Below are 121,896 nucleotides of genomic sequence, written 5' to 3' on the forward strand. Positions count from 1 at the left end.
GGTTGCGGTATCCCCAGGCCGTCGTCGGCTCAGCCATAAGCAATCATCAATCAAACGCATGGATTCTTGGCATGGTGCTCCGATTCCGTTTCGAGTCGCGGCCAATATGCAGACGGGAGGGATTAGATACCTCGGAGATACCACGAGACCTCGAAACACAAATCAGAGTGTGCGCGTTCAAGCGATCCCCGCTAATAACTCCAAAGGCTGTTCGAACCAGCGAGAGTCAGCGAGTGATCGCCGCACGCCACGAGGTCGGAGATAGGCTGGCAGTTATTGCAGCATCCGACGGGCGAAACCGGTTCGCTAGTGGCCCGGCTCCGTGCGTTATACGCCGGACGAAGGCCAGCGAAATTGTTCATTACCAAGTGCAAGTACTACAACACCGAGCCGGCTGCAGCTATGAATGGGATGCGGTGGCGCAACTGGACACGTTCGTCGACTACATCTCACGGCACCGTGAGTTGCGTTCCGCGACGGTGAAATGCCTCACCGCGTGGCGTAGCGCAAGGCTTAGGGCTTCTCAAATTTTTCAGGGTCTTGTGACAGGGCACATTAGACCGCTGCGTGTCGTTTCAGCTGCCGAAAAGTACCGAAAAGGTTTCACGGCGAGGTGGTGATGGGTCATCGGAGGGTTTGGACAAGACATTTGACGGGATTGTTTACACTCGCGTAGAGTGTTTTCAAACACTCCTAATGCGTGTGCGTACCTCACCACAAACAGTGCAGGCCGTCGAAGGAACGCGCACGGGTGTCAAAAGTCTGTGGTCCGAAGCCGATGGCCGAAGGATGGCCAGATCTTCTTGGTGATGCTAGTCGTTGCTATATCGTTGCAGTCGATGCTAGTGATACGCTCGCCACGATAACGCGTCGCCGACACCGACCTGATGGGGCGATAAGAAACGCTAGTTTCGAATATCGTGCAGCTGGTCCCGGTTTCACATCCTGGGACATGTCGCCCGCCATTTGAACCATTTCGTGTTCGACCTAAAACACGTTTCGTCGATCCAGCGAAGAGCGTAAACATTGAGCAACTTCACGAGGTTAAGCTCCATTGCCAAGGTTGCGGCCGAATTCGAACGCGACGACAAGGAATAGTGTCGTCCGCGAGAAACTCATCTACCGTCGTGAATCCCATGCGCCCGGAAGTGCTTGATATCCGCCCGATGAAAACCATAACGCGAAACGGTGGTGAAACCGAAAGCTATTGGCCTGCTAACTGCAGATAATTGGACACAGCGCTTCTCGGCGATTGGGGCAGTCTTTTGACACTTGACGCGGGCTACGCCACCAAAAACCGGGTTTCCGCCTTTCGGTCGGCCGACGGCGCTCCTCTCGCGTGTCGGCAAGGATGCGAAAGACGGACGCTATCAGACATACGAGATGGGGTGATCCTTCAGAGGGTGGAATTTAAGCTACCGCTTACTTGACTTTTAAAACGTCAAACTTCATTCTAAGAATTGTAAACATTAAGTAAAAACTTTGTCATTTACGAAATAGGACGCTAAAAGCTAGCGGAAAATTGGGAAATATAAGGTTGGAGAAAAAGTAATCGACGTTTTCATGATATATGTGATTTCACGATTTGTGATCGATATCTTGTGAAATATCAAGGTTGACTCGTTGATTTCGTTGACGTTGATGATGAAAAGTTGAGATCAAGAAAGGATTGTGGAAAAAGATTGCTCGAGTTTTTCGCCAATAACAACCAAGCCTTCTACAAGAGAGGCAGTGTGAAGGTATTTCTAAAAACGCAACAAATTTTCAAAAAATGGTGTATATTTGACGCAAATCGGACCATTGCAAACCTGTTAAATATAGTTTTGAAATTCGCCCAAAAACGTCGATTACTTTTTAACCAACCTCATATTAAAAAGTATTTCCAAAGTGGTGAATCTTCAACTGAAATTGTACGAAATTTAAAAATACTCATTCCCACCTCAGTGGTTTTATTAATCAACAAAACTATCGTTTTGGGATGCGGAAAACCCATACGTCGTCCAAGAGAAGCCAACGCATCCTCCACGTATTGACTGTTTGGTTCAGGCTTTGATCTGGCGTCATCGGTCCATTTTTCTTCCGAAAAACCGCCGTGACCGTCGTTACCTGATTGGTTCTTCGGCGCAATTGAAGCTGAAAACTTGGACAATATTTGGCTTTAACAGAACGGACCATCCTATATCAGAAACCTTCTGCTCGGCTTTGGAGACTTTTGGACGCCGGTCGCCGATGATCATCGATACGGCCGACTATTGGGAACTATCGAACAGCGCAGCCCCAAAGCCCCAAGCGCCACTCGTTGTCGTATCGGCCAGTGTCAGCGGAATTGCGTGTTCCAATTCCGTAGGACCGAGCGTGTGGGAGCACGAACCGCGGTCTGTGTTTATTTTCGAACAATCGCATGACACCTTTTTGACGCGATTGTTGTCGCGAAAAGGGCCACACGACACTTTGCACAACCCGCGCCAGTGCCGCCCTGCCTTTGGACACCTCGTACGGGCGGCGAAGCTCCGGAGGTCGGACCAACATGGTCAATATTAGCTCGCCCAGCTAATGACCAGCGCAAACGCCTGGCCCGCAGGGTGGATCGATCGGTACGATCTGGGGCCGGCAATCGGCAACTGTCAGCAATTCCGTCCGGCCCAAGGGGCGGTGGGAAGGGGGGGGGGGGGGGGGGGGGGGGTTTCGGAGTCCGGTCGGAGCATAGCGTTGGGCCGGGCATACCCGGAGCACCCTTTGCACAACCCATTTCGCGATCACACGTGAAGCAGTGCAGCGAACGCATCCTGAGGTGTTGTGCATCCTAGGAGGATGCCAGCTAGCGTGAGGTTCTACAGCCAGTGTGTGTGTCAGCAGGTGCGTCGCGCCAACTGTCATAAATTGCCCAAGTGATCTGTTTGGTGAGCGTTAAGTGTGGCCCATCCATTCTCGAAACCCCGTCACATCCGTTGGTCCGCGGCTCAGGGACTCGCCGCGCTGGTGACGTTGGTTTTTCACCTCCGCCGTGCTGCCAGCGGATGCAGACCCACGTTAGAAACGGAGCAGTGTGTCCGTCGGTGAAGATGCGAGCGCGCGAAAACGATAAAATCTCATTAGTGCCAGCCGACTGGCGTGGCGTGACGTAGGTTAGGGTAGGAACTGGAACTCCAATCAAAGGCCGCGGCTGGGCTGGGTTGTGCAAATGGATGAAATTGCAGCAAGCAGGCAAAGAGCCTGCTTGTAACCGATCGTCGCCGGCGAATTCGCTGGCGTGTGGCGGACCTAACTAGGTCCACCAATTTGCGCGGTGTGTGCACTTCTGGAGGACGTGATATTGTTTAGCCGCCTGGTGCCGCCGCCATCGACGACTTTTTGTCGCAATTTTTCACGCCACCCAGCGAGGACCTATTAACGTGACACATGGAAATTAATGGTGAGCTAATGTGGAGTAAGTGTTGCGCGAACGTGGCGAACGATATTGTTCTCCGGGGCCCTCGAGCGGCGACTTAGACCTTAGGATGCGAAACATTGACACGCCACACGCACGCCAAAACAATGGCAGACGTCATGGGTTGACTTTTCAACGTCTTTCAAAACTCGCCGCTGTTCAGATGTTTGCCTCTCAACCCTCTTGGTACACATGATCTCCACCGAGACTCCACTGACGGCAATTTTTTGCGGGCCCCCGGGTCCGCGAAATCAACTTCCTTGTGGTGCGCGCACCGCGCAATGATACAATAATTAATCTCGATTAATTTAATTGAACAACTCACGGCGGCTCAAGAATGGATCCTACCGCGGAGTAATGATCCGTATGCTGCCGGGCTGCCAGGTCCCACCCGGCCCCAGGCGTCCAACCGAAAACCCAATCATTGTGTAATTTCTTAATCTTATTTGCCGTTGGGTTTTGCCAGGCACTTCTTCCGACATTAGGACGGATGGTGCGCTTCGGTGGCCGTTGATGAGGTAAAGCCGCCTTGGATCATTATTAGCTTCATTGTGCTCACCATATTCCACCATCGGCAGCGGCCGAAAGTATCGCGTTGTTATTTACATTCGCCACTAAAGCACTACGCAGCCAGCCACGAATTGGGTTCTTAAGACTTCTGCTGCTGGCGCGATTCCCGTGATTGCGCTCCGAGCTTTGTACCGAAACAGTTGGTCTCTTGGACTATGGAGTTGGTTTCTGGATCCCTGTGCCATGTTGTTTCATAGACGAGCAAAAAGGCCCACGGCGCCTACGAAAATCGCCACGAAAATCTCCTCCAGTTCGGCATTGAGCACCAGAGTCGCAAACTCGCCCAAGAGAAAGGTCAATTAATTGGCAAGTCGATGCAACGCGCGGCGTAATTTGGCCATTTTGGCTGCCAGCAAAACGGCGCGATTGTAATTACGGACTTGCAGAAATGGCAACAGAATGTGCCAGAGTGCCAAGGTATGAACCACCCCGATTATGGGTGACGTTCTAGCGTGCACCCAAAAAAATAGTCGTAACTCCGAGCTGGGCTCACCGAGCCGACCAAGGTCTCCCTATGGGAGAGCCCATGACGGCGTCCGCCGAATCATCATTTGGATAGATCTAGTTCATTTGCAGACAGCTCTTCTAGTCTAGGCCGGCGGTGAGCGATGTTTCCATTTCACCATGGCGTGTGACGACCGTTTCAATAAATCTAGCAACCATCTCCACGCGATCTACGAAATCATCCGGCCGAAACTGGGGCCACCACGGGGCCCCGTCAGACCTTGGGCGGTTTTTGGGGCTCGTGATTTTGGCCGCCACGACGATACGGCCAGCTCAGCTCAGCTGTAGCGCCAGCAGACGGAACCTCCCCACCCAGCTAACGGAGCGTCACCGAGTCGCGACGGTCACCAGATTTAATTATTTTTTGTTTTTTGTGCCTCCGGCTAAGGCATCTAACGTGCGTTAGTTCACGAACCGGACCGGACCTGCAGCTGGCTTCCTTCCGGTAGGTCGACCCTGCGCTCGACCAGGTCTGCAGAGCGCCCCCCCCGCCCAAGTCTGAATGGACTTGACTTCTCGGGCGACCAATTCTTTCACCATTGTTGTGCGCGCTCTGTGCCCCGCGGCTCCCCCCAGCAGCCTCAGTCTGCGTCATCGTGCGTTCCGCCCTACTCCACAGACTCCGCGAGGTGTGCGCGAGAGAAACAGCGCGCGGCGGCCGTGCCTTGATCGCTTGTCTCGATCGACCGGCGAGGCGAGGCGAGAAGGTAGGAGTGAGTATATAAACCTCTCGTCAAACCTGACGGAGGGTTCATTCGCTGAACTTAGCTTTTCCCATCCTAACGCTTCGGGGACCAGTGTGCCAGTGGTCAGTTTCTTTCCTTCTCTCCCCAAGTCCGCCAGTGGCAACGCACCCGCTGGACTTCCCTTATAGTTTTATCTCCCACCCAAGCTGGCCTCCATTCCGCCGAGAGGCGACATTGTCTGGGCGATAGTTTTTCGGTGATCAAACATTTGGAAACTTGCGTAACGCTGCGCTCGGTGTGCGGATCGAGCGATCCGAAAACCGGTCGGCTCCCGGTGATCGGAATCCGAAGTGGCTGGTGGCTGGGCACGAGCCAGCACGCGTTTGAATTATCAGCTCATTCGACTCCTTGCAGCGCACGACCAAAGTCCTTCGTGAGTGAGTGAACCAAGGTGGTCAAGGAATACCAATCAGCCGTAGTGTCCATAGTGTCGCCGCCAGTGGCAACGTGTCCACAGTGTTTCCCCATTGAACGGAAGTCGAAAATGACAGCACTTCTTCGGGAAGTGTACGTACGCAAGTGACGAGTGTTCGAGCGAAGTGATCCTAACACAACCCGAGTGAAAGTGTCAGAAAAAGAAGCGCTCCAGTGCCTGGAAAAGAACTGTTTTCATTGAGCCTCAGATTCGTGCCGGAGTGAGAAGGTGAGTAAAAAAGTGATGAAACGGGACAATAATCTGTCCACCTGTGTTGCCGGTGTTGCCGTGGAGTGACCTGGGACACCTGCGGGAGCCATTCGGACGAAACCTAGACAGAGTTCCTGAAACCGATTTGTGTCGTTCCTTCGTTGACTCCCAACGACCGAAGGCGTGATTCTCCGCGGTGATTTCCAGTCCCGTGCCACCTTTGTGGCCCCGTGTGGAAGTCCGTGTAATGGATAGTGAATTACACATTTGCATCGACGGCTAATCGTGTAATTGCCAGGACTGACCGTGAACGGCAACCTTCACCAAGGCGCGCCCGCCCATCAGGCAAAGGATAGCGTGTACCGCGGTGTTCAGCGTGTGCTATGTGTGCCGTGTGTGTGTGTGTTTGCGGGTGTTATTTATCGCCTTTTTTGCCCATAACCCGGCGGCACCAGCAGCAGCAGCTGTAGGGCTAATCCATCCCCAGCTCGGTGATTGATCGCTCGGAGCAGGAACGGAACGGAGATGTTGGTGCTGCCCAAAGGTTCATTGTGTTAGGTGAAATGTCAAACCAGTTTACCCGTGGGCCACTCCTCCTGGTGGGGCGTGACGTGCGAAGTTGGGTGTAAATTACCTGGGATGAGTCTCCCTGGTCTCGTCCTGGACAGTGTTACAGAACCTTCCCGTTCCATTAATCGTGTCTACCGAGATCATCCGTTGGGCCACGCCTGCCCGGGTGTCTATTATCGAGTTGCGGAAATCGATCTCGGTTTTTTGATGGATGTCGCTGAGTGTCTGAGCCACGAAATTAGCTGCCCATTACTCAACGGGTATCGTTTCACGGCCGCACCCGGCGGTTGGCCTCCGGTTGACATCATTGTACCCGGCTGACGAGCGGCGAGCCGTCGCGGGGAACGTAAATCAATCCTGCGCACCGACAACCCACACTACACACGCCCCGGCACCGGCACCACTGTGGCACCAGGGTCATCTTTAAATGGTGAACAAATTTGCTTTCTGTTCGATGGCTCCGGCGGTGGCATTATTAGTCCGTCACCTTACCGTACACCGAGACCACCGGGCGTCCGGCGCAGGTGATGGACCGCCACAGACCATGCCTTGTTCTCTCAAGACTCAAGACTCCTTTGACGGGGCGGGGTAGAGTTCGCTAAAGGGCCAGCCATCAATCGGTGCCGATCGTTGGGGCGTCCGTTTACACGGCGCCCGTCAAGGGTTTCGGTAGGGCTGAGGCTCAAGGCGAGACAAGGCGGCCGGATGGCCATGAGCCAGTAAGCTTGTGGCAGCCACGGTGTGTGTGTGTGTGTGGTGCAAGTTGTGACACGTCGTGAAGACCACCACCAGGTTTGCTGGCATCCCACACTCTGACTTTTGTTCCTGGAGTCACGTCCTGTCAATGAATCTCAGGAGTAGCTGCTAATCGGGACTCTTAATCTCTGAATGCTTTGCAGAACACAGAACCCCCGGCAAAATGGGTGCCGATTCGTTACCCAAAACGATACTGTGCGCCAAAACGCCGGAACTGATCGAGACGGTCATCGCCGACCGGAAACCGGAACCGTCACAGACCACAGGCGCGCACAGTTTACCGCTGCAGCTGGCCGACTCGACCCTCGCCGGTGCTCAGTTCGAGAAGGCGCTCCAGACGTGCGGCGGTGCGGTGCACGACGAGGCGGAGGTCGACCGGAAGCTGAAGGAGATCGGCTCCGCGACGCCCATACTGCCGTCGGAGATCGGGACGGACTTCAGCTTTAAGCGCGAGATCGTCTGGAAGAATGTGATCGGGTTCCTGGCGCTGCACATCTGCGGCTGGATTGGGTTGCACCTGGCCTTCTGGCGGTATTGTGACTACCGCACCACGCTCTACAGTGAGTATCGGGTGTCCTAGCCCAGATCTAGATCTGATCTAGATCTATAAACCCACTGTCCACTTCTCCACAGCAATGTGGCTAATGTACGCCTCGGGACAGGGTGTCACGATGGGCGCACATCGACTCTGGTCTCACCGGGCGTTCAAGGCGACGCTCTGGCTGAGGATCATCCTGCTCTGGATGCATACGCTGGCCGGACAGAACTGCCTGTACGTGTGGGTGCGGGACCACCGACAGCACCACAAGTTCTCGGACACGGACGCCGACCCGCACAACGCGAACCGTGGCTTCTTCTTCTCGCACATCGGCTGGCTGCTGTCCCGCAAGCATCCCAAGGTAGGTCATTAACTGCCGCCACGCCACGCCACGCTCTCTCACCCCGGTCTGCCTCTTCTGCCCCTGCCACAGGTGATCGAGTACGGCAAGAAGATCGACATGTCCGATCTGGAAGCGGACCCGTTGATTATGTTTCAAAAGCGGTAAGTACTCCGTCCGGGGGAGGAGGCCGACCTTCAGTTAGCCAAAATGTTGAGGCGTCCAAAAGCTTCGTTCACGGTCAACTCCGGTGGAGAGCTGTCTCCCGTAATGAGATGCACCTAACCTTCACGTGCGGCCGTCGATCAATCAGCTCCAAGTCAAGTGCGCCCCGCTAATGACCCTCGGTGCGCAATTGAAGGCAGCAGCATCATAATGAAAGTGGCCAGTGGCCATGGTGAAAGAGCAGCCATCGGTCACCCTGTCTCGCCTTCTCTCTCTCTCGCTCGCTCGCTCATTTCACCACAGTTTGGCCACTTGTGCGCCGTTCAATGTTTTCCATTATGTTTTGCGCTCCGTGATCTGTTCACGCGAGATGTTGACGAGCCAGATGGTTCCATTTGGCGACCGAGTGCATTGACTTTCGGCATAGGCATAGGCGCGCTGTGGGTGACCTCGGCGACCTTGAGCCCTTTTCCTCGCCAGGCTGGCTCGCCGCAGATCAACAGCGCGCCCGAAAATGTTGCGTCGATCGCCGTCGTTGATGTGCTCCACTGACGTAACGGTAACGGTTCGTAGCTACGCTCGCACACTGTCCTGACACAGTCCGCTTAGGTCGGTCCGGCGCCCAGTGGCAGCGTCTTGCACCACACGCGGAGCGCTTTCTCCCGCACGCCTAGAGATACCCAAATCTTGCGAGACCAACCGAGAGGTTACGAAGGCGGACGAGCCAGCCATTTTGGAATCACGTCACCGAATCACGCCAGGCGTTGCCCAATCCTGATGGCCGGATGGCCTATAAGAGTCCCTAACCCAAAACCCAGATACCGGCTGAGCCCCTGAGCAGCTAGCTAGGGGTCCGACACAGAAACGATTGGAATAAAGGCGCCCCCAAAGCCAGGTCGTATAAAAATGGCCAAACGGCCCCACCAGGCTTTGTGTGTGCGTGTGTTGCAACTAGTCGAGCAGACTAGTCTAACGAGATGGAGAGAAGGTGAACATAAAATTCCAAATCTGCATCTCGCCCCCCGATTCGCACGCTCCGATGGACTTGACTCCGAAATATTGAACCATCTCGAACCATCGGACCTAGAGAAAGGTTAGTCAACGATGCCACGGAGGAGTGTGTCGCAAAGCTAACGGGGAGGGTCCAAAATTTGAATATCGCCCAACGGTGTTGAGCGGCAGGTCGTACGATAGTGGATCCGCTCCGCGATGCTGCAGTGCAGTGCAAACCAACTTGAGGTTTCGTGGAAACACTCAAAATATGGCTCACCACAACCGACAGACCACCGACCGAGGTTTCATTGGCTCGAGAAAAAAAGGGAAAGCATTTTCAAATTTGACAGACCTTGCCAAACATAGCTGGTGGTTGGTGTCCTTCATAGTGGTATATATTCGGCGCTTGGGCGTGCGTTAGCTGGCATAGATTCGAACGGAAGCATTGTGCTAGTTTGGGGCCTCGCTTGTGGCGTGATTTGGAACGCGTCTATGAGTAGTTGGAGCCGAATGGCTCACCGTGTCACCGTGAGACTCAGCAGACACTGGAGCCACACCACTGTTGTGAGTCGGAGCTACTTGATGTTTAGGCGATCTTTGTTCATGCATTGATCGCCACGGAAACAATCGGATCTCCGAGCCAATCTGCGGTTGGGTTTTACCACCTTACGCCCAAACAAACGGACTCTGGCGTGTAGAATCGCCTAATGAAGCATGAAAGTGCGTCGATCAGTGCCGAACCGTGGCGAAAGAGGATTCTGCTTGGCCTGCGGGGTCCCGCCGGAACATCTGGCGCTCGCGGCAGAGTGCGAAAGTCAAAAACCCGAAAAACCCTGGCGAAGGTTATTCACTGCAATCTGTGTGTCAGTGTTTGGCTTAGTCTGCGACCAGCACCAATTACTTAATACCGGTGTCTAACATCTTGCTGCCTGTGCGATCGGGTTGATCGATGATTAATCACAGGTGTCCAGCGTCCACCGAAAAATAAATTGTCCTTGGAAGATAGTGACACCACGAATAAACACGCAGCACGCAAACCAACGATATGGCCGAAGGATGAAACCGACTAAGCGACGTAGCGCTTAGCTCTAGCTTGTTCGCGGCCATCTTTCCTGTCGAGACGGTTATCCGGCAAGGGATGGAGCCAACGTCTTCACAGCGGCGTACGGATAGTCCACCGTTCGTATCACCTTGCAGCTCCGAAAACAACCGTCCGGCCGAGAATGGCCGTCGTTTTAATCCATTTCTGATTTAGTTATTAGGCCGGGGCTCGTCACGAACCGTGGTGGCACCAGCCTTGCACCATGAATCGTTAGCGTCGTCGTCCATTGGTTCAATGGTTCGACCGATTGTCGAGGCCGTTCTGTCGAACAGCAGCCCACTATTGGTCCAATCTTGCCTCGGATCAATGTATTATTCATCGATAGTGATTAGTCGCATGTGATCCGGTGTCTTTGACTCACACACACCCAATATATGATTGAACAACCTTCGGCACGTGCTGTTGCAGTGTAACCACATCCGAGGATGGCGAAAAGTCGTGGTCCATGATTGATGGTCCGTTGAATTTGGTTCAGTTTTGGCCAAACTACTTCCAGTGGGTCACGGGTTCGATTCCCGGTTGGCGTTACCCTTCAACTTGTTTCTTTACTTTCGGTATTGACAAAGGCAAGGGATGTGTGCATCATCTCGGAATCGGATTGCACCTAAAATTGAAGAATCAAACCTCAAAGATGTCTGGTTCCGCCTGAGTTTCGGTTGACCACCGGTCGTAACCAGCCCGGGTATCCGTGGGGTTTTGATGAGGTAGGTGGAGTGACGCCTTGTCTCGACCCCCACGCCTAGTGATTTACGGACCTTGGTGGAGTGCCGTTTTAACAACAGGTTCTCTCGGGTCCACGAGGCAGAAAGAGCGAGAGAGAAGCAACTGAGACGCGCTACTAAGTGGTTTTGGCAAGTCAAAACACGAGACGAGACTCGGAGCCCAGGAGCGGAGGGCTTTGTATAAATTATTTGGTCTTCCTTTTGGTGGGGGTGCTACCTCAAGCTGCTTGATCGAACTCGAAGGAAAGGACACCCCGCGTCCCCGTGTTCGCGTTTGGGTGGCTCAATATTACATCACACGTGTGTCTCAGCACACGATTGATACGCGGGGCGTGATAAAAGCACCCGGGAGGAGTCCGAACATCGTCCGGCTGATCTGTTAGAATGTCGGCCAAGGCTGACGGGGTCGTCAGAGTGGGGCAACAAACGGTCTAGTGTTTTCGCTTTCGATTTCACGTTCAAACGCGCCATACCAACGGTTCGGCAACAGGCTGATGACATGCGAAGCGGCTTGCAGAACGATTTTTTTTGGGTTATTGTTTTTGCTTGAAAGGCGGATGTTGCGTGATCGAAAGTCGTCGTCGAAAAATCGACTGAAAATTAATAACTCCCCCATCGGCGACAGTTGGCCAACTTGGGTGAGCGGCCCTGTGCCGCGGACAGAAGCGCCACAGTTTGGCTAACACGGTCGAACGGTGAATCAGAGTGGGGAAGCTAGGTTTAAAAAGGACGCTCAAAAATAACTAATAACACACAGAGTATTATGGGTGAAATTCCCGCTACCAATCGCATCTGGCCAGGTTTTGCTAAGCTAGCACACCGTACCAGCTCCAAAAACAGTTACGAAATCCTTAAGAAAGGTTTCGCGATCGCGATCAACAATGTCAATGTTAGTGTGCTCCAATGCGATGTGGGCCAATAAGATAACACGTTTGAGCATTAGCACATTGGATCTAATAGGGTATCACTAGCCAAAGAGAGGTACTAGCATTGGTAAATTTCGTTATCATTTCTTGGAATAATTAATACTTTGGGCAATCAACTTGTTGCACTGATGAAGTATGGAAAGGACATTAACATGGGGCATACTAGATTGTTGATCATCCTTTCGCTCATTCGCTATGCCATTGTGTTCGAGGGTGTTGCAGGTTGCTCCATTATATCATCTAAGCTACCAGAGCGTTGCGCCTCTGAACGAACCACTCAGCTGTCTAGAAGCCGTGGTGAGCAAATCGGTCCCAGTTAAAGGTTACCTTTTGCCAAAAGCGTGGTGGTGGCCTCATCGCCGTGACCACGTCGAGCACGACGGTAGCTCTGTGATCGGCACAGCATCCCCAATGGCGCCCAATTACTGGCCCGTCAAGTATCGATCATTTGTGATCTTTCAAATATCAAAAACCAAGTGTCGATGCGGCCTCGCGGCAACCTGATCCGAAGTCCGCCTCCCTTGGCTATCCTTGGCTCGTGGTCGAAGGTCCACTTGGGCCGATGTTTATGGGGGCCGATGTTGATGAAGGTCAGCTACGTGCATGGCCGGCGGTGGCTTGACGTTCGCTTCGTGACTGGCGCGCTACAGCGAGCACTTGCATTCCGTAACGAACGGGGGAGCTTGCGCATGAATTACCGTTTCTTGTGACCGCCCCGAAGAGAGGACAGGCCCAAAACAAAACAACTTCGAAAACAACTCATCTTTTCTTCATCGCTCGAGGCCCTCGAGGCAGCTTCCACGCCGAGGAAGGGGTGCGCAAACCTTTTGGCGCCCACGGTCCAAGCTCGTAATTGAACTTCAGCTCACGGTCACTCCGTGAATTGCACGCACACACACACATACACACACAAAGAGCGTGCGGCCGGATTGGACCAATGGACTGGCGGTGCCGATCCGATCCAGCCAGCGTTACAGCATCGCTCGGCGAAGCTAGAGCTTCTGGGGTCATTATAGACACTTGCACTTTATTTGGGTGCGCGTTGTCTGCGGTCCGATCGATTCGTGTCCAATTGCACTTCAGACCAGCGGGTTGCGCATAAGTGGTACATCATCAGCGGTGCCCTTGACTCTACTCGAACCCGCCTCGAGGACTTCGAGGAGAGCACCGGGCAGATGTGTCGTAAGCAGCGCGCTCGCCTATGAAAGCGTGGACAGCACGTGATGTCGCCTTATGCCGTGGTATTACCTCAGGTATTACCCGTTCCCAGAGAGATAGAACACGCAACGGGCCACGTGTCCACGGCAGGTAACCTGCAACGCGGTGTAACGATCTCCGTTACTTACCGGTCCCGGCAGTGGGCAACTTTCTTGCTGCCATCGGATCACGCTAGGCCAATAATTAGCGAGTGGCCGCCACCTACCCACAGGAGGAAGTAGCCACTCGAAGGCCACGAAATGTTGATCGACCGTGGTGTGGTAGAGGGGGAGATTAAGGCAACTGATAGGCCTCCACCGATCACTCTGGTACAGGTAATCTGTGCCTCGTCTAATCATAGGCATGCGATACTGTTTCTGTTTTATGTCGCTAGCGCACCGTGGACCGATGAGGTGATTACTCTTGGACTTGGATGGTCACAGCCTCCAGTAATGGCAAGAAAAAATCGATTACTCTACCTGGTACAACTGACTCACATCTAGGCCACGTCGGCAATGAAGTTCTTTTGTGGCTCCAGGCACAGATTAATGGTTGACCCAGTTGAGTCGAGCTCAGGACAAATGATCGACCATAGAAGAAACTACATAACCTAGGCTTTGTCATTGGCACTCCAATTCTCGGTACCGTTACACATGCCATTCTTCTGCACCCTTTAGGCACTACAAACTGCTCTACACCATCTTCGCTCTGTTTGGACCAACCGCCGTTCCGGTGTACTTTTGGGGCGAGAGCTATTGGTACGCCCTGTTCGTGGCGTTCTTCTTCCGCACGGTGCTCAGCCTTAACGGGACATGGTCGGTGAACAGTGCTGCTCACATGTTTGGCACGCGCCCGTATGACAAGTGAGTTGCTCGGGCCTTCCGGAACCGCAGCGATCCGAAGCAGAAGCACTGATAAGGCCGTTTACTTGTACGCTTACAGAACCATGTGGCCGGTGGAGAACATGTTTGTGTCGTTCGTGGCTGTCGGTGAGGGCTGGCACAACTACCATCATGCCTTCCCGTGGGACTATCGTGCGTCGGAGTACGGGACGCCGCTTAATCTGACCGGAACGCTGATCGATCTGCTGGCCAAGGTTGGCGCGGTGTGGGACCGGAAAACGGCCACTTCGAACATGGTGAGTACTCACTGACGGGCGGTTGTTATATCATGGCAGAGGATCGCTAATCACATTGCCGGTTCTGATTGGCCCCAGGTTAAAAATCGTGTTATGCGCACGGGCGACAAGTCACACCATACGTACGGCACGGACGAGGGCCGCCAGGCGTTCACCACGCTGTGGAACGTTTGGAAGCACCCGTCCAACCCGAGCTACAACTCGATCCACACGCCAAAGCCGAAGATCCTGCAGTCGGACGGCTACGCGCTGATTCCGGACGAGTTGAAGCAGTCCGAACTGGACGAGGAGATTCTGTCGAAGGAGAACGAGGAGTTGCTGCGCCGCCAGCAGGAAGAAGAAAGCCGCACGACTGAGGCGAACCAAATCTACACCAAGCTGTCGAAGTACATCAAGGAGCAGCAGCAAGCGGAAGAGTTGCTGTTACAATCGAACAACAACAGCGAGAAGAGTGCCCAGGGAAAGGCCGCCCTGAACGTTGTCGACTGCAACGACAATGCGCTGGTCAAACGGAGAGTCCCGGTGGCCGATGTTCCGACCGCAACCCACTAGCCTAGCGTCTTGGCGATGGCGGAGATTATTATGGCCATCCAGACACATTCGTCGCAGCCTTCATCGCAGTACGTGCGTTCCAGTAAGGGCGCAACACGTGGAAAGAGCTCGTGAGGAAGACACGCGTGGCACGGGCGAAAAGGCTCATCTGCTGTTGCACCAAATGCTCAATTTACTCTAAACCAATCACCTATCCTCGACGAGTAACCAGGCGTGTTGTGGTCATGTATGATTTCTCACTTTCTCTCTCTCATGGTGCAAAAGATTGCAGAAAAAGAAAGCATGTGATATGCTGCTCTTCTGGTGGCGAACTTGCCGGTCGGCGGAATGCCAGAACAGTGGATACAAAAACAGTCAAATCAATTCGTGCCGTAAGCATGGTTCGAAAAGCTAGTTCATTCATTTAAACTCAAGGTCCCCAGCCAAGTGGCATCGGCGAAGAGCATACATAGTCGCGATTCGTCCCCGCTTACAGTCCGTGCGTGTGCAGCACAATCACTATAATCATCGTTTCGCAACTGTCGTAGGCCACGCATTCTTACCAAACCGTGATGATAATGCCCAACCTTCATTAACGCTTTTGTATGTGTTTTCCCAATTGCTAGTTGTTAAGTTAAGTAGGCCAGATAACACGAAAACGAACATGCATGGCAACAGGCCCTCGCATTTCGCCGACTGCACGGCGAGCAGTAGCTCGCGTACAGTCGTTTTTAGGGGATGACTATTTTCTTTCCGGGGTAGGGATTCCAATAAGTGCTGAAATTTACCCTAAGAATAAAAACTTGAAGAAAATAAATAAGCTCATTATTTCCTTGTCGTTCGTATGCCGATGCGCATCAGCATTGAAGCTATTCCGAATCCAAGCCACTAGGCGAAACGAACCCTCATTCAACCCCCCTTTGGAAAATTGGTAGTAATTATTATCGTTAGTACTTGGAAGGGTTGTGCCAAACAGGTGCCCCGCTAATATTTGACAAACAAATATGACCAACAATAGGTAGATCGAACACGCAGTTGAACCAAACACGACGGAAAAAGTTTTAAAGTTTTATTAAAGATGGCGACTACTTTTCACATTGGTTAGAAAGATGGGCTGCAAATTAATTCGGGGGGCTAGCAAACCATTCCAGGTTGGCGAAGTTAACAAAAACTAATTGAATAGTGCCGTTACCTCCCTGTAGCACCGCGATGCTCTATCGCGCCAACTGCTTTAATAATTTTTCGTAAGGGCATGTTCGAAAAAGTAACCCTTATTCCGGAACAAATTTCGTGCCACTATGTTGTAGTTGTCGTCATTTGTAATAAACGGTCCGTTTTCCAAGTCTATCGCTAGCAGACGAACTTTTTCGCTCATTTCCCGGCACAGCATGTTCGCCAGATGAACTTCATGCTCGGCGTGCCGCAGTCCTATGCAGTACGCTCGGGAGGCTCGGGAAGCCGAGGCCGTCATTGCGTAAATCATAGTGGCAATATTTGCGAGCCGTTCCAGCTCCACATGGCGATCTACGACTTCACCTCCGTGTCTTGACAGCATGCACACGACGGCAAGTTTCAGTCTTACGATCGAAAACTCGATCCAGTGAGCCGCAGGGTCTAGCGACGGATGAAAGAATTGCTGCAGGTCGGCAAACTGTTTCGGGTTCTGTATGGACGACTTTTCAAACAGCTTCGAAATTACGTACGAAGGGTGCATGGCCGGATTGCGATCTTTCTTGATCGTTTCGTGAGCGTGGGCCTGAAAAGACAAAACACACGCACACTGAGGTTCTGCAGTTTAAGGTTTGCATGTCTATCAATCGTACCCCAGCGTACTGCAGTCCCGATAATGCGATTAGGAAGTTGACGGAATCTACAGATTCGTCACCGATGTAAAGCTTAAAAGCATCATTGAACAGTGCTTCGAACGGGCTGTCCGTGCTGAGCGCCTGTGGTCCGAGTAGTTTTAGCGGAAGCGTAGCAAACTTGATGAGCTGCTCTGCAGAAAACACTTTCGTTATTGCTGCCTCGAGGTCAACGTCTTGGTTTTCAAAATCATCCATCAAGCTAGCCGTCATGTAGATGAGACTTTCGGCAGCATAAACCACCGATGCCATTCTCGCCAGCTGCTCCCGGATGACTTCAATGTCTCTGCATGATAAAAGCGGCTACAAAGAGATCTGCAGACCATTAGGATGTGTGCGACAACTTACGTGATTTCACCGGAAACTGTTTTCGTATTCAGACAAACCGTAGTGAGCGCGTTCAGTATCCGTTTCAGCAGCGTTACTCGCACCACACTCGACTGTACACGCATGGATGCGAGAAGCTTGCTCAATACGTCGGTGCCTCCGCGTACGACATGTTCTTCCGGCACATTCACTTGATTGAAGTTAACGGTCAACCTTGTCATTCCGTTCCTGGACACAGTTGCATCCGAAATCTGTACACCTTTTGCTTGGGTATCCACCAGAAAGGTGGCAATCGTGCTCTCCTCTGCGTTCATCTTTTCGATCCCTTTAGTTGACGCTACTACCGCTAGCAGCCCGGAGTCGATTCCGGTACGGTATAGCACCTTAGATCCGTTCAGACGCCACTTGCGATCGGAAAAGTCCAGCTCGGCTACCGTGCTGAACATGGTGTGACGCGAGCTGTTGGTTTCGTACAGCGCTCCCGCTGCAATCTTTTGGCCGCTACACAGTTCTCCCAAGAACGCATTCTTTGCCTCGTCCGAACAGTGGCGTGTAATCATTTGCACGAGGGCATTATGCTCGAGCACCTCCAGTGCTTGGTCGAGGTTTTCCGCAACCAACTCGTTGATATAAGCGAACTCCGTTTCGGTGTACTGTTTGCCGCCGTGCGCCAGAGGGCCCTGCAAACCGTAGACTTGAAACGAATCGGCCGATTTTACCTTGCCGAGCGCGACAGTAGTTTCTATGAGCTTGGCCTTGTCCTTCATCAGCCGGGACTGCTCTTCCCTGTTTAGCGATTCTGGAAAGGACAGCAGTTCCGTATCGACCGTGCCCAGGAACATAGATTTCACGAAGGGTTTGCGCTGTGCCGCTCGCTCGTGTGCCGGTTTCGAAAGGATGGTTATGTGATCGGGAACTGTTTCTGAATGCTGGGAATCGCGTGAAGCGACGGTAGAATAGCAGCATTGCCGGGCGATGGCCAGCGGGCCTGCCGACCTGCCGAGCCGATAACAAACTGCAGTTAACATTATTTCACAATTATTTTATGCCTTTCGCTTAGCCGTCTTGGGCTAAAACCCTCTATTTACACACATAAATGCACACTAGAAATCTTCCGCCGGGATGTAATTTTACGCCGCCCACCAGTCAGCTGTCAGTGGTGAAGGGTGCGACACAACCCTGCCCGGATTGGTCGCGACCTCTAAGCGGCTGTCATGCATTTGTTGTTGACATTTGTTGACGAAGTGCAAGGTTTGTTCGATCTATTTTACGGTGCAGCTCCGCGTTTGCAAATCGACAGAATAAACGCACTTTACGCATTCCTGTCGTCACTGGTGAACCGTGGCGTAGGAACCCAGCGTGTCTGCGAGGGTGTTTATCCTTTCTGGATACGGAAAGGAATACTTAATCATTCGCAGCGCCCAGCCAGTATGACCATAGTGCGTTAGCAGCGAGCGAGACTCCTCAGAGCACACGTTGCATCCGTCCATACAGTGATATCATCCGAGCGGTGAAGATATCGCTGCAATCTCTCGCATCACCCAGCTAGTCACACACCGCGCCTAACAAGGGTCCCTACTAGCGGAGTCACCATGAAGCTACAAACGCAAGCAAAACTCGTCCTGACCGTCATGCTAGGGTTAGCTACAATTGTACGGACCGCACCGAAGAGCGGTCCCTCGGAGGCGACAGATACGTCGAAAGTGGACTCCACCAGTGTATCCGGTAGCCGTTTGCTCGTGAATTGTAGTGCCAACGCAACCAATGCTGACTGTCTGGCGCTCAAGGTTATGTTGCAGGCTCTGGATGATTACAAACTGGGCGGAGCGCAACCAGCAATATCGCAATCGCTTACCCAGAATCTTTCGCAAACGGAAGAAATCCTCTTTTGCAACAATCTTACCGGAACTGTTTCGAACCGACTTCCGGTAAACTTGAGAAACAAACCAGAGCTTCTACCGTTCGGCGATCTCGTTAAATGTGCGAAAAGTTGCTATACGCAAAAGCGTTCGATCAAAGAATCCTGCCGGGCACTATTCGTTGGATTTGAGATGATAGTGGCGGCTGAAAGCAAGAAGCGTACACCGGAACAGGGAGGCAAATCTGCCGTGCCAGCAAAATTTATCGCACCGCCGATCGATGAATCGAAGCACGATATTGCGGTGGCATCCGGAATTGGGGAATCCGAGCTAGAGAAGGCCAAACAACTAGTCTCCAACAATGGTACGGGTGGGGCGGACGTGCAAAAGCTCATATCGCCAAACAGTGTTCCCGCGGCCCAAGGCAATGCAAGTGCAGCACTGGAGGGAAGAGCGCCCGTCGTTGCGGTGGACGACACCAAGGCAAAAGAAGTTGAAAAAGGGCACGAACCGCCGAAAAAGGTAGAGAAGAAGGTGGACAATGCAGAGCAACAGCAGCAGCAGCTGCAGGAAGAGTCGCCAGATAATCCTGGCAACATCGACCAAAGGCCTTTCGATGATCCACCAGAGGCGCATGGGGACGATGAGGCCGCGAAAGAGGACGCGAACAAAGACGCTGTCGCTGAAAATTCCGCCGAATTGATGGAGCCAGGCTCGTCGGAGGAAGCGAACGCTGACACTGATCCGGACCAGGAGACAAACCCGTTTCTGCCCGAGCGAAAAGAGGAAGGAGGACGGGAAGAGAAGGAACGAAACGAAGGCGAACCCGCTGGCGGCGAACCGAAGGCCAGCAGCGACATCGTGCAGGGTGCGGATCCGTTCTATAATCAGAACGATTCCAATTTTTTCTCGTACTTTCTGTTCGCCATGTTTAGCTGCGCGCTATGCTACGTGGCGTACCACAACAAATCGAAGCTGCTCGCCCTGCTAGTCGAGGGCAGACGGTCGAGCAGCGGGCGTGGGGGTTTCAGCAAGGGCCGCAAGCATACGGCGGCCTACCGGAAGCTGGACTCGAACCTCGAGGAAGCCATCACATCGGGAAGTGCACCGGCGGGTGGTCACTCGTCGTCGCAGATCATCTACTGAGAGCTTCGCGCTTCGGTCACAGCGCAGATCGTCCCTACCGCGTCGGTCGTCGGCCTTTCCCGGGCCACTTGTAAATACTTTCCTACAATGCGTTTCGATGCGTTTCAGTTCGACGCTTCTCCCCCGAGGCGCCCCACTCTTCGTAGCTCTCGCAAAACGCGCTCGCCCTGGGGGCGTTCGTGAAACGATATTTCATTGCACGTGGCATAGTAGCAGCAGCCTTTCGACTTTTAGTTGTTTCTTCATCCGCTCCTACCCGCAGCACCGCTGACTTACTGTCCCATTGTCCACCCATCCTTACGGGTTCCGGAAGGATGGGCGATCTCTTACGGTTTTGTTGCACGCCAATCATCAGTGATCGCAATAACGAGTTCAATAAAAGAGAAAAGAATTTTTACAAATCGAAAATGGCACCGCATTCCATCATTTTACGCCAGAACGGCGTACCTGTTTCGATAAGAACACCTTCGTCGACGTGTATCGAGTGTCGTTATCGACACAATGGAACTGTTATCAGCCATTGCGAAAAGGGGATTAGATTAACATGGGCCAAACCTAGAGAGGTCGAGTGCATTGCTGCGCTAATAAAAAGCGTCAAACACCACCCAATCGCACTATTCCGTAGATTCAACATTTTACATGACAAACCAATTTAGTTGCGCTTGATGTAGTCTGTCGTAAAAGTGTGTTATCGGCACGTAGAACTGGTTTCTTTTGCATTTTTCATTTTCTTGTTGACTAAAGTATCAATTAAGTTGTAATTGGCGGGTCGTGCTTGATAGCAAAACACTTCATTATGAAGTTTACAGTTTGTAAGTTTGCCTAATAGAAGTGAAAAAAGATAAGTTCGCAAAGTAATTACTATTCACGTTTAAATGCTAGCCTAGCTACTTATCGACCCATCTGATAGTGATGTTGGGCATTTGACATCGCTGCGTGCTATAAAAACCATGGCAGATTCAGCCGTTGCAACACAAAAGGCGATGAACGTTAAACTTCAGCGTGCAATTGGTGCTAAAATTCTTCACACATTTCTCATAATCATGTTATTAATAATTTGATAGTACTATGTTACTGTAGGCTTTCTTAGGCTTGGCGTAGGCTTGTCTTATCTGTGTTTATAATGTTATTTATATCGATTGTTCGCCAAACGACACGTGATTGATAAAATTTGAATATACGTTACAACAACTATTTGTTTTATGTTCACAGTAGATAGGGTTCACTAATCTCGAAAAGGGGAGATACAACTTTAAGCAGTAACTGAAAAGAATATCCTTTTCCAGGCCTCTGACCTGGACCTCTATTTTAACGGTTGGAAATGTATGTGACGAGTCCTATAAAAGGCCACTTATCTGTTATCAGCTCCCGTTTCTTGATCTACGCATACTCCGGCGAATCGCTTACACACTTCCATCTGCAACCCATCGCTAGGCAACGGCGACGAAGCACGTGGTACTTCGTAATTCCGAGTCAGGATGTCAACAAATCGGGGTTTGTTTACAAACTCTTCCTTTCACTAGCGCTGCTGTGGCGCGTTTCGGACTTCGGATGATGTGCGCATGCTTCGGCGCAGCTGAGGCAACCTTTCGATCCGGTGCTGTTGTTTCGTGACTCCACGGCGGCGATGGCCAAGTATATCGAATATCGATCACTGTCACTAAACCGTGACAGGTCGGAGGCGTGTTTTTCTTCACTCACCACAGTTCGTCTCATTGGCCGCGACCAGTGCACAAACCCGACACAATGTGATCGGGCGGCAGACTCTGTCAATGAGCTGTGATTTAAATTAAATTATGTAAGCACCGAATTGTGCATAGAGAACGAGTGAGTGCGAAAATTTGGACACCAGCCGTGCGCAGTGTGTGTCTGCAGTGTTGGCCAGGAAAGATGTACAAATTGCTGCGGTTCCCGGCGCGGCCCGTGTGCGAGAGATTCACGTTTCGCCACAGCCACAGTGAAGCAGGCAGTGGTCTCAGTCAGGCGCGTGTTGTTGTGGCGGGCGCCGGCCTTCTTGGGAACTCGGTAGCCTACCATCTGGCCGACAACGGTTGGAGCAATGTGCTGGTACTGGACCAGAGCAAGATCGGGAGCGGAACGTCGCACTTTGGCTCCGGCACGATCGGTCTGTTCAAGCCGACCCCCGAGCGCACCATCATCGAGGAGAGCCTGAAGCTGTACCAGAAGCTACACCGGCAAGGCCACGACATTGGGCTGAGAAAGTGCGGCAGTCTTAATTTAGCGCAAACACACGACCGAGTGATCGCGTTGCAACGGCGGGCGGCGTATATCCTGCCAACCGGGATGCAGTGCGAGCTGGTCGACTCGGCGACGGCCAAGAGGCTGCACCCGTTTCTGCACACGGATGATCTTCAGGGTGCGGTTTACGTGCCGGATGACTGCATTGCCGACCCAGCCGCGGTCGTGCAGGCGCTGGCCGGCGAAGCTAAGCGGAAAGGAGTGAAGTACTTCGAAGGCTGTCAGGTGAAATATGTGAGTAAAATTTTGGACTTTGGGTCACTGGAATGCTACTTCCCCCAAAACAGTTGAGACAGACGCTGGGGGGAAACGCATGAAAACTAATTGCGCATCGTCGTCGGAGTGACAGAACCTCTGGAAATTTATTTATACAGGACCTAATTATATCCCACTTTGGATCTCCTGCGTTGAATCAGGTAGAACGAACGGTTTATTTGATGCAACACGAAGCGTGTGCTTCAAAATCGTCATTAGCCGGATGCTTCGTAACAGATCGTGGCGTCTGAAAGTGTGATTATGGCCCTGTAAGAACCAGTTGTAAAATTCTTCCTCCGTATGCTTTTCACGATTTTCACAGATTAATACCAAAGATGGGCGTGTGGATTCGATCGAAACCGACGTGGGCACGATCAAGTGTGAGTACTTCGTGAACTGCAGCGGAATGTGGGCCCGCGAGCTGGGGCTGAGGTGCAAACCGGGGGTCCGTGTCCCGGCCTATCCGGCCCAACACTACTATGCGCTAACGCCGTCCCTAAACCTGCCGACCGACGACGATAATTTGCTGCCCTGCGTCCGCGACTATGACGCGAACCTGTACGCTCGGCAGTATGACCAATCGCTGCTGGTCGGTTGGTTCGAGAAGGAAGCCAAACCGGCGTTCGACGATACCAAAGACATACCGAAAGCGTGGCAGGAGTACTTGCAGGAGGACTACTCCCACTGTGCGCCGCTGTGGGAGAAAGCCGTCGATCGGCTGCCGGTGTTGCGCGATCTCACGATGCCAGCGATGCGGAACAGTCCCGACAACTTCACCCCGGACGGTCGCCTAATCTTCGGAGAGTCGGCCGAGGTGAAGCACTACTTCGTTGCCTGCGGGATGAATGGGAACCCGCTGCAGGGTTCGGGGGGCGTCGGGAAGGCCCTAGCGGAGTGGATCATTAGCGGTACACCGACGATCGAGATGCTGCCGTTTAATGTGCAGCGTTTCCTCGATCTCCACAACAATCGCCAGTACCTGCAGCAGCGTATCAGGGAGGTGGTTGGCCGCCAGTACGCCATCCTCTACCCGAACCAGAGTGAGTACAAGTTTTCGCGCCAACTACGCTGCTCGCCGCTGTACAGCGTGCTGGAGGCGCGAGGGGCGGTGTTCGGGACTAAGATGGGTTACGAGCGAGCACTCTACTTCAATTCCGACTACAGGCGTAAGTTCGAGACGAGACGTGACGTGCAGGTGCAGCTTCATTTAGGAATTTCTTTCCCGCACGCAGGAGGAGACCCGCTGCCCACCATGCCCGAGGGTAGCTTCTACAAGCCGAAGTTCTTTCAGTTCATGGAGAAGGAGTACCAGGCGTGCGCGCAACACGTCGGTATCATCGACATTTCGTCCTTTTCGAAGATTGAGATCAAGCCGGGCATTCAGTCCGACACGGTATCGGGTGAAAATGCCGTCCTGAGTTATCTGCAGATGATGTGCGCCAACGATGTGAACATCAACGTCGGTCACATCGTGCACACGGGAATGCTGAATGAAAGCGGCGGCTACGAGAACGACTGCATGCTGATACGTCAGACGGAGGACAGTTACTTTATGATTTCTCCTTCGTCGCAGCAAACGCGCATCTACGACTGGATGTCCCGCAACCTGCCGACCGATGCGTCCGTCCAGCTGAATGACGTCACTTCCATGTATACCGTGATCAACGTGGTCGGGCCCAAGTCGACGCCACTCATGAGTGAGCTGTCCAACTCGGACGTCCGGTTAGCTCCGTTCACCTACCGGAAGCTGAACGTGGGTTACGCTAGCGATGTGATGATCATGTCCTTCACGCACACCGGCATGCCCGGGTACTGTCTGCATGTGCCGTCCGAGTATGCCCTTCACGTCTACGATCGTTTGATGAGCGTCGGGCGGGATTATGGGGTGCGCGATGTGGGCACCCTGACGCAGCGTTTCCTGCGGATCGACCGGTTCATACCGTTCTGGGGCGACGAGTTGACCAGCATGACTTCACCGTTCGAGGCGGGCGTCTTCTACTCGGTACGGCTCGATGTAAGTGCCATGTGTGTGCATGTCCTGTGTGTGCTGAGGCAGTGCCTGTTGATTCACAGAGTTCACAATTGAAGAAAAAGGAAAATTTCATCGGCCGCCAAGCACTGGAGGCGCAGAAACGAGACGGCCTGCGGAAGCGATTGGTGCTGTTCCACGTCGAGGAGATCGACATTGACAAGGATGTTTGGCCGTGGGGAGGAGAACCTCTCTACCGGAATGGGGAATTTTGTGGCACGGTCACTTCCGCTGGGTAAGTCCTGGCCAAAGATACGTCAACTGACACCTGATGCGTTGATGGTTGTTGTTACTTTTGCTTCAACAGATATGGCTTCGGATCGGAAAAACTCATCTGCCTTGGGTACATAAGCCGGCGGACGGGCACTATCACCACCGAGTTTATCATGGATAAGGACGCGGTGTATCACATTGATATCGCCGGTAAGCGTTTTCGCCTAACGCAGCACGTGCATCCGAAAGTGACGATGGCGCACCCCACCGAACGGCAGGATCTCAGCAAATCGTATCGACCGACAGTCATGAAGATTAAACAACAATACCAAGGGTAACTAGGGCAGTTGGACGGTGCCCGACAGACCGTGGCATGCCAACAAAAGGCACGGTCTGTTAGATCGAATTCTTTCTCAATCCGTGATGCAACGCAACGAACAAGTTTTAACAAGCCTGATAAACGAGACTCCACTGCTCTAATTTCTAGTGTTTTTTATTTCAATCGAAAGTACAGATGCCAATGAAACCATCAGAATTCAAGTCACTTCGTCATATCTATTGGTTTGGTTCTTCAACTGTAATTCAAAAATGTATGAAACGTCAAACAAGCAACCCTGTGTCAAGGCTTCATGCTGCAACCCTGCCAATGACAGCATCGTTCCGGTGATTGTAAACAATCACGGTTCCCGGTGATAGGGATCGCACATTTTTGGGGTATCCGTTCTTTCCTGGAGTTGTTGTAAAATGAATGTTTTCAAACAATTCGCGCCCGTTGCTCTGCATTTGGCACGACGTCTTCCGCTAGCCACTCCGCAGCGCACACCGGTTCTTCCGTGGTAAGGGCTCGCTTAAATCCAATGTTTGCCTCTCATTGTGATTACATAAACAAGCAAGCGGCGACTGTTTCCATTTGCAGGCAAAAGCATCCACAACCGATGCGTGCGATCGGGACCAGTGCTCCCCGTAACGATTTGGCGGAATTTTTCGACGATAAGAAAAACTGGGGCGAACAAGAGGTCAAGCATGGTCGCTGCTGGACAAAGGATGATATGCGAATAAAGTCCAACGGAGATTTGCACAAGCTGTGGTTCGTGCTGTTGAAGGAGCGCAACATGCTGCTCACGATGGAGCACGAGTGCAAGGAAAAGATGGAACTGTTCCCCAGCCCCGAACGTCTCGATAAGGTGAAGGAGTCGATGGATAATCTGGAAACCGTGGTACGGGAACGTAACCGAGCATACTATGAGTTAGAAACGGGCGAAACCGGCGAACGACCGGGGCGCGTAGTGTCGAACCAGCTCGGCATAAATTTCTTCTACCGTGCGTTCGAGCACGTGATACCGAAGTTTGCCAACACGAAGTGGAATGAGCGACACAAGTTCTCTTACGGTGGTTCCGCTGTCATGAAGTTCCTGGGCAAGTATCGCGAGCGTCTGTACAACGAGAAACGCAAGCTACGCAATCGCGAACGCAATGAGGTGGTGCATCTGCTCCGACGGTTTCCCAACATTGACCGGGAAACGCTTGCCCAACGGTTTCCAAGCGTCGACGTAGAGAAACTGTACAGGCTGGACAAAATACGTTCGAATCAGTCCGCAAAAGATTCGTGAACTTGAATGCGCTAGAGGTGAATAAATATATTACTATCGATCGAGTGGTCTTTGAGCTCCTGTTTCATCTGCAGCTTGCAGTCAGATTAATTCAATGGACTTAAAGCCCCGAATGTACACCTAAATTGGGATAAATTGGAAAGAAATATATACTTTCTTGAAATTTAGTTACTCGAAAATAAATAATTAGCACAAGCACAAGAAATAGAATCGGGTACAGGCCGAGAAAATCAAAATTGTGTAGGCTGTTTATGTTAAACAATTCGTTAAAAAGAATCAAATTAAAGCCCTTGAAAATAAGCTTTCTAAAATGATTTTAGGATAACCAGAGTTGGGACTAACGCTTAATGGCGCTCAGCAACGTTACAATGTTTTATCCATTTCTCTTCTTCTTTATTTATTATCCTTCCTCACTTTTTCACCAACATCGTTCTCATAAGTCCTTATTATTTGTTACTGACTGGTAGGTAGATGTACTTTGTTGTAGCACTTGTCGTTGAATATTTGTGATTCATTATACTTTTGTAATTGTGTCTCCTCCTCCGGACTAATCGCATTTTTTGCAAGCGAAATCTCACACATTTGCCTATTTTACTGCAGTAGCAAAGGAAAAACAAACTCCCCGGATGCACCGGTTTGGTTCCGCTGAGGCGCCTTGTGGTATTGACCACTTTTGTGTCTGTGCATTTGAGTGCTTTGCTTCCGACTGCTATTGTATCTCGTTCGTATCAAGTATCAAGGGTTAATGTGGGGTACGTAGCATCGTCAATTTGATAACTGCTATGCTTTAGCTATCTACACTTGCGCAAAAAACTAGTTGATTTGCAATCTTTCGATTCCCTCCCCCTCGAAACACGAAGAAAAAAAAATCATTCGACGGTTGGTGTTGCTCGTCGGCAAATAGAAAAGTCCCTGACCTTTGCATGAATTTTTCACAATCACTTTCACGTGCCATTCAATAGAAGGTTGGCTTTCAAATCGAAACCGGAACAAAGGCCTCCCTTGTTTTTTTAATGAATTAATTCAGTTGCAGCAAATATCAAACGAATGGTTTCAAATATCCCCTTTTGAGTATTATTCACTTATTGCTCTCTAGAGAAAGTTCTTTGGCTGAAGAACCAAGATAAAAGATCAACGCAATGTCCCAGATAACGTACCGATTTACCGGGTATATTATACTTTACCTGCAAGCCGAACCCTTTCACATTGTGCTCTATTCTCATTTCCCGATCCCCCACGATTTTCTGCGTTTGATTCGAGCGTGGTTGGTAAAATACCCTAAATCAATATGCATGCCAACTGGTAAAAACAAATAAAATATAAAAAATGATGGCAAACTAAGGACAAAGTACATTTCCCGTTCACAGTTCAAGTATTATTTACCGAATGGCGTTCAGCAAGGTTAATGTTGCAGCTGGTCGTTGGGGTCTCAGTTCGTCATGTAGCTTGCAAGCATGGCCCAAAACGAGCCAAGTTGTTCAAGGTTAGCAACACACGGTGTCACAGCATACAAGTCGTAAAGGAAAGGTTGGAAAACAAAATAATATCGACGCCACTGGTTTTGGTTGTATGGTTTTGTTTTTTAGTTTTGTTTCCGTACGTTTTACATTATAAAACTAATAAGATATCAAATGATCGGCGTCGTGCTGGATATTCTGGTGTTTCTAATCCAGCTGCTGCTAATCGTTAATCTAAACGTCCGATAGAATCTTTTCCTGTGTGTAATTTGGAACCTTTCTTTTGTGAAAGTGGCCTAGTTGCTAGACGTAGCTCTGAAGTATCCGCATCATGCAGCGGTCTTTTGTGTTGATTGAATAATGTTCATTTGTATCCATTTCCTTCTCACTTTTCATAATTCCTTTTCATTTGTCTAATTGTGCTGGCCACTTTGAAACAACTTTTACTCCTTCCTTCATGCTATACACTTTTCGTTTTCCTAACTCCTCACAGACTCAGGGCTTTGTATTATGTGACTGATCTTCGAACCAAAAAGCGTGGTTTTAGTCGCACTTTTCTTTTGCCATCATGACTTTCTCTACTTTCTTGTGGATTGCGCTCACTCAGCATCGTCGGATGATGGCGCCTTTTCACTTTTCGGGGGGGGTTAGACGTATGAGTTGGTAAGAGCAAAACATAACTAATTTACTTAAACATCGTATTTACGTTTATCATAGGTCTTTACGGGCAGATGTGAAGTGAAAACCGGTGCAACACCGTGGGTAGCGAACATTAGATACACAAAATGTCTATACATATCATTTGCTTTGAACCACTCGTCGGTCTCTTTTCAGTTATCATTCTGAGTTCTATCGCCGCTAAATCCTAATATTCACCGATTACCGCGTAAGTGATCTGCTTTGAGCGCTGAAGCGGCGTGGCAACACGCAACGAACGGTAGGAGAATATCGACAAATTTAAAATAAACGATGCTCGGCGACAAGAAACGCCTTCTCCGCCCGTTGCGCCATTCAAAACTTGTGTTAAACCCAATAATGCAAGCCTGTTGTAGGACCTTAACGTAGCATTGCATATCGTTCGTTTCTACTGCGGATTGCGGAAGTATTCCTCGATCCTAGTCTGGAATCTATTCTTAACCATCAATAATTACTTGTGCGTCTTGAATACACAGTGCTGGCTGATTTTTTTTTTTTAATTTTTATCAACCGATCGAGCATGTAATATTCACGTGGCGAATCTTACACCGAGAACGATCATTCTAATCGATAGTATGCCCTTTTCTGACGATGATTTCTAGCTAGCGTGAATAATCGTTTCTTCGTCGTTAGTGATCTAAGGTCAACTGAAACAAGTGCGTTGACTCGGTTGGCAACGACACAATTTGCGCATCGGTCGTTCCACCGGTAGACTTATTCGTCTAACGATGCGATTCTATCGAAGAACAATGTTATTGGTAATTGTTAAACATCATTTTCTTCTTCCCGCGTTTTGGCTGCTGCTGCCGAAGAAGTTGCGCTTCTTTGTTGGGAGATTATACAACGGTAGCACTGAAAGAATCTTTTAAATGGTGGATCCTTTTTTCGTACAACTTCACGCAAAACATTTTGTGGAACGGGGCGGAGACATACTGTTTGCTGGATTGCAGGCTGGCTGGTTGGCTGGTAATGGGCCTTCGATCAGTCGAAAGCCAGTTTTATAGTAACTGACACTTGAACCTCCTGCTCGAGACCAGCTTATGGTGCTTCCGATTCTTTTTCCCTCTTTCTTTGTCCTTACGAATTTCGCGCACCAGTGTGTAGAAGGCATCATCTACACCCATTCGTGTTTTCGCCGAGGTCTCTACGAATGGAACGCCATACTGTTTCGCCACCTGCAATTGTCGCAATAGTTGTACGGGTGGAATGTTACGGTCTAAGGATTCTGTGCCCTTCGTCCACCATCACTTACATCTCTTGCTTGATTCATATCCACTGCCCATGCTTGCAGATCGCATTTGTTGCCAACCAGCACCATCGGTACCTCTTCGGCATCCTTAACGCGCTTGATTTGTTCTCGGTACGTTCCTGCAAGGGTAGGGATGGTTTAATTCAGTATCGATATCGTGTTGAGCAAAATTCGGTAACACACACACTCCTCTCTCTCTCTCTTTTACGATCACCTCGATGTACGTACCTATGTCTTCGAAACTTTTGGCACTATTAACAGCAAATACTAGCAGAAATCCCTCGCCCGTTCGCATATACTGATCGCGCATCGCCGAATACTCCTCTTGACCGGCCGTGTCCAGAATGTCGAGTAAACAAGTTTCGCCATCTGCAATGTGAAGCAATGGAAAGAACGACCGAAAGAAGCGTTAGATAAGTGGCGCGGGATATGTTTTTTTGTTGGCTTTGGGTCTTCGATAAGAAGTAGAGACCGAATGTATGTTTTGCTTGTGCATCGAGCGCGGCGTGACATCAACTCTAGTGTGGCTTTGGCTTCTGGCCGAATGCACACAATGAACACAAATGAGTTAATTAATTGAATTCAATTAGTGTGAGCACAAGATGCACAGCGCACACGAAGCTGCATTCCTTACTCTATTGGCTGGCCAATTGATGATTCACTTTTTACGAGCGAATCAGCATATGGTCGTGCGAAATGTGCTAAGTCTCAGCAGTAGAACGGTTAAATGCAATACAGTACAACGAATAATATTTTTCGGCCGCTTCAGATTGTTTTCTTAGAGGAACAGACTGGGCCGGATATTTATGGCCGATTCATGTTGCCTTCCTCCTGAATGAACCAATGAAAGTCGATAGGCTTACTGTGATGTGAAATGTTCTATGGATTAAACTCTAATGAGAAGACAATAATAGCACATGCCCAGAAAGCGCATTTGAATCGACGAAGAACTTACCTATAACTACTTGCTTCCGGTAGGAATCCTCAATCGTCGGGTCGTATTCATCCACGAAGTGATTCTGAATAAGCTGTATGGTCAAGGCGGACTTGCCTACACCTCCGGCGCCTACTACTACTAGTTTGTACTCCGTCATTGTTCTGCTATTCGCAAAGGCAAAGCAATGTTCGCGAGGAAATTAGACGGCGGATGTGGTCTCCGTTGCTCTATTGTTTCTCGCACTTAGGTGAAGAAGAAGTGGTGCGTGGAGCAGAGCGCGGTTTGCAACACACTGCACTTGGCCTCCCTGATAGTGGATAGCACCAGTTCACTCGATTCATACAATTGTGTTTTCGGCTAAGCTGCTGAAAAACCTTTTACGGAACTAATAAGGACTTCTATCTATGCACACAATTGGTCACAATCACATCACGCGAGACACACACCTCGCGTATTTACAGGGGCTCTCACCAGCACACCACACACAACAACGGTCTTTAACGCGCTGCAATTCACCTGCTGCTTTGATTCGCCGCCACTGGAAACGGCGCCGACTTTCGGATGTTGTTATTTTCTATCAATTCAGTGCTCTTCCTCTGTTGCAAATATCGGGTGCCGTGCGTCGATGATGAAGTACAACGCCCGTCGTCAAACGAATTTCTTATGTTCTCTCTCTTTCTGCCTCCGTCAGACAACGCGGCGAGAGACGATTCTGGATTGTTGCTGGTGCTAGTGTTCTTTCAGCCCGTTGATTGATCCCGGACGCACGCTCTGCTCTCTTCCCAGATGCCCTTTCTCTCGCTCTTTCTATGAGCGCTCGGTAAACACACAGAATTTGCTCTTTTTCTCTTTGTTGCTGTGCTGCACTCGCACCCACACTCCGATTTATTCGCTCCCTTCACTAACACTCACGCACGCACGGTCATTTGAGCAACACCATCAAGGATTGTGCACTGTATGTTGAGTAATTTACTCAACAATTTGCCGAATGCAGAATCATTAATTTGCGTTCGCCGTGCAACTCCGGGGCAATGGTTGGATTTTGCACCTTCTTGCTTTTGGTCCTGTGCTTCAATGCTGGTGCTTCCTTTCGTTCTTAAACCCTGTTTCTTTGTTCTTTTTACGCCAAACTCGATGCACTCGATAATCTTGTCTGCTGTGTGGAGAAAACATGTGGATTATTATTAATCGACTTGAAAGGCTTTATGCCAAACACTTTCGGCGCTAAGTACTGCCATTACATAAAATCACACCACGAATTTTAATAAATGGCAACACCAAAATCAATAACAGCATCATCTGCGATTCACCGGAACCGTTTCAATCATTCACCCAAACACACTCAACATAAACCCCTTTTTCGCACATTGCTCTTTGCTAATATCACTCGCCACCCGAAATTCCACCACGCATCACCGCAAAAATCTGATCCGTCGCATTGGTCGTTGCCGTCTTGTTATTGCTCATCACACGGTCTGGTTTAACTCTTTTTTGATCAGTTGCCGAGTCACTGAGCTATGAAGCAAAAAGGAAACATACACACACGCACACTGACGCACGCCCGAACAATTTTTAATTCAAAGGGACAGTGGAAAATAATAATAAAAACCCAACAATGATGAACTGAGTCGCCTTGTTCAGCATAAAGTAATCGCGGACCAGCGAAGAAGATGGACGATGGTATTGTTTTACGGTAACATCTTGAGACACGACTGAGCATAGCAAAAAGGAACACGCCTTGTTTGCGATGCGATGGCTAGATGGTTGCCAGAAAAGCGGCAAGACAGAAGACAGATTCTTTCGCTCACTGGTCAATTCTGGTCTGCAATTCCGAAGAGGGCTTCCGACACTTACCGGTGCAGAAAAGAGATTTGAGCAAGGACCTACGGAATTTGAAGCGGACTAAGGATCGGTCCTATGAACGAAGAACACGGAACCGTAAAATCTAACTGAACAACTGAGCGCGTCGCGCAATATCAAGGGTTGAGTGAAATGCTTGAGAAGCCATAAGAAAAGAAACAAAAATTATTGTAAATTGATTTCACTTTTTCTCAATAGAGCGATTTGTTCACATTAAAAAAATTCAGTTATCAAAGCTTTGTGTGAAAAAGTATCAAAAGTTTGTATGATTTTAAATAATGATTTTGAACAACGATAAATCATAATTAATCACGGAGAGAGAGAAAGAGGGTTTCCATCCAACCCTGTCATCGAATTACGTTTCTTTCTGCGTCCTTTGGGCGGTATCACCACAAGAAAAAAGGTTGAGTACAGAATAGAAAGTTCAATGCTCAATGCTCATAAATCGCTCAACGGAAGCAAAGGAAACAACTTTGCTTCGGCTGCATCCCGGTTTTGTACGAAAACTTTCGTCTAGTGGTGCATATTGAATTATGCGCAACCCTGCACATCGTGGTCACCCTGTAATTGCAGCCTTGTTTGACAGCCCGACGGACGGGCCAAATAGCAGTGATAAGGAGAAGTGCGTGGAGAAAATATATTTCCTGTTCAGCGTAAATTTATATGTTGTGTTTTGGCAAAGTTCCGTGTGCAGCTTTCGGAACGCCGGACTGTTTCTTCCTTGCTTTTACCATTTTCGTTATCGTTCCTAGGGTGGAAGGGAAAGGCGTAGGAGCGCTGCGCTCGCTTACGGATGCCCGTTCATCGTTAGGTCGGAAACTACTTGGATGGTGCTGGTGCTGATGATGAAGGCCACTCTCAGCGTTAGTGAATGTGGACACCAGTGGTGTTAATTGAATTTAGCTTGTGAGACGGAGGTTTTTGGATGAGCGCATTGCGACGTTGTGCGTCCTCCGGTCCGCATGTCGCACAGTCCGCCTGGCTACATGGATGGGGTCCCGGTGAAGATATCGGAACGGTTCAAACCGCCACCAAAAATAGTGCTCCCGCAGGGAGTTGTTAACCGTCTCAGCCAGTATGACGTTGACCAGGTGCTGCGTGAGTCATGCTACGGTTGCGAGCTGGAAGACACAGTACTTAAACGCATGACCGAATGGCGAGCGATTACGGAGCGCGAACGGAGCGAGCGAAGTAGTCGCCTGCGGGTGCAGGAACAGAACCGGTTGCGACACATCGAGGACGAACAGAACCGGAAGTTACATCAAATATCTTACCCCAACACGGATGAACTGTCGAGCGCTAGTGACGACAATGGCGATGCCGATGTTCCTTGTCGGCGGTCTGTGCGTCCCGCCGACAGAGCAACGGATGACGACGACGAGGAGGAAGAGGAGGAAGAGAACGATGAATCGGCCCCATCCGGCTCGTCGGACGAACGCGCGGCCAATGCAAAACCGTTCGACCGTAGGAGCCAGTTCAGCTCGATCCTGGTACCGACTGTGATACGAGAGGTAGCACCGAGTGCTGCCCAGACTCAAGCTTATTCTGCGGCTCCCGTGGGCGCCAACATCACCATTCCAAAGACGGCCCAGATTGGCACCGAGCTGAACACAGCACCAATCGCTACCTTCGGAAACAACAACAATAACAATAACAATAATTATAACAAAATCAATTACTCGGACTTTGAGAACGATACGTCCAGTCCGTTCGATAATATGGAGCTGCGTACGATAAACGATTTGGATATTTTGGCACAAGTGTTGAAGCTCAATACGAACCTCACTAGTCCGACGGTAGAGACCGAGCATCAGCAGACGAAAGAGGCCGAAACGGCGGAGATTTCGCAGCAGCCACCTCAGCAACAACAGCCCCAACAACAACCGCAGCAACAGCTACAGCAGCAGCAACAGCAGCAACAGCAACAGCAGCAGCAACAGCAGCAACATGTTGCTGTACATTCGAACGATCAGTACACTACGCCCTTCACGACGAATCAGCAGTATTCGATGCCCCAGCCTGGCTACCCTCTCAACCAATATCAATTTACTCAAACGTCCGTCACCGTGAGCGGTGCTAATGATTACCTTGGAACGTCCTACTCGAATTATCATCAGCAGTACTCTGCGAACTACGCTGCTCCGTACGATTCAGCAGCGATGGCCACCCCGGTATACTCCTCCGGGACCGCGGCTGACAATCGCTATGGGATGAACGCTTACACGAGCCCTACACCGCCGTACCATGTGCCTGTTAGTCAAAGCCATCAACCAGAATACAGACCAGCGGCGGCTCAGAGCTACGCCTACGGTTACCACTACCCGTGCTCGATCGTTCCGTCGACCTCGATGACTGGTGGCTCGACGGGAAATACGTACGCCACTAACTATGGCTATAGTACGGCCACGAATACGACGTCCACCGCCGGAACGGTACCTTACATGGGGCCGACTTATCACGGGTATCAATCGTCGTCGTCCTCTTCCGGCTGTACACCGACAAATCCCTCTGTGTATAGCACCAACGTCGCCGATGTGAACGGTGGCGAAGCGTCCGGTGCGGTCGGGCTCCGATCGAAGTCTCGCAGCGTCCCCGACATCCTTCGCCAGCTAAACGAAGAAATACAGGATTCGGCAACGCGCCGGACACGCAACAATAGTCAAACGATAAGCGATGGTCGGTCCGCTACCACCGGTTCTGAAAATTCTGGTGAGTTCAGTTCGGTTTCTGGTGAGGCTTCAGTTCGTTTGATGTATCCATTTGTGTTTCTGTGTCTTCGTAGTGAGTGGCGAAAAACGAATCGACTACACACAATACAATCAACTGTCGCACGCGGAACAGAATCTTGTGAAACGTATCAGCTCCATGGGTTTTCCGTTGGAGCGCGTAGTTTGGGTTCTGCAAAGGATTGGAAACGATGACAAAAAGGTAACAAAACTACTCGGTGTACAGTCGGTGGTATTTGCCACTATACTTGTTCCTCCCAATCCCCAGGTCATCGAACACCTTATCCCATTGAGTGAGCTGCTAGACGTTGGTTTCGAGGAGCAGAAAATCTCCGACGCTCTCCTAAAGTTCGACAACAATAAGCATAAGGCATTGGACTATCTCATTTCATAGACTTTTGCCGCGCCGCGTTTTCCGTTTTTTGCCGTTATTTTGCAGGAGAACCGGAGAGCGTATTTATAGCATAGACATACAGAACGAGCCTCGTAAGTGCTGTGCAAGAGCGATCGGAAAGCTGTCGCTTATTCCTCTCGATCGAGTGGCAACGACTACTACAGGGATCGCAAACTATGTCTCGCAATGTTGTCAACAAATAAATTGCCGAAGCAGAAAGTATGTGAACTCGTGAGAGGCGCTTTTCCTATTCTACTGCCTCGTGCTCTGTATTTCAATAGTTTTGTTGGTTTTGGAATTTATGTAGAAATAGGCTTTCGTTACACTAACTTGAAGGATACCTTACGGCTTATGCTTTCCTAGCGAAACCTTATGATTCGTTGATGATATTTGTTCCGGATGGACCCTCGACACTCGACACAAGGCGTGTAGTATTTATTTTGTTTTTATAATCGAATCGTTCATGAATAAAACTGAAAAAATAATGTAGAGCAAATGAAGCGAATACATCGCGCGTTTTGTCCACAATTTAATTTCATTGAGAATAGTCATTCGACAATCCGGCGTACATTGTATAAATTCTCTTTTATTGCAACTTGCAGACTTATCGGAACTGTACAATTGTATGGTACACTGTGGACTGTACAACCCGGCTCGCCCTTTTTTACTCCTTGTTGATTAGATACACGATCGTCTCGATGATTCGTTTGCCCTGCTCGTGGTGTAGCAGGTTCAGCAGTGGATCGCTGATCTTTAGCTCCAGCATTTTGGTCAGTTCCAGGCGCAAAAATTTCATCATTTCCGCCACTTGGTGCGTGGCAGTCTGCAGCATCAGCCAGCCGCCCTCGAGCAGTATTACAAAGTCACCACCATGCAGTTCGATCTGAAGATCGCTGCCGGAGAACAGCACCATGGGCAGTAGAGGCACCATCGTCGATTCACGGATAAAGATGCGCGACGTTTTCACCTTTTCCTGGTACACCAAAAACGGTGACCCGAAGAACCCTACGCTGGCGTTCACGGACGAGGGATGCAAGCAGACGTAACCGTCCTCCTGCGTTTTGAACCGCAAATCGGACGCCCGTGGCAAGTACGGAACGGCACCACCAGCACCCGACACGAAGCTTTTCTCCGGCGATAATACTTTCGCGACGTTCGGGTACAGCGCGGCACACAGTATGGCCGCCAGGAGACGATTGTTGTCACCATTCACATTCATTTCCGGCCCCGTCAGCTGCGCCAGATCGTCGAGCTGTTGACGTTTGGCACGACTCCGACCGCCGGTTAGATCGAGAGGTACGAAACCGATCGAAACCAGGAGCTCCAGAAACTGATACTTCATCTCGCCGATCGTTGCCAGCGTTTTGTTCGAAAGATAGTTCTCCTCGGCGAAACACTGACCCGCGTAGCGGCTGCGTTTGGCTGCGACCATCCACCGTCGATACGCATTCAGCATCGTTAAGTGGTCGCTGTTGGCGATGGCCATCTGCCGCTTTCGGTTGTCCGCTTCATCCCGCTTACCGAAAGGTGCCACGAATGGGCTTTTGTAGCTAAGGATGGCCGCGATCGTGAGCACACTGTCCAAGCACTGGAAAATGGCTCCAAACAGCATTAGCTTGCCGATGCGTACGTCTACCGGCAGAGCGGCTAGATGGTGTCCCAGTGCCGTCAACCGCTCGTCCCGATCAAACGCGCCAACATCGATCAGGCGCTTGATGGCCGCCATAATATTTTCCTCACTCGGTGGCTCAAGCGTCGCACCGAGTACCATGGTCATCGGGCGCTCCTGCAGCATCGGCAGCGTTTTGACTCGCAGCAACAGTGGCTCCAGCGGGATGCGATGGATCTCTGGGACGGGCTGACCGAGAATGTGGTACGTAAAGCGGGGCCGCGTGTAGAGATGTATGCAGACGCCGGGCATGACGCGTCCGGCACGTCCGCGGCGCTGCAGCGCATTCGCACGCGAGACCCACACCATTTCGAGCGATTCCATGTTGCGGTTCGAATCGAACCGCTTTTCCTTCATCTGGCCACAGTCGAGCACAAACACACAGTCATCGATGGTGACGGATGTTTCGGCGATGTTGGTGCTCAGCACGATCTTTCGTTTTCCTTTCGGCGGTCGCCGGAACACCAGTGCCTGTTCCTCGTTCGTCAGCATCGAGTGAAGCGGTATCAGCACGAACCGATCGCCTCGCGGTCCAAACAGCCGACTCTCGTTGAGCGCCTCGTGGACAGTTTGAATCTCTGCGAGACCGGGTAGAAAGATCAGTATTGCTCCTTCGCGAGGCCAACTGTGCGATGGATCGTCCACAATGTACGTCAGGACGTGCTCGATCAGTTCCGGATTGATGCGGAGCGGATCCATGAGGTAGAGCGTTTTGCACGTGTGTTTCGAGTATTCGGCGTAGCGGGCAAAGAAATCGGTCATTTTGAGATTTTCGTCACGTATCGTATTGGCCGGTGGCGCATTGGTCGCCTTAACGTCCGCGTACTCCAGTTCCTCTGCCAGCAGCTCCTGTTCCGCTTTGCGTAGTTTGCGGCAAAACTGCGAGTCAGGCTCGAGCACGAACGCGCTCCGCTCCAGGATGTCCTCGAGGAACAGCTGTTCGACGGGGAACGTTCGTCCGGGAATGTCGAGCACCGGTATGTCGCCGAAGTAGCTCGCAAATAAATTTGAGTTGAGTGTGGCAGACATCAGAACTACCTTCAGGTCGGAACGCTTGGCGAGCAGTTCCTTCAGGATAAGTAACAGGAAGTCGGACTCTTCGCTGCGCTCGTGCACCTCGTCAACAATGACGTGGGTGACGCTCGACAGCATCGGATCCGACTGCAGGCGTCGCAGCAGAATACCGGTGGTACAGAAGGTGAGCCGTGTAAAGGAGGACACTCGGTTTTCGAGCCGGATCTGGTAGCCAACGGTGTTGCCTATCTTTTCGCTGCGCTCTTCAGCCACCCGTTCCGCTACTCCGATCGCGGACAGACGGCGCGGTTGCGTGCAAACTATTTCCAAGTGTCGCACCTTTTCGTTGGCGCCCAACCGTGACGACTGCAGCAGCCAGTCGTCGAGCAAAAACTGAGGCACTTGTGTGGACTTTCCGCATCCAGTTTCTCCGCTGATCACGAGAATCTGGTTCGAGTCGAGCAGTTCGATGATTTCGGACATTTTCGCCCAGGCTGGAAGGTTGCGACGTGCTTTCAACATCTCCCGGTAGGCTGCGTTCGTCTGTTTGTCCATGAACTTGCGCACAATGTTCCGATCCTCTTTCTGAAGCTGCTCGGGATTGGTTTTCGTACCACCGGTTCGACCCGTCGTGCCTCGCTGATGGTGTGTGGGTAAATCTCCGGCCTGGGGTTCGTCTGTTTCATCTAGTTCGGGGACATAGAAGAGTGATCGCTTCGCGTCTAGAAATTGGTAACGATCGAGTTCGATGAAGCGACCGATTTCTTCGTCGTTCTGCAACAGGTCGGCTACGGTGTAGATACAAGGCATGCCGTCACGCGTTAGTTCGATCGATTCTTGCACCAGTCGGCGGTTCACACGAAGGCATAACTGCTCGGGGATGTCAGCACAGGTGGTTCTAAGCAGCAGAATGGGTCGTTCAAATGGATAGCGGTTGCCGAGGGGAAAGCGCACTTCTAGGAAGAACCAGTTCGGATCCTCTTCTGCCGATTTGTCCCCTCGTTTGCCGTCCTTCTTTTCGTCCTGACCTGCGCTCGAGTGTTCAGTCACGTGCAAATAGTGGCACCGATTGCCAAAGCGACACTTTCCCTTCGCAAAGTTTCTACACCTTTCTTTTTTGGCATTCTTTTTCTTCACCAGCTCATCCTGTTTCCGACGTCGATCATCTTCCTGCTGCTGCCGTTCCCGTTCGGCCTGTTTCTTCACCTCCGACGGACTGTGAACGAGCAGGTGATCGATCTTGAACTTTAGCTGCCACACGCGATTATGCTCCTTCTCCACGAACAGTTTATCGTAGATAGATTCCAATACTTCACGTTCGTCGGCCCGCATCGTGCTGAGTTCCTCCTCACCGTACTCCTCTGGTGGCGGAGGTAAGTTGGCCGGAGGGGGAAAGTACTTGGAAAAGAGGAGCGCCAAAGCTTGATCGATGTCGCCGGCGTGGTGGTCTAAGGCTTCCTCGCAGTGCGCACGGTGGAAACCGTAGCTGTGAAGTTTCATGGCTGCGTACATCCGGAACTTGTCCTCGTTGCTGTTGCCAGTGCGGACCACCTTCGAAAAGTCGCAGCCACCCTGTATGACCAGATTCCCGCGGTCCTGCCAGAATCCTTTCTTCATGCGGCCACCCTTGTCTTCGTACTTCGAGATGTCGCCCAGCTGAAATGACTCCCCGTGAATGGCCCGGAGTGTGTCCATGATCAACTTTTGCGATTCATCCTTCAACCGCAGCACTTGCAGTTCCACTTTCACTGGCTGTTTCGTTGGTGGAGGCTCGATCGGAACGTTCCTGTGGCGGTGGACGGTAAATAAAACCACAGAACAAAGAACACCGCGAAAGTGAAACGGTACTTACGTAGCCCGAGGGTCAACGATCGTGCGCAGGAAACAATCCGAAATAATTTGTCTGCTCTGCTCGTCCATCGTACGGCCAGTTTCACAATATCACGAGAACGACTAGTTGGCAAGACGGCGCGGTTGAGTCATGTTTGACGTATTTCAACATGTTGTGCGAACTGTCAAAATCAGCTGATCCTAGTTCACGCATACTCGGGCAATCCGTATAACAGTTCAGAAGCAAAAAAGGGTTGCGATTTCAAACATTTCGATGAGAAATTTTCAACAACGTGTTGCAGTTTGGTAGGGTAAATTTTGTTCTCCAGGAATCCTTCATCCTTCCTTCAAGTTTTATTAAAGTTTCCAGTATTGTAAACGATTCTTTCAGTTCAAGATTGTTTACTTTTCCTCCCTTTAGTAAAGGGGGTTTATTCCGCCTTTGTTAGTCTGGCGTCTCATGATAACAAAATCAATGTTTTTTAAATGACCAAGAATATTTGATAAGAGGGTAATTAACAGAAAACTGTGTTATGCAGTGTTTGCTGATTTTGGAGAAATTTTAGGGTAGCTCATACATGGATATTTTGGGAATTGGGAAGGTTTTTCAAATGTCTGCCTGCGAATGATCTACCGACCATTAGACTGAAACTGTTTGAATTCGAATAAATATCCCATGAAAACGGTTCCGGACTATCGCAGCTGTGCGATGATTGTCCGTTGCATCTGGAATGAACGATATGGATGATAAAAATAAAAGTAATCATGTGAATGAAAATCTGATTTGATCGATTGATTGATCCAAGGTCATGCTTGGGTATTGGATGAGCATCGTCGAACCGTTTTGTTTCTCATTGTATTCTCGATGACCAACCGGCACAACCGAGGGCTTTGGCATTCAGTTTTGAGATTTGACGATGTGGGACAATGAGCCGAACTCAGATTTAATTCACTCAACCATAGGATATGACAATAGAATCATGGGCTGTGTCAGGGTCAGGGCAAACCCGTGAACCTCTGGTAAGCCCTTCGTTATTGAACATGGTTTGACTATTGATACTTTTTCTACTTTTTTAACATTCGTGACAGAGTCGGAGTCACCTCTGGCTAGAGTCCCCAAGCTTCGGTTTATAAGTGCTGTGTCTTCGTAGATACTATTTGAACATCCGTGTCGATATCTGGAAATAAGAAGACCCAATACACGGCCACTCTAAACAATTAATAGGAAATAATAGAATAATAGTGTAGATGTCGATCCACTTTGGAAAATTCTTATCGTATCGTAGCGTTTGGGCGAAGGGAACACCACTTGAGTGAGCATCGTCGGCATTTTGTTATATCTTCTTTGTTTGAATCATAGAAATATTTGTCACCTACCCTCTCATGCCAATCGAATCTTGCGTAACGCTCCTGTGGTCCATTGTAAGCACACGACCAGTGGTATTTTGCGCTGTTCCAAAACTGCTTATTTACTTGCTTATCACGGGTCAGATGGTCATTAGCTCCGAGTTCACATTTCTTAGGCCATTCGGTACCAACTCGAAGTGACCTAAGACTGACGATAACGGCCCGATTGCCAGGGCTCAGTTTGCAGGCTGCATTAACGTAAGCGCTCTTTGTGTCTTCTGTGACCAGTCTTTAGCGGGTGATCGCATATGCAATGATAAATCGATTCTTAGGTCAGCGCAGCAATGCTAACCGGCGTGAGTAACTCCATCACGGTGACACTTTGTGATAATACCTGCCGTATGATAAGCACGGCCAATACGGGGACGCCGGTGAGCGGTTGGTCACCTGTTGGATATCCTCTTCTTTGTGAGGAATATAGATGACCCAATCCATAGCATACATCATATATTACCTTGAACTTGGAAGACTGCAATCCGACACAACCCCTTGTTAGTGGTGGCTTAGAGTACATAAGGAAGCCGGTGTAAAGGACGTAATGCAGTTCTCCGTGGCCTCCACCAGAAAGCTAATCAAGTGTACCCCAGCTAAAGGACACTCGGGGTTTGCGCTCGACAATCGAGACTCTCGTATCCGTTAACGAAACCCAGCGTAGTGACATGTGCTGTAGTGTGAACTTCGTTTATCACAATTTACGCCTCTCTCCACCCACCGTGTGTCTGCCCAGGGATTTGCGTAACACTCATTGAATGCTCACACATGCTCTTCTCATACATATATAGTACAAAGTTGGCACTCCGGCGGCTATCAGCTTGCTTTTCGCGCGTCGATGTCTCGGGCGCGCAGGAAGATCGCTCGACGCTCGTCAGTGTTTTGTAGACCTCGCCCATGTGGCCTCAGTCTGATCGATTGAGTCCGACCAGAGCTCGTGCAGAGGGGCGAGCTTCCGTCGTGCCTCGCAGTCGATCAGTAGCAGCCGGTCGTTCGGTTCGGCGCAAACGGTGTCCGCCCTGTCTAATGCTTGGCGACCCGTAGCTGGTCGATGCGCGGGTTCTTTTTGTGGCTAAATGCGTCGAGACATCATTTGGTAGCTTGGAGCGGTTACACCAGTGAGTATCAGTTGATCCTGCGTACATACTATATTCTTAAAGTCGATAAAGCGCGCCGTTGTGCAGCCATGAATGAAGTTTGTTTATGCAATTTGTGTAGTAGTGCATGGCTCGAGTGTCCCCCGATCGAGATCGCACTTGGAGACACGTTGTTCAAGACAGAAATTATCGACACTTGCTACCCGAAAGCTGCTTATCAGAATCGCAAGCGAGTGTCCGGCGTTCTCACTGGTTCAGTCGTTGGTTTGACTTGATAAATAGCGACACCAGAACGCGATCGCGGTGGTGTGCTCTGGAACCGTCGAGGAATAGTGTACCATCGGTTGCGAGTGGTTAATCTAATTAGTGAATCGGTAATCATTTTCGTGCGTCATAAAAGTGTAAAGTGAGTGTTACTTTGATGCAAATCCCATTTCAAGTTTCTGCTGGTCCTACTAGAAATGGTCGGTTTAATGAGTTGCTGCTGGTTCGGGCATCCGATTCCAGTCGCCGCTAAGTTGTTCCGGTCGAGGGCCGTTTGAGAATCGTGATCTATCACGATGTCTCAAAAAACCAGTCAACGAAAAAGCATTGGAAAAAGCAGAACCAACTTCACGAACTCTCCTCAGTTCAGCGTTGAGTAGTTCCCCTAAAACCGTTTCCAAAAACCCTTCCCCAGCTGGCTGGCGGTTGGAGCATAGCATTGACGGTGACCGTAGAATTTGTTTTTCTTGCTAAGGACTAAAACGTCGAACACCTGTAGTGCTAGCGTGCGGGCTAGGGCGACAGCAACACATTTCGAAGTGCGCCACTGGCCAAAGGTACACTTTTATCACCGTGCGCACTTATTGATACGAGCACACAATTAAACTGCACTCGCACAAACTCGCTGCACGTACAATTAGTGTAGTTGCTGGTGCTCGGTTTATAACCCGCGCCGTGCTTTTAAAGTTCCCTCCGGCCGATCGACTTCTAGTTCTCTAATCAGCACCCCATTTGTCAGCACGAACCAGCCACCCATCAGTAGCTGGGTGCCGTTTAGTGGTGCTTATCGCCACTTGCGCCGCAAAGTTGATGATCCCATGGCTGTGTGGCTGACACTGTGCTGTGGGCCGAAAGGAAACGTTTCCAGAACAAGAACGACGTATCGACAGATTGTGCCGTGTGGTTAGAATCACAATAATGTTCGAGCGTGTGTGTTTCGTGTTAAATCCATCCAGGTTAACCAGGTTGTAGCGTGGCGACTCCGTTAGGTTAGTGTCTTGTGTGATTATCATTTTGCGGCAATTGTTCAATCGGTAGAAATTCCTGTTGAGAACACACTTCCAGATGGGTCGTCGCAGATGCTCGACGCATACCATATGGGTAAATAAAGCAGACTCCGTCGGCGTCAACATACTGTGTCGATCTGGCAGCGCACGTTGCGGTGGTCATTTGGCCAGCTAAGGTTTGTTTGGGTTTTCACTCTGAGTGTGGAGACAGTTTTGGTACAGTGCATACCAGTTCGCATCAGCATAGCTCGTCTCCATTCACGCATCAGTCGAGTGTATCATGTTCCAACGAACTTTAACGAGACCATCGTCGAGCGTTTACCTCGGTTAGATGATCTTAATCTGGAGCGTCAGAAGCGCGTGGGCACAGTGCTCGTTTCTCATCTTCATTAACTGTCTGGCGAAATGTTCTGTGCATGAGAGCTATCACTAGAGCGTCTGAAAGGTTGCAGGCAGAAACAAATGCAACCCAGCACCAGGCTGATGAAGTAGAGCCGGTGGCTGGCTTATTAGTTCCGATTACCATCTTTCGATTGCATCTGCGCGATCAGTTGAGTGCGTGTTCTCGAGCAAGTCTACACGATAGCTGCCCCGTACGGCAACGCATTGTGAGTCGAGTATTGCATTCTTCGCCAATTTGAAAGATATGGCCTTACCGGTTGAAATAAGAGCCCCGAATCGAGCATCCTCAAGTTCATAGGGTCCATAGGGTTCAAATTACAGTTTTCACACACCTTTTTCACCAGAGCTCTCTCTTTCTCTTTTCTGGCACAACTTGCCTGTGGCGAAGTGAGGTCACCATTCAAGTCATTCTGTTTTCCTGTGCCATTGAGAATTCAGCATATCTCAAGCAGCACTATCGATGTTAGGTTAGGACTACCACCTACAGATAAAAAAACCCAACTTTGCGTCCAATGCCACATGAATTATACGGTGACCTTGCTGGTGCTAGTGTGGGAGATTGAAGTGCCGAATCACGAAAGCAAAAAAATAGAGTACTGTTCACTTGCCATTGCCTTTGGCTAGTCGAATGAGACGCCATGGGGTAATAAATAATCATTTGTCCGATGCGTCTGGTAGAATGTTTCTCATAGACGCGTCACTCATCGCCATTCGGTCCGTAACTGGAACGCCCGACAACATCTGAGTGCAATAATCCATAAAAAATCTGAATTGGCTGAGACAATCGATAAGGATAATCAACCCAATCGGCAGCTGATGGATGACCATTGTTAGGCAGTAAAAAGAAAGTGTAACGATCGGAAGCTTTGTGATAACCGACATGCCGCTGATAAGGTCGGTGAATCCAATGTCAATCACCGGCTGACGTGCGGCATTACGATGGTTAAGGGGGGGTTGTAAAGCGGCAACCCTTGAACACCTCAACGGCGCACCGTAACGAGTGTTATGGTTGTTGGAACTGGAACTATGAGATAATCTTACTTCACAAGACGCTATCGGTAAGGCAGACGTCACGGCCTTTAAGAAGTTGCGGTAGTTGGCGTTAGAACTAGAGCAGCACGGTTCAAGTGCCAATAAATGTCACCGCAGACGTGGAACCGATATCCATCGCGGTTGACCTCCGTCCATCTTCGGCCCACGTGTTTTGATAGATTCACGGGAAACAGTTGAATATAAATTGTTGTCAAAAAGAAACGGAAGCCAGAAGATTGTAGGATTTTTTGGGTGACCACGTGACTAAGGGCAGTCAAATAAAAAACCTCGAAGACCTTTGAAGGACCTGACGTTTCACAGAGAAACCACACTGAAGGTGTTGTTTTTGTTCGTTTTTTAATATAAAACTCCTGAGTTGACGGCCTGTCGGCGGTGTTTTGTGCCGTCAATGTTAAATTTAAACAATGTACTCCCTGAATGTTTAAAAGCAACATATGTGAGCTATCTTTTAGGGCCGTTTGTAAAAACAGTATTTGAGCAAAATTGGTAAGTTTAGTGTTTGCGAAAAAAATGATCAATAGCTTACTTTGATGATCAATACCTGTCAACCAGCCCACCCAGAACCGCTTTTATCTCTGACGTGTTATGTTTTTTTCAAATTTCTAATATCAAAAGATTGAAGCATGAGCACGGCGCGGAACCTTATTGGATGCGTCGTCAGGCGGTGGCGCACTGCTCTAGTGTTGAATATTTTACGATGTCAGTTGGCGAAGTATCGCCTTCGCTCACGTACCAAAATCGTTGACGTGATTTCGAATAATGCGACCAAGGCTTAGAAAGACGTCGTGAAAACGACTCCAAACCCCTTGAGTACGGACGTGCGCGAACGGCCCCGGACTGAAGATGAATTTGATAATCATCGTTCTTTATCTAAACTTTGTACTTTGCCCGTTTGCGTGTGACAGAAACTGTTTTGCACCTCGCGCGTACAGCGTTTGGAAAATGGCCATCATCCTTCGTGATCGTGAATCTGAAAAACATTAAAACTTAAGAAACCTAGATCGACTCGACGCTAGATCCAGTTGATGGATAGCATGGTGGCAGGAAATTACTTTAACCGCAATTAACGTAAAGTTCTACTCGCTCTTCGAGCTTTATCCTTAAATCGTGAGAATCGCGCGTTTACTTTGCGCAAGGAGTGATAAGGATGGGAATTAGCACACAATTGCAGCCTGTTCGTGGGGTTTTTGATTTTTTTCCCCGTTTCCTTCTCCGTACCCATTCCAGGGCCCCCGGAGTGCACCGAGCACAGTGAGCAATCTGGTGAGGGCCGATTCTTCTAATCTGATACTGCGGACGTCAAGATCAGCCGATCAGCCGAGGCCGAGCCTCTAGGGAGCCGTGCACGCAGGAAGCAACCGACCGACCGACCGATCGACCGACGACGTGTGGCGCTGTGTGGGAGGGAAATGTACTATGGCATACCCTGAAAGCTTGATCAAATCCGTTCCCGTGCCGCTCTACGTACGCATACTGCTGTTGCTGCTGTTGCGATTAGATTTACCGGAAAGAGCCCCTCCATTATCGCCTATCGAAAGTGTGGCAGCCGCGGCCGCTTGATGACTATTGCTTCTAAGGAAGGCGCACACGCACACGTGTGTGTGTGTAGATGTTAAATGTTCCGAATTACCCGGTAACGTGGCGGGCAGTGTGAAAATTGGCGAGAACTTTGCACCGTTGTCGCTGGGTCTCTATTTGTTCGCGAACTTGCGGACGCGCGCAGCCGCTCGCACACACACACACGGATCCGGATCGTCGGATCGCCGATTGCGATTGGCGATCTCCGGCAGCGCTCGCTGGGAGGCAACTGGATCGCCAGGCTGAAGGCGATCGATCGAATCACGAAGCGAATAAATATTCCGTGAAGTGATAAGTGATTATATAAAATACGATACGCGCGGGTGCAGTGTGTGCCAGTGTTCACACTACCAGCCTCTCGAGCGCACAATAAAGCGCCGTAAATTGTAGCAGCTCGGGCCAGTCGCGGGTTCGGGTGGGTCTCTAGCCCTAGTGAGTGAGCTGAAACCTCCAATCCGTGCTCCTTTCCGAATCCTCCGGCGTGATAAGTTGCTAGTTATCGTGCGTGGTCTGCTGGGCAGGACGGTGCACGTTTGCACCGATCCGTCAGGTAATAGGTCTGACGCATCGACGTTCAGGAACGCTGTACCCGGCGAGGCTGAGGTCTGTGAAGCCGGCGGTGGGCTTATCTATCCCTTCGGCGTACCCTGACGGTGGCAAGGACAGTGCGTGCACGTGTGTGTGACATCTTGAATCTCAGCGCAAGGTGAGACGCTACCAGCGCGCGGTAGTGCTCGATCGCGCCTGAAACGAACGGATCTGAACGGAACGGAGTGAGATCGGCGGCGTATGTGAGTGGAGGTAGTACCGGTGCGGTGTACTTCCTCAAAGTTTATTCCACCACCGGAGCAGGTGGAGTGATGGTGTAGCTGCTGTGATCCTCAACGTCGAAGCGACTGCGTGAAGTGGCGTTCTTCTACCCAAAAAGGGCAAACCGAATAAGTGCTTAGAGTAGACCGGAAAGTAAACCGGAAATAGTGCGTGCGTGCAAGGCCAGGACGTTCTAGCGATCGAATGACCCGGCATGACGTTCAAGGAATGGTTCGCGTTGCTCCTGTTCTACGCAGCGTACCTGTTTCTGGGCGCCAGCGTGTTCTATCATGTCGAAAACGACCTGGAAACGGAACGCCGAGCCAAGGAGCTGGCCGAGAGGATCGAGATTAACGGTGAGCTTACGGGAAATTGCGGTACTGCAAAATCCGGCAAATCTGTCGTGATGTGGCCGAACACTAATCGGAAGACTTTTATTGATTTAATTAACACACACTCTTCCAACGTTTATTTATTTTTAATCAAATAATAATGACTTTCAATCGTCATCGATCACATCGATAAGTGATTTAAATGCCTTGTCTAAATATTATAAAAATGTTTCCATTTAAAAATATTGGCTGTTTAGATAATCATGCTCATCAGATAAAATTAGTTATTCATCTCCTAAATTTTCTTCAAATTTTATTCCCATTTAAGAGGCAAATAATGTCCTTCGACCGACGTTTGAGCTTTGGCGTAGCTTCGAAAGAACTGTCCAAATTTTGACGTTTGCCGACTGATCGAAAGTTGGCCCAGATACACGCAAGTCTTAATTAATAGTGTAATTCGCTTCTCCAAAGTCGGCTACCAAATAATTACCACAGCTGATCGGTTGTACGACCCCTTAAATTGTACCAAACGGTAACTTGCTGTGGTTGGAATGAATTGTTATTAGATTTTGGACTGTTATCGCTTATGGTTCGATTCCCAAGTCTGCTACCTGATCAGCTTCTGCAACGGAGGCAATTGTCGCCAATGAAGCGCTGGACACCTTGTGCAAGGACACCACCTTGTGTCCCGCAATAGTATCACATCCGGTATCTGGTTGGGAAGGTATCTGGTTATCCTGGGGATGGTTCTCTTTTCGGGGTCTAGATCCTTGGTATGATTTTAGTGGAGCAATCAGCCGTCACTGTTTTGCAGCGTACTAGGATCTTCATCCTTAGCAGCAGTTTCTGACGGGTATGCCAAGTAATTTGTTGAAATCGTGAACAGAGTGTGCCCAAATTTTTTTCATGTCACAAGTTAACAAGAATTTAGACCCATATCAATCAAACTTTGAAGACACACGGCTGCGGCAACTTCGTGCGATGTTCGACACCCTTTGTGATGAGGTTTTCGCCAGGGGCCAACTGAAAGGACGCACGATCAGATGATAGGATAACGCTAGCAGTCGTGGTGCATTACACGGCCATTGTACAATGCCACCGCTAATAATAGGCGAACCACTGAAGTCTCGGGATCGCAACCCCTTTCAACACACCCCTTGATCGTATCGGTGGCCGTAGGGCGGTGCCGAACCCATTCATCGTGATTCGAGCCAGGAGGAGACCAATTTCCGGTTCGGGTCGTAAATTATCAAATTACAACCCATGCGACACCGGTGGATCGTCATCTCGAGTGGTTTGTGCGCGATCTGTCGATCTTTGGTGTGGGGGAGGGGTTGGGGAGCAATTTAAATTCTAATGAACCTCTCGGCGTCCGACTGGAAGTTTATGGTCGGCGGGCAAAATCGATCCCGCATGGTCGCGCGCGACACCACGAGCGGCGGCGACGGCGTGGGGCGCGCAGGTGGCGTGCTCTCGGTGCTGTTGTTACACCTAACCTCACGCTCCGGCGCGAATGAAGAGGCCCGTGTTGAGTTGACTTGCCCGGAGGGTGAATTATCAGAGGCACCGGAGTGACGCGGGGGTGCCGTTTTCTGCTGTTGGCCTGCCCTGCACCATTTCTTATCACATGCTCTTGGCCGGCGAGGGTCAGTTTTTTGCATGCACGTGTTGCGCTGAATGCAGCGTGACAGTAGTAGGTGCACATATCTACTTGAAATTGCCGTTGAACTGTTGGTTGTTTTCTTGGCGTGTGTTTACCGTCATGCCGGTGGGCTGCAGCGGAAATAATGTGAAAATCGTGTTTTCAGAAACGACTATTTGTCATGTTTTATCAAGAGCACAATTGGAAGAAATTGAAAACGTTGTTCCGATGTGCTTCATTTACAGCTGTTTACAAGTACCTGTGACTCTGTGGAACGGTTCCAGGCGGGATTGTTAGCCTTCGCGCGAAAGTTTGTAGTGTTTCCAGATATCATTATGAACTCATCAACTAGAATGCGAAACTCTAAGTTGGTGGTAGAACACTAAACTTCGTTCTTCACTAAAAATATTATTCAAAATCTATTTCAATTTATATTTTGAAAATAAATTTACCAAAAATCAATATATGTTTATGAGTTACTTACTTACATCATGGCTAGATAGCATAAAACCCTTTTTTTAAATATAGTTGCTGTAGTATAGCATGTAAAACATTAAATTGGATATCATTCAATGTTTTCGTTTGGTTTTGCACGTTTGCAAACTTCACATGATGTCACAGGATAATTTATAGATCTTCTATAGCTATGTTTAATAATTATTAGTTTATTTATTTTGTCGTTGAAATCAACTTATTAAATAATATAACAATCTTAACTTATTAAATAATATGAAAATTAAATCTTTAAAACATAGCTGAAGTGATCTTATCATGGTATGGGAAACTTGACTGTTTTGGGCCTTGTGGTTACACCTTAAAAAACCAAGCAACTGATAAGGACGATAGAAGTAAGAAACGCGATCTGTATGCTCATAAAGCGCTACTAGCTTAATTGAAAGTTTTTTTTCATTTTTTGTGCAAAAGAATAAACCCACTATCAAAACACTTTACAGGTTGTGTTCCTTAGTTTTTTCTTATGCACCAATATTTTAACATAACGATCTGATTGATCTGTAAATGATTTTGACCTCCAAAGAAACATGTTACTAAGGACAACTTACAAAAAAAGTGACACGCTGTTAAGTAATTGGCATTAGACATTAGTGTACAAACAACGTCTGGTACGTAGATTCAATGAATGGACAATAGAACATGGTCACGCACTGCATAACAGATAAGATATTTAAGTTTTTTGTTGAGTTATCGAACGAGTAATGTAAAAAAAGTGTTTTTTAAGAAGTGTTGGTTGGGCAAACACGTTGGTCAACTGCGTGGCCATCAGAACATTTTTAATTGAGCCTCACGCACCTGCTTAAGAAATAACCGTGGCATCTATCAACGCGCACTGATCCCGAAACTTGTGACGTGCATTTTTTATCGGCAAATAGCGTGAAGACAGCCGATACGCAGCCTCCGTACGCGAACCGTAGCGTCTCATCAGTACGGTTTTTGTCACGATCCGCGTCGACGGAGTGATGAAGTGATTGCAATCAAACAAGTAATCAGCCGACCCGACTAAATGGCTGCTCATTCACGTTAGTGTCAAGTGAGGTGCAATCAAAATCAGCATTTACAGCTGAACATGATTGTTTTGATTTGCATACTACAAAGCTGTCGCATTATTGCGCCCGGCCAAGTCAGCGTGACGCGTGGCAACGATTGCAACATTTTTGCGCCCACAAACGAGCGAAAGAGATGCGCGATGCGCCGATGCGAGCCAGTGCGAGAAGGAACGGGTCGGCGCAAATGAGACTGAAAGAGATTTCAACGCCGCACTAGCGAGGGGAGCACTTTAGCGTGTGGAGGTTGTGGAGTGACTTAATTAATTAGCGATTGGCGCGTGACCAGCGACTTATCTGCATCGGCAGCGATAGCGATCAAACATGTGGGCCCATAAATCAACGTGTGGAATGCGCGGCGACCCTATGAATATGGAGCATTCTAAATGCATTGCTGTGGGAGCTCGCCGTTAATAAAAAGAATCTGTTCAAAACGCTCTGCATCTCTCAGGAATGGTTGCTGTACAAATGGAGACATTCATGGTGTGAAAAATGCGCCCGGTGGTATGTGAACAAGTACTTATAAGCAGTACCAAAACATTGTGAACATAGGCGTAACAGGTTCTCTTTAAATAGTGTACATTATTAATTTCTGATTTGCGTTTCATCAGACTTCTTCATTAAAAGCTGTTACACTGTAGGTAACTAAAATTGACCTAAATGACTTGATCAGGCACTATCAGTTAGAGAAACTAATGGCCTAAGGCGAGTTGGGTATTTTGATTTAATTTTGCTTTGTGATAAGAAAATTAATCAAAATATTTGAAGCCTGCTTAGTTCTCTAAGTAAAATCTTTTAAAAACTACTCCTGACACGCATTATAGAGCACGTGAGCTCAAATAATATTTTTCAAATCCAACAGTTGGGTTTCAGATCAGGACACTCAACAAGACTACAACTAACCAGAGTTATAAACCATTTAAGAAAAGCTAAATCTGAAACTAAATCGACAGCCATCGTCGTTTTAGCCGTAGAAAAAGCATTCGATAGTGTTTGCCACTATGGACTGCTACACAAAATGCATAAACTTAATTTCCCACTATACATACTAAAAATACTAAAAAGTTATCTCAACAACAGAAGATATCATGTACTTGTCAACAACACGCTCTCTGCATCTTTTAATGCCCCAGCTGGTGTCCCTCAAGGAAGCATCCTTTGTCCTTCTTTCTATTTTATATTTACGTCCGACATTCCAAACACAAGAGCGTGTGAAGTGGCAATATATGCTGACGATACAGCCCTTATATCAACAAGCAAGGTAACCAAACCAGTGATTAAAAATCTACAAAAAATCGTTAATTCATATAAAAATTATTACAATACTTGGAAGATAGAAATCAATCCCTCAAAAGTACAGGCTATATTTTTTCCATATAAATTCAGCAAGCAAGTTCTCCTCCTTCATGGACAAAATATCATTATAGACAATCAAAATATGTCATGGTCTTCTCACATCAAGTACGTAGGACTAATACTGGACAACAAACTTAACTACCGTTCACACTTAGAAATGTTACACCTAAAAAAACTAGACATACTCATCAAACTACTTTACACGTTAATCAACAGAAAATCAAAACTAAACTTTGCAAATAAACTTCTCATATACAAAACCATTTTTCTCCCTCCCTTAACCTATGCCTCTACTCTGTGGTCGAAATGCTCCAAAACTAACTTCCAGTCAATACAAATCAGATTCTCAAAATGATCCTCAATTTATACTGGAGAACACCAACGAATCTGGTCCTAAAACATGCTGGCGCGCATAGACTATCGTTCGAAATTAACAAACTAAAAGAAGCCCTAATCAATAGATGCAATAATTCCATCCATCCGACAATTCCAAGAGCTAAATATCTGAAGCTTTTGAAGCTGAATAGTTGTAAGATGTTGTTCAGTAATCAAAAACTTTGAGTTCTTTTCTGATACACAAAACATCATTTTGCTTGCTACCTTTTGCTACAAAACATAGGCTTACAGGAAGCAATAGTATGTTGGCCATATCTTTCTCGTCCAACCTCGAACCGGTACGATAACTGGTAGTCGCGTCAGTTTGGCGCTCCGTGTGAATTGGTGGTTAGCTTCGTGCAGTTAGCACCTGGCTTCGTGAAAAAGTTTTGTAGATCCGATCCGTTTTTTTTTTCACTACACGAGTGACAACGATTTAGAACGGTGCCAGTGGCACGAAAATGTTACTGGATTTCGTTGGACCTGGGACCGGACCTGCACGTAATCGGTCGTCATGCGCGATGCTCGCTTGCAAAGTGGACCACGGACTGTTTGGATTGGATGAAATCATGCACATTGGATCGAGGGGATCCGGCGTGATTTTCGCACGTAAGGTGCAACCGAACTGAAGCTCTTTACGATTCGTTAGCACCGTTGTTCTAATCGAATTGGAGGCTAACGAGAAAACTGTCAATAGACCGGCCATGCTCGTGGCCAGTGTGTGAACATTGTTGTAGATCGCATGCTGTTCTATGTTACCGGGTGACTGTCTGGCTGAATCAGATATTTTTATTGAACTGTGCGAAAGCTGTTACTGCAAATGGTGAAACAGTATGTGAACTGGTCCTGAAAATTCGAGACGATCAGCTTTGCTAACCGGTTAAACTTTCAGCGCTAAGTGTTGCCAATTGTCGTCCGTAAATGGCTACCTGAGGTAATTTCCCCGTCGGATGCTCTCCCTGCAACCTTCCGTCTGATAGAGTTCGCTGCTTTTTGATTGGCATTTGCCAGATGAATCACAAGCAACAATATTTTTATTGTATATAACAATATACAACAACTATTTTTTAACTGCACACATTTATTTTAACCAATGGACACGTGTCTGGACTTGGTCTAATGTCTGAGGTGAAAATGTAAGCTCGCTTATCTAAACATTCATATGACATTCTGTCGTCTGTCTTGTGTTCTGCCCAGTTATAAGCTATACTTTTGTTTAGGATTCAATCTTTGGTAGACCTTGTGACTTACGATTAATTCAATTAATAAAACTCAGATCCGAAAATGTTTTTTTGTCCACTCAGTGGCTTTCGAACTTCCCAAATCCAAAGAGACTTTTGGAATGATAACAAATTGGGTACAAGAATGTGATGGTCTTTGTATGGGCAGCTCTTAGCAAACTTTATTTTGCAATGGCTCATTCGCCGTTAGTGTGACACCTCAATGGAACCACACCTTCATTATTTTCTATTTGTGTCCTGCTTTTAATTCCTTTACCGCTTGTCGACCACTTTTTTTCTTCCGACAACATCCAGAAATGCTCGTCAAATATCTTTCCCCTGAGGATGCGAGCCTACAGCGCGAGCTGATCGGGCAGCTGGACGAATACTGCAAGCGAAGCGTGACGAACTACACCGAGGACGAGTACGTTCCGCCCTACGATTGGGATTTTTACCACTCGTTCTACTTCGCGTTCATCATATGCTCTACCGTCGGTAAGTGCGCCTTGCGTCCTACGTGAAGACAGCAATACTAACGCACTCCTGGCACATTGCAGGGTACGGCAACATCTCACCGCACAACACATTCGGGAGAATATTCTTGATCTTCTACGCCCTCATCGGTCTGCCCGTGAATGGGTTCTTCTTCGCGTACGTCGGCGAGTTTTTCTCCCGCGGGGTAAGAGTGACGGACGAGCTGATCCATCCCTCCGCCGGGTCCGCCTAATCGGTTCGATTAATTTAAACACCCATTTTGTTTCAGTTTGTCCGGCTTTACGAGCGCTACAAGGCGTACAAGCTGTCGGCCAACGCCGGCTACGTGCCGCGGAGGATCAACTTGATCGGACAGATCATCCTGTACCTTATACCGGGTGTGATCATCTTCATCTTCGCGCCGGCCTGCGTGTTCAGCTACTTCGAGCAGTGGCCGTACGATGTCTCGGTGTACTACTCCTTCGTGACGCTGACGACGATCGGGTTCGGCGACTTTGCGGCCTCGTTTCAGTCCTCCCAGCCGCACGAGTTCGGCGACCTGTTTACGGTCTACCAGATATTCATCATCCTGTGGTTCTTCACCGGGATCGGATACATTTTCATGATACTCGGATTTATTGCCAAGTGAGTGCCGTGGCGTCTGAGGGATGTCTGAGTCGATCGTCAATCGAGACCAGACCGAGATCAAATCTTTTGTGTCCCTCCCAGCAATCCAGCAGGTTTGATGGATTCGTTTTCTCCGCGTTTCTCGTTTCAGGGGTATTTCGCATAAAAAGATTCAGCGGCTAGAGAAGGCGCTAGCATCGAATCTGATCGAAACTCAGTCGCGCGTCTGGAACGGTGTTACCAAAGATATAAGCTACCTGCGGAAAATCCTGAACGAAGTCTACATGCTGAAGTTCAAGGTAAGGTGCTCTGTGGTGGGGCATCGGTACTGCTCGGATTGTATAGAGTGAGCGAGTCCATCTAGTGTTTGGATTCAGCGAAGATGGGACGCAAAATATCGGTTAAGGGACGCTTACGGCGGTTACTTTTTAATTTTCGGCAGAAAATTAAGAACCAAAATTCGCACCAAACAGTCACTCTTTATGAGTGCATTGGCTTCTCTTGCCCGACGTGTGGGTTTTTCAATTTCGTACAGTTTGAGTTGAAGACTAACCACTTTGGAAATAAGTTTTTAATATTCCTCTGTTTTCTGCAAGCGTCTAGTGTCCCATTTCGTAGATGTCACAGTATTTCACAGTTTACACTTTATGTTTACAATTCCCAAAAAGGAAGTTTGACGTTTTAAAAGTCAAGGAATCGGTAGTTTAAAATCCAAACACTAGATGCATCACCCTCACCCAGTATCCTCGAACGAACTCGACGTTCGATGTTTGCTTGTGCTGACGGAGTTCTTTCTCGCCACAAACTCGAACTCGGGGCCTGCAAGTTAGCAGCCGTCCGGTAATGGGCGAAATTACTCACTCAAATAATAATATCTTCCCCTGCCTTCCTCCACTGGACAGTCGCGAAACGCGGCGGGGTAAGCGCGGCCGGGCCAGCGGCTTTTTCTGGCTCGGGCCGGGAGTAGCGGGATAAGCGCAGTGGGGCTTGTTGACTCATTAGCTCCGTTTTGCTGTTTGTTGCCTCTTGCAGCCCGTGTACGACGAGCCCTGGGATCGCTGGCAGAGCGCGGTCTGCAAGGGTAGGTCCGCCTCCTGTCCGGAGCTTTCCTTGTACCGGTCACCGTCATCGCCAACCACTCGGCGGCGGCGCGCCAACTCGGAAAGTGCTGTCACGCTGGCGGACCGGAAGTTAACCGGACCGGGGTCGCTGGTGCGCCGGCTTTCCGATACGGACCTGCAGCGGATCAACCGCGAGAAGACGTTCGGTGTGCAGGCGTTGGTGCAACCGGCCGAGCTGTTGGCGCGTGTCGTGACGGCCCTCGGCAACATCACCGCCAGCCCGGACGATGACCAGAGCATCCTGGAGCGAGCGTCCCTGAACGCCGGTGTCAACTGCTTCTCCGACTCGCAGATACTGGCCAGCGAGCGGACCTGGTCGGGCTGGTCGATCAATGGGTCCGACAAGAGCGCCTACCTCACGGCGCCGCCCATGATGAGACCGAGGGCAGCGTCCGACATAGGAATGCAGCTTCACGTGCCGCCAGAGGTAAGTGACCGAAGCGACCCTCGAGAGAGAGAGAGAGAGCGATCGCCAGCTAATGTTTACCACGCTCAACAGGACGCCAACGAGTGGACGTGGAGCGGAGGCGATAATAGCCAGATTCAGCAGATCATGCAGATCCGCCAGAAGGTGAAGCAAAAGGATAACCTGCTCCGTGCGGCCCTGTCGAAGAATGCGCCGTACGGGTCGAACCTCACGATAAACGTTCCGCCAATGCTCGCCGAGGAAGGCAAAACGGTGTCAACGGTCAACCGGGGCATGCTGCAACGGCTTAATCCGTTCCGCAAGCGGTCAACCGCGACCGATAAGGCCCCCCGGTTGGACGTGGAGGCCGGTCCGGGTGGGCTGGAAGCGTACCTGTCGGCGAGCATCAAGGGCCGACGATCGATGTTCAACCTACCGACCAGTTCGTATCTGACGACGACATCGCGCGGCCGAGCCAGCATCCTGTCGATGCCACCGCAGCACGAGGAGCTGCTCGAAACCACCACGATCGGTGATCTGCTGAGGGCGCTGGAGCTGGTGCACCAGGAAGCCGTGGCACCGAGCAACACCTCGAACCGCCGGAACCGAGGCAGCTTCGCTTACAGCGACGGTTCACCCGGACGTCAGCGGAAAGCACCGCCGCTGACCGGTCAGACGGCCGTGCCTTCGTTGCTGACCCTGTTCACGCCTCCGATCGAGCCAGGTTCACGACGGGGCTCGCTGAAGCCTCCCCTCGGTAGGGCGGGCAGTGCGGAGCTACCACCGGCGGTGATACGGAGATCCTCGATCCGTCCACCGACGGGTGGCGGTGGCCCTGCGCTCGCCGCGGTTGCACCAACACCCAAGCCCAGTCGGCGTCGGTTCAGTGTGCGACCATCGAATCTGGCCTATCCGCCGGGACACTGTCCACGTCCGGTCGGTCCCGAGCAACTGGGAACCCCGTACCTGAACTCGTCCTCCCAGTCGCTCCACAATCTGCCGACGACGACACTGCAGCGGCGGCTCTCGGCCCGACCGAGTCCCCTGGCCACCGCCGGCCAGTTGCCGGCCCAGCTGATGGTGCCATCGGCGGTGGGAGCCGCACCCGCAAGCCCGTACCGCTGGAGGCCGAGCTTGAGTCGGTCGGATTCGGACCAATCGGCCGTGCCGATCGGTCAACCGGTTAATCCTATCCCTCGCAACCGGCACAGCAGCCTATCGAATCTTTTCGACAGACGCTAGACAGAACGGGGCGGTTCAGGACGATCCAGGGACCAAGGGCGCCAGACGTGGGAACGTATCAGTATTGTCGCCAGCGGAAAAAAGAAAGGTTGTTTACATATTCGTTGTTATTTATTAAGCCCCAGTCGTTGCCATTCGTGAAAACATCCAGTCATTAGTGAGGTAGTAAGGTAGCTAGCAGACGTGGTGCAGGCTGGTTTGGCGACAAAGTGGCGTGACGATGGTAGGAAATGTTCAAAGTTCAAGTCGCTGCTTGAACAGATATTCGGTAGTGCGGCAATGTATTATGACTCACGGAAGTATGATAGCTGTTAATTGAACTAAACTAAAACTAAAATAAATTGCAACCGAAGCGATACTCGACGACGAGCCTTCAAAGCCTTTCGCCTTTCTTTCGCCGGACGCGGTGATATGGTAAGCTGTTCCGTCAAGCCCGGCTTCGGGTTCTTGTAATCTGGGCGGTTTGCAGCTCCATCCAAGGATAGTTCTGTAGTCTTTCATCAAACCACCAAAGAAGATTTCTGGAAAAACGTTCTTGGGCAAGAAATTTATTACATCTTAACTTTCTTTTGATACTGGGTTGTTCAATTCAAGTCTTACGGTTCACTGTCACCGTATTGTTTTACAATGGAAAAATCCAGTATTGTACAGTGATTGAATTTTTAATTTGGGAAGGTTTAAAAGCAAAGGAAATTTACAAACGAATGTTGAAAGTGTTTAAGGACTCTTCGCCTTCAATAAGTAGAGTAGAAAGATGGGATGCTGAATCCATGAAGACGATCCACGCACAGGAACTTCCAAAACATTAGCAACAATTGAAGTCGTAGGAAAAATACAGGATATCGTATTTTTCGATATCGTATCGAGATTTAGTAGAAGCCGTAGGCATCTCATTGGGTAGTGTAAGCAATCTTTTGACTGAAGTATCGATATTCAGAAAGTTGCCTGTACAATGGATACCACGAACAAAAACGCATCCGAATGCAACATTTTCGGCGACATTTAAAGCGTTTTCGAAAGGATAATGTGGATTTTGAATGTGGATGTGGATTATGAATGAGACTTGGGTCTATCACCATGATCCTGAGTCAAAACAAGTGGCCAAAGTGTGGTGTGAGCTTGGTTCTTCGTCTCCGAAACGAGTTTGTGTCCAGAAGAAACCAAGAAGTTGTTGGCATCAGTTTCTTGGGGTGCGAAAGGAATTATGTTTGTGAATTTTTTGCAAACTGGATAAATTGAATAAATTCCGATTATTATTGTAATCTTTTAGACCCGCTGAAGGTAAAAATATCATAGAAAAGACCTTGTTTGCAGAACAAAAAAAAACTTTTTCATCAGGACATGAATTGTTGGAACATCTACCGTATTCACCAGATTTGGTCCCTAGCAACTTCCATCTGTTTCCAGACCTAAGAAACTCGTGCGTGGAAATCATATTTTGCAGCCCCTCACATCAGGAATAGAACTCAAAAACTGGAATCTAGTAGGAACAAGTGTATTGATGTTCAGGAAGGATGTACTGAATAATAAAGAATGCATTTCAAACCATAACATTGTGGTCTTCTTATCGAAGCACAAAACTTATCGAACAACCTGGTGTAGAAATCAAATCGTCCAGTAGACCTTGTCGTGTCGTTAGTGGAAAGCGTTCATCGGTCCAACACCCCAGCTTTGAATGGTTTTAGGAGGGCCGCGTTGGGGATCCGATAATGCACCTGAGTTCAATTGGCAGGAATTCTTCGGAACTCACTGGTTGAACTGCCGGGAACGGTCGACCACTAATCATAGAATACACCACCACCACCACGAGGACTTGTTGACATCTGACTGCGTTGGCAAACCGGTTCAATTGGCAAAAAAAGGTAACATCTCTCGTTCGATCTTTCATCGGGTGCTCCAGCCGGCGGACTATTTTTACTCCACCACGAGGATGACAGAAACGGCGAACCCATTTCTACGAATGACCGTTCGAGAAGTGTGTCATTATTGCCGATCGGAGTGAACGGGGCAACACACCGTGAATAGACCGCTTAGTAGAGTTGCTACGCTACCTGATTGGTTCTCGATGTCCTTTGGAAATGGTCCCCACGATCCACGGTAGTTCCATTCCACTTCCCACGGCAGATAGGCTTGATTGACGTGTCACATGCACAAAAGCACCGGTGCCCCACCGGTGAGTGGTTCAGAAATAGAGATTCGAGACTAAAAATAGATGGTTTGAATCTATTTAAGCATAACTGCAGAGCTTTATGCAATGCAATATGCTTTATGCAGGGTTTCTGCATAGTGGAGTGAGTATTATGAACCATCGGAACACTCCGACTGCCGAGCCGGATAATGGAAACGAGTTGTAACTGTTTCGCAGAAACGTGGTTAACTTAGCATCGGTAACTAATCAACTCAGCCTGCTGGTTGTCGGTTCAAATGCACCATTCGTGTAACCGGCATTTTCAGTAGCAGACTCAGTAGACTGTGGTTCCGTACTAGATGTCGTCGTGAATAATGGAGCAGTTTTCAGTTCTCCAGGAAGTCGTCTTCTGTTCGGTACAGTTTGCGGTAGCTTATCAAGCTGAACTTTTGGGAACTACGCAGCTCTGACCAACGGTGAGTAGGTTGGCCATACTTTCGGCAGTAGCCCAAAAAAAAGGACTCTCCGCACGCCCAGGCAAGACTCCGCGCCAAATAAACGTAAATTTGGTAGTACACCCTGCGCACTCTGGACGTCTCTCGGAGTACAGGCGGAGCGAAGCAAAACAAAACGGAAAATAAGAGCGACACCCTAGCGGCCGTTGCCTCTACCGGACCCACCAGGACACACACACGAGGACGAGTCGAGTTCAGTCGGTTAGTGGGAAAGGCTGGCGACCTGATCCTGGCATCTGTTTCAGAGGACCCGTGACTACCACCACCAAGAAAAGCGATACGATGCGATAACACACACGGTTACGCTCTTGTTTACCGGTTCTCCCCGGTGCGTGCGTGAGAACCGCAGCGCCGTGCAGGAAAGAGAGTGGAAGAGTGAGAGAGAGCGAGTGAAAAGAGCGAACCGTAGCGTAACGTGCTCCTCACACACACAAAGAGCGCGTTGATGGAGACGCATGGTGCTTTATTCGAATGGGAGAAGGTGCGTGAGTATTGGTCCTTACGGGGTACGGCGGAACGGTTATGGTACGCGCGTTACGTCGCGCGGCTAAGGATACGACGAGGTAGTTAACGCGGCAGGACTTGGGCGTGTGTTGGGTGCGCTGTTGTGTTGGTGAGCGATTGGTTCCCCCCCCCCCCTCCCATCGTCGGATGTGTGTTGGTGTGGTGCGAAAAAAAGCCTGGCAGCTTGGTCCACCGGTCCGGCCGCGCGACACACACCGACCGGGACGGGGACGAGAACAAAGCCGCAAGAGCTCGCGCGCGCCCGAGCGTCCTCGACACTTTGCTCGGCTCGGCGCTTGCGGTGGTGGTGGTCCACGGTGCAGGATGTGCTGTTGTTTGGGGGTGGTGTGACAAGTGTTGGTGTTGTGGTTGCGGTGCGCGGATCGCTGATACGCTGATTCTGGACCACAGTTTGGGGCTTGGCGAACGGCGAACAGCTCACGGGTCCTGCTGCAAGCGGGTATCCTGTTGCTTCCGACGCAGCGTGAGTGTGCGCGCGCCCGCGCCTGTGTGTGTGTGAGTGTGTGGAATCGCTTTTACGGGGGTCAGGCCCGCGTTACCGAGAAACAACGGCAAAGGTACCGCGGGCTGTGCTGTGACTTCCACACTCGTGCGCTGTGTTTGGTGCGGATTTCAGTAGTGTAGCCGCTGCCGCTGCCGGATGACAGGCCGGACGACACTGCCCGCTGCAGCAGGGTACCTTTGTCCGGGTCCGGTTCGATTGTCGCTTTCCGTAGCATCGTTTCCCGTGCCAGGCTGTCAGTGTCAGTGTCCGAACACTGATTATCTGGCCAATTCCGGCAACATTTGTCGTTAGTGCTCGTGCTCGCTTCGCTGATGGACTGTACGTTTCCGGTGGCTGTCCCCTGGCCGCAATCCCTCCCACAGGTGGTGGTCCTGACACAGGCGGAGCGACAGACCCCGAGACCGATTCACCGATGGCTGTGAAAAACAACGCTAGATAGAGTGCGAGGACGCGTACGGTTTGATTGACGGAACCCCGCTCGAGCTCCAAGTTTGACAGCTCCGGGACGAGCTGTCGCGTAACAGGCAGCTACGAAGGAGCATTACCACTACTACAACGAAACCAATCCGAATTCTGCTTCTGCCCGGTGTTCCGTGATAAGCATCCGGTTTTGCTTCGGGTCCCGGACGTACCGGGAAGTGTCCAGGTTTGCGGACGGTGACGGGACTTCCCAGGAAGGCAGGCAGGCAAGTGAAGTTTTGCGCAAGTGAGCCTCCGGAAGAGCCTCGCTCTGCGACTCTGAGAGAACCGACCCGCTTCGGCCACTGGTCTCTTCTGGTGTGGGTGCGTGTGCGCTCGCCCCTACGTGTGTGTGTGTGTTTACGTGCGTACGTTCGCGTGGTGTTCGTGGTCGTGTGCCGCGCGGAAAGCATGAAGAACAGCGAACGGCGCGAAGCAGGGATGCAGGACCGAGAGCTGAAACTAGGTCAAAACAAAGAGTAGAGCGTCGCGAGCGTAGACGTGGGCAGTCGTGAAGTCGTCATGTAGGTGCACCGCGCCGCCCAACCTGTGTGTGTCTCCGCCAAAAACAGGACCTCCACAAAAAGTCCTGCCGGGGCCCCGTGTACACGGTGGCGGTGGCTTCTGCCACGTTCTGCCCAATGAGTGTTTGGCGAGCGGCCGGAACCTGAGAGAGAGTGTGTGTGTGTGTGGGTGGGTGTGTGGGGGAGGCCGAGTAAACACAATTAGTACGAGCGTATCCGCGCCCTTCATCCTTCACGTCGCCGGCGGCGGCCATGGCAGGGATGGCGCACGGCAGCCCCCGGACCGGGGACGAGTCGTCGGAGAGCGAGAACGAAACTGAACCGGCCAAAATCTTCCACCGGAAATTGTCAACCAAGAAGGATGTAAAGTCCGCGGTAGGTACGGGTGGTCCCCGCTCTCCCCACGTTGCGCTCGACCCGTGGATCCCCTGAAGCGTTTCGTTCCGTTTCGTTTGCCACCGCCGCGTGCCTCGGCGGGGTGGAGGATGATTAAATTTCCTTCGTTTCCGGTGCCAGACTGCATAGCTCCGGAGCCGGTGGCCGGAGGCTTCGTTAGAGTGTTGCCGGTGTTGCTGCTGCCACGGGGTGAACTGAGCAGGACGATGAGCCCGGTGCAGCCAGTCAGCAAGCAGCTCGGTGACATTCCGTACCAATTATTCTGCCAATCGATTCCGTTTTGAGATATCCGTAACAGTATCCGAGTGGCGAGAATAGCAGGGAATGGTGTATTAATAGATGGATTAATTGCGGCTGCAGCAAGCCAGTGTGTTGTGGGTTCGCGTTGGCTTTGAGAAGGACTTTTAATGCTTTAAATAAAATATCTGGTAGGTCTCTGATATCTGCAATAGATGCGGTCTATAATAGGCAAACTTTCCAGTAATGGCTAGTCTACTATGAGCTGTTTTGGGAAATGTTAGGAGGGAACTGTTTACTGTTCGATTAGTTCCATAGTCTAAAAGGCTTCACAATCACTTTTTGGCCTCCATCGGCCATCACGGCTAAGTTCGTGTAGTCTTGTTTTACAGGAAGATAAGTTTTTACTCGCATAAGTGTCAAAAATTGCGACTTTAAGAAATTATTATAAATTGAAAAACAAGATCCAATTAGACTGTGAACCGTTTTAGGGGAATGTAGTGACATTCCTTTTCATTTCTACACAGCCCAGCGCTGCTTGCAATTTTGTTGATTTCATTTTCCCCTAGCACCAAGTAGCGGTAGTTACGGTTGGTGAGCTGCACCAGTGTGTGATGGCGGGGATTTCGTTCATGTGGACTTTATTGCGCAACGTACACGGTCCAGAAAAACATCCCTCCGGATACTAAAAGCATAATCATGCTACTCAGCATGCAGTTTTCCGGCCAAGGCTTGGCCAGCTGGGGTGTGATGGATGAACGTTTTGTGAGTAACAGGATACGGTTACACACTGCACCGGAGGGTTCCGCTGGTCTGATCTGGGCCGTTGCCCGAGCTGATGGATCCTGTTGTTGGCATCCTTATTTCATCGTATGCCGCTAAGCCACCGGGGTACGGGAGTGCTACTGGAGAACGTTTCGTGTATGCACATTTATGGCCGCGAGTCTGTTGAAATCAGAGAACTAGCTAAAGTGCTTCGGTAACTAACTGTCTAATGTCTACGCTATGACGTTAACGAACAAAAATGTTTTCTTTTTGCTGTAGGCTAGTAGCGATCTTCAGGTATGGTTATCCGATAGGATCAATTTAATCATAGCAATTACACAGGTTGATCCACTGATAGCTTTAGTCCAGAATAACCAGAATTTGAATCTATCAAATGTATGTACCAAAAAGGTGTGGCGCTTCCCACAGGAATTTACATGACGTGTTGTACGTCAACGGCATGCGTGTACCGATTTGGAGTAGATGGGTGCGAAAGACACCGTAAGCAGACGAAAAGGGGGCAGAAATAATTACACCAGAAACCACTAACTCACCTGGGGATGACATTACGAAACTGCTGGAGCCGACAGTTTGTGTACGGCCCACTTTCGGCCCAGTGTCCAGCGGGCGAGTTCGTCCGAGATTGTTGCCTCAACAGGCAAGAAAAAAAGGACGCCTGTGACAATGCTTTCTGCAGGCCATCCGTTATCGCAGATGCTGGCACGGATGGCCAGTTCCGTTCCCAGTTCCCACGCTTCTGCCCCCCCCCCCCCCCCTCCCCCTGACGGGGGAACCTGACGTACCGGAGATGACGGTCCGTGATGGATGGCTCCGGCTCCGGGAACGATACCCCTGGACCCGGGTCCGAACCGAGACAGGACGTGGCGATTGACCTGATTTCGTCGTGGCTTGCGTGGCTACAGCATCGGCGACCTCATTAACTTGTAAGCGCGTTCTCCGAACGCGAACGCACATAGCCCGGTGGCCGGAAGTGACGGTTGTGGCGTGCGATACGGTCGACGGTGATGACGTCGGTCGTCGCGCCATGACAGTGAATCGTTAGACGGGCGCCGCTGACAGTCGGTTCTTCTCTCACAACACCCAACATCCTTGTCCTTGGAGCAGTTGCCGCAGGGCGTGATGGCCATGGTGGCCGACGGTTCGCGTATCGTTTCAATGTAGCGCGATAGTGGGTCAGGGTGACCGCATGGAACATCCGTCTCCGTCATCGTTCGAACGAACGTTGACACACGCTAGTTGCTGACAGTTGGGCTGGGCTTACATGGGAAGGAATCGTGTAAACTTACCGTAGAACAGCGACCGATGGTCACAGCGTGGTCATATCCAGATCTTGCCTTGTGCACCTCAGCGCACGAGGATGGCTCGAATGGAGGATGGTAGGGGCGGTAGTCCACATGACTGATACGGACCCGTCGGAAGCAGATGTTGTTGCCCTAGCACCGGCTACGGTAATATTGCCTGAAGATAGCCGTTGCGTTTTGTAATGTATTCCGTTCGTTTTAGTGCAGAGTATCCCAGATGTACGATGGTTATTGTACACGGATAGGAAAGATTTGCTATCGAGCACCTTCAGTGTCGTGTAACAGCTTGGTTCGTTTTCCTGCGGCCTTTTCAATTCAAACCGTCATTACATGAACACATTTAAAAGCAAGCGTTTTTCCACTTCCACTTTACTTTGTCTAACAATTGGATTCTAAACTACCGATTACTTGACTTTTGAAACGTCAAACGTAGACAAAGTAATGTTATTCTGCTGTGGCGATTAAATAGATGATCGGTTAAATTAGATATCTGTCGAATATTAGATATATCTAATATTGGGTTGGTGAAAAAGTAATCCTTTATTTTCTCGGTAGATGGCTTTAGTGATCGATATCTCGTGAAGTATCGATCGTACAATTTCAAGTTTATGCTCATTTTAAAGTTAACTCTTCACACTTAAAAAAATGCTTCACTATTTATTGTTTGTTTCAGTCGCTTGTGAGTTACAGCGTGTTAACAATGGAAGTCAACAAATAGAAAATTCAGTACACTTTACAGTTTCGCTGAAATTGTGCATGGTGTTCATGGTGCCGATACTCTATTCCATTGTCGAAAATGACGATAAAATTACAGAATTAAGTTGATCAACTTTGGCATGTTAGTAATCAGAGCATCGGCAAGAAGCTAAAGATTGACAGTTAAGCACTTTAAAGGCGCTGGTTTTAAGCGCAAAGCTGGATTTAGAAAGAAGCTTGATATTTGGGTGCCAGACCAATGAGCACCAAAAACATGATGGATTGATTTTATTGCATCCACCGTAAAGACCTTGCACCAAGCGATTGACACCTTCAACATATTTCCTGTATGATGAAAAATTGAGATCAAGAAAGGATTGTGAAAATGGGCTGCTCGGGTTTTTCGCCAATAACGACCAAGGCCTTCTTTGAGAGAGGCGTTCTGAAGCTACGCTTTTAAAGGCAATAAATTTTCCATCAAAAGGGTGAATATTTGACGCAAATCGGACCATCGGAACACCTTAAATACAGTTTTGAATTTCACGCAAAAACGTGGACTTCTTTGTAGCTTCCCAAATATTTGAATACTTATTAATATTTAACTTTTGATTGTCCCAATTTATTTTTCATCAGAAATTGCTGTGCTATAAAATGACAACGGTAACCGAAAGGAACAAAGTCCAACATTGTCTCTGGGGCTGGCCAAGACTGGTCGGCTTTTGTAGCTGGATAAGAAAAAGATATAGCTCAACGAACATTTAAGCAATCCTTCCAACTTCCAATAGTGCTAGTATTCTTCTTTCGAATGGTGTCAATTTTGGCCCAAGCTGTGATGAAACTCACGGAACAATTTTTAACCACGAGCCTTGGGTATCAATATCATTTTTGATTGATTCAAATCCTTTTCAGTCAAAATTACCTCGTGCTCAATGTTAACGAAAACGTCAAACAAAGTGGATATTTTAAAATTACAAGATAAATTACGAGTCAAAAGTGACAATGAGCACGCCGTGGCTTGAACCTTAATTGTTGGATCTAAATAAATCACCTGCATTCAGTTACGTTATCAAACAATGATTTTAACATAAGCATCGTGCTTTTACGTATATGAAAGTGAATCACATCCTTAAGTTGTTAAAATATGAGATTGATCCAAGTAAACAAACGAATTGGTGAAATGTGGTCAGTGCGTCAAAGTCTCGCCTTGCTGGCCCGTCCTGTCAAACCGTTCTTAGCGCGGTTGTACATTAAAATACAAAGAAATAAAGTTGAGTTTGGCCATAGTCTAACCATGAACCATGTCCGGTTGTACCCTTTTTCAGGCCGCCATCAAGGAGGGCTACCTAATGAAGCAGACCTGGTCGTTCCAGCGCTGGCGTCGGCGATACTTTCGGCTCAAGGGACACAAGCTGTACTACGCCAAGGACAGCAAGGTAGGTACCCGCAGGGATGGTCAGGGAGAAGGCAGCGAGTGGGGTGGTCAACTGGCCAGAGGACACAGGTGTGTGTGTGGGTGTGAGCGTTCCGACAAACGGTCGTCACGTGGTCTGACCCTGACCAATTTTCTCGCCCCTGACACGGGTTCCCGGACAAGGAGATCCTTGGCCACCGTCCAGGGGCCGGCCCGGATCGGCGAATCTAATCTGCGGCGAATTGACGACGGTCCTCGGTTGTCAGCGCGGTGATTGACGGTGGCCAACATGTTGCACGTCGTCATGTTCGGTGCCCCGGGACGTGCCCAGGTGGATTGGTCCGCTTGACGAGGGCCGGAGAAATTAATCTAAACCACCGTAAGCTATCGCCGAAATCACCGTCGCCGGCCAAAAGGAGCGCCCCAAAACAGCTCGCGCCCAGAAATTGATTCAACTGCGGGCTACGGTCGAGTCGGTGTCGAGTGTTCCGTTCAAGATATTCGGCCATCGATACGATCTGAATGGGGCATTAATAGCAGCGCCGGAACAGTACGCCGCCGCACGCAACTTCCTGCAGCAGGAGTGGCAGGGGCGGACGCCGAATACCCGTGGCATGTAAAGTGGATTGTGTCGGCAATAAAGTACGCCACCGACGGAAAGCGATCGAAACGGAGCCACTCAAGGACTCGTAAAACGGTTCCGCTTTGAGGGACTCCGGACTCGGCCCTCGGTCACGTCCGATCGGTGGTGGTTTCCACGGCGAGTCGGCCGTCGACTTGGTCGCCATTTTGTGGTTGTAGACCACCGTCGTGGATTGCCGGGGATTGTTTTGGGAACACACACACACACAAACAGACGCGGGAAGTGGCTCAGGTGGTGAACGGTTCCCATTGTTCCGGTCCGTTAGATACGCAGTTGTCGAACGTGAAGTTATGGCACGTGTTGATGTATGTGCGTTCGCCTGGTCCGACATGGCAGCTGGGAGTTTCAGGAAGTACACTCTCAACCCGACACTCTGGGTCGCCGAGGACCAACAGCTCCCAATGGTGGGAGCACTTAACTCGCAGCGGCAGTTGGAGAGTAGTGGACGTATCGAGTGTTGCTCTCGGTCTCGGACCGCTACGTTGGACCCGTGCAAGGCGGGGTAGGCCGGGAAGCGTTACACTACACCGACGTCGGTGGCGAAGCATTTTCTCGTGCCAGTAGGGAATGAGGCCGAGAGCCTGTTCCGCCTAGACCCGCCTTCAACATTATTGACGACGCTGAGACGCGGAAGACTCTTCAGCAAAGCAGAAGCGTTAGAAGCCACCCGCCCATGGCACGGTGCCAGTGGCTTAGGGAAGTGTTTTTTCCCCGGCCACGTCAAGAATCCAATGCGGCGTTGGAAACAGCGGACCATAAACAATTATCGTGGCAATGTTACACCCGTTGTAAGTGGCGGCCACGGCGGCTTACGGCGTCACCTACAATGGATGATTGCGGTACGGGGAGCTCGGAAATGGCGCTTTGGAGCGGCACCGACATTTGCATAAATCTACGGGCCCCCGGCAATGTTGGAGGGCCCTATTTTTCGGCGCTGTTTCGACCCCGAAGCTTTGGCCTCCCGGCTTACGCCGGTGCTTAATGGCGAAGCAGCAATTTACCATTATTCTCTTTGCCGGATTACCGTTTGTGGAATAAATTATGTTTGTCGACGGGCCGTAACGCAAATATTATGATTCTTGGGCTTTTTGGGGGGAGGTAAAGAAATTGCATTTGGCGACGAGATAATTTTTGCCGCTTTGCAAATCCTTTGGCAAAATTAAACTTTGAAGTCAAACTCATTCCCTTACTCTCCTGAAGCAATCTGAAAGTCGGCGGTTATCTTTGTTTCGTTTCAATTTCCACCCATACCAACTATGGGTCGTTTTTCTGCGCAAAGCAATGTGCCTTGAAGGTGCATTCCTCAAGCTAAGACCAAAGCGAGGAACTATGTTTCACGTTTTGTTTAGTTATTTGTTATTTCAATCATTGTTTGTGTGTGAAGAACATCAAGCCAAATGGTAGCAGTGAAGGAACTTTGACTCAGGATCATGGTGATAGACCCAAGCCACATCCATAGTAATGATTAGATGCTCAAAATCCACTTTATCCTTTCGTAAAAGCTTTAAATGTTACCGAGAAAGTTGCATTCGATTCGGGTTTTTGTTCCATTGTTAGTGAATATGGCACCAATTGTGCACACAGTTTTCTGAAACCCAATATTTCAATCAAAATATTGCTCACCTGTGGTACACGGCCCAATGAGATCTACTAATTCTCTTTCAGTCACACGACAATTTTTCAATACGATATCCTGTACTGTTTCTACGATTTCAAGTGCTGTTGCTGTTTTTGGATGTCCTTAATGTGGATCGTCTTCAAGGATTCAGCAATCCATCTTTCTACTCTAATAATTGACAGCGAAGAGTCCTTACACACTTTCAACATTCGTTCATAAATTTCCTTTGCTTTTAAACCTTCCAAAAATAAAAATTCAATCACTGCACGATACTTGATTTTGTCCATTTAAAAAAATACTGTGACACATCGATACTAAATAACTTGTAAACAAAAATGAATTGACTGATCGAAATGATACTTCACATACGTTCATATGAAACGTGCACTAACATAACAAAAAAATTAGGTTAGCAGCGCCCTCTGTTATTGAAGCTCAAAACTTATTGAACAGCCTGGTAATTTAAAGCGATCCATCCAACCGACGGTCAAATGTGTTAAATGCGATAAATACGCGCCATTTATTTTGTTGATAGCTCTGCGTGGTTATCCATAGTACTTTCCTTACTATCTTCAATGTATCCTCGTGCAACAAAATGTTTAAAGTGTTCCTATTCGTATGTGCGAGTAGAACAAGGATGTAGACTACAGACCAAGTAGAGTTAAGTATCAACAATACTCAATTCTTTGTAGTCATGCATACAGTAGTAAGGGAAAGGCTTAAAATGCCAAACATACAACAGCTCAGCCTGGGAGTGCCGGCTGCAGCATGCAGTTCTTGCAGTTCAAGTGCAGCGGCCATTGATTCGTGCGGAAAGAAGCGCGATTCAAAATCCAATCAACCATCGTTGAAAGGTTAAGTGGTTTTTACATGGAGTAGCAGCATCGACCAGTGCTCCGCTGCTTCACAACGATTCATTAATTATCAATCAAACACCATACTTTCGCCGACGTCTGGTGCGGGTCTGTTCGACCGACCGAGAGTAAGCAGTCCCAATCGGGCGTGCCAATGTGCATCGAGTCCCAGGCATCGGGCCCAATAAGTGCGTCATTGGAAGCTGTGCAACACACGTACGGGGCGTGCAGTGCTGCACCGTGGCACCTAAGAATAGATTGGCCGGCCGATCCGGAGCGGCTCCACTAATGAGATCGTTAGGGAAGTGCTGTTTAAATGTGGCCGACGGAGGGCAAACTAGTGCAGCGCAGTCCACGGAACGTAACACGTCGGATTCGGTGCGCAGGCTATGGCCGTTTGAGAGTTGGACCGGCGATGGGAGTGTATATTTATGCTCAGCTGTTCGGCGAGCCCATCCAGCCGAGTAACCACCGGGATTAGCAGTTACCGGGACCGGGATTAGATGACGGGTCGGATCTGGATCGGAACCCGGAAACAGCCCGCATTTCCGCATGTACGGCCAATTATTGACACTGCGTATTGATTACACTATCTCACCTGGGCCACGGATCCGCAGCCGCCGCAGATGAAACTGTTTTCTTTGCGGTGCATATTTTCACAGGCTAGGCCCGTGGCGGTGCACTTTGCGGAAAATGCTGGGCTATTTCGAGGCACGATTGCCGTTTTTACTGGCGAACGGGCAGTTTTACCCGTACGCTGCGCACTTCAACTGGACCAATGCAATCAATTCGACTGATGCTAATTACTCATCGACGATTTCAATTACAGCCCTGGTTGGATTAAATTCCAGAATTCCAGAGGACTAATTACGCAATGCTCAGTTGCCGGCTGCGGGGCTTGCGGCATTCGAAGCATCTGTAATGTCTGAATCCAAAAGGTGAAAACAATGTTTTGCATAGAAGTTACCATCATAAACTTTTTTCATGTTATTGCCAGTTAATTTTCGTCGAAAAACTGTTTCAAGTTTTTTCCGCATGACGTTGAATGGAACATTTTTTTTATATCAACATTGCATGGTTCGAAATTTTATCAGTTTGAGCTTCAAGCTGTCAGCTCTTGCAGCATTAATTGATAGTTTATAGGGTGTATAGTTTGGCGTACCGGTTACTTGTCATATTTTCGGAATGGTAAATGAGAATCGAGTTTTCAAGTTATTTCAATCTTTGAATCGTTCAATATACGATTTGACATGAGCTCGATCGATTTGACATTTTTACGCTCGGATTTACGCTTCGTTTGAACTCCCAGTAAGCGAAAGACTTTAGCTCGATCCCTGACAGTGTATCATCTTGAGTGTATTACTTTAAATTGGTGCTTCATATGACTCTGTCGGTTCTAATAATAACAAATAATAAATATATAAATAATTTCATGAATGAATAATTGTCATGAATTTTATATTGAAACATTGTGCTCATTAAAGTCAATGGCCAAAAGAATACTATTCAACGACTTCTAATTTGATAAAATGAATCATTCACAAAGCGTAAACGTTACCTACATAACTTATTATTAAGAAGATGAAATTTCAGAACATTCAAAACAACACGATTCTGCATCTTGCGTTGGAAATTGAACGGAATTTTTGTTATAGTTTATTGAGAATGTAAACAACGCAAGTCAAAAAGGAACTTTTCTCTCAAACAATTTAACAACATTTGTTTCCCGCAAATGTTTGATTAAACGCACTTTCGCGGGTGGTTTCTCGTTGTTATCAATTAGAGAAAAACCGTCCACACCGCGGGCTCCCCATCCTTCTCAGCGGGCTACAGAAATGATTGCTGAATGATTGATGGGTGTGCTGCCTGGACCGACGGCAATTTTCCGATTCATACATCCCGTCATACGGCCGTGCCCGGCTGCCCCGGTATCTCATAATCTCATTTCGTTGCGCCGTTCAGAGAACAAACAAACCCCGCCCGGCCGGTGTGGCGCCTTTCGCCTATCTCGCCCTGCCTCGTGGACGAGGAATGTGTTTTCCCACGGTTGACCTACCTACTGGCAGCCCGCAAAAGTCCCGCTCCCGACTCCCGGCGGCTGGAGCGGGTTGTCGAAACGCGAAACCCACCGTGTATGGCGGGCCGGGCCGGGCCGCTCTATCCATCACTTTTCCAATCACGAATCTGACACCGTTAACGTGACGATAGTAAATTTGCACAATTTTCACTCCCCCCGGGGGTGGTTGGTTGGCTGAGAGGGGGTTACTATCATCAGGCGCGGCGGTTGCGCTGGTCGTGGGATTCAAACCGGCGCATTTGGCGCCGCGGTGGGTATGGAGACGGGGGAACCGAAATTCGCCATCGGAAAAAGAAGAAGGAAAACCGAACCAACCGGGTGAAGAAACCCCGTTGCCACTCCTAGCCGGCGGTGGAGCACCAGGCGTCTCCATCGGTGACCATGCGCCTCCATCGAATGGACGGCTGGCGCAAAATGAAGCGAGAAAAATACTATCAAAACGGGTGGAAAACTTTTCGACTGGTTTGGGAGGGGCGGGGGTGGGGGTTGTGGTGCTTCCCTCCACCACCGCCACCACCGCCACCACCGCCACCACCGTCGTCTCCCGGCGGTTACGTGTCCGCCGGCGCTAGGCGTGCGGCAAAAGGAGCACCGCGAGGCGTAAGAAAAATGTCTCGCACGTGAGCAAACACAAAACGTACCCCCAGCCATAGGGTGGGCGGGCGGTTGGACAGGGGATCGGAGTAGTAGCGGCGACGGACGCCCCGGACGCCGATCGGAGCACGTCGGCTGCTGTGAACGTGAGACTCTCGGCTCCGGTAGCCGGGAAATTGTCGAAGGAAGGCGAAAATAAACGGCCCAAAGGGTGTGCGTGTGTGTGTGTGTGTGTGTCGAACGTCTCGTGACCATCGGAGTGGAACTGACCGAGCGACGGACGGGTGGTGATAGGCGGGGAAGTCATCATAATCATGTGTTGCGCATCGGGGTTCGTCGTACGGGTTGTAACCGGGCGCGATTGGCAGTGTGCCTGCAAGAGAGCGAAAGAGATAGAGAGACAGAGAGAGAGAGAGGGAGGGTCTGCAAAGAGACAGAAAATGAGCAGGTCAGGTCAGTGGTGATGATATCGATTGGGTATCTTCCGCGTGCAAACGGAGTAAGGAAAACCGAAAAAGGAAAAAGGTTACAACACTCAAAGACAAAGTCGAAGAAAGAGAGAACCCGGGAGCGGCGGCCGAGAGAGCTCCGAATCGGTGCCGAACTCAACAGAAAAAGAGAGAGAGAGAGAGAGAGAGAGAGAAGATGAGAGGCACGAGCGCTAGTGAACGGAAGCTGCGGTTTGGAGGAAAATCGCTTCCCATTTGTAAAGTGTAAACCATCACCACAGCCAACACACCCACACACGCGCACACACGCGGGTCAAAGCATCAAGGACGCTTACCTTGCGCACACCCCGTGACCCACGTGACGCCCTCCACCGAACGCCGAAGCCGAAAAGTGTGGGAAAGTACGTGGGTCCGTGGGAAAAACCAGGACACGGGTCTCAATGGTTTGGGGTGGTGGAAAATGATTTGCTAACGAGGGACGTTTAGCGAAGCGGCGGAAAAAAGCGGCATAAAATACGGCGCAAAACGGTGGACATCTAATTGCCCGGCCGATCATTGGCACGTGGCGGTGTCGCGTCTGTTGCTCGTTACCATCCTGGTACCAATTTTCGCCCAAGCCTCCCTCGGGCTGGCCCGGGGCGGTATGACGTATGGGGTTGCTTAAATATTGATGGCCAATGCCAAGCGGGCGCCACCGAAGGGCAAGCAGCGCACCGAAAGCGGCGCCCAATCAATTATTAATGGGCCCGGGGGACGCGTTAAATCACAACGGCCACTGGGCTGGTATTGATTTCGTAAGAACGCGCTTTGGGACGCTCCCGTGGGACCACCTGTGCTCCGGGGCACCACCTGGTGATGTCCTGGAGTTGAGGACTTTCCCGGCCACGTGCTTCGGCCACTGAAGTGTGATTAAAAACGCTCCGCTTGCGACACGGTGCCGGTGGTGGGTTCGGTGAAGCGAAAGGACCAAACCGTCCTGGATTTTGGGCGCCAACTTCGGGGTACCCCATGCGGACCGGTGCCTGCCGAGCGGCACTAATGATGATGGCCGTGTGCGGTGGGAAATCTTGGCGCTGGAAAACCATTTCACCAGCTGAGAGCTCGCCTTCGACTCCTTTTTCTCTCTCTCTCACTGCATTTTCTCACACGGAGTGACACACGGAGAGCATAGAGAGAGAGAGAGCGAGCGAACGCGATGAGATGGCGCGATCGGGCGCAACCGGGACAACTAGCGCCCCCGGTAGCCCGGGGTCGGGTTTCAGTTTCGCTTTCGGTGGGCCGCCTCCGGCTCAGCTCGCTCTCGCGGCACTCCAGCGCGCATCTCTCCAGGGGTCTCCGGGCCACTGCAGAGCTCTGCCGCAGCCAGCAGAGTAGAATCAAAAGTAGAACGCTCGGCGCGGCCGACGGTCAGTGTTGGATCTGGGTTCTAGCGCGCGGCACACGGCCTACGAGCGCTACCGACAACACCAGCCACCAGCAAAGCGCGCGGCAACCGACGGACCCGGACCGACCGACGGGAAGAGATCGCTCGGTTCGGTTTCTGCTACCTGCCGCTGCTAATACACCACCAGGACAATCACCGCAACTCCACGGGAGAGGCCTCAACCAACCCGGGGAGGCAGCCGAAGACTTTGCGAGAACCGGAACCTTGCGTGTGTACCTTGTGGCGCCCACGCGTCACAATCCGTTCGAACGCGGTGACAGTGACAGTCGTTTGTACAGTTTCAAAAATAACGACCCCGGACGGTGCACTGCCGGGCGAGTGTTGAACAGGTGCACCACACGAGTTAACTGCAACTGCTTTCTGTAGTCTGTGTAGTGTGTGTAGTCACCTGCATTAGCGAGTTACGTACCTAAGCAATATCACCCCCGTTCATAGCCGTAGTGTATCTGTCACACCGTTTGGGCCGGAAGAAGAGTCCTACGGTGTACGCCACGCTGCAGTGGATCTGTCAAATGAATGCCTTCCTCAACTAAAGCCTCGATGAAATTATGCAATCATAGTCCGTAGCCCGGTAAGTCCTGGGGAGCCTGGTCGGTCGTAGCAAGTGACCAACAGTCGCCCGGTCGCCGTTTCAAACTCGGACCCATTCGTGATAGTGACCTTTTTCTATATAGAGCACCTGTACCGTAAGCAATTTTCTGGTGAGCGAAAAGCAACCAACCAAAAACCGCACGTAGATTGTTGCCAGTGTTTAGAGTTAAGTCCTTATAAGTAGTCCTTGTAACTTTACGCAAAAAAACTAAGCAACCTAAAGTTTCTACCGGAGGCTTAGCGAGTGTGTTACGGTACAAAGAGGAAGTGGACTGGCGAGTTTGGTTTCGGGTCGAGCGCGATCCGTGAGTGTGCGAGTGCGACCGTTGAGTGAGTTGATTTGGAAAGGTTCAAAACTATTTCGAGAACGGCCACCGCACCGCACAGGGAACGATACAATCTATCACACTGGCACCAGCTTTGCCAAAACTGTGAAACGGAAACTATTGCAACGAGTGAACGTTTGAGGCAGGGCACTTTTCTGAACCCTTTTCCGGTCGATAGCAACAAGTTACATGAGCAATACCACCGGCGACGGTTACGACGTCCACGTGCAGGTGAGTCAGTGAGTTTGTGAGTTCGATTTTCTTATTTAAAGGAAAAAACGAAGATTCAATTTCCAAAAAATTTCCAAATTATCAGCGGCACTTAAAGGAACGTGGCTACTACCCGTTAAGACCCGTTTCGAACCGCACGGTCCAAATAATTGGATATTGATTTTCATAAGCGATTTCGCCAACTTGACGCGCGCGCCACACGAACCCCAGACAAGGGTTCGTCCTTAGCCGTCCCACCGAACCGTGGCGAGGCAAGGATCAGGTCGTGCAGAAACGCGTCCTCGGTGGCGCGACGTGAAGGATCTTCGGCCTTCGGCTCTTGGGAACCCCTTATTTTTACACGGCCGATTTCGAGGGTCAGTAAGTGTTCGATGTGGCTTTGAAGCTGAAAAACTCTGGGGTGGGTTCCCTGGTGCCCGGTGGGGCCGATAAGGTACGACCTGTTAAAGATCGGGCGAAATGGAAAAGGTGCGGTGTAGATATAAAGGTGAAACCGTTCAGTTAACTGACATTGAATATCAAACGGCGGAAGGGTTCGGGTTTTCGCAACTCTCTTGCTCTTGCCGAGTTGCTGGGCATCTGAAATTCAAATTGTTGAATTTACCTTTACCTTAATAATAAATTTCAAATACTTTACCTTTAATTTCCATGCTAAACTGTATGAACGCTCGTTACGTTAACGAAAATATGTAAAACATTTTTGCTACCTCTTATGGTTGGGTGGAAAAATACTTAAATAGACAATATTAAAAAAAGGGTTTAATTAAATATTAAATGTCTTATTGTGTCTGAGCTGGCGACGGTATCTACAAACCTTCCACCCATAAAGTTTGTCCGCCAACGATATTCGTTGACTTCGAAAGCAATACCTGACGAAATGTTTACTAGGTTTTTGGACATTTGCAGTCAATAGTCGTGATAAATGATTTGAAATGTCAACCTTTTTCAAGGATTTCGTTTGATTATATCAATTGGGTGTTACAGTGATTAAACTATAGCTTAACATTATTGGTTCTTAAACATTAGTTATTGTTTAGTTTTATTATGTTTAAATGTTCTTGTTTAACTGTTAATATAATTTACTTAAATTTTTTTTTCTAGATTTGTAGACGTCACTCTTGTATTTCCAATCTTTTCGGCTTCGGTGGCAACTAACTTCGGTCCAGGTGCAGTGGTGTACAAAATAAATGGAGACACGGAAAAATCGGTCCTAACGAAGATCGTTGTCGACAAACGCACAAACCCCATTCGTTGTTATCATCTTGATTCTAAATATCTATGACACCAAACGAAATTACTACGAATATTGGACATTTTTTATTGGGCGAAAGGTCCGTCGTTGTTGGATGTATTTGACGTTGACATTGGTACTGCTGGTAGGTTAGCAATCATGCTACAGTTGATGGCTCTCGAACGCATCGCGTTCGAACGATATTTCGATCTTGATATTATTTGAAGGCTAACGGATATGAGAACAGACGGGTCAGGTAGTTAGACATTTGTTCGAAGAATTCCTTTCGTGTTGGTTTTGTTCAAGATAGTTCCTTCTCCGACAACTCGAGGTCGCTCCCCAAGAAGCTGCCTTTGTCACACCCCAATGAGGTCATTTAGTCTTAGTCCAAAGGCAAAATATTGACGTCGAGTCAGTTAGAACCGCCGGCGATTGCGTCGTAAAATCTGCCTTCAATTTGTTGACAATGATCATTAGCACCCTCTTCGATTTATCGATCTGTTATCATGCACTGGGAGGGAAAATGCGTCCATCGCTTTGCGTAACCATTGCCCAAAGCCGATACCAGCCGAATCTGCTAAGTGCTACGTCGTCGTCCCTTGACCTGAAAGCGACGTGACGTGTGGCCACCGAAGCGGTCAATAAGTAATCGAGGGCACTCCCACCGAGAGATCCCCTCGGCATCCTGCACGCCACGCCCGACACACCGTTTTCCGGCGTCGTGTGTGGCCGGGTCCCGGACCGCAGCGGTGATGCGCATCTGCCCGTGTCATTCATAAAGTCCGAGAAACGTCCGACTCATTTGACAAGCGAATTGGCCACACGTCTGGGTGCGGATGGGTGCCGAGGGTGAACTATGTTGTGGCGATGCCCTCATCCGTCACGGGTTGGAGGAGTAATATTCTTGACAGCAGTACATAAACAAAACGGGCCAATGTTTATGAATATTGAATGGATATTGATCGATACACTCGATACTGCTGCCAACCACCCCGCTCGATGCTGCTGGCCGGCGGGAAGTTTGGCATCCACTGAGCGAGCAGCCGCGGGACGGCGGAAAGGGCGGCGATGGAAGGCATACGATCCTTTTCTTGTCGATACCTGGAGTGGCACGTGGGGTATAAATAGACTGGATACATATGTCCGTTTGTGTTGCCGTTTTTTTTTGGACAACATTCCGAAGCATGGACATTCCTTTGGGGGCATTCATTATTATGGCATGACTTGAAACTATCGTCCGAAACCGAAATTTGTCTCTACCGAAGAGCGACGAACACGCAAACACCGTCACTGTCACACAAAACGTGTCTTGGATATATAGACCGCCGCTGCTTGCTGGCAAGCGTGTTGGGTTTCTATTGTCAACGGGTATCTATTGATTTGTAGCGTGAGCTATCTTCTGGTCTATTAGACTGCTGATTGCATTTTGTGAGGTCATAGAAGCAACGGCGCACGCCAAGACCGATAACATCACCAGTGCTAGCACCTTGTTGATTACTAGTAACTGTTTTTTTTTATTGAGAACGCTACAATTCGATAACACTTCGTGAATTGCCAAGGCACAACTCAAATGGTAACACTCTTTTGGTGGATACCAAACAAGCATTCGTCGGGGAGTAATGAAAATGATTAAAACATGATTTAGTTACAATCTAGTGAAAGCAACGAGACTAGTTTTTGGATTTTGTGAGATTGTGACACTATTACAGATATGAAAATCGGAAATCGGAGAATCATTTCATTACGAAAAAGCTATTAACACTTTAAATTAATTCATGCGTTTTTTATTCGACAATTGGGGCCTAATTAAAACAACAAAACATGTGACTACTTTAAGGAAAGTATTGCTCGTCGTATCTTTTATGTAATTCATGAATTCCTTGTCGATAGAACTCCTCATCTTTAGAACTTCTCATCATAAGAAGTGAACCGCTGCTGCCAAATCGTTATTCATGCAACGGACCAAGTAGTAGTCCCAGTTCCCATCCGACATTTTCGAGATAGGTTTTGACCGGTTTTGGAATGTGTGGTCGAGCGTTGTCATGTTGAAAAATCAGCCCCTCATGTGTTGCATCCCATCCGGTCCATTTATTGACCAAAGCTTGCTTCAAAGGCATTAATTTTTTGGTTTTGAATTATGTTTTAAAAGCTTATAGTACACAACACCTCACATATCCCACCATATGCCCCGGATAACCTTTGCACAGTGAATATTTCGCTTTGGTTGCGATGGACCTGGTTCACAAGTCTGTAATCAGGCCTTTTTGCGTTTAGGATTCTCGTAATAAATCCAGTTTTCATCACCAGTGACGAATCGGTACTAGAATCCCTTTCTTTTCAGCCGCGCAAGCAGAAATTCGAAAATGGGTTTCCTTCTTTCAATGTCTCTTTCTTTTAATTCACGTGGAACCCATTAAGACACTTTTCTAATAATTCCCACGGCACTCAGGTGGTGGGAAACTGTCGTGTGGTCAACCCCTAACATTTCTGCAAGCTCTTTTTGCGCACTGTGACATGTATCCTGATCCTGAGCAACATCAAATCTTCATCATCAAACTTTTATGGTTGCCCAGGTCGCTCTTGGTCGCGTGCAAGCCAAAGTCACTACTTTTAAATCTCGAAAACCACATCGTACACGTTCTCTCAGCAAGAGCATGTTCATCAGAAAGTTCCATTACGATTACTTTTGGTAGTACTTGTCTTCATATTGAACTTATGAAGAAGTACTCCCCCCAAAACCACTTTATCAGGAACAAAAGTCGACATTTTCAAATGCTTAAAAAAGGTGTTGTTTACACTTTAACCTAAAAACTTATACTGCGTTAGATGCCTATTGATAGTAGACAGTAGTCAAACACACATTTAATAAGAAAAAAATAGTGAAATTTAGTGATCTGATGTTTTATCGTAAAGCCGCATAAATTAATTCAAAGTCCTAATAGCAATACGAGCTCAGTCACATTTGTCAGTTAAAAGATTTCGTTAGAAACGCGATTTTATAGAGCTGCTTTAAGGTTTTTCATGTTGTCAAAAGGTAAATGTAATAGAGCTAACGTGTTTCTTTATTTGCTTTGCCTTCAATATTACGCTGAAATGTAAACAATCGTTTAAAACGGTCAACAACGCAAACATCGTGGTGAATGTTGTGGCTTCCATGTTTGCATGGAGTGTTTTGATATATGATATGAGGTAGATATTCAATTCAAACGTCAGGAATATGACACCAAACCACAGGTCGAAGGTAAGGCTCTTAAATATCTTCGCCTACGTTGATTGAACTGCGCAGTCCGTTATCATCTGATAGATATTGATTTTCGGACCTCAAGAAATTCTGTTTGAAAAGAAGCTTATTAAATCTTCATGAAAGGCTAACAAAATTGGGAATTCCGCAGATCAACGTGCCTGAAAGAAAATAAATAGTAGATTTCGCAGATGATTGCATCATACAGTAAAGTAACGAAGAATTAAACCAGCAACGAATGGAAAAAAACAGATGAAAAGTGTAATGGATTAAGATTGACGCTACGGAATGATAGCGGTACATAATCGCACAGATGGCCCAAAAAGGTACCGATGCCGGCAGCGTTCGTCAACAAACTCTTCTCCGCCCGCCAACAAACGGCCGCGGCAAATAACCGGACCGCGTGGTGAGTAATGAAAATTGATGGAAAAACCATTTTCCCCTGTTGACCGGCGTGGCTTTGTTGGCGTGGCACCGACCGCAGCATCACCAGTGGTGGGTGCCCAGCGCTGGAACAGGACATTGTTTAACGGGGAGTCACATTAGCGGCAAGCTACACCGAGCACGGCCCCCGGGCGACACACTAGTGCAGCCTTCTTCATTAGTCAGGTTGATTGTTTTAGGGTACAGTTTATGGTTCATATATAACACGCCGGTGATATCTATTATCTGGTCCGGGTCCTGGTTGCCTGGTCCGTGCAGCTAATGAAAACGATAATCAAGCCCACGCAGGCAGGGTGAAGGGTAGCCCGCCGGGAGACCGTGCCGGGTGGCGCCGGACGTCATCCGCGGGTGTCCAAATAAATGACCCAAATACGGACGGACGAACGGATGGTGACCTCAATTGGGCCGAAACAATTTGTCGTCTCGCCATCGCCATCCCCGGGCAGATTTCCCGCGAGAGCGGCGAGCGGGAGCGAAACCGAGAGCGGCTAATAGTTAAACGTCGCAGGGCCGTCAATCAATCAACCTAGGGCCCCGTTGTGCTGAGTTGCGTTGTCTCAACCGAACCACCCGGACCGGAATGGTCAACAGTCGGGAGTCGTCCTGGAGCCGCCCCGTGGCGCTCATCATGGCAGGCCTCCATCTGGCTGGCCTCACTTGGCCAGACTGGATTGGTCGCCAATAGATTCAAATCTGACAGGTTAAAATCGGGCGTCCCGAAGCTCGACGGGCCCAGTAAGATCGATCGAAGCCCGGTGTCCGATGAAAAGGATCATCTGCGGAAGCAATTAGCGAACCCGAGTCGTCTCCCTTCCGATCTGATGGATTGGTTGGACCGGGCAGCCGGACCTACTAGCTGCCCATTATCGACAGGTATTACGTCACCGAAACGTCCAGCACTCCCGAAACCGGCTATCTGGGCGCGACGGTGCGGGGATAAAGATGATAAAAGACAGCGTTCTATCTGCCCGTTTTAGGGTTTGATTTATGGTACGGCTCAATCGGCGTTTCATCTTCGTAACGGACCGGGCCCCTTAACGATATTGCCATTCGATAACCGGGACGGACTTGTTTTACGATGATAGATATAGCGTCGCAAATGTCCACTGGCACTTGGGGTGGGGGGTTTCCTTTACCGTGCCGTTGGGTCGGGTGCTAGTTCGAGCTAGGTTCTTGGACGCTCTGCCTGAGAAAAGCCTGTCCAGGCGGCAAACGATCGATCATCCCCGAGGTGGCCCTTGACGGTGCTCGAAGCGATTGTAATCTTGTTTTTACAAGAAATGCTGCGTAGTTTGAGTGCGACCCGAAGGGACAGGTACACCTCTCTCGCTAGCCCTCTCGACATCGGTGGCCGCTTGGCCGATTGTCAAGAAGGGCACCATATGTGGGACGTGGGATTATAGCCGGCGAGCGAGAGATTCCATTGCGTTATGGGTTTATTTTTTACAATTACATTACGATTGATTTGTGTGAGTGTTTTTCAGCGAGCATGTATGTGGGCGCCCGACAATTCCTTTCCAACGAAGTGTGCCATTTCGTTGAGATGCTTTCGGCTTGGGAAGTGGTGCCCCCGGGAGCATAGGGCACTCCTGCGCACACACGTTGGAGTTCGTTGCCGAGAGTTCTGATCGCTTTGATCCGACTCGTAATTGACAACGAATGGAATTTCTTTCCGCCGGATGGCGTCGAACTTCAAATGTCTGGGCCGCCCTTTTTCGACGCAAAATTCGGCTGTTTCGGAAGTTTAGCAAACGAAGGCTTCCCGGCTATCTTCAAAGGACGTCCGCGCCCCCTTGTCTGGTCCGGGAACGGTTTCGAATGGGTGCCGTGAACTGACGCGGTTTCCGTGTGTGGCACTCGTTTTGCTTTTCCTCCGCCGGTCTAATACAGGCCCCGGGGCAGCTCTCGAGGATTCTCCGGCTTGGCGGATTCCCGGCTTCGATCGATATCCGCTTGATCACTTTTTCAGCGCACGACACGCGCTCGGGCTCGCGAGTTTTTGCGGGAAAATCCCGCAATTCAGAGCCCGCGAAAAGAAACCGAAACCACCCAATCCCAATCCCAATGTCTGCCACGTGTTGGTTTACAAAATGGCGTCGCGAGCTGTTGAAAAATTCACAACGGCACAACGCTCGCACGGAACTCCCGCGGTGGCACAGGTGCTTCGAACGGGGAACTTTATTAGTTTAGTTTCGACACCTTGAAAGATGATCCAGCGCAGAGGGAAGCAGCAGCAGCAGGTCGCGGGCTGGCCGCTGCTGACCGCGTCGGTCCGATCGATCCGAGGGCCGAGAGCTAATGGAAGGCGTATAATTTATGGAAAAAAGCTCTCGGCCACATCGGCCGGAGACCGCAGCTTGGAGGTGTTTGGCGAGGCTACTAACTTTGCCGACTTACGGTGCCGATGACGTGGACCTCGTCGCTCATTCTGCAGCCTGCAGGACCGGGACACTGGACCAGAGTGTCGGCAAGCGAAAAGTGTGCCGTTGCTCCACGACCACGAATCAGGTGCGCGCACCAGGATGCCGAGGGTGCCTTGGAATGGTAAAACTTGTGGACCGTCCTCGTGGACCGTTGGAAGTGTCACTCTTGCGTCATCATGCGGCACACGGCTGCCACTGTCGTCGTCGTCAGATGCGCCGTAGTTTCATGTATATTCTTATGAGCCCATAATCGAAATGGCCCGGTCGAGATACGAGATGGGGCCGTTCCGTTGCGGCTACGGCTTCCAGAAGCCAACCCGGGGCATCCAGGGTGTCCCAAAATAGCCTTACCGGGATAGTTTCCGGAGCACCGGACGGGGCCTGCGTGGTGTCGGTGATGATTCTTGATTACATTTTCCTGATACAAGAATAAGTCCTTGATCCCTCGCTGGTACCGTGGCCTGGGCAGGGCCAGATGGGGTGGGCCGTCCCGTATTTATGATCACACATGGGGTCTCTTTACCTACCACGAGGTGAGTTGGCAAAAATTAAAAAGAAAAACCTGTCTCGTGTGTCTGGAGAATTTCTGCGTTTGTGGAAAGTTATCGAACGAAAGCACGCCCGGAACGATACGGCGCTCGTCGTCATTCGAGCAATTTGTAGCCATCGTTCCGGACAACGGAAAGGTTATACCGTTTTCGGCGGTAAATTAGTGCTGAGAGAACATCGTCGCCACTGGCGTCGAAAGAAACCGACCCGGGCGCCGTTAATGGTAAGTGGACGAGCCTATCACCATTTTCTCGGTCTCTCAAGAGCTCGGCGTGTGCCTGAAGTGCCGCGAAAAACAGCATCCGTCGCCGTGAGTGGGACAGTGCGATGCTTTCGCACGGTGCTGGCTCGTGTTTTGGGAGCGCTTTGTTGACCGGATGTCCTGTAGGTCCTTTGGGGCGCACAGTTCTGCGCTCCGACCAGTGGACGCAACGGAGCGTGCTCATTTCCATAAATGCCTGTTTCCATTACCATTATCGGTTGTCGATTTTTGTGATCCTCGATAGAGGGCGCTGTGTACGCACGGAAAGGGTGCCCCCGGTAGGTGGTGCGCCACGTGCCGGAAGTGTCACCGAACCAAAAATTAGATTGCTTGCCTGTGTGACGAAGTCGCCGACGAAGTAGCGGCGTTGTAGTTGCAGTTCGTTAGATGCACGCCGTCCCAAGCCCGTCGATGCGAAATTAAATTTAATACTTCGCTTTGCAGAAGAATTAATAATCCTTTCCGGAAAATGGCGAAGCGAAGGAACGTCGCTGCCCGCAACTTGCTTGGGAAAGTACTGTGTAAGGAGCTTAATGAAGTCTTGACAGGTGAACGCTTCAGTAGCAAACCACCGGGTGTATTGTGTAGTGCTTTATATTGTGTAATTTAATGACCTTCAATTGTTTTAATGTATACCCGATTATGCTGCCTTACGCAAGCATTATGCACGACTACAATGATATTTTTTTAAATATCAAGTAAAACTCCATTTGTTTCTTCTTGAAATTAATGGAGATAAAGTAATGCTTTGGGTCAATGTTCATCCAGAAAATGCAGTGTTAAATTGGGTTGTTGATTGTTGTATTGAAGAGAAGTAAAATTAATTGAGTAATAGAATTTAATGTAATCCCTAGAGAATGTTAAACATCGAGATTTCACCAGGTTTTTCGTCGTTCAATAACATTTCGCCGAATTATACTCGTTTTAGGTACATTACGGTTATCATCACAATGTAAGCAGAACTTTTTCTTAACACATCAGTGTAATTGTAGAATAACTTTGTTTATTTTAATTGCTTCGCATACAAGATTATTTGCATTTTAGAATGACATTTGTACAGTTCGGATCTAATATGTTCATGATGTCTCGTAAATATTCGCTATCGATTTTTATCGCTAAAAGAATCATTGAAATCATCAAAATATTTCCCGGTGCAAAAATGTAACAAAATCGACTGCTGAAAACAAAGTTTTCAATTCTGTTTGCAAAAAATTGAGAAGAAAATAAGGTTAAACGGCCAACGACCCATTAAATTGTTGCTGAAAATAGGAGGGTAGAGAAGAGAAGAGATTATCTAAAATTTGTCCAATATGCTTCGTGAAGAAGATGCGAAAAGTTTAAATTAGATAACAAAATCAAATTTAAAAAACCGTTTGATCTCTTTTACCTTCGATAAACTCTAAATGCAATAATCTTTTTAAGTAATGAAAAGAAAACTTACACGGATAGAGCATGCACGGATCGAAGCGGCTAAAGGGGATCGAACGAGCATCGCATCATCCTGTTTGTGGTGCGTGGTGCAGAAAGTGATGACAAATATTTGGCTGGCAGGAAATTACGTTTACAGTGATACAAGGGCCGAAGCGTATCGGCGGGAAAAAAGGCAGTGTAAACAATGTAAACGATGCCCCGGTGAGCCCTATCGAGTTTCTGAACTCGGCCCGAAACTGTTGAGCGTAATTTCCGGTTACACACAGGATGTCGCCTGGTGCTGGCACCGAGCGAAAGCATTTCGGAGCCGCTCGGTTGTCGCATCGTCACGCTCGACGAAATTGAGGGATTGTTTTATCGAGTCCAAGTAATGTTTTTAAAATAATGTACACCCCAAGAGTTCACTGTGGAGTGTAATTACAAAGTCTTAGGCGAGGGTAATTAACGCCGCCAGCAACACATTTCGCTTCCCGCTACCGAAATTGCGGTTGCGCACGGGGTTGTCCTTTGATATGCTGCTTAAGGAATCGTTCGTACGTTAACCGTCGCTCAGCATTTTTACGTCCAAATTCACGCCGAAAAACCTTTCCAGACTTCTGGGAATTCTTCGGCAGCGCGGTGACAACGGTTTTAACGTCGCGTACGGCGAAACAATGCGACCCAATTTTAACCCGGCCCGGGCTCCGAGCCCGGGCTCAGTGAAATGATGCCATCCGGGTGTGATTGTTACCTTAATTATTCATGTTTTGTCTCGTAGCTTCGCGAATTTTCACGTTGCCAATGGCCTTGTGAGTTCGCGCCGGAAGTACGCTCCGCGGTGTGCAGAGAAACTTTGTATCTTGCGGCACGGTGCGGACCTGCACGAAGGCACAAAAAGGAAAAAGCCTTGGCCCTGGTCGAAGCGCCCGTTTTCGACACATTCCGCTCAGCAAAAAAGGAACCGATGGCAACGTAACGTCGTGGCGCCCCCATATCGCCGGCCGTGGTACTTGAAATATTTTCCCCCGCGGGTCAGCTGGCCCGTCCGGGTATTTTTCCCATACCCTTCATGCTTGCCTGCCTGCCACTGTGTTTGTTTTTCTGGTGCCGGACCGATCCGTCGGAAGAGAAACTCCTTTGTCCCCAAATTCCTTGGCCAGCGAAAGAAAAATTTTTCTTTAAAAAAATCACGACACTGATGAAGGGACGTATTAAAGTCAAGAAGTGATGAAAAATATATGTTTTTAAGTACGACAGTGAGCTAGTAACTATATGTCCGGTAAGAGACAACAGCGCGTAGATTTTGAGTTCCCAGACAGGTCGTCGTATCAACTCTATCAAATGATGCCTTGAAGATTGGGGCCGCCAAAAGCGATCAGGTTGACACTACTGCATCTGTTTTTTAGACGTTGTGGAGAACTTTCGCTATTCGATACCGGTGTAGATGATGGAAGTAACGATTTGAACACTCCTCGGTTGATAGTCGGAAACGAATTACACAACATCCTCGACGGTAACAGCATATCTAGGGCAGGTGGAACTGGTCCCTCAGTGGCACAGCCCTGGGACGTCTTCGCTACAAGAGCGTTCAAGGAACTGCGGGTTGCTTTTAAACCCGCAAACGAAAAGCGTCGCCGGCGAGAGAAGCAAACTTTTGGTGCTGTTATTAATTTTCGCCCATCTCTGCCAGGACATATGCTCCGGGACGGTTAAGCTTGCTGCGTGTGTTGTGTCTCTCTCTCTGTAGCTTGCGGCGATAATTGTTGCGGCGCCGGCAAGTAATTTTTGCTTCCGTTCCACGTGTATTTCTTCAGCACCCTTTTCGTTCCCGGCGGCGATGCCAGGCAGCTGTCTGCGAGATCACAGACGGGTTTCTAATTTGTATCGCACGTCGGCCATTGCGCCGCAGTGTTTATGTCGAAAGGGTTTCGGAAAGGGACTTTTCCCTGAGGTGAGTGTTGGCGGAGTGTTGTTAATACAAATTAGAAAGTGTTGTTTATGAAGGTGTAACACATTAGTAAGCTTTTCTGTCCTTTGCTCGTCTGGTGTTGAACTTGGGTGAAACCGGTTGCTAATAAGAGTACACTGCAACCCTTCGCTTTGGTCACCAGGCTGAGCTTAGTGGGAGAAGTGCTGGAAAGTTGGACAGCATTTGCATATCACAGTATGATTACGATCACAAGTCGTTAATGCGCGGATGAGCTAATGCTTTCCGGTGTTCAATTTATTACATCGGAAAATATGGCTCGGGACTAACGTATGTAGTTGGCGTTGGCATTATTGAATCCACAAATTTCTAGAACCCTACGTCCGTCTAATAACTTGTTTTGTAAACCTAAAGATATTAAAAAAGTTTATTAAATTGCAGTCTCAGTCACATTGCCAGTCACAAAATGACGTAGGGATCGATTTCTTGTATTAGGTCTAGGTGTTAATTCGTGCGGTTTTACAATACATGGCACTGCTCACTAAGTATAACGAATATTTTTGAAATGAAATATGTGTTTGACAGCTACTGTCATTACGCATCTAACGCAGTATATGTTTTTTTTGCTAAAGTGCAAACAACACCTTTTATAAGCATTTGAACATGTCAAGTTTTGTTCCTTGTAGAGTAGTTTTGCGGGGAGTACTTTTTCATTACTGCTTGCACGGCAGCAAAAGGGGTTCTTGTACCGAATCGTCACTGGTTATGAAAAGGGGAGTTATTACAAGAATCCTAAACGCAAAAAACCCTGCATACAGCTTGGTGAACCAGGGCCACCGCAACTAAAGCAAAATATTCCTTGCGCAAAGGTTATGCTGTGCATATGGTGGGATATGAAAGGTGTGGTATACTTTGAGCTTTTAAAACCTTATTAAATTGTTGAAGGACAATCCCATAAACCACAATTAATCCATTTGAAGTAAAGCTTTGGCCATGAAACGACGGAAATGGGATAAAAGACATGATAAGCTGATTTTTAAAAAGGCAAAACTCGATCCCACATCGCAAAACCAGTCAAAACCTATCTCGAAAATGTCGGATGGGAACTATTAACCCCCCCGCGCTATTCACCAGATGTTGCTCTTTCTGACTAGTATTTGTTCCGTTACATGAGTAACGATTTGGCAGCACAGCGGTTCTTCTCTTATGAAGGTATAGAAAAATGGGTCTCTGACTAGATCGCTGATAAGGATAAGAATTTCTATCGACATGGAATCGAGGAATTACCCGAAAGATGGGAGAAAGTCGTCGCTAACGACGGGCAATACTTTCAATAAGTTAGTTATACGTTATGTTGTTGTAATTAGGTTATAAATATTGAATAAAAACCGCACGAATTAACACCTAGACCTAATAGTTATCAAAATATCATTACTGCATGACTACTTTAGCCTTGTTGGAGCATTGTTCTGATGAAGAAATCCTCACCAATGAGCCGTTTTCCTTCCGGTAAGATGACTTCTTGCATCAGGTTCAAGTAAATTTTCGAGTTCACACGACCTTGAATGGTCACTAACTTCCCAATTTTGCGTGCAAAAATGCATGCCCAGTCCTTGATGCCTTTGTCATTTTCTTTCAATTTTGTTTTGGCACACTGATAGGAGAAAGTTTCAGCTCCTCCGCCCTAAACGTACATTCGCCCATAAGTGTAGTTGAGTCTTACTAACGACTCATCTGTTCAGATCACTTTTCACCAGAATGAAGCAGGTTTCAAAGTATTCCCATAGTAAAATTCCATTCTTTTTTTCAATTTGGTCTTATTTACATGTGACTAGGTGCTTCCTTACCCTCTGATTGACGGGTTTGTTGGATGTTTTTGACGAATAGACAAGGGGACCTTGTTCGAGCTGAGTCTCCACACAATTGACCCTTTAACTAGTCCGTCTAGGACGTGGAATAGTTAGCTTAACGTAAATGTGTCTGTTGAGCAGTACTTTACGTGTTCCTTCTTTTCCTACATTGCATTTTGTTCCATGTTTCGTTTGTTGTATGTGCTCTGCCGTTAGTCCTTTCCTAGATTAAATATCCGAGCCATTGACTGAAGGGATTAAAATAAATACATAAATAGTAACAGCTTTGTTCTCAAAAAGTCTTTGAAAACGATGCAGTCGATCAAAACAGGAAACAAGCCGTTAAGAGCTGTTTAAGCCCAAACCAAATGAGTGTACTCTTAAAATCTTAAAAGATGGTAATATTCAGTGCCAGCCGCAAGAATTATTCAATTATGTGATGAGTCTAGGCAACCACCAATTGTGGCATTGGGTCTTCCATTTGCCTAGTCCTTTGTTGTGTGTCGAAGTATGCAAAACATGCTGTAAAGCGATTTTTCTTGACTTCCAGTCGAAGCCGTTCTGCAGCCGCTGCCACTCGGTTGCCGTACGATGTGTCATTGCCAAAGGGCACGTAACGTAAACGGTAGAGTGTTTGCTTTAAATTAACTTTCTCCAACGAGAGAGACAGAGTTTTCGGCCGTTTTCGGGCGAATGGGCTGTTGCTCGCTAGGAGTCAAGGTCCCGACCATTTGCATTTCGTCACAAATAGTTCAATCAATGTGGAGTGGAGGGATTTATAAATCGCTTTCTCTCTTCCGTTGACGATCAACAAGCGACCATTGCTTTGTTACCATTCGTTTGTAAAATGCACTGCTTACGAAGTCCTGCCCAGCATAATGGGCCATGTGGGGAACGGCCACGTGCGAAGCGAATTCTATTATCCACCGTCCCACCGGTCCCCGTGCTGGTTGCGCCGTTTCCCATTTTGAGGGATTCACCATACGCCCGGCAACGCGCTACTGATCGGGCATTAAACTTTGCGGGCCGCAGGACCCTCGGCTGGCTCGACCTTCCGGTTACTCTCTGGGGAGGGATAGCGCAACATTAAGGGTACGATTGCCGAGCTGGGGATAAAAAAGCGTAACAAACACGCTGCGGCCGACTAAGGTGGATTGGCAAGGTTCGTTATTGGGTTTTTTTCTGGGTTTCGTTTCGTCTCGTTCGTTTTGATGAAAATGCGCCCTAAACGCACGGAGAGCGAGCACTTGGCACGTGGAGCATGGCTAACGGCCGACCGGAAGCCTATCAGGGGTGGTCCAGAAAAAAAAGGATGTAAGGTTTTGGGTCACTCGAGGAAGCGTCCGGGAATAAACGAGGAAAAAGCCGAATAAGATCATAAGGTGTGCGATGGTTGGCAAGAACAACCAAACCTCGTATATTCCATTATCTGGCGCGAACTTTTAGACCGGGGTCAGAGCTACGATTGTTCATATGACGTGACAAGATATGAAAGCATAAAATAAGGGAAAAGTTCAGCATAAATTTCTACATTATGCCAAATATTATTACTGTATCAAAATATTATAATTTTCCAATAGTTATTTGTTTTTCCATTCTCAAAAGAAGTATTTTGGGATGGTGTTCTGTTCTTGATGGTAATATAACAATGATTCAGCTGGTGCAAAGTCAATGGCAATGGCGACGTTTCAAAACGATCATCAATCATCAATAATAGGTAAATAACCAAAACGATATCAAGTGCTTTTGGACCTAACCAGATTCGACTTTGGTCGCTGACCGTCACTGGAAGATTTTCGTATAAGCGTTTAGTCTCTATAAGTGTTTTCACCAGGTTCTTCACCTCAGCACTCTTTGGTAGTATTAAATTTCGTTCACTCGCCAAGGTAATTGGGTCGCAACGCATTGGAAATTGTACAAAACGTTTCCTGAAATCCTTGCCACTCTTTGGTTTGTGAAAATCTGTGACCAAACAAATCGTAATTGGGCATTCTGATTCGAGCGATTGGGCATCGAAGCCCTATTGCAGGACTCGCAAACTTCCTTTACTTCCTGCTCCCAACTGAAGCACTTCCAGCGAAGCCTTCCGGATGGGCGAACCGTCAGCGGGAGTGGAAAAGAAACCACCGTAATCCTAAATCTCCAGCATTAACCGACCGTTGTGCGGGAGGCTCAGTTTGAAGGAATGATAAATATTTAATAAAGCCGATACAGTTCTTGGTAAAAATATTAAAGACGGTTGTCGGGCGTGACCGGAGCGGAGGGCCAATGACATCACCACGGTTTGGGGCTAGGAAATCCTCTTTCCCACCGCAACCAGCGAATGGCTGGCAAATCGTTCCTTTGAGGCAACGCCCGGGTGTCGCTGGGATTTACGTTTTTACTTCACTGCGTCGTGGCAGGCGACGACCGGTGACCGATGAAGAAAGTTTTACCGTCGCCAGGACTCAGACGGTGACTCGTCCCCCTCGCTTCGGTGGACGTGACCATCATCAGTGCGAGAAGAATGCCACACATTTATGACGTCAAGCGCCGTTCGGGTGTTGTTTGTTGCTTGGCCCCCTCCCCAGGACGAGGACGTGCGTACGCAGGGCGCTATGCTAAACGGTGGAAGGCGGCACCGAACGATCTGGAATCCCGCTGTGCCCCCGGGCGGGAGAATGTTGGCCGAGCTTCGTTCTAATTGCGCAGCCAGTGGAAGACTGATTTCGGGGTGAGCAATGCCTGCGGTACGCCCGGCGGCGGTGCCCGTATTTGGTTTCTGCAGGATTTTCGAAAACATGTTTTTATTTCCATGCGACGAGCTAGTTCTCTGGAGGATGCCCTTGCCTGGGGCGAACCATTGCTGTCGGCTTGTGGACCGATTTTTGTTTGATCAATTCCGTTTCGAGCTGGATGACTTGCTGCCAGTTGGGCATACGCTTATGGATTACGCAGTACTTATGGATGGATTATGGATAAACTACCCAAGACACAAGACTAGGTACACAGAAGACAAGACTAAAGGCAAACAGAATCAAAAGAACTGAATAAATTTTGTCTTTTAGACATTGTTGAATAAATCTTTCATCGATGTTGTCCAGGTAGAAAATCCTGAAAACAGAAATTCCGTCAAAACTGTTCTTGTTCACGGACTTGTTTTTATGTTCATCTACATCCACGTGAATGTGAATGTCGCATTTACGTGTAAGGACCGCCGTATGTTCGTCACCGATCGATTTGAAATTTTCCGTTACTCCTTAAGCTTTTTTGTATTTAAACATATTTCCCTTTTCCCTAAAGCGGATGCTCGTTAAGTAATCGTTTTATTGAAGCATTATTTGCCAAGATCGGTGCGAAAGATCTCTCTGGCCAAATATAGCAACGCCTGGCCGGAAGCTGACTCGCTTGGAAGAGTTTCATTTAATTGTCTCTTCAATAGAATAATATTTTCACTGAAAAACGCTGCACGCTTCGAGCGTTTGGCTCTGGCAAGGATTATTTTTCTCCCATTTCCACACGGCCGTTAGCGTTACGGGTGCATTTGAGTCACTCCGCAAGCCGTTCACCGTGTCGCCCTGTCCGTTTCGAGCCGCAGGAGGCTTTTCTTTCGTGGGAAAGCCCACCAGGCGAAGCTGACAGCAATCAGGCGTAAAACTAGGTCGGGACCATCATCCTTCTAGCCGCCCCCACCACGTTTCCACGTGCGCTTCCGGGCTGCCAAGGCAAGGCGACCACTTGGCAAGTGTGACAATTGGAGCACTGCGTTGGACAAACATCTGGGCTATACTGGAAACTGATTTGTGCGCTGAATGAAGCGGAACGAAAGTTTACTTTTCGCCACCCGGCCCATTACTGGCGCGGCAACGGGACGAACAAGGAACAGCAGGAGCTAGGATCTTGGCCGTTGGCTCAAGATATTTCACAACTTTCGGCCATAGTTCGGCACACTTATTGTTTGCATAACTCGGGGAAGAAAGTCTTATTACTTTCCCACCCAAACAACCGTTGAGCAAAACAAGATTCGAAGTTTGCATGCCGGCGGGCAATACTTGTGCCCGGGCGCAATTTGTTGGCCCCTAATGGCTGCTGTGCGGTGTTCTGTTTGCGAAGCATCGAATAAAAATGCCGTTCACGAACGTCGGGAAACCTATCGGCCACGGAGAGGCTTTACATCATTAATCTCAAACTTCGGCAAACCGCTTCCGAGAACCTATCGAGCGGTTCAGGTAGCTGACGCTCAACTTTCGTGCAATTTCTCGAAGATTAATGCGATGGCTCACAGGCACTAGCCCCGACCCCGGGGCCTTCTTTCGGTTCCTGTGCCCGAAAGTAGCTTTGCTCCCCCGTTGGCTTTGAGTTGTAGATTACGGAAAGTTCCGTTCCGTCCGTGTGTGATGAGGCGGCCCCTGTTAGGCTGGATCCGTGAAGGCATTATCGAAGAACTTCGGTGCGCATTTTGCGTCCCTTCAATGAGGGACACATTCCGGCCGGGAAGACGCAATGATGGCGAGTTTCCATCGTCGGGGAGGGCGAAAAAACAATCAAAATGGCTTCGCAACGGCCCAATGGCAATCGATCCACTCATTCACGCGCATTGTAACATCGGCCATTAGGCGGCAGCAGAATATTATTTCGTGAAACGTCTCTGCCGCAGTTGGAAACTTTTGATGACGAGCGAAAGAGCAAAAAAAAAGGAAAGACACGGCCATCACGAAAGCCGATGCTCGTGGCAGTATCGTCGAAAATCGAATTACATGGGAAAGTGTCCGCCTGCTGTCTCGGTCTGCCAAGGTGTGTGGCTGGCGTTTCCGTTGCCACTTTCATGCTTCATGACGGTAGCGGCAGCTACCGAACCGTGCCACTGCTTTGACGCAATCAGCCGCCGTCGAGCAAGGCTCTCGGCTCGGCTCGGTCGAGTTGCGTATTTCTTTAATTTCGTTTACGCGAAAAGCAAACGGAACCCAATCTCAGATGTGAACCGTAAGGCCCTGTACACGCTGCTGTCACCCTCACGGCCGAGTGGATCGCGGTGGCATTACCGTAATCATGAGATTGTGGTAACAAAAAAAAATTGTGGGCTGCGCAGGTATGGATTTCGGCACGAGTTATTATTATATTTATATCAATTGGTAATGAAGCGAAAATTCGAGCGTACCTTGGAAGGTTCCGGTCGTGGTGGAGCTATGCGTCGGGGGCCCGTGACTTGCCCGTACGTCACGAATAATTTAATTAGTTTTCCGTGTCGATGGCGCCGTTTCATGTATAATTCATTGCGCCGGGAAATGATACACACGCACAAGGACAAAATGCTGGAACCAAGGATTGCTAACAGCTTTCCAGAACACCACACGGAAATAAAAGGCTTCAAAAACCTGTAAAGGGGGTATAGTGGAGGGTGCAGAACTCGACACCTAACTTGCATAAAAACTCGCCTGGATTAACGCCATTTAAAGTGTTTATTGCTAAGCTTGAGTCGATAAATGAATGGAACAATGGTTTCAATCACGCAACGCTTCGCGAATGTTTAAGCTCAACCACGTGTTGCCGAATGCCGAGCGCGCGAGCCGGAGATTAGACCGTTTGTCATTGGTTTTCAGATGAAAACGGTCTTCGTTGACTTCCGGTTTGTAGAACGACGCCGTCTATGAATCTGCTCCAGTCAAATCACATGTCATTGTCAACTGTCAAAATCACATGTCATTGCCAGAAAACCGGAACCGGCAGAACACAATTTGGCTCTAATATGTAAAAGACAAGAAGACAACATCAAAGTGGCTTATGCTTTGTATTCCATTACGCTCGCGTGGGACACTGCTCATCGTGACTCTTTGTTCCTCGAGATTGCAATCTTATTTGTGAATACGCGAATAAATATTATCCCGGCCCGGAGCCAGGATTTATCAATAAAACTGATCGCTTTAAAATAAAATTGTCCCTGGCAGAGTTGTAGAGCGTTGAGGAGTTCGTGAAGTACTGGCAGAGGGGTTCAAGGATTCCTCTTTTGCGATGGTTAAGAGGCAACAACTGGACCAACCGAGACAAGAACGGTAATGGCGAGACAAAAAATAATAAGCTCTAATGAAAGCTCATTTTCATGACACGGGCTGCTGCTAGGGCTGTAGTTGACGCTCCCTTTGTTTTGTACTGGGTCGCGATGGCTATAATCCTTCACGGTCACAGCAAGCGCGAAAGAGCACAGAAAAAAGGCAACCAAAGAATGCCCATCAAAAAAGGGACCTCTTTAAACTTGTGCTGAGACCGCGTCGTAAGCTTTTAACGTGCTTTTTTTCTTCTTACATTTACCTTTCATTCCGCTTCTGCAGTCATTGACTTCGGTTCAGAAGCACAGCTCAGAACCGTTTGCCCCGATACGTAGTGGGTCATGCTGGGTCAGCCCTTAAAATTGGCTGCCAAAGAAACTTTTGGTGAGCCACAGCGTGAGCCAAGGGTTGGTAGTAAAACTTGATTGCTACTTCTTCAAACTCCGTTTTGTGGCATTCCGTCGAAGGTTTTGGACGCAAGTTGTTTTTAATTGGAACTGTTTTAAAGCAGAATCCATAAGACGAATCGATGGGTCACTCTCGTCGATTCGACAAATGTAGTGTACGGCCTTTCGAGAAAGTCTTCGAAAGTCTCGAGTGAGAGCAAAATTTAAATCTGATCCGACCACATTACGCAGCGATAGAAAGATAACATCTCGTCAGACATCTCAGATGGATGGATGGTGGGATCGTCCACTGTGTTGGAGCTTCTGGTGTATGATCGAAACCTTAAGTCGGATTTGCACTGTCAAGAATTACACTATTCGAGTCACGAAACGATGAGCTTTGCAGAGATTTCTGTGGACAACGCTAGCTCAAACAGAAAGATAATGGCAGTAAAAGACTGAAATTTTGATTTGTTGTTGTTGGCGCAAAAGAGCCAACTTGCCTGAAGAGAGGCTTTAAAAATGGACTGTTCTTCTGTTTAGCAAATAAGCGCAAAAACTTCCAGAGCGAAGCAAATTGGATGATTATAACTATGCTCAAAAGTATTTGGATTTTTTATAAAAATAGTAGAATCTTGTATAAGTAAAAAAAATGTTTTATTTTAAAAGTCTGACTAGCTGCACTGTATTTGTTTTCATGCCCACCATTTTATGCTAAAATAATAAAAAATATATGGTTATCGAACATGAAACATCGAATAACCGGATCACGGTGCTGCGGTGCAAAGGATTCAAATTTTCACGAAAGGATAGTCCCCGAGCGTGCCAGGATTTACGTTGAACCAACAAACCATTATGGGGAAATCGAAACGACCGCCAAACCGTGGCCATCGCCAAAGATCAAAGCAACGCTAAATGGGTTCGCGAAATTGGCTAATCTGAAAAGAATCTTGTTTCGCTGCGAGCTTTTCGCGGAACGCTGCGCAGTTAATAAACCCCAACTAATGGTCCAATGACGCCGGACTCCGGTGTTATTGCACGGGCAGAGAGAGAGAGAGATTATTTACATAACGAGTGGCGATAATGTAGCCAACGTGTCGCGGTTGGCATTTGTCTTTGAAGCACTCCAAAAACATGGCCGGTTGGCCGTCTGTCGGCTGACAGCATTACCCAGGTTGGTTAGTCCAGGTGGCCCCAGGTCAGGACCTCGGCGACGAACATCTTACCGCACCGTGGAGTGGTGAGCCTAAACCAACGACGTACCACAGTCATTGTTCGCTATTCACTGGCACAGGGATTAGAGTCCTCGCGGGACGAGGGAAAAGAAATACCGCCGAAAGTATGATGAGGGCTCAGGACGTACATAAAGCAGCAGCCGAGATGATTCATTCAAAAGGCAATCGGATAAGTATCGCTAATTAAAACTTATCTCTGTCCCTCTCTCTCTGCCTCGGGTATCCTTACGACTTGGTGGCATCCTTGCACGAGTGCGCTCGGGCACTCCAATCTGCAGCTGTTTCAGCTGCTGACTCCGATTTTATGTGTTTTACGGCCAGCTTTTCCCAGCCAGCCAACTGAGTTCGGTAACCGGTACCGCGGGGAGAGCAGTTTCGCTATGCAAACCCTCTCGAGTGGCGCACGAGGCATTCCCATCATCATTGTCGTGCGGCAGACCGCCTGAGCAGGGCTCAGGATTTTCGGGCAGCACCGTCCAGGCGAAATCTGAACCACGGTCGTACATCTCCAGTCGGCGCGTGCCTCCGGTAAGGGAGGCCAACTGGAGCAACTTGGTTTTTTACGGGCCGCCGGAGCCGAGCAAATCTAATTAACAAACCGTAAATGGATATTTTATGTGTTTTCTGGACGAGCGCTGCTGGGGTTTTCATTTATAGAAATTTATTACGCCCGTTCTTCGGTATCGAATCGGTTTTGTTGACTTTCTACGCGGATCGTCCGGTCGTCCGGGCGCCAAATGGCACAACCTAGGAACAGGGGGACCAAAACCGAGGGAACGAACACTTTGGAAACGCGGGCTTCGTGAGGCGCACGTGGCGACTAATTTTGAGCGGCACCAGCAAGGCACCCGGGCCAGAGAGCTTGCCCAAATTTTGAACATTACTCTCTCCGGCGGCAGTTCGTTGTTAATTGACAGTGCAATCTGTTTCCGAAAACTTTATCCTTCCCCGCTGATTACTGTTTGTTTGTTGTTTGTCTTTCCTTCTCGGTTCGTCTTCCGCCAGAGTGAGCTTTTCGATGAAATCGACCTCTCGAACCTATGCTTTGCCGAGTGCAGCACGAAAAATGCTAATCACAGCTTCCAGGTGAGTACCGACGGATTCATTTTCCCTGTCATAATTACAATTTATCGCAGCCAGGGTAAATAAATTTAAATATGTCTAGTCGATTAGCAAGTAGTTAGGCAACCGTCAAAAAATTTACCATTATAACGTTTCAAGCTTTTTAAAACACTTGCCATAATGCAAATTCATTGATGGTGTTAGTTTTTCAGTCAACGTCAATATGTAAAATTATAAATTAGTACATGTAAGAGAGAAATGTACAGAATTGAACGACCTTGTAGATGTTTACCAAAAGCCGTGTATTTTATTCATTTCAAACATTCTGAGTTAAAGTCTGTGAAGGTTGAAATCTGCAGGCTCTCCTTTTTTAGACTACAGGATTCTTTAGTTTAAAAAAAGAACACAATCTTTAAATAACATATGAAAATTTCAAATTAATTATTAAAATTAAATTAAAAAATCGGGTGTTGCCTCGGCCAAAGCTTGGCAAACATTATTTTCCAAATGCTCCAAACATGCAGGCTTGTGCACGATGTTTTGCGCAGCACCCCAAGAAAAAGTCCAACGGTGTCAAATCGCCCGATCCTGGTGCCAATTGACATTACTAAAACGCGAAATGGTCCTCCCTTCATCGTTTTCGGAAAACCAGGTGTCCTATGACGCCACCAGCTCATTATGCACACCATACGTTGGTTGGGTCGAACAATCTGCAGGCCTTGGCCTTTTCCTTGGCATTTTTGTGTAAATTCACGAGTCGCCATACGCTAATTTCAACTGCGTAAATCATTTGATTCAGTTTAAATATTTAATGTTAATGTTCCAACTTTTATCTAACAGCCACTAAAAGCCGTAAATGCCATATTTCCAGTGGCCAGTAATTAAGTATCGGCTTAGATGGCTTTCGGGGCACTGTGAAGCTCAGAACTGACGAGTCGACCAAACAGGTGAAGCGCCATTACGGAGCCCGAGAACATTGTTTCGCGTTTTACGCAACCAGAACCAGTTCCTTTGACTCCGGCCGAGCGAAACACCGCACCGAATTGCACTTAAACACCCGCATTTTACCGTTTCACTGTTTATTAGGCTGCCGCCCGAGCGCCATAGGTAATGATTGAGGAATCATAAAACAGAAGTACCGGGAACCGGCTGGCTGGGACGCGATGTCCTAAAAACTCCTTTAATAGCTCCGCCAGTTTCTAGCCGGTTTGTTTTAACTCGCGACACAAATTCCATCACCGAACGCACCGAAGCACAACGAGAGAGAGAGAGAGAGCAAAGTAGAAGACGTAAAGAGTCAATAAAATCCTTACGTTCTTGCCACGAAGGTCCCGATTTGGCACGTCCCAGCATCCTGCCGCTAGAGTTCATCACGTGCCAGCGCCAGGTCTGCCGAGCTGCCGGTTAGCTTCGGCGCGAAGTTCGCCGTATCGGGACCCTAGGAAGCGGAACGACCGAAAATAGCGCCCATGGTGGGGGGCCACACGTGCCATCGCTTTTATTTTTTCTCCCTCTTTCTCTCCGCCACCGGCAAGAAGTTTCTGGCCAACACACCCCGAGAGCAGCGCCCCCCCCACCTAATATTGGGCGAATTTCGACATTACTTTTGTGTGTTCGATTCGATCATCATTCCGCAAGATTTCCTTCCACCCTTTGCAGAAGGGGTCACCCCGTGCGTCGGCCGGATTCCGGGGCAAGGTTGAGTAAATGGAAGCGAAACGAGAAAAGATGGGAAAAAAGATTATATTTTTCCATCATCATGTCTCTATGGTGTTAACGACATTTTTATCGTGCCCCTTAATGCCGCACGAGTTTGAGTTTATGCTGTGGGAAAAAAGAAACAAACCGCGTCGATTGGATAGTATGGGAAAACTTTTAGCATTATTGCCACCACCTTACCCACCTCAAAGGTGAACGGAAAAGGGCAAACTTCCATCAGGCAGCAGGATCTACGAGCCTCGTGCTGTTATGTGTTATGCGTTTGGGAGTTGTTCGACAAACAAGCGATTTGAATTTCTGAATTCGTAACCGATGGGGTAGAACCGACTCGGCGTCCTATTTATTCATTGTTCATGGTAAGATGCTAACCGAGGAAAGGGTCCATTTGTTAAGGGCTTAAAATTAACGAACAAACATTTTTTGAATAAAAAGAATCACTTTCAATAGAATTAAAGTGAATAAATTTATGAAGGGATACACATAGCAAAACTTAGCTCATAAAAAAATCGTTCAACACACAAAAATTCAAGAATAATTCAACCGAATAAATGATAATTTAAGCATCATGTTCACACTGTGCCACTTGTAGGTAACGTTTTTGCACCTGAAATTGTTGAATTTTACGTTGAATTCTATTTATAGATTCTTCTACAGTACTTTTAAGTCGCTAAATAAGACCAAAATTACATGCCACCGTGATCAAAAAGTTCCCAAAATAATCACCATGTGCGCCCGGAGCACTCGACTATCAATTGTTTGTGCTTGATGATAATGATCATTAGTTGTACGTATTCTGAGCGTGTTCACGATTGTTGACTACGATTCTAAGATTGGATTTCGATGAACAACAATAGCAGCAGGACTTGATCATCGCTATTGAATCCAGTACAAAGCATTTTGAACCGAATTTAGTATCCGTCTTGTTGCAGCCAAATTGGTGCCAAAGGACTTGAATTTCGTGCAAAAGAAGGATCGTGTAGACAATGCCAAAGAGATGATTTTCGTGGCTGATTATGACGCAATACATTCATCATACACATAATTACTGGTGACGAGACTAAATACGAGACGCAGGCAAGACATCAGTCGAGTGAATGGAGTGCGTCGGATGAGCCGAAACTAAAAACCGGATCGAGGCAATGCTAACGGTTTTCATGGACAACCACCGTGTGGTGGATTATACATTCTTGCCACAAGGTACGACCTTCAACAAGGAGTACTATTTGGGTGTTTTGAGGCTTATTCGTGAATTAATTCATCAAAAACGCTAAGATTTATGGTCGAACAACTCATGCATCGAGCTTCGAAAAATCGAAGATACATCGAATTGTATAAATGTTTTGAGGACTGAAAGGCGTCAGGTTGAATCCTGATAATGCCGCATCTTGAGTGCCGTTGGCGCCAAAACGACTTAGCCGGTGTAGTAATATTACATAGAAAAGACGATTGGCATTCGAATGACAATTGTGGGTCCCAGTCCGTTCTTCTAAGTTAAAAAAAACAAAAACACAATAGTGGGAACATTCATGCATCAAATCGTCCATTGAATATATTAAAATAACTTTAAAATGGCATTCATTTAACTACAAAATTCAAAGTATTCAAAAACTGTAATGTGCCGCCAGTCCTGTGATTTTGAAGCTACAAAATGGATAACTCTGTTGGTAGCATTTTAAATGCACAACAATTTGTTGATGCGATTGCAATGAAACACTTGCGAGGTGAGTTTGAGCAGGTTTATACACTGCAAGAGGGCCACGGACATGGAATACTATGGAAATCGTACACTCCCTTCCGACTACTTGTTATGCTGCGCGCTTGTTCGTTGGCCGTAAAAATGGCGCACAACTATTATGATCCCAACGGGCTGCGGCGTACTGAATGTACGGGAGCAGGATTCTTGTGCACCGCACGTGCATGCACGTTTTGTTCATTATGTCCACGTAAAGGATTGAAAACCACCGGAGCATGGCGTGAAGAGGAAAAACGAATACCGCTTTTAAAACCACGTATACACAGCGCCAACAAATATGGCACACGCGCCACGCATATCCGTGTCCCAGTTGTTCGGTGAGTCGCAGGGCCCAGGAGTTGGTTGCGGGCTTCGAAGTGCAAGAGAAAGGCCTATAAATAGTGAACCGGGACCACGTACGGCCGGTAACATCGGCGGCACATTCCAAGCGTATAACCATTGTTTTCGTGCGCTTCGGATTTCGTGTTGTTAACGATTTGTTTTCAATGTAGAACGCTGCTCTAAGCGGAGCGGCGAAAGCGAAGCGGTCTCCATTTTGACTCTGGCAGAGGTTCAAATATCAAAAACTAATTTCGCAGTTCGCGCACCCTTATTCTGCGTCACGCCATGGTCGTACCTGTGAGGCGGAATGTGGCCCCCAAAGCAACCGAAGCATGATGAAATATTTTCATATCTTCCATCTTGAATTCATGTCTTGCAAACGAATGCAAGCATTCGTGGGGATTGCGCCGGTGCGCGGACGACCGGTTCAGGATGCTCTCCAGGCTTCGGGCCTCGGTGGGGTGCCAAGACGTGTGTGTGTGCATGGAACGTAGCTTTTGTACAGCTTCCCAATCCGCGCGCGCTCTGCTCCGTGAAGTGTTTATCTACGCCGAAAAGCACGGCGGAGAAAGGAAAAAGAAACAATACGATGCTCCTTACCTTGGCACGGGGCCTTCGCCTTCTGTTCTCGGCACTCTTGGGTTGGAGTGCTATTTACTTTGACTCCGCTGGGACCCCGGGGTCGACACCCCGGCCTGGAGGGGATGCTGGTGTTGATGCTGGCTTTGATGGTTGAAGTTGCAAAAAGTTGATGCGGTACCCAACACTCTCCGAGCTGGCTGTCCGTCCGGCTGAAACCGCAGAACCCTGCCTACGTGTCTACGTGCGCGTGTTTGTTTGCTCGCCCCTCTCGCCCTCCGACGGAACGGGTGCCACAAGTTTTCCGTTGTTCCGTTCTCTTCTTCTGTTTTGTTCGAAACCCCAACCGTGTCCACTTTGCCTGCGTTAATTCAGTTGGAAGCAACACCAGCTGCTATTACACGACGCAAAGCGTCATCGAAGAGATCCCACCAGAGCGATGATCCTTCGAAACCCTCTGACACTGAGTTGCTGGTGCTAATTGGACACGCGGCGAGTCTGTTGACCGACGAGTGGTCGTCAAATCACGACCGCCGGGGGGTCGGTTCTCTATGTTCTGTCACTGGGCGTACGCAACCACGTACCTTGTTCCGGGGCGCAGTAGAACCCCAAAATGTAACCCTTTTTTTTATTAATTACCTCCTGTCCCGAGAAGTACGTGAAAAGGTAACAGAAGACACCATGGTCGAGGGCTGCCTGGGTTTCTTCTTCAGTTTCGTGATTTGATTGCACCACCTGCGACTTCAAACGGTCACAGTGCTGCAATTGATTACCGCCTTGTCCGGTGCGCTATCAGATGATCGGCTAGCTCTGAAGAAGGGGGCCAAATCACCTAAAGTGGTGTTGAGTTGAGGACTGAACTGAGAATCCTTCCAGCTTTGACCCGCTCGCTGAAGGCAAAGTTCGTATTCGATTTCAGTTTCAGTCTGTGGCTGCTGAGATAAGATGTTGCGATGTAATAGGGCCAGCGAACCGGATTCCGGATTCTGTGTACTTTTCGCCTGGACCGACCCGGAGTAGGCTCGTGGGCGCTAATTGAGTTGCATCTTGTGCCGTTTCATGTTTCTCCAATACCATCGACAGGCTGTTCAACAAGTTTTGCGGTTCGATAAGGAAAGCACAATTTTATGGTCTGAAATACCATTTATTATTTAGTATGGCATTCCAGAATATCAATACACTTGTTCCAACGAGATTCCAATTTGTGAATTCTAACCCTGAAAGGGGCTGCAAAATACGCTTCCATAGCTGTCATGACCTCAACATTTGATGAAAAACGCTTACCCCGCAAGAATCTTTTTAGGACTGGAAACCGATGGAAGTTGCTAGGGGCCAAATATTGTTTACACTGCCTAGGGCTTCTGCTTTACAATCCAAGTTTAGGCAATTTTAAGCTATTTCCAGTATGTTTCGCTTGCGGATACTTGCGAATTCATCCACTAGGCTTATTTCAAGAACACTTCCTGATGCATAAGGAGGCGCCTGGTCTCTATGTTGTAGAAGATTATGCATTAAAACATTTTGATGTAATGCAGATTGCATAGCTCGGGCGTTTAGATTATGCATTCATCGATTTTAGTGTCATTCAAATTGCATAGCTCAGGCGTTTAAAAATCTAAAAATAACGAGAAAAGCTTATTTATTTTACTTGAACGCTTGTATTACACATAAACGGTTGAATATAATCAAAACACATGCACAGAAAACAAAAACGTTGAAAAAAGTCCATAGATTCTTCCTACAAACAAATATGTCCGCCTTTCCCGTACAAATTCCCTATTGTGCAGCGCCCTCTTTAAGCGCAAAACTTGTTGAACAAAGCAGTATAAGTTCTGAGGCCGAACCATAGTAGAGTAAACTTTTGGACCATATGTGTATGACACAGGATATGATCGGGTCGATTGTTTCCCGACTTCTATCTGGTTCACTCACGGCGCTCACGTACTGTCTCACATCCACTTCACAGCTAATTACACCGACACGGTCGCTAGTTCTGGGCGCTGAATCACGCCGCGAGATGGAGGACTGGCTGCAAGCCCTGAAAGCTGCCTCGGCCCGGGAGTTCTTCGAGCCGGGACCGCCGGACCAGCACGATTTCCTGTCTGGGCACCATCACTGGTACGTATGGTACGGTACGCGTGTTAGCGTTCGTTCTCTGCGGCGGAGTCCTAATCGGCCTCCCGCCTCCCGACTACCCGCAGGTACGCAACGTCCCATGCGCGCCCCACGTACTGCAACGTCTGCCGCGAAGCCCTGTCCGGCGTCACGTCCCACGGGTTGTCCTGTGAGGTGTGCAAGTGTAAGGTTCACAAACGCTGCGCCGCCAAGGCCATCTCGAACTGCAAATGGACCACGCTGGCCAGCGTCGGGAAGGACATTATCGAGGAGTGCGATGGCGTGAGTAGTTGCTCGGTGCCGCTGCCCCGATACTCCGATCCGACACCCACGTTCCCCATCTTCCCCCGCAGAACCTCGTGATGCCCCACCAGTGGATGGAAGGTAACCTGCCGGTGTCGTCGAAGTGCATGGTATGCGACAAAACGTGCGGCTCCGTGTTGCGGCTGCAGGATTGGCGCTGCCTTTGGTGCCGGTCCACGGTGCACACGGCCTGCCGCCCGAGCGCTCCCGCCTCCTGCCCCCTTGGGCCGGCCCGCGTGTCGATGGTGCCGCCGACGTCGCTCCACTCGATCGGGCTGGACGAGGCGTGGGACGTGTGCAAACCGCACGGCAGCTTCTCGCCGCTGCTCGTCTTCGTCAACTCCAAGTCCGGCGACAACCAGGGCGTCAAGTTTCTGCGCCGCTTCAAGCAACTGCTCAACCCGGCCCAGGTGTTCGATCTCATCTCGAGCGGGCCCGGCCTCGGGTTGCGGCTGTTCCGGCACTTCGATCCCTTCCGCATACTGATCTGCTCGGGCGATGGGTCGGTCGGCTGGGTGCTCAGCGAGATTGACCACCTGAAGATGCAGGTAAGATGCAGAAGAGTACGTTCATTGAGGGTCCGTGCTGGGGCTCTTCAAAGTAATATGCTAATAAGAAGCCGAGCCCCAGGAGCGGGTCCCTCGGGGTGCAGAGTCGGCGTCTTGGTTGATGGAAAAGGATCGAGGATCCTTCAATCGACATTCATGATGGCGTCCGCCGTGGCGTTCCGCATGGTTGCGTCTGCGTCGGACCGCATCAAATGGCTACCGAATGGTACGAATGGAAATGTCAAGGGCAAAAATTATGACACCCAACCGCCTGACGGTTGGACCAACGGCTTCCGGTGGGGTTATACTTGGTTCCCTTGCGCTTGAGCGCAATCAAATGCTCCGATTGGTGGCTGGCTGGCTGGACCACAAATTCATAATTGAAACGAATATTTTATGGCACGTTTTGTACAGCAGAGGGTGTCCCGGGTATGGACCAGCGGACTCGGGTCCGCCAATTGCGAAGCAAAACGCTAACGCGAGGCCGTGGCCGTGGCCGTGGCTGTCTCATAAATATTTGCCCGACGCGTGGCAACCGTCCGTGATATTACTTCCGTTCGTTAGGGTTACATTGTGCCCCGGCCTCGGGCCCGTGCAGGATACGGGAGCTGGGTAGAGAAGGCGCACAAGCACGGCACGGAAAACAAGTGCCCTGTTCTTGGCCCAATCGCCATTTTCACACTCGAATGAGATGAGCTCGCTCGGTCGGGCGCACAGGAAATGAGTTCTGGGAAGCATCGTGGCATCGAAATGAACGTGTGTACACGCGCAGTGACAGAATTGTCAAAACTGTCAGGGCAAGGATTAATATCTAATGAGGGAGCCGGGAGCTACACAAAAAATAAACCGACGGAAGGCTTCGTGGCGTTCTGGGCATTAGTGTCAAATGTTCTGGGCGCAGTGCCGATGCTCCAGCGAGACGGTTTTGTAGGGCTTTGACGTAAAGGACGCCAGAAGGTGCCCAGCCCATTAAGTCGCATTGTTGGGAGGGATTTCCAGGACATTTTGAATGTGATGTTTTAGAGCAGATGTCGCTAGTTCCTAGTAAGGATCATGGGAGGGTATCTGCTATGCTATGCGACCAGTCAAAGTGGACCCGCAATTACTACTCCTACGTACTCCCTGGGCTGGGATGATGTAACACGAAAAGCACCGATGTCATCCGGGCACAATGGGGAAGACACGGAAAGTCAATGTCACGCCAATTTAACATTGCTCACAATACGTCCAATCCAACGCCCGGCTGACCTTTTGGGGTCCACGAAGTAGTCCGTTTGATAAAAACTTCTCCAGTCTCGAGCAGACCAGTTCGGCGGGAATTTTCCTCCCCGTCATCATCGTCCTTGGCCGAAACTTTGACGATGAGATCGATGACGCTCGAGCGAGACCCCTGGGCGAGCAGTCTGACCTCGGTGTGCAGTATGGGGAGCAGTAAGTGGCCGCCATCGCCACCTTCCGGTGCCTCCCGGTCGGACAATCACGGCACACGGAATGTCTTAATTTTTGACACGCGCCTGATGGTGATTTAATTTACGGAACTTTCGTATGTCGCCGGGTTGCGGTGAGAACTTTCGCTACTGACACGAGTGGCTGCTCAAGGCGGCCAACTAATTGAGTAGCATCTTGCGGGCACACTCTAATTGACTCCGGTGCCAGAGAACTGGGTTATCAATTATTGTATTTTGACAGAGCTAGTTCCAACAGCATTTTGGCACAGTCCACAGACCAGTAACGCGGCAGATACCAGATGGTTCATGAATTAATAAGAAAGCTTTACGGTGGGCTTCCTGAGGCACTTGAAAAAGTTATCTGAGGCCTCGCGAAGGAATATTAATTTTTGAGAGATGCTCAAATTAAATTCCTTCCGAAAATTGAGACAACGACACATACACTGCCACCGTGTGTGTGTGTGTGTGTGTATGTGCGTGTGTCTGTGGCACAAACATTCGAGGGTAGGCACCCAAGACGCAAAGTACGCGATAAGAAGCAGTACGCACATTCCTACGGCTGCCGGAGAATGTCGTAAAACCGGAACCGGAATCGTCCTGTCAACAGTCTCGGTGCCTCGGTTGATCCAGTTGGAGCTCCGGGCTCCGAAGGCGGCCACAGAACTGAAGGTACCATTTTTCTTTGTTCGTTTCCCCCCTCGTCAACAGAAACAATGCCAAATAGCGGTGCTTCCGCTGGGCACCGGAAACGATCTGGCGCGAGTGCTCGGCTGGGGAAGTTCCTGCGACGATGACGCACACCTACCGCAGCTGCTGGAACGCTACGAGAAGGCCAGCACCAAAATGCTCGACAGGTACGTACACGGGACCACTCGCCACCAGTCGCCAGTATTGACGTCTCAGAGACCTCCGACAATGACCAGGATTCCGTCGCCGTGACAGACGGGCACTCGTCGGCACTTTCTCCTCCTCGGGGGGGTTAATGAAGACGGTGACGTGACCCAAATTCCACTCCATTCGCGACACTCAATCACCGGGCTGGGCTGCGATCGAAGAAGTGATGAATTGTTGGAATTTTTAATTAATTGTGCAATGGCGCTGCGAAGTTTCGTTAAATTGCGCGAAAGGGGCAAAGTTTTATCATTGATCGCTGGTTGGCTGGCTGGCTGGTGGCGATGATTTTGCATAATCCTGTTGGCCGGAACGGAGCTGAACCGGGTGATTTGATGGGCCTCCGTTCTACTCACAGATGGAGCGTTATGGTTTTCGAGCGCGACATCGGCATCGCTACCACGCGCACCCCCAAGATGTCCATCTCGCACTACCCGGACCCGCTGCTGTCGCAGTACGAGGACAGTGCCCTGTGGCATCTGCAGTCAATTGTCTACAACGAAGACACCCAGATGATGCTACAGTCGACGCGGATACTGTGCGAAACGGTCAATGACTTTATCGGTAGGGTAAGGGAAACTAGCTCCGACGAGGAGCAATTAAGCGTCAAATGTGATATTTTAAGGTAAGGCCTGAGCCCCCCTGGAGCAGCAGAAGAAGGTCTCCCATTACGCCCTTCTCGTACTCGTTTTTTTTTGCAGACAAAAGTTAGGAATGTTATTAGATACACTGAAGGACGAGGAAGCTGGTCTTCACGGGGACGACGAATTATTTAGAACACTGAAAGAAATTGCTCAAAAAAGTGCCTCAGAAAGACCAATAGATACGTAAGTGTGTGAGGAGAGTCCGGGGCCACACACGTAGGCGTAACGTTGGGATCGCTTTTCTATTGCAGAAAAACCATAGAGAAAAACGAGAAGGATAAGCTGAATTCCAAAGAGCGCATCAGTAGACTAGACCGCCGTTCGGAGAAGGAAGCAGTGCTGTGTCGGGCCAGCAGCCTCAAGCGGGCCATCCACGACGTACTGGAGCTGAGCGAGAAGTCCATGCCGTACGCACCGCAGAAGCGTTTATCCGTTCCGATGAACACCCTGCGAGGTAGGTGCTTGAGGTCTGCGCGGGGAGCCAAACGCTGGTGACTGACCTCAACTTCCCTTCCAGCCACCGCTTCGTCGTCGGAGAACTCGACCAGCGCATCACCGGCTACGTTGCCACCGCCGGGCACCATCTCGCCGTCGGTGTCCACGTCGCGGTTGACCTGCATATCCCCATTGCCGGACATGCGTCGCGACTCGATGGATGAGCATTTCTTCAGCACCCTGAACCTGCCCGTTCCGAAGCAGTTCGCCGACGGCGGCAGTCGCCGCAGCTCCGGCGTTCCCGAGTCCTATCGCATCTCGAGCATCGAAGAGCTGGAGGAGAACAGTATCCACACGGAGCCGCTACGGCTGGCGGGCGAGCCGCCAATTCTGGAGCCACCGACGGAGGCCGAGTCGGAGAACGCGACCGACCGCGAGCACGGCAAGGATGCGGACGATACGTTGAACCAGCGGTCGTCGGCGACGACCACGTCCGACTCGCAGTCCACCACCGCACCGTACGACTTTTCCTTCGAGTCCGACACGAAGACCGTCAAGTTTGATCTCGACCCGAACAGCGCGTTCGAGCGGCTCGGCTTCAAACCGTTCAAGAAGACCATCGAACAGCACCACCACCAGCAGCAGCAGCAACATTTCCACCAGTTACAGGCGACTGGCGACCATCAGCCATTCCGGACAGACGGGGCCGGTGGGGGTTACCTGCAGTTTCAACCGATCGAGGTGTACGAGCGGAACTACTACCGTACCCATCCGCAGCGGGTCACGGTGGCCAAGGGTTCGGTGGTGGCCAGCGCCCCGGAGGTGCTCTCGACCTCGAAGCCTTGCTCCTCCAACATGCTGCAGGTGCCAACCATCTGCATTCCCAGCCTCGAGAAGCCGCCGGAAAACATTTACTTCAGTGAAAACATTACCATCATCGACACGGACCTGCCGGTAAGTGTGGAGTGCGTGCGGGAGTGGCGGCACGGGGTTTTGATTACTTCGTCCGTTCCAGGAGCGTTCCTCGTCCGACGAAGTGCCCGGCGATGGCAGTGATATTCTATCAGCAATAAGCAACGAAGAATGTAGCGTTACGTCGGAGATACTCGACAGACAATCAGACAACAACTCTCAAATACACGTCGGTGATATTATACAGGTAATTGGGGCGTTGAGTTGCCGACTCCACCAGGTCTTAAAGTTGAAAATGGAAATTTCCTCAAAGTATGCGGCATCGCTTTGTACCATCTCTACGCTAAATCGTGGATTCCCAGAAGAGAGAATTCTTCGTCTTTTGAAGCATGGTTTGCTCCTCATCCAATTCGACTTCCCCGTAGGAAACGAAGTGCTGCTCAGCCAATACGTGTCGTCCCATAGATAAAAATTAAGTGTATTCGGAAAGAGCCAAGTCTGGTGAATATCGCGGAGGGGATAGCAGCTCCCATCCGAGTGATTTAATTGTATCCTAACCCAGTTTTGCGTTGTGTGTCATGGAGGCGCCAGGCCATGGATCACCTGGCGCCTCCATGTCGGACCAGAAGACACAGCATTCTGGTCGTTTTTCGATCAATGCATGGTTCAAATTGATCATTTGTTGTCAGTAGCGATCTGAATTAACGGTTTTCTGTCGTTTCTGTCCCATCAGAAAGTCCTTTTTTGGAGTCCTCCGACGCTCTTTGCTTGTTAAGTCAAAAACGCCATTTTTAATTTTTTCAAACCACTAAAAGCACTGCAATCTTCCAAAAACAAGCTTCGACGATCATTTGACGCAATTCTGTAGCAGGTAGCAGTAGGAGAAAGGCAACGATCCCCGCAAAACGCTATTTTCAGGCACAAAAGTCGACATGGTCTAACCCTTTCAAAGATCGGTTGCAAACTAAATTAATTTTTTTGGACCTGCCTGACGTAAAAACAAGGAAATGTTGCTAAAAAACCTGAATGAGGAAACCAAAATTGACAGGTAGAGACTCAGTAGAGATAGAGATTGACTCAGTTTACAATTTCCATTTTTAAGTTTTAGACTTGGTTCTCGGACTCGGTCAGGCCTGACAGCTCCATGTTGTCATTAAATCCTTCCACTTTTTCCTTCATCTGCTTCCACCGGTTCGTTCGTATTTTCCGCAGGATCTAGACAACGACCGTTTTAGCCATATCGATTCGCCCGAAACCAGCGACACGACGGAGGCCCTGCACGGCGAGAGTCTCATGGACGACATCAGCTCGGTGCTGGGACAGGACTTGCTGGGCGCGCTGCAGGACAACACAATCACCGAGGACACGACCACGCTCTGTACGCTCGATCACACGCGCCGTCGGAGCTTCAAGTGTAAGTCGGCGCCGCCCCGAAAGGACGGCGCCGAGCTGGACCAGTGCGGGTTCGAGAACCGGGTGTTCGATATCGACAACCGGTGCGACGATCAGAAGGTGAAGGAACCGCGCTTCTGCAGCCTGGCCAAGTTCGTGGAAGGGAACGATATCGCGCGCAAAAGCTTCAAACGGGCGCACCGAGGCCGCACCGCCGGCTTCACCAACCGGCTGTCGGTGGGCGAGAACGAGTACGAGAACATCAAGTCGTTCGCTCGCCATCTGCTGCCCGGCCACGGTTCACCGTCGGACGTGTCGGTCTCGGAAACGGACACGGTGCGCTTGTCTGGGTTCGAGTACAAGAAGTTGGTGTCGGTGGCGAACGCCGAGGACGAAGCCGACAGTCTCCCGGACGACGATCTCGGGGACCGATCGTCGAGCGATATCGACGAGCAGCGGGCGGGCGACGGAGACGACGCTGCACACCGTGGTGAGGAAGCGGACGGGGAGGATGACGATGACGAGGATGACGAAAAGGTGGAGGAAAACGAGCACGGCAAGGACGATCGGAGCGAGAAAAGCATCCGGATGCCGGGTATACCGACGATCAACGTGGTGGTGGAACCGCCGTCACCGGCCATCAGCGATGAGTTGCGGTCACTGCGTGTGCCAGAAATCCGGCGCCACTCGGAGCACACCCCGAACCTGCTGACGGCGCGCGAAGTCGACATCAATCGGCGCCACTCGAACAACAACCCGAACCTGCTCGGGTTCGATTCCGAGCATATCCGCTTCCTGAACTGCTCGCCGGCCGCATCGAGGCGCATCAGCAGCGGCAGCCTGCTGTTCAAGCCGGAGGGTCTCGAGAGCTCCAAAAGCAACATCTTCAGCTCGAACATGGGACTGTTCAACCTCGAACGCGATTCCGAGTCCAAGGACGACAAGAAGAAGGACGAGAAGGAGGACCGGGTGAAGAAGCTACCGATCATCAATCCGCTGGTGCGGCTCCCGTCGTGGCCAAGTATGTGTTGTCCGAAATGCTGCCCCAAAAACCGGACCTAACAGTTTCTCTCTCTCTCTCTCTCTCTCTCTCTTTCTCTCGGTATGGTTGCAGATGTCAGCAGTGGTACGGGATTCATCTCCAAGTGTTTGCTGGCGAACGCCGACACCCTGTGTGCCGCCGTCAGCCCGCTGATGGACCCGGACGAAACGCTCCTCGAGGGGTACTACGAGAAGGCGGTTATGAACAACTACTTCGGCATCGGGATCGATGCGAAGATTTCGCTCGACTTCCACAACAAGCGCGAGGAGCACCCGGAAAAGTGTCGATCGCGGGCCAAGAACTACATGTGGTACGGAGTGCTCGGTTCGAAGCAGTGGCTGCAGAAGACGTACAAGAACCTGGAGCAGAAGGTGCAGCTCGAGTGCGACGGCCAGCGCATACCGCTGCCATCGCTGCAGGGCATCGTGGTGCTCAACATCCCCAGCTTCATGGGCGGCACCAACTTCTGGGGCAGCAAGAAGGAGGACGACTGCTTCCTGGCGCAAAGCTTCGACGATCGCATCCTGGAGGTGGTGGCGGTCTTCGGGTCCGTGCAGATGGCCGCCTCGCGGCTCATCAACCTCCAGCACCACCGGATAGCGCAGTGTCAGTGTGTGCAGATCAACATACTGGGTAGGTTCAGGCTGTTGGGCGGTTGAGTTTTTCGTGTGCTACATGTCCGACTCTCTTTCCTTTTCCTCCAGGCGAAGAATGCGTACCGATTCAGGTCGACGGCGAAGCGTGGCTACAGCCACCCGGTATGATACGGATCATCCACAAGAACCGCACCCAGATGCTGTGCCGCAACCGTAGCCTGGAGGTATCGCTCAAGAGCTGGCAGGAGAAGCAGCGCCAACACAGCATCAGCATTGCCCGGGACCAGCCGTCGACGGCGTCCGAGCACCACGTGGCACCGTCGGAGGACATGTTCTCCGAGCGCGAAACCTACCTGCTGCTGAACTTTATCGAGTGCGTGAGCACGCTGGTGAAGTGGGTGAAGTTCCTCATCATCTCGCATCCCTCGCTGCAACCGAACCTGTACGCCGTGGCCTCGAAAACGGCCGACGCCCTGGAGTCCATTCATCCGGGTGGCAAAATCATCGAAGGACCCAATCTTCGCCGTCAACTCACCGAACTGGTAGGTGCTACACGAAAACTGATCGAACGGAAAGGGTATCACCTTCTTGTCACATTCGTAGGTACGCTGCGCGAGACAGCTGTACGGAGATACGTGCGAGCTGCTGAGGGAACGCAGCCACAGCCTGATCTTGCGCGAGGATCTGGAAACGAAGCTGAGCGTATCGCTGGCAAACATGGAGATGGAGCTGAACAAGTGCACGCTGCAGGAGGCTTCGGACACCGGTGAAACGAAGGTGTACCTGAACGTGCTGGCCCCGAACGAGGAGATCGATCACCGTAAGAAGCAGAAACCGTTCTGGTTGCGGTTCCGCAGTGGCCACGGTCATGGTCATGGTCCGGCGGCTGCAGGAGCCGTGCCCAAGACGGCTTCCACTTCCCGTGAGACGGTCAGCAACTGGGGTGTCGGTGAGGTCGTGACCTGGCTGGAAGCGATGCAACTTGCCGAGTACGTGGATAGCTTCATCAAGAACGACATCCGTGGGAAGGAACTGCTAACGCTGGCACGGCGCGATCTGAAGGACCTCGGCGTTACCAAGGTCGGTCACGTGAAGCGCATTTTGCAAGCAATCAAAGACTTGGGAACCGGATAGACCAGCCAGCGGGGTAGACACGGTTCTACCCAGCAGGAACGACTCCTGAGCGCCGGTTACGAGTAAGCAGGCATCAGGCAATCGTGACGATCGTGACAAAATATCATTACAAATCTACCCAATTCTAACGTTCAAGCAACTTCTCCGTAGAACACGGGTGCAACCTCTGCAACCGAATAAGGCTAGCATAAGCTGTTGATACTTTTTCGACAAAAAAAAGCAACTGAAAGACTTTGTTATCTGTCGTATTTAGCGAGAAGCGAGAGAAGAACACGGAACCTGCCGTGTTCACTTACGAAGTAACTAACTAAACTAGGGTACGACTGTGGTAGAAGCCAGCCAGCTGTTGTAGTGTGTACCAGTGTTCAAGGACCAGACCAGAATCCCTTCCCAAGGTAGTTGGAGTGAAGGTGCTAAGCGACCGCTGGGCAACTGACAGCGGACAGCGTAGCGTACCGAGAAAAGCAATCCTGCCCGCAATTTATCATCTCACGCACCGGGCCGGGGGGGCCGGAAGCAATAGTCGTGAAAAGCCGGCGTCCAGCTAGGCATCGGGCAGCTGAAAGGCAGGGCATGAAGTTATCAAAACCACTACTAGAAATAAGCGACGCCCAGCAACGCCCTACTTTACATTGCATTATCTCTCTAAGATCTCCTAAACGTAATCCTTATACACATCGTATAGTTTAGTGAGCGGCGAGCGACGTCTTTTGTGTGTTTCAGTTTCCACCCTTTGATTGTCGCTTGACGCGGTGCATAGATTGTAGTACCGGGTATGTGCGGCCGACCCGAGCGATCTGGCTGCAACGGATAGAACCAATTGTCCAGGAGTGCATTGCTGAGAAAACAGAACAAGCAATTCTTCTCGACCACTCCGACCGGCAATGAGAAGCGTTCCTCGTCCTCGTCCGGACACTCGAACACGGAATGTGACAAACACTAGGAACAGCGACCGACAAGAACCCGCGCAGCTGGCGGTTCTCGTTCTATTGATCTCTCCCCGAACACCCTGCTAACGCCTTTTGTGTTCCTGTTCAGTACTGTTGGATGTTCAACGTATGTGTGTGTGTGTATGTGCGTGTGTGTGTGTGCATTGGTGTGATGAGTGCTGCGTTGATCGCGGCACCAGCAAACAGAATGGGAGCTATGTAAGGAAGCGACTATTGCTAGGTAAATAGAAAGTAGCATAAGTAATACGGGGAAACCCTGAGAGTAAACGAGGACACGGAACGGGAAAAGGCGTAAAACTATCTCATCGAATGCAAATTAAAACAGAACAAAGCATGCTACTTATACATTTTACACGAATAAATATACAACTATACATAAATACATATATGAATATGCTACATCTTATGCATACATACATTAGAATATACTATATACAAGACGTAAAAACGAATAAAACCAAAACGAAACAAACTTACCGGAGCCGAATGGCCCTGAGCCAGAGCAAACAGCTATATATAATATACATAAATATAACGTTTGTTACATAAAATGATACTTTTTACTTCGATCCAACAACTGATTAGATATAAACAACGGTTGGTAAACGTTGGAATGGAACAAGTCAAACATTATCACCGCGGAACGGCAGCAGAAGAGTGGTCGGCTTGCCAACCGTTGGCATCGTTTTTCAATCAATCAATTCATTAACCGCGTGGCTATGTTCAGAGAATAGTTTAGAATCCATTTGCGGGAAGAGCCCGAAGTGGACGGGAAGAGCCCCACAAATGTTAGTCGGAGAACAATGGCCCAGTAAAACAAATTAAAACACATAAATCGAAACGTAACTAAAACGATATGGATTTCTACGGTAAGCCGCAACGTGTGTCGAAGCAAAGTAATACCAACGACTTTATTATCAAGCATAAATCTCAATTGAAACTAAAATACGCTTTCCGCAATCGGGATGTTTTCCATTCGAAAAGACAATCGTTGTATGTGTACTCGACAATTAAAGTAAATGTAGCATAGCCGATAAAAACAAGGACACTGCAAAACCACGTTCTAAATTCAAAATCCTTATTAAGTAGCGAGCTGTTAAGTGATCATTCCTAGACGTAGTGCGTGTGTGTGTGTGTGTGTTTGTGTTGTTCTCTCAAGGCACACCTGAACCAAGTGGTGAAGAAAACGAAACCGTAACCAATGAGAACTCTGTGAGATATATCATAAACTGAACGCGTTTCAGTTTAGACTCTTCAAAAATCGAGGCCTCTAAGGCTGACCGAAAGATGGGTAGTGAAATCAGAAGGACGCCTTTTTTTCTAAACTTTTAATCTCCTGCGCGAGATGCACACAAGACTTCCCGCTGTGGAAACTACACTATCTTTATAATACGATTAAACTTTATAGCGCGATAGGAAAGAGTGTGTGGCGTATGGCGGCAGCCACCTTTATGGCCCGGGATGTAAATGAATTTTTTTGGCTCGCAACGATAACTCTAGAGTATGGGGTCTCAATTATGCACTAAAAAGTTAAGAAAAATCAAAATGCGTTTAAACTAAACTGAATAAAGGGGGCAACTACTATAGGGAAGCCCAGCATAAATCACCGCTCATGGTTTGTTAGCAAAGAGACGGATAAATGTTGATCATTGACTGTTTCGAATAAGTTGGTTAGATTTAGCGTAACTGTTAGTGCTCCTGTTACTCACCCACGTACATAGCGCACGATCTTTAACTAAACTCCACGTTTATCTCGCGCAGAGAGGAACCCACCCACTGTTGGCCACCTTCCTGTAGTCGTTAAACTTGCCTCCAGTAGTTCGGAAGCGATAGAGGTAACAACGGAATGGCAAACAGCGGAAAGCAAGAACAATCAATTATGTTGGTACGTTAAGGGTAAGATTCGATTATGGTAAACTTAAATATTGGCCTAGCTTGGCCGGCATCTTGGCACGTGTAGCGCAACCGGGCTAACAACACAAGGCAAGTGCAAAAACTGAATGGCAACTATCTATTCGCGGTTTTAAACCGCAGTTTGCGTTGCCTGACTCTTATACCATAGTGGCCATCGATAACAATAAAACCAAATGATTATATCGTTGTGTTGATACTCTAATCGGATGCTGTAGGCTGTATTCGTAACAATTCGTGGAGATGAAGCATATTTTGGATCGTTTACTGTTAGACTAGCGAGAAAGGGAAAAAGAAAAGATCCCAGAGCACATCCCAGGCTCTGTAAGCTATTTTCAGCAATTTCTGCTTTTTTCAACCCAACCATCGCTCTAGCTCGGGTTCGGGTTTGATTTGTCCCAATTGGACAGGCGCACTGTGCCCCTCGAGTGTACTGTACTCTCAGTTGCTTGTAAAATTGAATGCCTATATGGTAACGTTATCATCTAACACGCTGACGTACTTTCGTCTACACACGATTAACGATATTTATGAGCATTAGTTTCCGTAATGGTGATTCCGTGTTTGAATGTTGCTTTCGATAGTATAGATGTAATATAAGAGGTAAAGTAATCGTAGAACATGTTTAGTGAAGGGTCGTGGCAAAATTTGAATGTAATTCCTGACGCAAACTAGCTGCATCACTTCTAAGTGGCCCTGGAGGCATTAATTGTACCATCCTAGCTGTAGAGACAAAATGTGGCGAACGAAGTGGGAGAACAAAATCGTAGTTTCTTTATCATACCTGTTTGATGTACGTTGATAGTGTAAGTCCCTCCTGTTTATGAAACCCGTTCCTCAGAAATTAGTGGTTCAGTGTTTTGTTTAAATGTGTATAAACAATAGTAGAAAGTTAAGCTGTTGTCAAGCAAAACAGATATCTCTCATTAATTGTGAGGTGATGCAAAGCTGAACTGAATTCTTCTCTAGTTTTTTTTTTTTTTTTTTTTAGTAGAACGGACCGGGCCGTATTTATTTCTTCTCTAGTTCCCTCTGCATTTAAATTAGCTTCCCTGTGATTGAACTTCAGTTAGCTTCTTGTGACGTGATTCTTTTTCGCTCATAAATTCGACAGCCTCCGCACCAGCTGTGCTGTTCATGCGAGAAGTATGAATTTAATGGATTCCACGATCGCACTCACCGAGGACCAAACCGATAGCGAGCGAGGAAACAGACCCAAAGGCTTTAGTATTGTTTAGCTTCCCCGAGCTGTGCTATCCTAATGAATGTACAGGAAACTGTCCCCTATTAAGTGGTGTGCAGAAGTGCAGAAGGCAACCTTACCAATGCTTCAATGCTCTGTGTTAATGTTTTTCGTGTTTTCTAATTTGTCTCAATGTAAAAGCAAACATAACGCAGTCGAATACTACGGGTATTACATTACACGAATATGAACATTTCATGTTAACCAAGAGCAGAGTGGGAAAATTCAGTCGCTGGAAGCATATTGTTATGCAATGGCAAATGTGTAGCATAAACGGTTGACAATTATTCTTGAATCACGGAAAAACAACATACAAAATATGTACGCAACACACCCTGAAAGAACCAACGTAACATTCCTGCTCTATGAAAGTTTCGTCCTCCGCAAGAGTCATGGATCATGGAGCTCCCAATATCAAGAAGACTGTTTGGTTAGACACAGATACGATAGGGCATTTGTTTTTGTTTGTCGAACCCTGCATTTCTGGTCCACTAAATTCCGGTGGATTCATGCAGTCAATTACCCACTGTATTTTGGAAAAAAATTTAAAGTCACAGCAGCAATTCACGTTTCATTGAAGACTCTCCAACGGAGCGGATATGAGTCACTATCAGGACATTGGATTTTGTTTCTAATGTTGTGACTAAATGAAATCATTGATGGTTCAACATATGCCGGATTTCAATATCCGAGAAAGTGAATGTTTACGGTTAAGACAAAGAAAAATTTTCTACCGATATCATTGAACGATTGATGCCTTTCATTTCAATTTATATTTCCTATAATACATATATGATAAAATATGTTCAACAGCTCAAAATTTTGCCCTAATGCACCCATTATTATAGATGCTTTTTTATATTTTCGATGTCAAAAGCATTCCTTTAAAGCACAAACTGAGTATCAGTTGCGCAAGGTAATTTATTAAATATTAAATGATAGCATTTGAAGCATAACAATATTGTTACTAACAAAATGAGAAATAATAAAACAAATATTTCTTTCACGGTTCGCCGGGACGATATAGCTAAACGTAAAGATATCCCATTCCAAACCATAATATGTGCATTTCAAATTAAAAAAAATATGTTCTACAAACTGTCCATGAAATTAATGCAGCCATAATAGTTCTTTTTTCAATTTCGGTATTTTTACTCATTAATAATAACTTTGTTCACGAAATCTCATGGGCCAGAAAGTGTGATCGACGTGACCACAAAGTTAAGAACAAATTCGTCGATTACAGTATCCTATGTTTTCTAAACTGATAACAACAAAAAGACTTGTAAATCTTGACTACGAAGCACCTAAAACAAATAGAAGCCTAGCGGCCGACCGCATTCAATGGCATTGTTTTCTCCACAATCAATATTGCAATCCAGCCCAAATGGGATCCATATAAACTTTAAACTTTTATTGCAATAACATATGGTGAACAAGACTTTCTTTTCTCTGACACTGATAAGCTTCAAGATAAGCTGGTTAAATAAAGACTAGGTTATAGGCCAAGAGTGTTACTATTTTAATATTCTATCCGAAATATCTGCAACAGATGGAAGACTTTGTATGCCGTCGCCATACACACGGTAAGCACGGTTACGGTGCCAAACGTTCGTAAACCCAATCACTTTCTCCTTGATGAAGCAGCACACCATCGACGCGTTCATCTACTTTGAGGGCCTTTCGGAAACGAATGCGATCGTGCAGACGGTTTGTTTGGCCCTGCCAAAATTCTATCGCCTTCGGGCGCACTAAATAACCGCCCCAGTTGGGTAGCGGCACTTCTGCATCTGGACCCAGTTCTTCCTTGAGCGCTCTCTCTTTCTTGTCGAGAAATTCACGGTTCGGGATCGGTTTGCTCTGCGGACTGGCCACCGCACCGATCTGGCTAGCGCGGGGACGTGTGTGGAAATATGTCTCTGAGGCATCCCGCGAAACACGTTCCGCTGTTCCTTCGATTCTCACCGAACGTCTAAGCGGAAGCCAGTAGAATGCCAAGGCTACGCTGGAGTTCTCTGTTAGCTCATCCGCTTTACGGCTTTCGTAGTTAGTGAAGAACGTAAACCCTTCGTCGGTCACGTCTTTGAGCAGAACAAACCGGGCCGAAGGAACAGCATCTCTGTGTGTTGGAGCGAGAGAAGCCCGTTATCAGTAAAACGCCGGCAACGTAAAAAAATATGACGGTCGAGATTATTTTATCGCACTGACTTACTTTGTTGCTGTTGCCAAGCACATCGCGTTCGGTTCAATAATTTCTGGAGTGTCGCATGCCTCTTGCATCCATTTCCGGAACAGGCTTATCGGTTCCTTTCGTTCGATGCTGGATTCTAGAAAGATCTCTTTCTCTGACTTGTACTTTATGCGGAGTGCTGTTTATCGACGAAAATATAAAACGGCATTTATTTCGTAGAACAACTGCACCTATTTCGGATGTACTTACACGCAAGATCTACAAACGACATCCTTCTGAAGAAAAGTAATCGCATAAAGGTGAGATTAAACTGAACCGAGCTAGTTTACTAAATAGTTAGTTTACTAAAATAGAGCTAGTTAGCTGAATCTTTACTAGTTCGTTCGGCTCATCTTTAATTTGACATTTTGCCCGTGTCGCGATAAAGATGGGAAGTAAACAAAGTGCTGCACGAAAAGTGTCTAGAAGCAAGAAAGCTAAATTGGTGTTGGGCGAATTGTTTATGAGTCTGATAGTGAATATTATAGCAAGCTAATAAAATGTATATATTTTCGATTTATTGTATTAGTTTAGATAGACGAATAAACACAAGATGACGAAACATAACACAACAAATTGTTGACGAAGTTTAGCCAGAAACTTTTCATGAATGTTGTCACTGTAGCACAGAATGGAATAACTGTTATACGAAAGCGCAGGGTTGACACCAAATGTTGGAAGCGAGTGTTTTATTTGTGCTTAGCTAAATTTGAACAGACAAATTGATTTCTTTTAAATAAACGACGAACTAAATCATTTTCATTGTAAGTTAAAGATTTGTAAAAGGGTACAGTGCGATATCGCCCAGGAAACGTAATTATGTCCCAGTTTTGGTGGATCCATCAGCCCAACAAACTTAGATTAGGTTGGTGAAAAAGAAATCCATTATATTGTCGGAGGATGGCTGGGCGGAGAAATTGTGAATTGTTTCAGTTGGAGCAGTTAATTGCGTGGAAATTGGAGCAGTTAATTACACGCAATTGTGGTTTTGTTGAATTCGTTCAGGCATTCTTTTATGATTAAGAAGCGCCTCGCACAGGCAGGTCCGGCGTCGGAAATGTCGGTAAAATCACAGAAACAATCGAAGTTGTTCGCCCAGGAGATAAAGATAGACCACAAACCTGTTTTAATTCATTTCGGCAAAGCTGGATTCCAAAAGATGCTCGACATTT

The 121,896-nt window shown here is 48.8% G+C and overlaps 11 protein-coding genes across 16 annotated transcripts; 7 read left to right on the forward strand and 4 right to left on the reverse strand.

Annotated features, from left to right (window-relative positions):
• The first annotated feature begins 7,361 nt into the window (after positions 1-7,361).
• Positions 7,362-15,633, forward strand: LOC128275122 (acyl-CoA Delta-9 desaturase-like). Its single transcript, XM_053013520.1, has 6 exons — positions 7,362-7,758; positions 7,832-8,097; positions 8,170-8,240; positions 13,859-14,044; positions 14,124-14,319; positions 14,398-15,633. Exons 1-6 carry the CDS (start codon positions 7,362-7,364, stop codon positions 14,869-14,871), a joined length of 1,590 nt encoding a protein of 529 aa, XP_052869480.1. The 3' UTR covers positions 14,872-15,633.
• A 303-nt stretch (positions 15,634-15,936) lies between these two features.
• Positions 15,937-18,113, reverse strand: LOC128272627 (complex I assembly factor ACAD9, mitochondrial). The gene is made up of 3 exons (XM_053010464.1): positions 17,061-18,113; positions 16,674-16,998; positions 15,937-16,606 (listed from the first exon to the last, which is right to left on the reverse strand). The coding sequence occupies exons 1-3, from the start codon at positions 18,065-18,067 to the stop codon at positions 16,082-16,084; spliced, it is 1,857 nt and encodes a 618-aa protein (XP_052866424.1). The 5' UTR covers positions 18,068-18,113; the 3' UTR covers positions 15,937-16,081.
• A 237-nt stretch (positions 18,114-18,350) lies between these two features.
• Positions 18,351-20,396, forward strand: LOC128272500 (trans-Golgi network integral membrane protein 2-like). Its single transcript, XM_053010323.1, has one exon. The coding sequence runs from the start codon at positions 18,632-18,634 to the stop codon at positions 20,042-20,044; it is 1,413 nt and encodes a 470-aa protein (XP_052866283.1). The 5' UTR covers positions 18,351-18,631; the 3' UTR covers positions 20,045-20,396.
• Positions 20,397-21,840: 1,444 nt separating this feature from the next.
• On the forward strand, positions 21,841-25,259 carry LOC128271938 (pyruvate dehydrogenase phosphatase regulatory subunit, mitochondrial-like). Of its 2 annotated transcripts, none has more exons than XM_053009629.1 (5): positions 21,841-22,537; positions 22,881-23,724; positions 23,791-24,572; positions 24,647-24,822; positions 24,895-25,259. In XM_053009629.1, exons 1-5 carry the CDS (start codon positions 21,935-21,937, stop codon positions 25,136-25,138), a joined length of 2,649 nt encoding a protein of 882 aa, XP_052865589.1. In that variant the 5' UTR covers positions 21,841-21,934; the 3' UTR covers positions 25,139-25,259. The 2 variants fall into 2 exon arrangements, with proteins under 2 accessions (XP_052865589.1, XP_052865588.1); XM_053009628.1 differs by having other exon boundaries at positions 23,791-24,560; positions 24,632-24,822.
• Positions 25,260-25,484: 225 nt separating this feature from the next.
• On the forward strand, positions 25,485-26,646 carry LOC128272617 (39S ribosomal protein L47, mitochondrial). Of its 2 annotated transcripts, none has more exons than XM_053010454.1 (2): positions 25,485-25,633; positions 25,717-26,646. In XM_053010454.1, the coding sequence occupies exons 1-2, from the start codon at positions 25,545-25,547 to the stop codon at positions 26,408-26,410; spliced, it is 783 nt and encodes a 260-aa protein (XP_052866414.1). In that variant the 5' UTR covers positions 25,485-25,544; the 3' UTR covers positions 26,411-26,646. The 2 variants fall into 2 exon arrangements, with proteins under 2 accessions (XP_052866414.1, XP_052866413.1); XM_053010453.1 differs by having other exon boundaries at positions 25,485-25,636; positions 25,717-26,644.
• Positions 26,647-26,823: 177 nt separating this feature from the next.
• Positions 26,824-32,699, reverse strand: LOC128274563 (GTPase HRas). 4 transcript variants are annotated; one of them, XM_053012794.1, is made up of 5 exons: positions 32,604-32,699; positions 30,768-31,905; positions 30,041-30,181; positions 29,816-29,931; positions 26,824-29,738 (listed from the first exon to the last, which is right to left on the reverse strand). In XM_053012794.1, exons 2-5 carry the CDS (start codon positions 30,904-30,906, stop codon positions 29,562-29,564), a joined length of 573 nt encoding a protein of 190 aa, XP_052868754.1. In that variant the 5' UTR covers positions 30,907-31,905; positions 32,604-32,699; the 3' UTR covers positions 26,824-29,561. The 4 variants fall into 4 exon arrangements, with proteins under 4 accessions (XP_052868754.1, XP_052868757.1, XP_052868756.1 ...); XM_053012797.1 differs by lacking the exon at positions 32,604-32,699 and adding an exon at positions 32,317-32,402; XM_053012796.1 differs by lacking the exon at positions 32,604-32,699 and adding an exon at positions 32,116-32,241 and having other exon boundaries at positions 30,768-31,902.
• Positions 32,700-33,285: 586 nt separating this feature from the next.
• Positions 33,286-36,171, forward strand: LOC128271709 (putative mediator of RNA polymerase II transcription subunit 26). Its single transcript, XM_053009327.1, has 3 exons — positions 33,286-35,318; positions 35,392-35,537; positions 35,604-36,171. The coding sequence occupies exons 1-3, from the start codon at positions 33,572-33,574 to the stop codon at positions 35,727-35,729; spliced, it is 2,019 nt and encodes a 672-aa protein (XP_052865287.1). The 5' UTR covers positions 33,286-33,571; the 3' UTR covers positions 35,730-36,171.
• A 182-nt stretch (positions 36,172-36,353) lies between these two features.
• On the reverse strand, positions 36,354-40,332 carry LOC128271677 (putative ATP-dependent RNA helicase DHX57). The gene is made up of 2 exons (XM_053009292.1): positions 40,265-40,332; positions 36,354-40,198 (listed from the first exon to the last, which is right to left on the reverse strand). The coding sequence occupies exons 1-2, from the start codon at positions 40,330-40,332 to the stop codon at positions 36,394-36,396; spliced, it is 3,873 nt and encodes a 1,290-aa protein (XP_052865252.1). The 3' UTR covers positions 36,354-36,393.
• A 7,577-nt stretch (positions 40,333-47,909) lies between these two features.
• Positions 47,910-58,499, forward strand: LOC128274391 (open rectifier potassium channel protein 1). Its single transcript, XM_053012586.1, has 7 exons — positions 47,910-48,207; positions 54,651-54,830; positions 54,893-55,014; positions 55,099-55,454; positions 55,588-55,735; positions 56,469-56,984; positions 57,057-58,499. The coding sequence occupies exons 1-7, from the start codon at positions 48,066-48,068 to the stop codon at positions 58,203-58,205; spliced, it is 2,613 nt and encodes an 870-aa protein (XP_052868546.1). The 5' UTR covers positions 47,910-48,065; the 3' UTR covers positions 58,206-58,499.
• Positions 58,500-63,137: 4,638 nt separating this feature from the next.
• Positions 63,138-114,390, forward strand: LOC128274390 (diacylglycerol kinase eta). Its single transcript, XM_053012585.1, has 16 exons — positions 63,138-63,236; positions 67,600-67,710; positions 98,502-98,582; positions 104,897-105,048; positions 105,132-105,327; positions 105,399-105,896; positions 108,053-108,198; positions 108,594-108,860; positions 108,937-109,062; positions 109,131-109,333; positions 109,397-110,268; positions 110,330-110,473; positions 111,439-112,639; positions 112,733-113,293; positions 113,365-113,798; positions 113,860-114,390. Exons 2-16 carry the CDS (start codon positions 67,624-67,626, stop codon positions 114,388-114,390), a joined length of 5,499 nt encoding a protein of 1,832 aa, XP_052868545.1. The 5' UTR covers positions 63,138-63,236; positions 67,600-67,623.
• A 5,210-nt stretch (positions 114,391-119,600) lies between these two features.
• LOC128272106 (pyridoxine/pyridoxamine 5'-phosphate oxidase-like) lies at positions 119,601-121,073 on the reverse strand. The gene is made up of 3 exons (XM_053009840.1): positions 120,935-121,073; positions 120,707-120,863; positions 119,601-120,613 (listed from the first exon to the last, which is right to left on the reverse strand). Exons 1-3 carry the CDS (start codon positions 120,978-120,980, stop codon positions 120,091-120,093), a joined length of 726 nt encoding a protein of 241 aa, XP_052865800.1. The 5' UTR covers positions 120,981-121,073; the 3' UTR covers positions 119,601-120,090.
• Positions 121,074-121,896: the final 823 nt, after the last annotated feature.

This window comes from Anopheles cruzii, chromosome 3 (assembly GCF_943734635.1).
Source record: "Anopheles cruzii chromosome 3, idAnoCruzAS_RS32_06, whole genome shotgun sequence".
In the NCBI taxonomy this organism is placed as follows: Eukaryota; Metazoa; Arthropoda; class Insecta; order Diptera; family Culicidae; genus Anopheles; species Anopheles cruzii.

Excerpts from the sequence above, each read along its gene's own strand:
- LOC128275122 (XM_053013520.1), top strand. The coding sequence starts at position 7,362 with ATGGGTGCCGATTCGTTACCCAAAACGATACTGTGCGCCAAAACGCCG. Across the intron at positions 8,241-13,858 it reads TTGATTATGTTTCAAAAGCG|GCACTACAAACTGCTCTACA; the intron begins GTAAGTACTCCG and ends TGCACCCTTTAG. Across the intron at positions 14,045-14,123 it reads GGCACGCGCCCGTATGACAA|AACCATGTGGCCGGTGGAGA; the intron begins GTGAGTTGCTCG and ends GTACGCTTACAG.
- LOC128272627 (XM_053010464.1), bottom strand. The coding sequence starts at position 18,067 with ATGTTAACTGCAGTTTGTTATCGGCTCGGCAGGTCGGCAGGCCCGCTG. Across the intron at positions 16,999-17,060 it reads ACAGTTTCCGGTGAAATCAC|AGACATTGAAGTCATCCGGG; the intron begins GTAAGTTGTCGC and ends TTTATCATGCAG. Across the intron at positions 16,607-16,673 it reads CGGGACTGCAGTACGCTGGG|GCCCACGCTCACGAAACGAT; the intron begins GTACGATTGATA and ends TTGTCTTTTCAG.
- LOC128272500 (XM_053010323.1), top strand. The coding sequence starts at position 18,632 with ATGAAGCTACAAACGCAAGCAAAACTCGTCCTGACCGTCATGCTAGGG.
- LOC128271938 (XM_053009628.1), top strand. The coding sequence starts at position 21,935 with ATGTACAAATTGCTGCGGTTCCCGGCGCGGCCCGTGTGCGAGAGATTC. Across the intron at positions 22,538-22,880 it reads AAGGCTGTCAGGTGAAATAT|ATTAATACCAAAGATGGGCG; the intron begins GTGAGTAAAATT and ends CGATTTTCACAG. Across the intron at positions 24,561-24,631 it reads AGGCGGGCGTCTTCTACTCG|AGTTCACAATTGAAGAAAAA; the intron begins GTACGGCTCGAT and ends GTTGATTCACAG.
- LOC128272617 (XM_053010453.1), top strand. The coding sequence starts at position 25,545 with ATGAATGTTTTCAAACAATTCGCGCCCGTTGCTCTGCATTTGGCACGA. Across the intron at positions 25,637-25,716 it reads CGCACACCGGTTCTTCCGTG|GCAAAAGCATCCACAACCGA; the intron begins GTAAGGGCTCGC and ends TTCCATTTGCAG.
- LOC128274563 (XM_053012794.1), bottom strand. The coding sequence starts at position 30,906 with ATGACGGAGTACAAACTAGTAGTAGTAGGCGCCGGAGGTGTAGGCAAG. Across the intron at positions 29,932-30,040 it reads CAAAAGTTTCGAAGACATAG|GAACGTACCGAGAACAAATC; the intron begins GTACGTACATCG and ends CTACCCTTGCAG. Across the intron at positions 29,739-29,815 it reads ATATGAATCAAGCAAGAGAT|GTGGCGAAACAGTATGGCGT; the intron begins GTAAGTGATGGT and ends CGACAATTGCAG.
- LOC128271709 (XM_053009327.1), top strand. The coding sequence starts at position 33,572 with ATGTCGCACAGTCCGCCTGGCTACATGGATGGGGTCCCGGTGAAGATA. Across the intron at positions 35,319-35,391 it reads CACCGGTTCTGAAAATTCTG|TGAGTGGCGAAAAACGAATC; the intron begins GTGAGTTCAGTT and ends GTGTCTTCGTAG. Across the intron at positions 35,538-35,603 it reads TTGGAAACGATGACAAAAAG|GTCATCGAACACCTTATCCC; the intron begins GTAACAAAACTA and ends CCCAATCCCCAG.
- LOC128271677 (XM_053009292.1), bottom strand. The coding sequence starts at position 40,332 with ATGGACGAGCAGAGCAGACAAATTATTTCGGATTGTTTCCTGCGCACG. Across the intron at positions 40,199-40,264 it reads ATCGTTGACCCTCGGGCTAC|GAACGTTCCGATCGAGCCTC; the intron begins GTAAGTACCGTT and ends CCACCGCCACAG.
- LOC128274391 (XM_053012586.1), top strand. The coding sequence starts at position 48,066 with ATGACGTTCAAGGAATGGTTCGCGTTGCTCCTGTTCTACGCAGCGTAC. Across the intron at positions 55,455-55,587 it reads ATACTCGGATTTATTGCCAA|GGGTATTTCGCATAAAAAGA; the intron begins GTGAGTGCCGTG and ends TTCTCGTTTCAG. Across the intron at positions 55,736-56,468 it reads TCTACATGCTGAAGTTCAAG|CCCGTGTACGACGAGCCCTG; the intron begins GTAAGGTGCTCT and ends TGCCTCTTGCAG.
- LOC128274390 (XM_053012585.1), top strand. The coding sequence starts at position 67,624 with ATGAAGCAGACCTGGTCGTTCCAGCGCTGGCGTCGGCGATACTTTCGG. Across the intron at positions 67,711-98,501 it reads ACTACGCCAAGGACAGCAAG|AGTGAGCTTTTCGATGAAAT; the intron begins GTAGGTACCCGC and ends GTCTTCCGCCAG. Across the intron at positions 113,799-113,859 it reads GCCGTCAACTCACCGAACTG|GTACGCTGCGCGAGACAGCT; the intron begins GTAGGTGCTACA and ends TCACATTCGTAG.
- LOC128272106 (XM_053009840.1), bottom strand. The coding sequence starts at position 120,980 with ATGCGATTACTTTTCTTCAGAAGGATGTCGTTTGTAGATCTTGCGT. Across the intron at positions 120,864-120,934 it reads GTCGTTTGTAGATCTTGCGT|CACTCCGCATAAAGTACAAG; the intron begins GTAAGTACATCC and ends GTCGATAAACAG. Across the intron at positions 120,614-120,706 it reads TGCTTGGCAACAGCAACAAA|AGATGCTGTTCCTTCGGCCC; the intron begins GTAAGTCAGTGC and ends TCCAACACACAG.